The 144179-nt window shown below is 39.1% G+C and overlaps 1 protein-coding gene and 1 long non-coding RNA gene across 3 annotated transcripts; both read right to left on the reverse strand.

Annotated features, from left to right (window-relative positions):
• Window positions 1–16201: 16201 nt before the first annotated feature.
• SLC7A11 (solute carrier family 7 member 11) lies at window positions 16202–85677 on the reverse strand. 2 transcript variants are annotated; one of them, XM_039733447.1, is made up of 13 exons: window positions 85578–85677; window positions 81585–81810; window positions 78891–79017; window positions 74718–74833; window positions 66956–67081; window positions 64740–64839; window positions 61535–61579; window positions 30648–30771; window positions 29375–29478; window positions 28813–28909; window positions 25124–25273; window positions 23222–23399; window positions 16202–18348 (listed from the first exon to the last, which is right to left on the reverse strand). In XM_039733447.1, the coding sequence occupies exons 1-13, from the start codon at window positions 85596–85598 to the stop codon at window positions 18281–18283; spliced, it is 1482 nt and encodes a 493-aa protein (XP_039589381.1). In that variant the 5' UTR covers window positions 85599–85677; the 3' UTR covers window positions 16202–18280. The 2 variants fall into 2 exon arrangements, with proteins under 2 accessions (XP_039589381.1, XP_039589380.1); XM_039733446.1 differs by lacking the exon at window positions 85578–85677 and having other exon boundaries at window positions 81585–82074.
• Window positions 85678–116840: 31163 nt separating this feature from the next.
• On the reverse strand, window positions 116841–122979 carry LOC120513755. The gene is made up of 3 exons (XR_005630355.1): window positions 122861–122979; window positions 117306–117378; window positions 116841–116933 (listed from the first exon to the last, which is right to left on the reverse strand). It is a non-coding gene; the product is annotated as an uncharacterized LOC120513755 (long non-coding RNA).
• Window positions 122980–144179: the final 21200 nt, after the last annotated feature.

A 144179-nucleotide genomic window follows, 5' to 3' on the forward strand; every position in this document is an offset into this window, starting at 1 on the left:
CACCCACTGACCAATACGAAGCACATTCCCAAACAGTGATTGCCCTTTTTTTGGGTAACCCTCGCCAGTTTATACTCACCACAACATTCTAAGATATAGAATAGCGCTTTAGCCAGCTCAATTCACCTGTCCCAACCATGTTCCCTCCCAGATTCTTGTGCACCTTCTCACTGCAGAACCTGGGACACAAAAAAGTGCTTTATTTAGGGTAAGCACTACCAAGCAACTTTTAAAACACATCATTGTGTTATCCATGTTACTCTCCTACTAAATCCAAGTCACAGCACTGTACCAGCTGCTAAGATGAACATGAACTCTACCCCAGCCTGAACCAGGACACTTACTAGCACCAGGGGAGTGTTTTGAGATCCTTGAAGAAAAGCATGGCTGAAGCGCAAGCAGCGAGATGTTTGGGCCAGCAGAGGAGCTCAGAAAGCACAGCCCAGGCAGCTGGAGTCTGCCAAGGAGCTTTGATGCTCTTCTTGGAGGGATAGGCATCACAGCTGCAGTATGCAGCTTCATCTGGTTGATCGCTAAAAAGTTAAATTTAAGTTGGAAAGCAGCTGAAGGCAGATGCCATGCCAAGTGCAAGCAGCTCCTTATGTGCCTATGGCTGCAGGACGTGGTCTGCCTGAACACACTACTGATGGGTCAGCTGGGTTTATCTGGACTTTGGCGGGTACATTGGTATGTACAAAGTCAGGGTAACCTCACAGAGCAAAAATCTCAAGTGCATTGCTGCTTTTGCTTGCAGCAATCATTGTTATCTCCTCTGTAAGTATATCTGTCATGGTTGCAGCTGGACATAATCACACAGCAATTTGTCTACGCTTTGGAAAACAATGTGTAGTTTGCAACAGCGTGACCTCACTCTCACAGAGTGCTCTGACTCCATTGTTCTCCTCCACAGCACAGGTTGTCACAGCTTTTGGGTTTTTTCTTCCTCTTGGGCAGAATAAACAAAATAACATGCAACAAAACCTTTCCTCCTCCAGGCAATGGGTGGCCTCCTCTCGGCACTGTGCTCATGGTACAGAGTTCCTATCCCTGGAGGCAGAAAGGGTCACCTCTCCCTACCAGTCCTGCAGCATTTCCAAGCCACTATAACAGAAAAAGGGATTTGGTAGCATCAAGTCATGAACTTTGTGTCATATGGAAAGAGCAGCCTCCTCCGCCTCTTCCCTTGCTCAAGGAAATTAACAAAGGGAAACAAGGGAAGTCATGCACACAGAAGTAAAAAAATGCTGGTAAAAAGAAGGCAGGAATACCTGTGTTTGTGCATCATTTACAATAGGTTAACAAATGGTTTTCATCTCTGGTCATCTAATACATCCTGCCTTGAAATACCCCTATATGCGTGTCTGTGTACATATATGTATATAACCTGGTACAATTAATTATGGTTTTAGCCCATTTCCATGCCAAAAGCTAGCTGAGAGAAATACTAGGGACTTTATGGATACTCTGAACTTTTCATTTCTTTCTTTCAAACAAGGTCTATGGATTATTTATCCATTCCCTTGAAGTGTGAACACATTCTGTCATTCATTATTGTATGAACATCCTTAGGGACTACATTATGCAATTAGAACCCCTTCTGTCACCTTCCTTCTAGGCCTGGAGATAATGTACTATCCAAACATCACCTCATACATAACTCATTCTTTTAATTCCCTGCAGTACACTCATTCCTTACCCTTCTTTGCACTTCCTAAAGCATTAAAATACCATCTTCAAACTACTGTTATGAGACTAAGCCCACATAACAGCACACAGGAATTAGACTGGTTTTTGAAAACGCTGTAAAGACGACTTTTCTTTTGACCCTCAACAATGTTTTTTATGGTCCTCTGGCAGCTCAGTCTTTGAGAAAAGGAGTCTTAAATACCATCTTCAAACGACTGTTACGAGACAAGCCCACAAAACAGCACACAGGAATTAGACTAGTTTTTGGAGACGCTGTAAAGATGACTTTTCTTTTGACCCATAACAATGTTTTTCATGGTCCTCTGGCAGCTCAGTCTTTGAGAAAAGGAGGCTCAACAACAAGCCCTTCCTGAAAAAGAGCTGCAGCTCATTGCTTTCTCTGCTGCATTTCAGTTGTTTTCAGGGCCTTACTGAGCATCCTGGGTCATATGATTTCCTTTTGCTCAAGTGTGTCAACAGCACACCAGCTCTGTTCTGGTGGTGTTTCACTCAGCATACAAGCAGTGCAGGCAATGAATTTCACAACAGAAATGCTGGGAGCTACAGAGAATATTCTTCGTTTTTGAAGCATTGTCACAATGCTCAAACCTTGAACACCTACAATGAAACATCTGCTTAGAAGAGAAAAAGAAAGGTTACAATTTTTAACAGCAAGAGTTTCTATTGTAAAACAAACAAAACAAAACAGAAAAATACACCCAAAAAAAAAAAAAAAACCAAAAAAAACCAAACACCTGTGAGAGAAAAATATCAACAAAATATCAATTCCTCCTCAAGCAACCCTCTGGAGAAATCAGCTATTTCTTTACAAGAAATACCACTTAGGAGGGAAGCATTCTCCACCTTTTTTTTTTCTCAAATTTGTGTTCAGTAAAAGCATGAACATGTGACTACATTATGCTTCTTACACTTACCAGTGGCTAACTATAATTAATATGCTTCCAAATCCTGTCAGTTTATCTATTTTCTCTGTTGTTAAATAGACTATTTTGTGCAGTTTCTTCCCTCTGCACAATAATGAGTAGACTGGTGTGTCACTCCAGTACTGTCACTAACAGCAGGCTGGAATGACGCCATGGAATATAGTATTTTGTGCAGTTTCTTCTCTCTGCACAATAATGAGTAGACTGGTCTGTGTCACTCCAGTACTGTCACTAACAGCAGGCTGGAATGACGCCATGCTTTGCTGGAGCAAAGCCAGACCAAAGAAGTGTCTTAATAAATACCAACACTTTTCTGAAAGAATACCTCCAACAAAGCAAGTCGGGAAAATTCCAGAAGAATATGCTATGTTTTCATTGATGTATGGGATTTTCCAAACATCAAATATAGGTTTTTACAATTTTTTTTAACTTTTTTAATAAAAAAAACAAAATCTTGATTTTGGTGAGAGAGGCTTGGAGAAGTATGACTGGCTTCTTGTCAGATAAAGCAACCCTCAGGAGGCCTAGGGTCTGTTCTGAAAATGTCACTGCTGTTAAAAGCCCAGCAATTTTTCTATGATTCACAGCCCAGGAGAAGGTCCCACTTGCTGGCTGCCACATGCAAGAGGCTATATACAAGTTTCTCAAAAAGTTTTTTTCCTTCTACTTTTCCTTAGGGTTTTGGTTTTTTTTTTTGATCACAGGTTTATCACACATACTTTCCCCACCATTCCCCCAAAAATTAAAAATAATAATAATAAAAATCTCCAAAGCCCCAGGGCTTCTGAATTCCTCAAAACTGCCGACAGAAATCTGTGTTTTCTGCTCTCTCTGTTCTCCAATACTGACTTCTCCAGAGAGTTCACAGTAAGTATGAAATGCAGGTCTACAAAACTCAACACCCAGGGCAACCATGTGGTTTTAAATGAAATTTCTTTGGTGTCCCTAAAAGCAGAAGAAAACCCCAATAGCAATTGTGCAATGTTGTCTACTGTTATGTAGTTCTCTCATTTGTTTCTTTTTGGGTGAAACACACTGTATTTTAAATATTTCAGTGGAGTCATCAGCAGTAGTGTACCACCTCATATGAAATGAACTAAGCTCCTTGGAGAGTTAGTTTGGATTTAATGCTGGGTTTAATGGTCTAGCTAGTGTGGTTCTCTGAAAGAGCTGAGTGTCATTTAAACTCGCTCTGTGTGAAAAGATATGAAAATCCAAACCAGATGAATAATCAGTTCTATATCTGCAAAATTAGTGGAATGTTGAATTCTGGTCCTCAAATAGTGCAATGCAGAGCAACTACAGAGATGACTTATGAGGCAATTTTTCTGTATCAATTTAGATGACATACTCTGCCCTGCAAACACAACTCAGGCATTCTTCTGTCCATGTCACAAGTACAATCTGCTGAGTCAGCTTTTAACTGGCTCTTGATTTCAATGCCATAAATTTCAGCAGCTGGTGATAAAACATACTTGTTCTTGCTGAGTAGTACCAGAATTTACTTATACATTTCTCTAAACCTGGAGCTGAGCTTGGTATTACGATGGTGCCTGGAAGCAAAAAAGTAATTAATTGTTCCTGACCAAAAAGTAATTAATTGTTCTTGACCAAAACTTTTCCATTAGGACAATTCACCTTTTCTATACATAAATTTACATGTGCCTGTGTTACAAAAATAAATAAAATAAAAATAAAAATAAAAATAAAAATAAAAATAAAAATAAAAATAAAAATAAAAATAAAAATAAAAATAAAAATAAAAATAAGAAAAAACCCCAGAAGATTTTAGACAAGCTGAAAATTCAAGAAAATCTGCCTTATAGTTGGGGTTAGTGGGCTATACCAACAGGCCTCTTTACCTCTCTCCTTCAGCACCCTTGGTCTTGTTTTGCAAACAAAGCCTTTTGCTTGTATGACTCTTTCTGACTTGCAGATGGAACATTGACTGCAGCTGAGTGGAGAAAAGTCTCTGTTACCCATTGAATTGTTCTTCCTGTAGGTATACTGCAGTTCAGATGCCAAAGTCTGACCCAAATACAGTATCAGGAACTGAGGAACCAAGAGGGGAATTCCAAAGCATCACACAGGCACCTCTGCTACACAAATATTTGTGTGTCTGTGTGTTTGCATGCACAGGTGGGAGAGTGCATGCATCCCCCAGCTGCTAAGTTACACTTTTTGCATAACTTCAGTCTGAGACAAATGAAATTGCCCCCCAAAAATTATAAAAGTCAAAATTATACTCTAAGTGGATCAAAACAAGCTTAACTGAAATAGATATGGGAGTTTATCAGACCTGATGTAGTGAAACACTAATAAGATCACTTCCAATTCATACATATACGACTAAATTTTCAGCACAGATTGATCGTATTGCTAAGGATTGATGGAAACTTTTAGTAACAGATTAGGGCTGCAAAGCATTCTTTTTCTAAGAAATAGTAAATTTTCCTCTTACTGCTTGCAGGTTTTTAATGCTGCCTTTCTTTTGATCAGAACACTAGATGCTCTCTGAAGTGCTTATTTGTTTCAGAAAATAAACCATCAGTTCATTGGCTGCAGCATTTTGAACTGAATGGGACCAGAGAGAAAGAGTATGGGAGTAAAAATCCCCTCTGGCCATGAATGTTGAAGCATTCCTCTTGGAGCCCTTGTTGCTTCCACTGCCTGCATTTATCACATAAGAGTTTGGATGAAGCAAAGCAGCCTCAGGAGAAGGAATGGAGAGACCCCAGCAACACTGCAGGTGTGGGAAGATCTGTACTGAAGGCCCCCAGAACTGGAAATGACCACTGTATATCAGAACTGGAAATGACCACTGTATATTTGGCAGCTTCTCCTTCAAAATTCATATTTGAGGTTTACTAAAAACAAAACAAAACAAAACAAAACAAAACAAAAAAAATACCTTAACTCAATAACTCCATGGCTATAAAATCTGGAAAATGTAGGTCACTGCATCTGCCCCAGTGACAGACACCAACATATTTTTTTGAGAGGGACTGAGGGACTGAAGCACCCTTTTTTCTGCATTCTCCCCAAATGTTTTCTTCTCTCCTCCCACTGTCCTGGCTTCTTATTCAGTCTCCAGTGACTACAGAGACCTTCCAGTCTTGCACTAAATACTGAGTTTTCAGATGGTTAGAGTGAAATGAATACATCTTCAAAGATCCAGCATCCAGAGCTCTGAAGTTAGGTCTTAATCTGCTCTTAATTTTTTCTGGAAGGCTGTTCATGCAGATGGAATAAAACTTTTTTTGCTGCAGCTTGATCCACTTAAGGGAGGGAGAAAAAGGATCAAAGGAAAGTATTCTCCTGGCCATTTACATATATATGTGTAAATGAATGTATCCACAAGGAGGCAGTCCTTGCAGAGCTTTACCTTTCTCTGTGAGACTCCTAAAATACAAAGAAAACAAAAGGAATTGCCATGAGAAATCTTGTCCTTTGGACATGAGGAGGAAAAATAAGATTATAAAGTTATTATAACTATAACATTTATAAATACTAAAAAGAAAATTATAACATTTGCAGATTTTAAAAAAAAATGTTTTGACTATGTAAAAATTTGGTGATGTGGGGAGGTACTTTGTGTACCATTACCCAAAGGTTACAGAGCTTGTTGTAACCCAGGCTGAAGCTGGTGCATAATCTTTGAAGTGATACCTATTCTTTTGATACAGAGACATTCAGTAAGGAATTTAGTGTGTTCTGAGATTACAGTTACCAGAACACTTTTGGCACCACAGTGAAGAGAGCTGAATATTGATATTCCGAGCTATAACATTCAGAACAAGAAACAGAAAAACTTGAGATGAAATTATAACACAGCACAGTAGCAGGTCTTTCCTAATGTGATATTTAACAGGATTGCTTTTGCTTTTTAGTTGCAGAACCAGCCATAGATCATCAAGAAAATGGAATTCCTATGTACTTACATTTATAAAAGTATTCTGCTGAGGTACCCATAGAATCATAGAGTGATTTGGGTCGGAAGGGGCCTTAAAGATCGTCTAGTTGCAACCCCTCTGCCACAGGCAAGGATACTTCCCCCTAGAAGGGTGCCCAGAACCCCATCCAACCTGGCCTTGAGCACTTTCAGAAATGGGGTGTGGGAAGAGATGGGATGGACTTGAACTGTGGGAACCACCTGCAGGAGCACATGGCAGCACAGAGGAGCATATGGGGGCACAGAAAAGCACATGGGGCCACAGAAAAGCACATGGGGGCACAGAGAGGCAGTCTCCACCAGACCCTGGCAGGAGGAGGTGTCACACAGCAGACCCCTGTGGGAGAGGAGCCTGCTGGAAGCTGACAGATTCCCAAACAGTGTGTTTGGGAATGTCACAAAAGGGTGTTTAGAAAGCGTGTTGCTGATGTGGCAAGATGGGATAGGTCACATAGTGAGAATTACCATGTAAGGAAATACTGTGCCTTGAAAAAGTGTATAAAACCAGCTCACTTCTTTGAATAAATGATTTAGATTCCCTGCTGGTCTGGGCCCTTGCCTCAGTCCTTCACAATGGGGCAACCCCAGCTTCTCTGGGCAGTGTGTGCCAGGGCCTCACCACCCTCACAGGGAAGAATTTCTGACTAATACCCATTCTAAACCTACCCTCTTTCAGCTGGAAGCCATTCCCCCTTGTCCTGTGAATGGTCTGTTTGTAAGGAAATCCTATAGTTGTTTCCAAGAACAAACACTGAGTACCAAGGACAGCAGAATGATACTGAAGGTTTTGGCAGAAAGACAAAAAACTGCAGAGTGAAATGCAGGACTCTGTCCATTACCAATTACTAGAAATAAACTTAATGAAAATCAGAAAGAAATTATAAAAGATAAGATTTTCTGGACTAGAACTTCTAAACATAAATTGTTGTCTCAAAACAAAGGATATTGAATATGTCATATTATGATAGATAGGAAAACTAACTGAAGTGGATTCACAGTCATTTTTTTTAAGAACAGAAGCATAAATAAAAAAGCAGCAGTATCATGATACTCATCCAACCTGTATTTTGGTAATAAAGAATAAAGGATTTTTGCATAATGGGCTGTTAATGTAAAATCCACAAGTCTGCCTGGACTTCAGATAACTGCTTCTGGAATGATAGCTCCTCGTCAGCTCCTAGCATTGCCAAGAATGCAGGAAGAAAATAAAGCAAATCTCTATTTTTTTAAAAGAAAAAATATTTTAGGAATGGACTTGGACTGCAAGCAAAAATTTCAAAGTGCTTTTGGAACCCCATGAGCAATATGAACACAGTTAAGCGGGAAAAAAATATATTACCATTCCAAAAAGAGTCTACAACTTCTAAATTATGACTCTTTAAGTTCCTCTTAAATTTGAATACTTAGTTACTCAGTTTAAAATATATCAAATTAGATGTTCCAAAAAGAAATCCAAAATCTGTTGTTGTCTTTTAATTTATTGTTTTATTACCTCTAAAGTGTAATTGCAACTGAAGCTCTTTGTGCATGCTCTTCCTGTTATCCTTTGAACATAAATGTTTGGAATTGAGTCATAAAATAGTTAGGGTTGGGAAAGACCTTAAGGATCACATTATTTCAATTCCCTTGACGTAAGCAGGGTAACCTTTCATTAGATCAGGTTGCTCAAAACCCCATCAAACCTGGACTTGAACATTTCCAGGTATGAGACATCCACAACATCAATAGGTGCCTTAGGAGAAAAGAAAAAGCATAGTGTGTCTGTCTCAATCAATCAATCAATCACAATTTTTAATAGATATAATTCCTCAATTGTAGACTAAAAATTTCAAAACAATATTTCTTAAATACTGTTGAACATGGGTCCACTGTCAGGAAACCACAGTTTATTAATTGATACAATGTCACCCACTCTCAAAAGCATTTCTTGTCTGAATGTAAAAAATATGGGGAAAAACATGGAAGGTAAATCAGATATTTTAAATTATTATATGAATATTCATTCTCTGTTCATACAAATGAATGACACAACAGCTTGGATCTCTTTTCAGCTCAGTCCTGGTTGTTATAACTTGCCCCAGGCAGTTCTTATCTGCCCCCAGGTTTCATACAGCAGCCACTGGTTTCTTCTGGAAGAACACATGGGTTTGTATCTCTGGCATCCCTCTTTAAGGGGACTTTAAGCCTGTAGTTTCCTCTTTACGACACCAGGGCTTGAAATTCATGGGAAGAAAACTCTGCCCATTCTTTCCTACAGGCGATGACACTGCTGGCATACTGATCCTCTCAGTTCAGCCTGTCTCCCTACTGTTACCTTTCTCCTTTTCTCCAGCCTCCTAAAATAACCCAGCTTTCCCAAATACCCTCATGAGCTGAGCCTTCTTCTTCTATTTTTTGTTTCCCTGAGATGTGTTTAGCTCTCCAGGGAGCTAAATTGCTTATCCTTATTGAGACAGGAGCACAATACTGACAGCACCTCTATGTTCACTTTGGAGCTCAATTTCTTTCATACAGTCTATTGGAGCTTGGTATAAAAAAACTTCCTGGTTTTAGAGCTTCCAGTAACTTACATTTGTCACAAACATGGGCTTCTGGGTAGGTTCTCAAAAGCCACTCATTTTTTCCCAGACTGTTCTTATCATGTTCCATAGTCTCACTGGGTATGGGGCCACCTCTCCATGGGGGCTGATGACTTTCCCAGGTACATTGCACCTTTTCCACCACCCAGACAGGGAAAACCACTCCAGCCAAATTTCTTCACAGTGGCAGCACCTGAAAGACTGATGCTGGAGGTGCTCGGGAGAAGAGACAGGAATATCAGAGTCCCAAAATTTTGGCAGCACAGCTCCCCTCCTGAAGCACTCACTCCTCCCCAGACTTTCAGGATTAGTACACAGAACATTGCTCTTATGTGTTCTCCCTCCTGAAATGCTTTATTTCTTCTCTCAAATATGCACACATATTTGTCTGCTTTTATTTGAGAACAAAATGTTTTATATAAGTGTGGGGAAATTGTTGGGTTTCTGTTTCTTAAATATTTGCAGTAGTGCTTCTGAAGTTTCCCTATCATCTGACAAAAAAGGGGAATTTAATGCAAGCCCATATTTCTGCTTCCTCTACAGAAATTGTTTTACTGACTCTGATTTTTTTGAAATTAATTTGGTATTCATGAAAGAGCACAGATTGATAGATTAGAAAGTAATGGCCAGATTTCTGCACAGAACTCAGATAAGCAAAACTATCTCAGTTTTAAAAAGGGTTCTGGTGGGATTTTAGTTCTAATCCACAGGGAAACGTTTCACCCCTGTGCACAACATGATGCGAGGCAGTGTCCCCACTTCTTCCCAGGTTCATTTTAAAGGCTTGTTGCCTGTTTGGAGTGCTGTAAGATAGCAGGCTCCCTACCTGGTGACTTTGGGAAGCAGCTTAATGAGAGACAGTGGCCAATAATGTGGTCAAACAGTGATTTAAATAGCTGATCTAACATTAGAAAGCTGATTTATTGCCTGAGAGATTGAATTTTCTCTTTCATCAGTTTAGTTAGAAAGAAAGGAAATTGTTGCATTTTAAGAGCAACATTGAAAAATATGGATTGGATGAAATATATTTTTAATTTTGAAAGTATCAGTGAAAAATATCCAGTCTTCCAGTAGTGGTTACACCCACTGAAGGACTTCAAAGTTTGCAGCAGCCTTTCTACCTACCCAAGGGCTATGTTCACATGATCTGGTATGCACAGTCACTTTGATATGAGTAAACACAGGTGCAGATATGCATCAATCAAAAAAAAAATCTGTTTCATGTTTTTCCAACAGCTGCTTTTTATTATCGTTTTCTTTTTCATCTAACTTTGTTCCAAGACCAAAATAACAAGCCTTCATCCCCTGCACAGTTGTAGTGTTTGGCTAACTAGGGGCTGGTATGATACCTTAGCAAAAAGATGTTCCATTCTTAAGGAAAAGAGGGTCTGTATTCTTTTATCTCATTTTTATTGGAGAAAAATAGAGTGTGAAGTACCATAGGTTTGCTTGAAAAAGAGCTTGAAAGAACCTCTTGATTATCATTCACTGCTTTATAGATCCTTGTTAAAAGTGTTAATTTCAATTATCTAAATGTTTTTCTGGCTTGTGTGTCATTTGCAGTGAAATTACCAGGGCCAGATTTACTGGTGTACACCATTTGCTGTGTGCAATTCCAACCTCAGCTTTACGGCTGCTTTGTGTGGCTGGAGTGGTGCACTGAGCTTTTTATTATTCTGGCTTATTGCCTATTCCCCACACATTCTATATCAATTCATTATTCCATGGTGGATAGCTGTGTATTTGCTGCAATTTACTTTAGAAACAGTATTAAAAAAGAAGTTGGCATGCATTAAATAATGCTTCATTGATTGCCTTAAACTTGCAACACAGGAGTGCAGCTCTGCATCACTAGCCCTAAAGAATACGTACATACACGTAAATGTTAATACAGGAAAGCAGGTGTAGTATGAAAGAGAAAGCCAAATTAAAGCCATACAAGCCAAACATAAATGCATCTCAGATAACATCTGAAAAAATTGTTGGAAAACCCAGCACAATGTGCTGCACCGCTCTGTAGTTTGTATGCAGGCATATTCATGACATGCATGAACTGTAATTTCTCCATGAGAGCAGCTTCCAGATGAGTTCCATTCTTATGACAGGCGCACAAACCCCTCGCCAGCAAGGCAACAGTCACAGGCTGCTGCTCCTTGCTCCCTCCTGCCCAGATAAATTTTTGGGTTTCAGGTGCAAATTCAGTGTTCAAGACCAGAACCTTGGTGCACACATCCATCACCAAGAGCCAAACAGCAACCAAACTCAAGTTTGTATGACTAGAGAGTTTCTGATACTTGAGTAAGCAGTATTTTCTGAAGTAGGAAGAACATGAGTGTTTGAGTGACCTCCTGAACTTCTGACTAACACATCATGATGTCATTTCTGAAAACAGCACTCTTAGTACAGAGATGAGCTATTTTATTACCCACATGTGTCTGCTTTAGCTAAAGGCTTTATTTTTCCATTTTAGAAAGATTCTTGAACATTTTTTGTTTAAAATATAGGTAAAGGAATAAAAATGGGGAGGATGGATTCAACACAAGAGAGAATTATTACCATGATCTAGAACCTGAAGCATTTTAGCAGACTCATGTCACTAAATAAATATGACAGGGTTGCAGCACTGTATGCTGCCTTCTGAGCCAGCCTGCTTTTCATCATCCAGATGCCTCTATACGATCTAAAGTAGAGCTGCATGAGACTTGCAGTCAAATGCAATGCTGCCAGAAACGCATGATCAATCATCTCTGCCAACCTGACAGTACAGGATCTGATTTATTCTGCCTCTGACTCCTATATTTATTAAAAAATCAAAGGTAGGGTTTAGCATTAGTACAAAGCACTGGAGTTTTGTTCAATAGTGAGCTGTTGCATGTGGAACAAGCACCAAATCCCCTGATGTTTAATGATTCATTTTAAATATAGCCGGTACATGAATTAGCAAACAGAGATGGGAAATACTAACAGCAGCCAAAAGTAATTTATGAATATTGAATTGCACTGTGCAGTACATGTAGAGAAAATACAGTGAGAATTCCCTCAAAAGCTTCTTTGTCTGCCCCAGCTTTCAAGCAGAACACCTGAGGGAGCTGTCCTGGATATAATGCTCAAAACAAAGGAAAGAAAAACGAAAAAGAAAAAAAAAACACAAAAGAAAAAAAAAAAAGAAAAAGAAAACAACAACAAAAAACAACACCAAAAAGACCAAAACAACAAAGAAAACCAGAACAAATTCTGGAAACCTGAAATGTCCCTCTAGAACAGTATAACAGATATTTTTTAATGAAGCTATTAGTAATTGAAAATATGCAAGTAATTAAGTATACATGGAAGGCTAATAATAAAATTCATTGCTGTGCACGTAGTCTTTCAGCTTGTCCAAATCTCTCATAGAGTTTTCATAACCTCGAGTGGGGTTTACCACGTGCCCAGATTTTCTAATGCCAAGTTGGCCAAGTCAGGACTTCTAATCAGGTGCTGGAGTGCAAGTGCAAGGATTCTATTAAAACACCACATCCTTGATACCCGAGAGGAGCTGAGTATTTGCTGTGATAAACTTTAAGATCCTCTGGCTGGAATCTGCAAACAAAACTATATGAGCCTGTTAGGAGGGAGCTGCTTGGAATCACTTTAGAGCTTTATGTGACCCTAATTTATGACTGCGTTACTTTTCAAAAGTACTGTTACAGCCTGAAATATCAGTTTTCTATGACATGACAGTTTTCAGGTGAAGAAAAATAGGAGGTTTAAAAAATCACAAGCAAATTGACAAGAATAGCACCCAGCTTAAAATTAAGTACAGATGTTTCAAAGAGCTGGCTTGCAGAAGAGACACTGAGTAGAAATGCTCTCAGTGAAAATGTATTTGTAGCCTTCAGTCAGGGTGAATGCAGAAGAAAGCACTGGGGAAATCATCTGCCCAGGAGGTCATGTTTATACCTCTCAGATTTTCCTCATTTTCTCCCAGGAATTTTGCCAAATGTGGAAGAATGGACACATATATAGAATCTAAAATATCTCAGGCTTTGCACTCATGGTGTGCTGGGCTGTGTCATAAGCCCTTCTGAAAGCCTCAATCCAGTTTAAGCCAGAGATCCTGCCTTGATGCTTTTAAACAGCTTGGTAGGTAGATAGCATGAAAACTGAAGTTCCCAAGAAGAGTTATTCATCTGCACCAGTCTGACTGCTTTGCTATGCATATTCATTGATGACTATCATTAGAAATCAGCTGGAAGTCATAATTAAGACTAGCCAGCATTGCTAGCAGCAAATTATAGATGTACTTTAGATCCAATTACACTGTAATGACTGAGTGGCAAAGAAATATTGGCAGCTGAAACTGCATCAAATGGCCTTCTCCAGGCAGAGCCAAAGGTGCAGGGTAAAATTGGAAGATCCTATAACATTTAACTTCTCATAACTAACAGGGAGGGGAGGGAAATAAAAAATACACAAACATACACACAAAAAACCCCCCACTTTTAAAAAACAGCACCAAAATTCCTATCTAACAGTTTTACAAAACATTTTAAGTACAAATGAGAGAGGCGGTTGTAAAAGCCAGCTTCTTTTTAAAACCCAGGGTTCCAACTTCCCTTGAACAGAACAAGATCTGAGCTCAGCAAAGGGCCTGTCCAGAGCTAAGGTCACCTGCTAACATCCAGTTCTAGGGGCTGGGGTGCGCCACAAAGGAAGGGATGGCATTTCCCTTTCAAAGGAGATGTAGGTGAATTCCTGGACCCGAAAAAGGCCTGTAAGAAAGCTTAGCAGTGGGAACATTTTGTAGTCTGGGTTGGAAGCAGAGAATGAGCTAGAGGAGCATAAAACTGACTTGCCACAGCAATTTTAGAACCATGTTGGATCATCACCAATAGCATATTTAGAAAATAGCAAAGGTTTGATATGCATCACAACACCGTAGACATTCCTGTTATAGGGAATATGAAGAGGATCCAAACTCTCTTGATAAAGTTAATCCTTCATTGGAAAAGGCATTTTATCTGCTTGGTTCTTTGCACTTCAAGGAAAAATTATTTCAAAAGTTTCTTTGAATAAAAAAAGAAATAAGAAAGCAAATGTAAACAGAAATTGTGTCAATTGTTGACGTGTTCCCCAAGAGTTCCTTGGCAAAAATACCATAGAAAATAAATTAAACATGGAGTAACACACAAGAAAATTCCATGAGTTTGACAAGTTTCAACAAATTCCCAGAGGTGTTTAAGGCATGGAGGCTTTCCTCAGTTACTCCAGACACCACCAGAGAGGAATGGTTCAAAGAATGCAGGGGGAGGTTCAAGGGGTAAAAGAAAAATCACAAGTGATGTCTTCTACAGAAGAGGCGCAGGGATATCCCAATCTGCCATCTCTCTTTGACAGTACCAGCCTTCCCTGAGACTTATCCTGCCAGGGGGAGAGCCAGGCTAAAAGGGACTCCACTGCACCTTAGACAGGACACAAACTGTCATGAGCACAAGTATTAATTTTCAGGATGCTTGTCCAGCAGAAGAGTCTCCAGACTTAGGCAACTGCCCAATAACCATCAGAGGTCATCACACATTGTCCTGCACTTCCTCCTGACCACTCCTGCCTGGGTTCAAATGCCAGATTTCGTACTTTGTATCCTTGGCAGGCATAAATAAAATTTTTGCATTGGATTTCAGTATATTTGTTACCTGCTCCATGCTCTGCTTTCCAAGCTATCTGTGGTCTGCTGATCATTAAACACAATATCTGATAGGTACAATGAAAAAAAATGAAATATCTAATTCCTCCTAAGAAAGATCAACACCCATTTCTCAAAGACTTATGCTAATTAAAATCTGTTTTGATTCTGATATATGGCTAATTCTTAAGTCACAATTTCTGGAGGCACTGAACATAATGGGAAATCCTCTTTATCTTGTTACATCAACACAATTATGCACCCTGTGGAAATAGGTAACTACTACTTTCTTCTGTAGAAAAATATTTGAAAGCTATTCTTAAATTGAAGCCTGATTTTCCTGTGAAAATCAAAAAAGCAGGAGCATATACATTCAGACAAAGAGTAGTATTTATATACATATAGTGAAAGGCACATGAACATTTGGCAAGCAAAGTTTTTTGGGTTCTTTTTTCCCATTCAGACTGAAAAATATGGAAGACATAGTGTGGTCAAAAGAAGCCTCTATTTCAATTTGAATTGAAAATAAATAATTCTTATGGGGGAATCATGATGCTCCAGATTAGGAGATGCAAAGGCATGTCAGCCCCTTCAGAGCCTTCAGGTGCTGAACAGTTTCTCTGTTCTATGCTATACCTGACCAGTATTTGCTACTCACATAAGTTACTCATTTCTCTTGCCTTCAGTGACACTTTTACCTGTACCCCAGAAAAGTGACAAATTCAAAGAAGACAAAAACCAGCAACAACCACCTAAACAAAAAGGAAGATATCTTTTGGCACATCCAGTTGATATAAAAGTGCAAAAGGCAAGAAAAATAAGAACCACTGAATATCTCCACAAAAACGGTCTCACTGGCTGACTACCTCAGGCCCTAATAAGAAAAAGCACATATAAAGTTTGTCCTTTATTCTAGAAGAATTTCCTCTATGACTCTGAAAAGAAATACTTAACAACCTTATAAGAGAACTTGATGCTTTAAGAAAATATGTTTTTCCTCAATTTCTGAAGATATGCCTCACTTTCAAGTGTAATAAAAATTCTTAATACTGATTTTCATCATACAGTGGAAACCTAATTATATTATTTTGTACAGCATTTGCATGTGCTAAAGAAGCTAAACCTGAAATTAAAATCCCTGTTCACCAGATTTTTATTTTGCATGTTTTTTTTTTCCTTTCTTAAGTATACAACTTCACAATCAACAAGTCCTAGGATTTCCCTTGGGACAAATTAACCCTTTACATGAACTAAAGCTAGTAAAAATATGTTCACTGAATCAGGCTTCAGAAACATTTCTAAACCTTAAAGACCACAATGGGAAAATAAAACAACATTCAGTTATATTTATGGAGCCCATTTATTTCTACAAGTTAACATTGCCAAGAATCCAATTTTCAAGTAATGTGGCACAACAGGAGTGAATACATGGGAACAGAACAGTCAGAGTGAAAAAGTCGCATGCACTGTGGCTCTGGAAGCGGTTTGCTCTGGATCCCATGCACTTTGCATTCATAAGGGAAAGAATGGGTTAGGTGCACTCCTGCAGGGAGTGACAGTTTATTTCTGTCAGAGAGGAGCAGAGTTTGTGCACTTCAGAGCTGCTCCATGACGACAGAGGCCAAACCCCAGTGAATGGGGATGGCAGGAGATGGCCTCCAAGGCGGAATTGTGACCCAAAGGTGAGTACTAAATAAACACATCCACTGTCAGCACAAAAAACTCTCTCAAAATGTTTACCTAAAAAAAATTCAAATAATACTAAATTACTGTAAACAGAAAACTTTTAAAGAAAAACACTATTTGCAAAATGCTTTCTGTGTCTTAAATTACTGCTCTTCTCCATAAGCAGTTACTTGCATTTCCCTACTTTTGTGAAATTCCACCACACAGATACAAAATCAAAAAACATGTATACATTTAAGACACATTACTGTACACCTTTAAAGCAGTAGATATTCTGGATATATACAACACATATACAATACAGTCTCCCTTTACTGTAGTGGTCTGGCTACTAGTTGTGCTTTTCTCCCAGTATAGGAAGTTAAATGTTGCTTAGTTCCATAAGAATTTTCATGAAACGTGACTTGCTGAAAGCAGACAGCTCAAACAGTAGTGCATTCAATAGTTACGTGTTATGTTCCTAACAGAGAGATAATAAACCTTAACCTTAAGGTTGGGTAGTCATCAAGAATATAAAATTCAATTTCTAAGTATTAAAAAACTTCTTCAGCTATACAATTATCTTTTAAAAAGGGCAAAATTTCAGCTCATATTTGAGCCAGAGCTCAACTCAAAAATAGCTCTGGAGATAAATTTCATTTCATTTTATCAGTTTTGAAGGTTTTCTCCATTTCTGCTGAGATAAAACCCATAAGAAGACAGGAAAAGCACATGTTCCTCAGAGTTTCAAAGCTCTGTTAACTGGAGTGTGCTTGAGTGAAAAACCCACAGATCAGGCATACATCCTACTCAAATCAGCAGATCTGCTGTAGCCTGCCTTATACCTTATTCATAAAAAAGTATTGCATTTATTACCATGTTCCCACCAAGTGACATTATTTCTGCCCACCAACACTGATATAAACTTTAAATCAGGTTTGCCTGACTGATAACTGCAGGAACATATGCTCCCAGATAGGAAATACTCATACAGCAGTGGAGGTGATCTTCAAATATTTTGACACATTTGAAGGTCAGTGCTCAGCTTGCTGGATTTTGTGTGTGTAGGTACACAAACCCTGGTAAAACCAATGATCAATTCCAGCCTGGTAAAAAAGTGAATGTGCATAAAATTACTGCTAAAATTCCCGTGCTAAAATCTTTCTGCCCCCCTGGCAGAAATATTGAGTCTCAGAAGATGTTTCTGTTGGCTATGGTGTAAGAACTCTGGAATGAAGAAGCCTTGAGTTTGCCATCACAAAGGTCTGAGGAGGTGCTTCTGCATCTGTGCGCTGGGGCTTCCAGCAGGACAAAAGAAATCAAATCAGGCTGCCAAACAGAGTGATGGGAAGAATGTAGAATGTGAAACTCAGCAGCTTTATCTCACCCTTCCTCTGGTGAGAGTTGAGATCTCCAGGGATAGAAAGCAAGACTCATTCTTCACAGTACACCCAGCCATTACACATCACTTAAACCTATCTTCAGTGATAAGGCAAACAAAATCCCAGTACAATGAACTTACAGTTTGTTAAAATAAGACACTGTACCAAAAGAAACAGTAAAGAGTTCCCTCATAGCACTAGTACTTGCTTTCTACATATAGACAAACCATGTTAAAAAAAATGTTGCAACAGCATCATAAAAGACAGTTCTGGTAAGGGACTTGTTCAGTATCCATTGCAACTGTGACTTGTTCCTCCAGTTTGCAGCATGTTAGGAAGCGGGATAAATCTCCCTACTCTTTTTATTTCAGGTAGAAATGAAACACCAAGCCAAAAGATGTGCATGATGATCATGATTTCTGATTTTCCTCTGGTGGGATGACTTCCAAGAGGATTTGCAATGTTGTGGTTACCTTGCCTGCAAAGATAAAAGCATACACATGGTAAGATTTGCAGGAGAGATGAAGAAGGAGAAGCAGTCAGGAAAATTACCTTAGCTTCTCTACAGGCTACTTGCACATAGATTTCACACAGGTCATATATATCACATATACATATATCATTTAAACTCGACATTTTCTTATTAACTGTTTTCTGTGCCTCGATCCAAGGCTATGCATATACAATAACAATAGAAGGGTATGGATGTATAACCTTATTCAATAAAAGTCTGCATGCTTTTAGAGGCTGTCTTAAAAATGACTACTCTGCATAACTGCTTGGCTTTATCAAGATTTTATGTTGAAATAAAAGTCTGGAAGAATTCAAATAACTTAATTTACCTGTGCCAAGACCTGCCTAAGCAACAAAAAAAAAGTCACCCATCTAAAGTAACTTCATGTTTTCTTTTTTTTTCACTCTGAACATTTATTTCCTTATGGTGCTTTTTGGTGGTGTTCTTTTTAGGGCACTGATTCATAAATGGCACAGTTAATTCACATATAGCACATACAGAATAGTAAAAGAACATTTTCTTTTATTTATTTTATTATTTATTTCACTTATCATTCTTTCTTAATATCCTATTTTAAATAAGCAGAAATTGTTGCAAAAGAAAGTTCTCATTTTCCGTGAATGTCTGGCATGAATGTTGACATTGACACAATGCCAGGAGGGTAAAATAGTGCAACTCACAGAAGATATGAACTGAAACCACTTCTCTGATCTTCTGTCTAAGGCAGATTCTACCATCCTTTCCTCTTTTCTTTGGATGTCACCAGTTCAGTGCAAAGCCAGGCTGCCTTTAGACTATAAACTGACAGGGGCAGAGAGGCCAAGAGTCTCCAGGCTTTGCATTTTCCACCCATCTGCCTTCCCTACCCATTGTGAGGATGTCAGAGCCAGGCTGAGTGTAGCAGGGACAAAAGACAGGAGGAAAGCCAGCAGCAAGTAAACAGCAGGGCTCTGCCCCTGCCATCCCAGCCCTTCCAGCTTTGAGGAAAAGCAAAGGGAAAAAGAGAATTGTATGAAGCTGAGCAGTGGCATGACAGCTCTTGGGAAAGGGCATAACAGCAGAGGGAAATCCTGGGCATCTCTAGAGCTGGCTGTGATTTTGTTCACCTAAGTGGACAGACCCACCAGCAGCAAGACCTTGCCCAGCTCTCCATTTCCATGCAGCAGTTTTTGTCTCTCCTGGGATGAAGCCACAGCAGAGCAGAAAAGTTGGGGGAGCTGGCATTCTTTGCATTTTTTTTGTTGCAATATACTCAGAATAAATCAGTATAAGGAGCATTTTCCGCTATGAAAATGTTCCAATCTGTTTCCAGTCAGTACCTCTATGTTGTCTGCTTGGAGCAGTACGTAGAGTTACAGGAAAATTGTTTCACATTTGTCACAAGACAACTTAACATGCCATGGCAGTGCAGATAACTTTGCCAGCCCAGTTTAAATCCTAATTTTCCCTTTTTGAGAGAAGAATTCACTGAAAATGGGTCCTTTTTTTTTAATTAAAAAAACCCCAGACCTGGTATCCACACAAGCACCATATAAAGTTTAGGTGAGGAAAGAAAGCAGGAATTTTATTGCATATATATGACTGGACATGAAATCTGTAACAACAAAGTGCTGAGATAATCTCCTATGGATCCCACCACAAACTCAACAAAGAGAAGCAAATTGAGCATATAATAATTTATCGTAAGTGAACAAGTGTTATCCTCTGGTGTTGCTAAATAACCTTGGCAGAGATATTTTGTTATACAAAGAGATCTCATTTCCAGCAAGGGCTCAGCTATGAAAAAAAAAGTAGGATTCAACTTTTTTACCTCTTCGTAAGTCAACCCCCTGTAAAGGAATAGATATTTTTAAGTGTGAGTCTAAGGTTGGGTTTTCAGCTGAGGAAGTGCAGATGGAAGCATTCTTGTGCTGGTGAGGCATCCTTTTACACACTGATCTGCTGCTTAAGATTTGCTAGGCTCAACTTTTTTCATTTTCACATTAGTTTTACAAAAAGAAAGAATGCAGAGGTCAAATGAAGCCCGTATCAGCTGAAAATTATTTGTCCCAGCCCATCTAGTGCTACAGCAGAATTCCTTTGGAAGAGGAGAGAACAAAATGTTACTCTTATTGCAAAATACCATCCCAGAATCTACAAACCTTTTGTTCAATGCAGCAATTTTATAAGGAGAATGGGCAATATAAATGCCCTAAGTACAGAACAAAGACTTTCAACCTTGGGAAAGGATTCCTTGGGTAATCCATCCAAGGGCTCTGCTAGTGTTATCAGCCTGAAATTCCTTTCAGAAATATATGTATCTTCAGTCTGGCTCTTTTATCCCACTACTCATTCTGGGTGCTCAATATCCCTTTCCTCTGATCCTTACAAAGCCTGTTCAGGATATTCTCTCTGACCCTATGTGGGACTGGTCTGTACCCATGGGTATTTGTACCTTGTAGGGTTTATAAGCAACAGACACCTCTCTCTGCTGAAGCACAGCTGGGCAGCTGCACCAGTCAATGCCTCAAGAAGGTGACTTTTCAAAGCCCCACACCAGCTGCCCATGTGCTGATCTGGGCACAAAAAACAGCTTGGGAACAGTACTGGTAGCACAGCAGTGTGTTCAGACTAGCAAGCTCCTACTTCCCCTCTGGTACCACACAAAATGCTTTGGTGAAGTCTAAGTTGATTGGATTAATCAGATTCTCCTTTGAAAAAAAAAAAAAAATTCATTTATCTTCTCATGGAAAGTTATCTTCTCATAGAAAGAGGCAAAAATCTACATCTTAAATGACAGTCCCATTTTTATATACTGTCCTTTACCTTGTGTCTGGAATTACACTTTCATGCCTATGCAAGAAAAATTGTTTCAAGGTTAGAATATCAAGCTTGCAGCTGCCTAATTTCTTTTCTATATCTCACAGAGGTACCTTAAGTGAATTTATCCTCATTCAATATCTTTTGTAAATGTTCTCAGGCTATACAGTGGGTCTCCTGAAATAATGCCAGCTAAATAACTCCACACAGAAGTTTTATTACTTCTTCTCAGGGAAGAGAAAAATCTCCACTTTGCTCCAGCTCAAAACTGTCAGCATCAGTTTCCTGTCATTACTGTTGTTATTTGGGGACAATAATTGCAAAGCAAACAAGCTGTTTCCCTCACTGACTGGCTTCTGCAGCACTCCTCTCTGAGCCGGTACACCATGCCCACCCATAGATATGACACAGGCACACAGACCTCTTTCTAGGAGGAGAATTTTGTGTTATCTCGAAAGCTAGAAATTATTCACCTTCATTGTCACCGCTGGCAGAAAAATCTTCACATCTATCCAGTCTACCTTAAAGAGAATATTCTTTCTCTTGCCCAAGTAATGTAGTTCAACACTGTCATCCCGTGGCCAAAGATTCAAGTAGCTGTATTCCAAAACCTCTGAGACATGACAGAAAATGCCAAAAATACCTCCTGGATTTGATAAGGGAAAAATTCCTAGACCCTAAATGTCAAGACTGAGAGATTATAAACAGACTAAACCCCAACCACTTAATAGAATGTCCTTCTGCATACAACTGCTTTAATTTGTACTGGGTAGAATTGGGTAGAAGATTTCTACCCATTACCGGGAAAATACAAGTAATTTATAACATTTTGGCTATGAAATTAAGATTTTCCTAGCCTAAATTAATACCTTTTGCTGTAAATACTTTCTGCCCTATTGCCTATAGACTTCCCAGCATGTATTGAGAGGGAAATTCACATATTCTACAGCAGATAGGATATAACTCGATAACATATTTATACTGAAAAAATACATACAACTGGTTATACTGTAATTACATATAAAGGCATTATTCTTTTCTTGTGAGCAGCTCATTTTCAATCATCAATTAAGACTGAAGCACAGAAGACAATATGCACTTTTATTTCAGCATCTATAGAAATCAACTACATTTAGTTAAAGATTTCACAGGTTGAGTTTTAGTTTTGCAGCAAAAGAAATTTTCTTTATGTTTTGTTTAATAAATTATCCATAATTCCTGAAATATCTTGCCAATAGTCTTATTTCATGTTTTGAAAATTCCCTTTATTTTAGAAGCCTATCCTAGTAACAAAAAAAAATGAGAATGAAGAGCTGTAATAAATGACACTGACTTCTTTGAAATGTTTCAAATAATCCTTCTCTAACACATCAGAACTTCCACAAATCCTTTCAAAACTTTTCAGAAAAGGTACAGAAAGTATTTCAGTGTATTTCAGGCATGAAATAGTACTAGCCAAGTCACTCAGAAGTCATTCTTCATGAAGCACAGAAATAATTTCCATAGAGGCATGCCAGCCATGGTATATCTTGCTATCACTTTGTCAGGAGCTACTGCTAAGGACAGTATCCCCATGCCAAACTTGCCTAATCTTCCAGACACTTCCAGTCCCATTCCAAACACTCCTCAGTGGCCCACAGACACATGGTGTCAGTAGGGAACACCAAGCTCATCCTGATATCCCTTGTTTTGTCAAGATTCCAAACAGATTCTCCAAGGAGTGCAGTACTGTCTTTATTAGCACAGAGGCAGGGTCAGGAGAGGATGATGATGATTTAAAAGGAATTAGATGTTTGTAAGGGAGGGCAGGAAAGAAACATCAGTCCTGTAAAGTCAATCACTGCCTGAAGAACAGCCTCGCTGTGAATGTACCTCGTTAGTTAGGGGACATTGATTGCCACTGGCAGAGCAATGCAACTTGTGTTGTCCCCCCCAACTCACAGCAGCTGAGAGCATCAACCCAAAGGATTTCATAGCACAGGGAGAGCTCTGAGAAACTCCTGGAGTCAGCATGAAGAAGTCCCACAGCAGGACTTACCTAGAAGCTTTCTGAACCACTTTGGCTTATTGTCCCATACAATGAAGAGGTAGTAGGCAGGAATGCCAGTCAGCGTTATTGCAAATCCAATCCCTGTGTTCACTGGGTCAGAGTAAAGTGACAGCGCAACCATGAAGAGGCAAGTGAAGGAAAACAATGCTGGAATAAATAGAGGAACCTGAAAAGTAACCACACAAAGAACCATTAAATAATGAGGACATTGTAAAGTAATGAATAAGACATTTAACTTTCCATTAAATGTAAATTGGATAAGACCCAGCAGTACAGGACAGTTCTGAAGAAATAAGGGTATCTAGAACAGGTACACAAAATGTCAGTCACTGCAGAAGCCAGGCCCTGCCAACTGCTATGCAGTGAGTACCACAGAAGAGTCTTAATTACACTCTAAAACACTCCGGTGTTTTACTTCCTTTAAAATGTAAGGACTGTGAATAAGTTACATTGTAAAAGTCCTTCCTCTAATTCCCCAGCATATAAGCAACCAGCTCTAACCACAGTAAAGATTTCCGTTTTGATAATTACCCATTAGAAAACATTTTAAAACACAACCAGGAGCTCAAGTCACTTTTAAAACTATTAAGAACATATTGATTTTCTTCCTAAGGTAAAAATCAAAATCTAGCAGGAAGAGAGCAAATTAAACAACAATTTGACTAGTGATAAAGATATTTGGTAGTGTTATGCACCTGATAGCAATTGAAAAAGCACTTTCTGACTCTATGACTGATGGCATTGCCAGTGTCACTGTTGAAAGCACACAAAGTAACCATATCAAATTTATTTGCTCAATTTTCAAAAACACCAATACAATCACTCTCTTAGCAACTCTCTGAAGGAAATGCCTACAGACATGGCTTATGAGACATTAAGTGTAATGGAGAATTGAGAGGTATTTGAAAATTGCTCTGTTCCTTTCATGCCTCAAAGCATTACTGTTCCTCTTTTGTGTATTGTCAAAGCTTTTTTTTTTAATCAAAGCAAAATAGGTTTTACTGTTCACCTCCTTATTTACTAATATACCTACAAGAATGCAACAATACACATTCTTAGAGCTTCACAAGCTGTCTTCTTGGCAGCATCTAAATAGTGATATATTTTTTAATTTTTTTGATGGTGGATATTATCTTTCAGGATACACAATGGGACAACTTACATTGTATGATGCTACTTTAAAAAACCAAGAAAAATAGCAGAACCGAGGCCAAAAAAGCTACTATTCAAGGGGTTGGACTATTAGCATTTTCTTTCAGGGTTCATGATAACTCTGTCTGCCAATCCACTGCAAGTGCCAAGTATCACAATAATCACACTAACCACTTGTTTGCACAGAAAATTGGCATACTTGACATTGGATATGCAATGACATAAATGCCCTTTTGCATAAATTCTTGTGCTTGACATGACTTTTTTGATCATGTTATTATATATTTGGTCATAAAATTATCCAGGCCTTTATCAAAGAAGACATTAAATAGAGGACTGGCTGAAAATCAGGTTGGCACAGGCAACCCCAATATTTGCAGTCTGATTTCTCTGTGACTGCAGAGGGCTCAAGGTATTTTCACACAGCTTGCATCACACAGCCTGAAGACAACACACAAGCAAAACTGAGCAAACGCTTTCATCTCAGCACAGCAGCTTCAGTCTCTGCCCCCCAAGCATAGGAAAGAGGCAAGAATTCTTCTCAAGAATGGAACACAGCTGGGGTAGCACTGGGGACCTTGCAGGAAAACTCTCACTCTTCACTGCAAAGAACTGTTTTAAATTGTTTTTTCCTGAGAGAGATGTTAGCTTGTTACATCAGAAGATGCTCCCTTGCTGTCTGACTGCAGGACAGAGAGGAGGGAGGATTCATGTAAAAGAGTAGAGAGCAGATGTTACCTTGAAAGGACGAGGCATATCAGGACGTTTATATCGGAGATAAATCAACCCAGCAACTACTAGTCCAATAAAAAGCCACCTGGCAAAGCTGAGGAAATTCAAGAGGCTGTAGAGATCCCCGTTGAATAACATTAACATTGTGAGAGGATGCTGCAAAAGAAATTCAGAGCATAAGAGGGATTTAGTAGATCGATCTCTATTATTTTATAGCAGTGATATCAAAATTTTCCACAGGGACAAGCAGCACAGCCTTATGCACACAGCTGAGTGCCACAGAATTCAGGCTTGCCTTTGTCATACAATCAGGTATGTGATCAATGTCTAGCTGTCCCCTGAGACCCTTTTGGATCAATATATATCTGTCATGGGTGGCCACACATAGTCAATACAAATCTGTCCCCTGTGACCCAGACAAAAATATACAGGCACACTGCACCACCAAAGTGCTGGAGCATCCTGGGCAGCATTCTCATGGGATATAAGCTCACTGCAGGTTTACTTGCTCATTGCTGATGTAAATAATAAGAACAGTTAAATTTTGGTCACATCTACTCATATGAAAGCAGAAGTTTCTAGGTGTTTTGTGGGAGGAAAAAGTCTTAGTCCCCCAGGCTTCATAGGGGAAGTGAGCAAAGAGGACATGGCAGGGGGGATGTTCCACACCATAAGATGCCAGCTGGGCACATTGGGCTGCCACTAGCTTGGGCTTGCCTTTGTCCAGACTTCCAGAGCGTAGACTTACTGCACATTGTAAATGCAAATATATATAAGCAGAAGGAAGAATTTAGCTGTCACTCAGGTAGCTAGTTAAGAGCAAGAAGGAGAGGGGACAGGAGAATAAATACAGTTCCTCATAATAAAGGTAGTCTGAGATACAAAGCTTCTGTGAGGTAGGCAGAAGGTTGTGTATAAACGGGAGTGTTTTGTTGTGAGTTAGATGGTTAGGGAAGCCTACATGGATCTATTTCAAAGTAGTATCTGGACAAAAAAATGTCCTTGCATTTGGGCATGAAGGAGTAAGTCAAAATCACCATATCCCTCATTCTTCAGCAGGAGGAGGAGGGAAGATCCTGGAAGTGAGAGCCTTCAGGTTTATAACAAGGCAACAGGTGAAATCAACTGCAGATGCAGTAAAACACTGGGTTAAGTCTTTACACAGAGAAAATGAATTTGTAATACTTATCTAGAGTCACAGCCTCACTCTCCTTTTTTTTCAAAGGAGTGCAGACATGGATTTGAATCAGAAGGATCAATATTTCAAATGTGGGTCTCTGGCCTCCAACCTGTAATGACTTATACAGTACTTGGTTCCTTACATATAGATAATAAGCAAACTCCTTTGTAAATGTCAAGGGAAATTGTACCACTGAATTGTATTGGGCAAGATTTCTTCTACACAGAGTCTCTAAAAGCTCTAAAAAGCTCTAAAAGCTTAAAATCTCAGTTATAACTATAATGCAAGCTATATACAATAATGCAAGTGAGGGAGAGCTATCAAGAAAAAATACAAGAAAGCAGGATTACAATCAGATTGCATTATTTCTATGAGTTGCTACACACTTCTATCAAGTTCCTCGTGTTGGTGAGGAATACTTTTGTTCCAGGTAGCTCAACTTGCAGACAGAGATGCAGACTGAAATGCAGACTGAGCTCTGTGTAGAAGCCTGAGACAAGAGCCCATGAATAGCCAGTGTTTGAGGTAACAAAGAGTACGAAAGATTGGTGACTCCAGCCAGATGAACCGATATGGGTGGCAGGAGCTGAGAATTACTAACCCTTTGGATACCTAAGCAGATAAAGACCAGTGAAGGCAGCAAAGTGGATGGACATGGAGATGGTGCAGGAACCAAAGATTTGGGTGAAAGAGCAAGACTTGTGGGGAGAATGTGCGGTATAAAAGGCAATGGGATTCCTTTGTCAGGGGTCCCTCCTCAGGGGCACCAGCTCAGCTATTTCTGTGTTCCTGTGCTGGGACTAAGTGCCTATATGGAATGAGATATCTGATATTCTGTCATGGGAAACCCAGGTTCAAAGCAGTGGGGAAACCTGGCCTGTGAGTGGGATGTGCAGGAGTCCAGCAGTAACCCATCGAGTCACCAGAGCTGGGAAGGGGCTCTGGTTCCAGCAGGGACATACCTGGCACTGAGCGTGTGCTTGCCAGGAAGTCTTGTGAATAGTCAGACTGGAAAATTTGTCCAGCAACATACTCACATAAACAGATTTCTTAATTTAAAAAAAAGGTGTTTGGGGTTTTTTTGGTGGGTTATTTTTTGGTTTTTTGGGTTTTTGTTTTGCCTTTTTTTTAATTTAACAAGTTTCAAATACATGCTCATTTTCTCAGTTTATCCTCAAAAGCTCTTTCCTTTCTTACAGTGCGTAGAACTTGGAAGGAAAAATAAAATAGGGAAATGCTAAAATTACTATTGATGTAGAATATATCCTGCCACTGCTCTATTTGCAATAAGGTGAGCTAAAGAATTGCAGTCTTTGAAGGAAAGCAATCTTCATACTAGAATCTGACTTTTTCAAAAGAAATCAATGTACTGGTGTAAGAGGACCACATTCAATAGCAGAAAATGTCTGTCAGGGGAAAAAATAATATATTAATACATTTTGTGCATTTCATTCCACAAAAATCAGTCATTGTAATTTATCCACAAGGTATGACTACATCCAAAGAAATAAAATGCAAACTAAATGTTTATGGAAAATTAATTTCATTAAAACACTTCACCATAATCACACTGCCCAATTTTCAAAATTTCAAAGCCTGTGGTTATATGGGCACATATAAAATTCAACATTTCAGCAGTGAGCTTATAGGTATCAAGAGCAAAAGACAATTTAAATTCCATAAGCATTTGCTCTTAGTAACATAGACGCACAGGTGCATCTTTTGCTTTGGCTGTAAATCCCGAAATATGGCAGAGGCCTATCCAGACACACTGCAGTCATTGATCCCAAAAGTGGGGCTGAATACCCATGATTATGAAGACTGCATGTTGAGTGAAAATCTTCCTGGCACTATGAAAATTGAACTTTGAAATTGGTATTTTGACATTTAGTCCTAACATTTTACCATCAAAAATAGTATGCAAAGCTAACACATGACCAACATTTACCTTTGCTCCTTATTTTAGAAGTCCGTAATAAGATTTCCACTGAAGCATCAGTGGTATTCCTTAGAAAATTCACCAAGTCTCAGATTTCCCAGGCACATGTTCTCTTATTTTTTAATCACCACTATACTGGACAGCTTGGATTCCCCCTCCATTATCTTAGTTGTAAAACTGCTTGCATTTTTTACTATAAGGTTGTATAATGAGCCTTTAGGGCACTCCCAGATGCTGATGTTTAGTTCAACTTTCAGTTAACTGAACCCTTTTTTATTTTTTTAGCTGGAGTTTGTTTCTGTGAAAAGGAACTACCTCATCACTAGCAGGTCCTTAGAAATGCAGAGCAATAAGATATGAATTATATTGCAGTGATAAGCAAGAAAGCAAGGAGGAGATGATAGAATAAGAACAACTCACAAATCTCATTCCTCTTTCTTCTGTCCTCTGCCCTGCCCAAAGCCCATGTTCACATTAACAAATGAGACTCAAGCAGTGCCCAAATTCTGTTTGAATCCTCTAGAGCAAGCCTGTAATATGAATTCTAGTGCAGGAACATTTGTTTGTATGATTTACCAAAACAATGACAGCTGGCAGAGGAGTGTGCTTGCGGACATGAATCATGGAGAGAATTTCTGGAAGGTGACCCTCACGGGATGCAACGAAGAACATCCTGGTGGGAAATAAATGTGGACAGACTTTAAATGTGCTCATTAGTGTGAGTACGCAAAGTGGCTCGTGAAAGTCACAGAGCAGAGCAGAACTTCTTAGTCTTGCTTGAGGTGTTCTAAATGAAAGCACTGGCAGCAGAAACCCACACACAGAAATGAAAACCGTCTCTGAAGGTGCCCCTTGATTGGTGTTGCGAAAGAGTTAATATTTTCCCTCCAATTTTCCTCCTTGACATGAAAAATCCAGGCATTGATTAAAGGCTAGCCTCAGAGACATTCATATCCAAACCATTCAAAGGATTTTAAAAATAGTACGCTAAACAAAGTGAGAAAAAGCCCTATACTTGGTAAACAGTGTAGTCATTTATCATATCCTGCTAACGGAATAAACCCTCCTCTCCCTTCCCCTTACTTTCATACTTTGAATATGTCTCCCAAGCCCTCACCCCCAGGAACATAGTGCTCACCTGGAGACTGCAAAAACGCCACCATTCATAGATCCAAAGCAGGAAAGAGCAACAAACACAGGTACAGCTAAAGAGAAGTTTCCCATTAATCGTTCGGCAAAGGTCTGTTAGAAAAGAGAAAGAAACACACAATGATTTTTCATAAAATGGGTAAATAATTTTCCTCTGTTAACAAATTATCATGTTGTTAGTTATTCCCCTTCTCTGCATCCCTCACTGAAAATTGTGCAGTGCATTGGTTGCCTTTTTTGTGAGAGCACAGCTACTACAGCTAAGCTGTCCTAACCCTTCCCCTGAGGGCATGTGGAAGATCTCCAGTTGAAGCAATGATGAGGAGGAGGAGGAGGTGGAATCGGGCCCAGACTCATGTCAATTTAAACCATTATGGCTCCAAAGAAGAAGACCAAGTCTGAATGGATCAAGGTCTGATCTGCACACCTAATGCCTTTTTTTACAGCTTTCATTGAACTCAGCTGGTGTTATCCAGTGGTATAATCTATCCGTTCAGGCTTTAGTGTTTTAAGTTAGCAGAAGAGCCTTAATTGGAGTTTGGGGCACCACACGCAACAAGCATCATTTTCATCATGTTTATAAAATGTTTTGTTTCTAGACCTCCCATTAGCTACAGAATTTGGTCATTTTTCAAAACTCACATCAATTGAAATAGCCACAGGCAGTATCACTACTGAAAAAGAAATGAAATTATTTATTTCCTCATTGTGACTCAGATACCATAAATATAAAAATCAGTGTCATCACCACAATTCAGCAAGGACAATCAAAGCAGTTTCCTAGCCAGGTTACCTTGCAACTCCTCCCCAAATGAGCTCCAGTATTCACAGCAACCCACTTCCCAAGTACTCAGGACTCAGGACACACACTGTGCAAAGACAAAGTTGCTATATTCTGCTACACAAGATAGTTGAGTTCTCTCTTCCATAAATATCTGTAATTCCTGTTTCCCAGGAGCTGAGCTTACAATTTAGCTCTGAATTTTTCAAGTACGTACTTGGCTAAGAAATGTAAGTCCTATTGACTCTCTTATAAGAGAAAAATAAACACAATGTTACAGTATAAATGCTACTGATGGCCCGAACTGCAATCCCACTCATCAGTCAAAAATCAAATTTCAATGGGATGCTAATAAGTGCTGCCATACTAAAACCTGACTGGATGTGTCCAGCCAATCTTTTTCCCCCCTGAAAAAAAGAACTACATCAACAAACATAATTGCAGCAGGAATATATCTTTGTATTTTTCTTCTGTAACTTACCACTGCTACAGCTTTTGAAAGCAGCAATTCCCCAGCACTGATTGTAGTGAAATAAGCCACGTTTGTTAACACATAGCCAACTGTGACGATAATCATTGAAATGCATATTGCGAGGGGTATGTTTCTGAAATACACAAGGCAGCTCATTATTTTGCAATCAGGTTGCTAATCCCTGAACACGAAACAAATAACATGGGAAAAAGCCACTAATGACGGTGAATGCACATTTGGTGATCCCAAAATATAATCACTAGAAACTACCAGTAAAAAAAAAGGAATAAACAAAACTCTGTAGACAAAGTAAACAGGTTTATAATGAAGAGGTGAGAAACCATTTGGGGGAGGAGACCTTTGGGGACACCAAGGAGCTCGTGACCCCCATGCTTCCTATTGATCCCCCACTTCCCATTTAAGTTGCCTACTCAGATTGACTTGCAAGCTGAACCCAAACACCTGGAGGTGTTTGACATCTTCCTCTGGATACCCAAATATCCAGCATGCAAAATTCTGCCCTTTCCTCCTGGGTCTATTTCTTCCTTTACACAGCTTACCACATCCCAGTGATCTCTCTCACTGTTCAGGGGAACATGAGAGCAGAATACGACACAGAAAGGGATACAGTACGAATTTGTAAATTTATCACAACACAAATGGTATGGAAAAGCACAACCACCCTTCCATCCTAGCTAAAAGAAAGAACAACAACAAACAAATAAATAATAATGCCAAACTTTTATATAGCATGTCCTTCTAGTCAGAAAAGAATTATTTCTGTTTTTGAAAGGAGGAACAGAGGCAGAGTGAATCTGTCTAAAGCCACACTGCAAGCAAATGTTTGAGTCAGGAGAAAAACCCAGGTGCCCCAAGAGTTAGGCTAGTCTCTTTCCACCTAATATTATTGATATCTACATCACACCAAGAAAAAGTTCAGATCTGAAACCAATCCTTTAGTTCCAAGGCTGGTAAGTACAGTCCCTCTGAGGAGAGCTGAGAGCTCCTCTTTCATGGCTGGTGCCCTCCAGCTGTCTATATTAAGGCTGCTTTTGGAGGGATGGCGAGGTTGCCATATTTAAAGGAGGTCACCCCAGCTGGTTGCTAAAGGAAAGACAGAACTAGGAATTCTGGTATTCCAGAAGATACCACAAGCACATTTCTCAAGGACTATTGTAATCACCTCAAAGAAAAATATATTTTTAATCCCAACACAAGATCATTCTTTTCTGATATTTTTCTCAAAGAAACAAAGCCAGGTAAGAATTTATGGATATTCTTCACTTGATTTCTCAAAGAGATCCTTCACATCACTATGGCTGTATAGAGCTGAAAACAAGCTCTAACCTGAGACTGAATAAATAAATGTCTTATGAGTACAAAACTTGTCCATTTTTTTTTTAAGTTGCAGAGTTAACAAGTTAAACCAATTGCTGCTAAATTGGAGTTTTAACTATTTGTTATTAATAATTTCATGTTGTAATCATCTGTTGTTAATAGTTTTTCTTTAACTACCTGTTGTTGATGGTTAGAAATCCCTCTTTGTCGGGTATCACCCTGCTGCTTCCTGAACTGGCACCCAGGACTGTGAGGAGGAGGTGACATCAGGGCTGGTATGCAAATGTGGAAACACCTCACCAAACCTAGCAGGAAAATCCCCTAAAACAATGAGCCACCATGGAATTAAATGACCTAAGTGATGTCTAGAGGTGAGGAACTGAATCCAGTGTCTGCTAAGAGCCTTTTTACCTTTCACCCTAACTTAAAAGGATGTTGGCTAGAAAGAGGACCTCAAACGCCAAACTGAAAAACTGGAATCTCCTGGTGCTCTTGTGAGGATGGAAGCCCCAGCTCTGCCTGCATACCAGTGGACACAGCTGCACTCATCCTCCTCTGTGCCACTCCTGGGAGCAGCGACGGTGTGAGCGTGACCGGTTGGCTCTCCCCACCTGAGCTGATTTTTAGTAAAGGCATTAAAAAAGGAGAAAGATCTCCTGCCCTATTTATTTCATGTATTTATAAATAAGTAAAACAGGACAGTATCACTGTTGCACATCTTGCCCGCCTCAGAAACCATGGTGTCAAATGCCCCCATTAACCCAGACAGGTATGTAAGAGGATCATGCTGGTAGTGTAACACCAAATCTGGGTAGACATCATGACACGTATTAAGTCACGGCTACCTCATGGCACACATCTCAGGTGAAGAAACTGGAAGAAGGGAAGACAGTCAACTTGTAAGATGTGTTTGTTGATGGAGACGATGACAGCAAGGACTAGAGCAAAGAGTCCAGAATACAGGTGCTGTATTGCTGGAAAACCCACAGTTATGGATACAAGAAATACTGCAGCTCTGTGTGGTGATAATTTATGCCAAAATGGGGTTTGTAAGTCAGGTAGATAATATAAGTCAAAATGGGGTCTGTAGATTGCCAGATATATTGCAATCAGTTGGGTTAAGCTTCTTACCTGACCTGGGTGTAAATTGAATTCAATCCTCTTAGCATCTGATTCAAGGTAGGGATACATGGATTTAAAGCCTCTCAAAGCAAGTATTTTATCTATATTTTTTGTATCGCAGATGAATGCTTCAACCACTAAGCTTTTGGAAAAATCAGCCCTGACTCCAACCCTAGAAAGAGTGTTTTCAGCCAAATTTGGACTTTTTTCACAAATACCATTTAAATGACAGAAAGCATAGTGTTAAACTTAACAGATTGTCTTCGTTCTAACTCTTACTAAACACCTTATATCCACATATAATTTAAATCCCAGTTCAACTTCTGATAAAGCAAAATGGCAATTCAAAACGGGGCAGGGGTGAGGGTGGGGGGAAGTGACGGGGTTGGGGGTGGTGGGTCTGAGAAAAATCATGCTTCCAAAGGTGACCATTATCTGAGCACTGCAAGTCCTGCTTTGTTATGCTGAAGAGTGCTAAAGCCCTTGGATAATAACACCAACAAAGAAACACACTCAGAAGAATAAAACCCCTAAACAAGCCAGAACTAGTCAGGAAGCACTACTCATTAAAAAGCCTGCAAATCATAACCCGGCGCCTGGAGCAGCACGAGGGATGCTGTGATTTCTAAGCTCCCAAGTCCCTGTTCTTGAAGGAAACCGAGTGCTCAGGCTGCACCGCCTTTTGTCTCCTGGCAGGAGTGAGCTTTCAGAGGGCTGTAGTGCGCCTGCACAACCCTTCCAAGTGCTGCTTATTACCCACTGCTTCCAGTGACAGATTCAGACAGAAATAAAAGGCCAATTTCAAGATTTCAGGGATATGTGATACAGTATGATTCACTTCTCACTGACACCTCCATTCAGATTCGTGTTGGTGCTCAAAACACCTGAAAACACAGGCAGACAGGTAGGAACCATATGCAAAACCACAAAGGGAGAGCTTAAATTGTGTCTTTTCTATCTATCCAATTTAAGAGACAGTTCCCAATTTGCAACAGGATCCCATTATCAGATTCTCTGCTGTGAACAACTGTCTCTATGCTGGAATAAAATCTGTAATGCCATTAGCAATAAAGACTATCTCCTTTCCTTAGAGGATCACTCTACCAATTTTCTTGGAATATTTCAGATATTCTTCAGACTTCCAAATCTTCTCTCTAAATAAAAAAATAATACCTACTATGATTGTTCTATTCTCTAATTTCTATTCTATTCTCTATTTTCTATTCTATACTATGATTTTTCTATTCTCTACTATGATTTTTCTATTCTCTATTTTCTATTCTATTCTCTATTTTCTATTCTCTATTAAACTGCCTCTATTGATGCAGTTTCCATATTTTCACTTCTGCACTCTATGAATCACACACAACACGGGGTGTCCACAATACTGATAAGCCATGTTTCTGATGTAAAACAAATTCACAGCTGCCTCACAGCTAGCTGAGACTTAGAACACAGAGAGAAAATTCAAGCATTGGTCAGAAGGGGAAGCTGCTGCCAGGAAAGACTTTTTGTAATACTCATGTTTTCTCCCAAAACTTCAAAGAAAATCAGTATCAAAGGGAATCTGAGGATATCTGAATGAGGACAATGTTGACCCTATAATTAAACAGTCTTTTAAAAAGTGGGTGAGAGACAATTAGGATAGCTTCTATGTAGCTGAATGCTGACTAAAATTGAATTGAATCTCCATACTGTTATATGTATTGTGGTAATTCGAGCTGGTAGAGAATATATATATAGATGGATGAAATATGTCTAAGATATAAAATCCTAAAACACACTAGCAGGGGAAAGGGAGTTGCTTCACAGCGTGAGGAAGCCTCAGCTGGCAGCCAAGAAGGAGGTATGCAATTAACATATGAAGAGAACCTAGCCCAGCACAGGAGATGGTATTCCTCACCCTTGAAGATGTTCATCTTAGATAAACAGAGCCATAAAGGACATACATCTGAATACTAAATTCCAGTAACCAAAGAATGAACACACTTCGGGTTCCAGACAAGAATTTTGTCCAGCTCAAGACACATCCACGTGGGAAAAAGAACCGTAAGTATCATGTGGTTGAGTGGGGTGTGATCAAGTGTATGTGTGAGACTCACGAAGCAAGTGTGGACCCCAAGATTGCAGTTTCACTCTTCGGCAAGGAAAGTGGTCGGTCGAGGGGGAAGCAGACGAAAACTTGTTTTCACACATAAAACCTGAAATTCGGGGTTCAGGGGATCGATCACGGGCATAGATAACCTATTGGTTGCTAGTCCTAAAGAGGAAGATATAAGAGCAAGTACCATAACATTATTAAACTTCTTAAAAGATAAGGGACTAAAAATCTAAGCTACAGTTTACTGAACCTGAAGTTAAATATCTGAGACACTGGTTAACCAAAGGGAAAAAGACATTAGACCCTCAAAGAGTAGCAAGAATTGTTGCTTTACCCTCCTCACGGACAAAAAGAGGAGTGGATTGAAGGATATAGTGAGAAGGTAAAATTCCTTTATGAGAAACATACTACTAATAGGTTAAAATGGACAAGATGAGTCAGAATCAAGGGTTAAAAATCAAAAATAAGGCTTGAGAGTCCTGTGACAATTTACCTCCCCTGCCTCAGCCTGTGGAAGAAGCTGTAAGACCAACTGCTCCTACTAAGACTACCTATTTTTCTCCTTCAAGGAGAACACAGAGTAAAGTGAGGAAAATATCAATAGTAAAGGTAATAAAACTGAGAGCAGAAAACACCACCCACTTCTACCGAGGGGGTACTAACCATGTCTGGAATTGTTAAGTTTATTAATGCTCCACTTTAACACAGGGGATAGAAATAAAATATTTTAAAAGTTAAATAATGAGCAGGAGAAAAGATTACAAAAAGAAAGAGAGCTTGAGAAGGTAGATGAAAGGAGATTAAGAAAGAAGGTAAGTAAAACAGTTTTGTTATAGATGAGGGGATAATTCATGCTGGAAATATAGGTTTATTAATGAGATATAAGGTAAAGCTGTAAGGTCATGCCAGCTGAGGGGACAGGGTGATTGCCACACAGGACAGCTCGCAGCCAAGGAGGAGGTACATCATTAATGTACAAAGAAAACCTAGCTCGCACAGGAGATGGGCACTCCCCATGGCATGACCCAGAGAACGCCCGGCGATGGTGGCCCATGTAGATGTCCACCTCCGACAGACAAGACCATCAAGGAACATACATCCGAATGAAAGATTCCGGGAACTGGGGTCTGATATGTATCAATTCCAGGACATGGCTTGGTCCAGTGCAGGACAATGAATAGACACTACATTAATATGAAGGACTCCAGGAGGGGACAACGGGCCTCTGCCGTGGGCAAGAAAAAGAGCATAAAAACCAAATTCTGCCGGGTCTCGACGGTGAACAGGGGATTCGGTGCGATAGAGGCCGGATCATCGTTCATCCGCTCTGATTCCAGGGTCGATGCTGCTTTTTGATTGGTGGCGATCGGGACTATATATAAGTCACAAATAAATTCTATTTTTATTTTTATTAAATTGGCTGGATCAATTTTTACCTATAATAGTTATTATTGTAAGAGTGAGTAAGTGTGGATAAAATAAGTTTATCTAATATAGATTGTTGATATTTAAAGTGTGTTGTGAGTAAATAAAATTTGAGTTGTCAAGAGATTGAGTGAAAGCAGAAAGAAAACCCAGAGATGAATAAGTAGAGTTAGAGCTGATAAGCTGAATTCAAGAAAAGAAGGCAGAAGTGCCAGTAGATATATCTCGTATCTCAAAAGGCTCAGATTAACAAGTTTTTGATCTTAGTACAAAGCAAACATGTATAACAGAAATACCAGGAAAATGTGGAATATAAAAAGACCCTACAGAGATAGAAAGGGGAAAATAAAAAGAATTTGAAGTTCCTATCATTAAAAATGTTGTCGTTAAAAGAGACACCAAAATATAGAGAAGAAACATCTTATCAATTTCTAAACTAAGTTTCCATGTGTTAAAAAAAAATCTAGAGGTGCTGTTAAAATTAACAAAAATTCTTTCCTAGAAGAAAGAAGAATGTATGTTGATAGTTTATTTAAAGAAAGAGTTTCACAAAGAAAAATGTTGAAATGTGCCTCTGTTAGTTAAAAAAAAGGAGTGTGAAATATAAAGATTTTTTTTTTTAAGTTTTAGAAGTTTTTGAAGGTGTTGAAAGTAAATTATTGTGTTACCGCAAAAAAGGCTAGAGTAATAAGACATTTAAAATATTGTAAAAAGCAAAACCCTTAAGTGTCTGCTCAAGTCTGTGAATTATATGCAGTTTTGAAAGTTTGAACAAAAGTTTAACAAAGCTAACAGCTCTAAAGAAAATCAGCCAAATGTATATGTTTGAAGTCCAAACGTGTGTTATAGCGTATAATTGGTAAGTGCATAACTGTAGTGTGATCTGAAATAATATTATCATACTATGAGAAAAGTTATAGTTGCATCAAGTTGCTATTAATTTTTGTCTTAAAACTTCTTCTAAGAGCTAGATAAACTCCCTATTAAAGACTCAAAACAGCAGAGCTAAGCCCTTTGTTTAAACTACAAAAGAGACATCCAAGCCTTTATCTCTTAAACGACTCAATTTACAAGTTCAACAGACACTGAAGGCCTAGTAAATTAGCAAACTGTAAACTAAACAACTAAACTGCTCTAAAGGTAACTTCTCTTGCAGAAGTGAGATGAAATCTTCTGTTGTTTTCCTGCTTCATATCACCTTTTTATTTAAATTGAGTCTGTTTTCAATTTTTTTGTTCTTTAATAAACTCTTTGCCACAGAGTTACACAAAAAGCAAAATAATTCCACCGTAATTAATATCTATCTAGTTATTTTAAAGTCTAATATCTTTTGTTTTATAAGTAAATGAATATATATTTATACATACCTAAAGGTATAACCGATTTTTATGAAAAGTCAGTTGTTTTAATTTGAACTATGAATTTTATTCAAGAAATTGTTTTAAGTATAATATTTAGATTGTGATATTCAAAGTTGTTAAAAGAAAATCTAGAAAGATTGGGTATATAAAATACAAACTAAATTTAAATTACAAGAAACCTTGAAAGTAAAATTAATAAAACAAAGTATGAGAAAAACCATTAGATATTTAATAATTATCAAATTAAAGTGAAAGAAAGAAAGAAAGAAAGAAAGAAAGAAAGAAAGAAAGAAAGAGCCAAATAAATGACCAAAAAAGATCAGATAAGTTGCACAGTGACTAGTTAGAAATGTTACACATGTGTGTATAATAAATGCAAATGTTGTCACGAAGTTTAAGTTACACATTATAAGAAGGGATATAGACCAAAAGGCTTATGTGCAAGGTATACAGGGGAAGAACAGTATCTAACTAGCCGTATCTTAGAAATCACTACTGAATTAGGCATAATAGAATTAGAACTCCCCAGCGTGACACCACTTGTTTCAGAACAGGATAAGGGGAAAAAGTAAATTCAAAAGCTCAAATTCTAACAATTGAGCACCGGAGATTGAACAAAGTACCCTGCAGGGCAGATGCAGTTAAGCTATCAAAAACTTTAAAAGCAGGTTTGCAGCTCAGTCCGGGTATAAGACCCCGGAAGAATATTCTTGCTGCTGAGAAAATGAGTCTGACCTCACCACTGGTAGCAACCCAGTGGGCATAGGCAAAGGCAGAAGAGTACAAATATGAGGATCCTAATGGACCTGAGTCTAGCTGTGTGCAGCACAGCTAGTCTGCACCTGAAGAATTTGCCCAGCACGGAGAGGCAGAGTCCTGGCAATGAGTGCAGGCAGTGTTTGCAGATTGTCCTGAGAGGACAAGCAGAGGCAGAAACTTCAGCATATCTAGCTCCAAAAGGCTACAGCAGGAGTAAGAAAAGTGAGTACTGTACCTTAAATAGTACTCGGTATAAGATATGTAACTTGAATGGAAAAATAATATGTTATATGCAGAAAGCGGAATCTAGGAACGAGCAATCAGAAACACCCATGCATAAAGTCTATAAGAAGAATGTTAAATGAATATCTATTCCTATATGCAACCAATGTAATTGCACAGTGTAGATCAGAAGAAAAATTAAGTCGATATTTGTAGCTTATTTTCAGGCTAGCAAAATATGCTATGATAACAAACAATTAAATATATGTGTCATAAATAAAAAAAAACCCTACTAAGTAAGAAATAATTTAAAATATGAAAATAAGCTATCCCTCAAGAATGAACCAGTTATTCTTGATCTTTGTGAAGATCATGATGACAAGGCTTATCTGCAATATGATAAGACTTCTTGTTTTTCGAAAAATAAAGAGGGGGTGGATCCAAAGAGTAAAATAAAGCAAGTAGCTCAAGGGGGAGTCTGTGGAAAATTCAACAAGTCAGAATATTGTATCGAGATTGATGCTTACAGGAAAACAATCAGGGGTCTAGCAGCAGAAATTAAAAGAGTAGCATGTGTCCCAGTCCAAAAATGGAATTCCATCCTCAAGGCCTCTTGGTAGGACAATCTATTCGATAGAGCGTGGTAGAAGAAATTGGTATCTTTCATACTTTGTTCAGTAACAAGAATTATATTTTTACCCTGCCTGATACCATGCTTCATTAAATTGATACATTCAGTGGTGCAAGGCATGCAAATAGCTGCCATGCCCACAAACCTGGAATGTGCTACTAGATTCCAGTAAACGAAGAATGAACACACATCGGTTCCCGGACAAGAATTTTGTCCAGCTCAAGACAGAGAATAGAAGCAACATGCATATTGAAAACCCTGAAAAGAGACAAAGAAACTCCTCCGCAGGCTAGGAAAAGGGTACAAGAACGAACTCTGCTAAACTGCATTTGTGAACTCAGGGGGATTCAGTGTGCTGGAGGCCGTGTCTATGTTCACCAAGCTCCGATCCCAGGGTTGGTGCTGTTTCTTGATTATTGGCTATCAAGACTGTATATTAGTTGCAAAATAAATTCTATTTTTATTAAATTGGCTGGATCAATTTTTACCTATAACAATACCTTTTAAGGCTTACCAATCCCTAGCTGCTATTCAAAGCCAAATCTTCCCCTTCTGCCCTATATACAGAGCAACTGTAATGAAGAATCACGCTTGAACAAAGAGTGCGTTTAACTTGTGATTCCCAGAAGAAGAGCCACCAAGGAGCCTACCATCACAGAGAAGTTCAGCTTTGGGAATAGAGCTAGCCCATCCTGTGCTATTCAGGGCTGAAATGGTTGCCAAGTAATGCTGTATATTGCTTGGAAGTAAATTTCCTTCCTCTAGAGCCTGTAAAAGGCACCAGGGCTAGGGCATATGGTTCAGTTAATTAGGATAACAACTGTGTTTTGCATTTAACCTTCAGTGTTGCAGAATCATATTCTTCTGATAATCTGCTCTAGTACATCTCTACTCCTACAAATATTTTTGCAAGAAAATAACTGAAAGCAGAGCAAGCAAGGGAAGGGAAAAAGAAAAAAAAAGATAAAAGGAAAAAGAAAGAGAAAGCATGGTTTTTCTCATGGGGATGAGAAAAACCATGTCAATTAATCAGCTTAGGAACATTCCTAGAAATGTACAGCACATATTCCAGGTTAATGGCAACTTTTATAACAGCAAACAGTGAGCACTAAGAACCATGCCCACTGAGGGCTGTTTTACCTATGAAATGACAGCCACACAAAGACACCACTCCAAGCCAGCTGAGTTAACAACAGTGAAGCACCTTCTTGCCACATTCTTTGTCATTTAGAGGTCATACCAAAATCTTTTCCTTGCATCTATATGAAAGCCAGGTTTTACAAATACTTGTCATAGTCAACTGTCCTGGACAAAGCTGCACTAGCAGGATCCAGCCAGGAAACATAAATAAAAAGGTCAAAATAAATAACTTAGTTACTGATAAAGTTACATGAAATTACATCTTTACTGTAGTAAGAAAATTGTGGAAGATAATTTTGCATATAAATTTAGAATGACAATAGTAAAGAAGGAGAGAAATCCTAATTCCCTTACATGATTTATGGGCAAGGATTTACTTAGTTTTCATGAGCATGGTGCTGTATATTCTGTATTTCCTTAGCTCAAAATTTACCACCAGAGGAGTTTCAAAAATTCCCTTGTGCAATAATATATTCACCATTTGCAATCTGCTAAGCAATTTTCCAAATGAACTCTTTCCAGATTTTGGCACTCTTAAAAAAAATCTAATAATCCACTGCACTGCCCATAGCACCAAAGCTTGGCAGAAAAAGAGCAAATTTATCACAATAGTAAAATTATCCAAATAACCTGACACTGGAAAAAAAATACAGAAAGTGGCAAGACAAATTTAATGTTCTCAGGACTTCAGTGCAAAGCTAGAAGACGTTCAGGCTTGCCTTAGTAAGCACTGTGTTCCAGAGTCCAAACTATGTCTATCACCATTCCCAGGTCATTCCATGAGCTGTGGCAATCCTAAATCCTGGACAGCAAGCAGCACATTTCAATATAAAGTCACTTATCTCTGACATGTTTTTCATGTAAAAAGCAGTCTATAAGACAAGACATTACACTGAAGGGATCAAATCATTCTCATCATGTCAACGGGTGAAAAAACTACAATCTCATCCATCTGCTAGGAGAAAAGGCAGATGTAAAGAGGCCACCTCCCAGGACTGAATGAAAGCCAGGAATAGAGAAACAGAAGGGATGGGCATCATCACAGCACCTCTCAGATCCACATATTTCTACATGCTAACCAGTGTCTCAGCAGCTGTTGAATTCAGTGACAAGCTATTATTATTTGTTTATTGAATATTCCCATCATCAAATCATCTCTTCCCTTCACTGCCTTCCAATATTTTCCATCCTTATGTTCCAGATCAGAGGAAATTGCAGTCGGTGGGCTTGGAACTTAGACAATACTCAATTACATAACTGCCCTTTGTCATCCTGTGTTGTTTTGTTTTTTTCTTTTTTTTTATTTTGAGAGGAGGAATGAAAGAAAGGAAAGCCCTGTCACTAAGCTGCACTCTCATTTGCATCACCACATGCTCTATGGATGCTACTGCTGGAGTGAAGTTTTAAAGGGCTTCCCTTATTCATTTCCATGCTTTGGTTCCATATCTCTTACTTCAGAGGCACAGCCACATGACACTGGGATAAAAGAGTGAAGAATCAGGCTACAGTTTGCATTTTAAAGCCTTCTTCCCTTCTACCACCTAGAAAGAGAAGAAAAGAGCTTCTGCTGTGCTAATTACTTATTGTCTTCTCAGTGTTTGGCTTTACTGGTTTGGATTATAATTGCTTACAGTTTGTAAATAGGGTCTTCCATGACCAATTGAATTTAAAGGGTCATACTGTGTTATCAGTGTGCTGCAAAAGGCAGGAAATTTTAACTTCTCAGATGTTTTCAACACTTTTTCCAACAGGCTTTCATCAAAAACTAATCAGCATAAATACTGCCTTTTCTTAAGACTTAGGTATTAATTGAACAGGGAAACACTCTTTTCCATAAAATATCTCCTTTCAGGCAAACCCTCCCAGCTCAAGTCTCAAGATGCAAATCTGTCCACAGCCTTTGAGAAACTGAGGATAGTTGTTATGCCCACAAGGGGATTAGCTTTATTTTAATAGACGTTTAAAGTTGACTATGATGTCTTTGTGTACACTCAGGTTGCCAAGCCAGATCTGACCACAGTGCTCATTTACGTCAAGCCCCACTCTGTCAAGTTAATGCCTTTTATGAACATCTTTCTTGGAAGAGAAGAATGAACTCTGAAACTTGGACTACCAGCCAGAGACACTCTTCATGGTCAAGCAGGATCCTGAATAATTTTGCATGGAGTGGATAGCACTACTGGCATTCCCAAAGAAAACTATGCCAACACAGCAGATATCAAAGATGACAGCTAAATACACAAAGGATTTTTGAGATTACAGCACTAAATATTGGTCTCTCTGTCTCTGCTTAGCCATTTCTTGTATAGCAGGCATGTGAGCACTCCTGGGAGCCAGAAATTCAGCACAAGAGGCAGCACACAGAGCTACTATGGGGGCTAACTTTTAAAATCTCTTTAAAAGAAGAAATGGAATGCAGATTTGGAACATAAAGTATAAATCACTCCCTGTGATTTCTCAGTCAGCTCTATTTCCATAAGTACATCAAGTGCCAGTGTACAATATCTTCATGTTACCTCAGTTGCAAATTTATTGTACAAAGTTTACGACTGTTTCCAAAAGATGTGTGAATAAGCAAATGTGGCTTTTATTGTGCACTGTAATTTGACCCCAAGTTACATCCCTTCTGACAACCTGAAAGTCCCAAGGAGCTTGCTTTTCTTTCCTATTGCTATAGTCATACCTGCAGGGAACTCCCAGGCCTACCCTGGGAACTCAAGTGTGCTTATTGTTAAGAGTCTGGGAGTATTAAACAGAGAACAGCCAGATGACTGGAAAATGCAGGATCTCTAGCAAAGGATCTGCATTTTGCATTTCAGAACCTGAAATGGTAGTGAAGATGGCCAGAAGACAATGGTTATTTATTGCAAGAAAAGTGAGGTTGAGGTTCGACCTCATTAAAAGGTTGTCTGCCACCCTCACAAAAGCTTGCCATTTAAAAAGCAGCAGTCTCGATTCAGAAGATGCAAATACAAATATACTGTCACTCCTGAGTTTGATGAATGACTTCTATGTTTCTATCTTACATCATTATTTAACATCACCCTCCTTTTAGTCCATTTGTGGCAAACCTTAATGTCCTCGAGGAAGTTTGTGACCTTTTCCACCAGAGAGACAAAACCTCAGATTTTACCTTTATTGCTCAGCTCTCTCCCAGCCAGAAGATGAAAGGAGCACCTCTTCTCTCTCAAAGCAAGTTCCAGCATTTTATTTTCTTCTGAGGTCTATTTGTGGAAGTGCTTCCAGTACTGCCAGTAGTGCAGACCATGGTGACAAGCACTAGTAAATCATGGTGCTTGCTTGGAAGCAAGGAAGCCATAACAACAAACCTGACACAGGGCTGTAAAAACAAAAGATCTGCCTGCATCCAGCTCCTTCATGGAAATGAAGGGAAAAGGGGCAGAGGCACAATCCAAAGCACTTCCTCCAAGCTGCTTTATTAAATCGGTCTAGTGGGTCTAACTTCCTCTTAACTGCTCCATACCATTACATATCTCATTGCCAAACTTATATAAATATAAAAGGGAGGAAGTGAAGTAATTGTTTATCAGAAGTAGTTCAATGTATTACAGCAGGGTCTCCTGGGAATTTGAAATTATTAATTCCCTGAGCACCTGAGTTATGAACAGTGTCTACTTTCTCCAGACAGGATCACTTTTCTTAGGAAAGATGGACCAATGGCAGTAGTTGGCAGTGGAGGAGTGAGGGATATTTAGAATTATAAACAAGGGAACCTGATCTGGGAAATGTGCCGATCAGGCCACATAGCTGAGAAACCTAACCCATCATCTCCTGCATAACAATATCGTGGCCAGGGAAAGAGATCACAGTGGTTGTGAAAAGAATCCCACCAAAACCAGTGCTGCCTGTCACATACCCTCCTCACACTCCCACAAGTACCTCAGTGCTGGCAGGGAGTGGGGCTGAGGTGCAAGCAGAGCCCTGCCTTGATCTGTGAGTATTTCTATTGCCTACACCATCTACATATGTTTGTAATTTGGGTCAGGGCAAATGACAGAGCAACTCTTTGAGGAATGCAAGGGAGCAGGCTGGCAAGGCTGCTATCATTCCCAAAATGATCTACTCATGCTCACAACCTGGCAACAAGTAGCCTGAACACAAAACCCCTTGCTCAGTTCCAGTGGAAGGTACAGGAAGGAATGCTATCCCTTTAACCCTCTCTAAAAGCTGGACTTTTTGGAAAGCATCACTGGTAGCATATTAATGACTCCTTACAGGAATAAAGTAAGGTAAATGCTTAGATGCACAGAGCACAGAGGGAAGAGCATAAGTCTCTGTATGTATATACATAAAAGGAGCTGGATTTTTCATACTTGCTAAATTCCTTGACATTTAATTTTGAGCAGGAGAGTTTCCACAATGCCAAGGATCATAAAGGAATGATTTGCTGCTGTACGTTACCATTGATATTTCAGCATGAATGAAAATTGCACAATTTGGTGATGAAAAGAGCAGCTATTTGTAATATGGAGCACCATGGAAACTGAAATATCATTTACCAAGACAGGCTCTTCCTCTGAAGGAATTCAAAATGAGAAAAATGGTAAATGCAGGTGCCTTAAAGCATTAGCATTTTCAAAGATACAAAAAGGTGTAAATTAAATTAAAAGGAGACCTCTTAACAATATTGCACTGCCACGAAGGCAGCTATCTGGCAGATCAATTGTTTTCTCTGCAGAAAGAGAAATTCTGGTCCTGCTAAGCACAGCCCAGCAGAGCACCTACACACGTGGGACAGCCCATACAGCACACTGATATAACTCTGTAGGAGTTCTGACATAGAACAGAAATACAGAAAACTGAATGTGAGCTTAAATACGCCTTTGCAGCACACAGTAACTAGAATCACTTGAATGGAGTTCAAATGGGAATATCAACAGTTTCTATTTTATTACCTTCTGTGCTTTAAGTAGGGAAATAGTCAGCTGAAATCCTCTCTCACTAAACCTTCATAATGCTGAAAGTGCAATCACAGGCATAGGAGAAAGCTTATCCTTGTCTTTTTTGATGAAGTGATATCATGAATCAAAATATGCACAATTTTCAAAATGGCCAGTAAGGCTGAGGTTTCCTTTTTCTGTGTTCAAACTGAGAAATCTTAAACGTAACCTTAAACATAACCTTAGAGAGTTAATCCTGAAATCTGCTGCAAATCAAGTTCTCTGCAGTTGGTAGTGACATGAAATAGCCAGACTTAGTAGCCTATTTCAATTATCTTGGACAGTATAATCAATGAGACTCAGGATTTTAAGGCTGACTTATTTTTGTAATTGCACATTGTTCGGCATACCCTCTGCAAAAATGCCCATGCTAAAATCTTAAAATGAGGGTTTATACAGAATTTACCACGCTATCTCTTATCCTGACCCACAGCATCAACTTAAAAGGACCACGTACTGGTGCCATCAAAAATCCCTACACCCTGGCACTCCACAGCACCCTGTCCAGCACCAGCTTCCCTGACTTCTGCATTTGAAATTAAACCTAGATAATCATAAAAAGATTTAGGTTGAAAGGGACCATTAAATGTCGTGTAGACCTACCTCCCTGGGAAGAGCATGGACATCTTCCACTGGATCAGACTGCTCAGAATCCCACCCAACCTGGTCTTGAATGTTCCCAGGGATGGGGCATCTACCACTGCCCCGGGCAACCCATTCCACTGCTTTACAATCCTCATTGTAAACCCATTCTTCCACGTAGCTAATCTAAACCTATTCTCCTTTGGTTTAAAATCATTACCTCTTTCTCTATAGATTGCAACAGATTCTGCTAAAAATTCTGTCTTCATTTTTCTTGCAGGACCCCATTTAAAAACACCAGCTCTAGGGAACAGGACAAATTTATGTGTTAGTTTAGCATAGTGCTTGCAAGACATTTTATTAGTAAACAAAATAAGCACAAAGCAAATGGCAGCTTTTGGGCCTCTGTGGGCAAAATCATGTTCTTAAAAGCAGAGAAAATACGTAATTCATTGTACCCCAGGGTCATTCCAGTACAGCATCGTGACTCTGTCAACATTTAACACCAAGCTGAGGTGGCCTACAGCTTGGATCTGTTCATGTTTGGGATAGCCTGCAACTAAGAAAAAGCCTCTCCTCATGACTTTTACAATCACCAAGCAAGAATCTTAAAGCATTTCTGCTTTTTTCACATCCATTGAAATATTTCTTCCTTATACTCGCAAGCAGCTTATTCTCTAATGGGAGTTTTGCCCAAGGAAAACAAATTTCATGGTCTTCTACATTCCTTGTGGATAAATCTTTACTTTTATCTGGTTCTGCTTAGCAACTGTTTTTCTCCTATAATAAACAGATATGATAAACTAGAAGTGCCTGTCATTCCTTTACAGTGTTGGATGACTGTAAATTTCCTTTCCTTTAAAATATCCCCACACAGAAGTTAAACCTCTTGCCATATCAGAGTGCTCCTATTTATTATCCATTCTCATTATCTGTGGAGGAGGTCTCGAAATTGCTGTTAGATCTTTCCAAATGATGGTATCAAAGCTATTCTTGTAAGGGATTTTCCATCCCACCATGCTTCAAAAAATTAAATACTGTTATTATATAGTCCACTTTTTGACAATAAACAAAACATAATGACAAGGTGAAGATGCAAATAACAGCACTTGTTCAACAGCAAGTGCTACAAGTGAATGAGGATTGACATAATAAACCACAGCAGCGCAACTTGTGAAATGCAGATTATTCACTTCACAGCACCCCTGGAGCGTTAACGATCTTATATAAATCCTCTTAGTTTACATTTCATGGATATAAGCTGCACTGCAATTTAAATTACTAAAAATCTTGATGGTCACTTAGTTAACAATAGTCGTTCCATAAATAAAATATCGCTGTCACTATGTGTTTAAAATTCCAAGATATTCACAGCCAAATACCAACATGTAAGCCAGCTGTAAGTGACCAGAACCTGCTCCCAGAACATCTGCACACCCATAAGCACTCACATAAAACAGCCACCATGCTGTGAAGGGGTGTGCACAGGAATAACAATCCTAGCACTCACTAGGTAAGATCAATGCTCCCTGATGGAAATTCTGCTGTAACACAGGAAATTATGTACTCATCTACAGGAAAGGTGTACAAAGCCAAGTTGTCTAATTTTTATATGACTATTACATGTCTTAAATACAAGCCAGCAATCTCACTACCTATTAAAGTTGAACAATCAGATAAGAGAACCCCACTTAATGTCTCATACAAAAAGACTGTGTCAAAGTAAGTTATTGTGCTGGCTGAAGTAAGTGGAACATATTCCTCCTCTTATGTGCGTAATACCATTGCTATTGGAATTTTGACCATGCCAACTACTCATGGTGGCATGGAATGTGTTAATGATTCTTTGTGCATTATAAAACTCCAATCTAATGTGCACAACTGCAATAAAGAGCATATGGCCCTTGCAGTTTTTGCTGTCCATTGCTTTGTTTGTATTTTATTCTCCAGTTTTGTACCTTATCCCAGTAAAAAATGCTGTCTTCCTTTCTCTGACAGTCATCTCACCACCTCTGTCAGATGGTGCCAGCCAGCATCAACCTAATGGCATACTCCAATAAAAGATTTACTGTTAATGGCAAGCAAGATGCTGCTATGTGTGCTGGTATAACACCCTGCTTACTTAACAGTACCTTAGCACTCTGCTCTTCCTCATTCTTGAGGCTCAGCATTAAAGAGAAAAGGACATAAAAAGTGGCAGAAGAGGTCATCCCCTTCTGGCTCCAGGAGAGGATGCACCACATACAGTCTCAACATTGCACTATGAATTAAAGTAGCTGTTGCTGCCCTATATAATTAACCATAGGTAGTGGGGGTTACTTGCTTTCATAAATACCAGGATAAATGGCTGTGAGACCTCTTTTTCTATAAACCAACACTGACAGTACCCATGAGAAAAGGCTGATCTACAATTTCATAAGGAATTTCATGGCTTTGACTGGGGTTTTCAGTGAGATTTCAGTGCTATTTGAAACACAGACTTAAATCTCAGACCAAAACATTAGGGTGAGTGCTCTGAGTCACCTCCACAAGAGCTAATGCCATTGGTAAACACAGAAAAAAGAGCTCAAACATCAGACAAAACCAGGCTCCAGTTTTAAAGTGGGAAGGAGAAAATGTGGGAGAGCTTTACCTACAACGCAGAGCAGCACCCACACTAGAAGTTCTATAAAACACACTTGCTTTCACAAAGAGTGCAATAACCCTAGGACCCAGGACAGGAGATGTGAGGTGCAGCTTCAGTGACTGTTCTGAACCACCTCAGTTGGACTTGTCACCCTAGCGAATTTACTCATTTTTCTGTCTACCCCTAATACTGTTGCCCATCTCTTTTCCAGTAATTTCAGCCAGGCCTCCTGCTTATGAACCACCAAAAGAGAACGAAAATGACTATGGAATCCTCACTGTAGCCAAGAGAAGAGCTGCTCAGCCCTCAGAAACCCATCTCTCCAGTAAAATGCACTCTCTTCTACAGTAGAGCATCAGTCTTGCCAGGGATTTTTATTCCCACCATGAATATTTTGCTGAGCAAGTCAGGTTCTCCATAAAGAGGAAACTGTCACCCTTCTCTACAAGTACTGCTATGTCCCTCAGTGAAACAGAAATAGATGTTAGAGCAGTTTTGCATTTGTTTCAGCTGGTGAAAATGAAGGAAAATCCAGGGCAATGGAAACTTTGAAGGTTACAATATTTTGTATTACATTACCCTGCTCATAAAGCAGATTACAGTTTTTCCAGCTAGAGAGACTGTGGATAAACATTTGTTTTACTTCCTTAGGAGAGCTGATTCATAGTAACCATGATTCACATAAACAAACAGAAGTGATTTAAAAAAAACAAATAAGTAAAACCAGCAACAGGAAAGAAAACAAACCTTACACTCAGCAGGTTATCACATTGGCAAACAAAATGAGCCACGAGGGCTAGAAAGGAGCAATATGCTGTGCAGTGTTGTGCATGCACCACACACTGAATAGCCACTGCGGTGACAGACAGGGCCAGCACGTGGGCTTGTCACATCCCCACATAGGGCTAGAAAGGAGCAATATGTTGTGCACCACATACTGAATAGCCACTGCGGTGACAGACAGGGCCAGCACGTGGGCTTGTCACATCCCCACACCTTGGAGACACCAAAGCTCCGTGAAACAGAGCGGCTGCAGGACCCTCTGCAGCAGCCAGCCACAGTCTTGGCACTCAGGACACACCTTCTCCACTCCCACAGGAGGGAAGGCAGGAAGCTCCACCTGAGTTCCTTGGACTTTGCTTCCTCAAAAGAGGTGCCACAGGCTTGGCAGAGGAAAACCTGTTTGAGAGCTTGCATCCTAAGTGTCTGCTTCCATGTAAATGTTTGACCCTTCTGTCTACACTGCAAGTAAAACCTCACCCATACTGTTATGAGTAAAAAGTCATCCATTTTTTTTAAGGTTGCAGAATTAAAACAAGTTGAACCAGTTGCTGTTAAGTTAGCTTCATGTTGCAGTTACCTGTTGTTGAGAGTTCTTCTTCAATTACCTGTTAATGGTTGGTGATCAGCCTGGCTGATTGCCAGGGAGTGACCAGACCCCTGCAGGTAGCAGGGGAAGGGTGTGACATCAGAGCTGGTATGCAGATGAGAATGCATTTCACCAAATTTTGCAATTTTCCAGGGAAAAAACCCTAAAAACAATGAGCCAACATGGAATTGAAAGACCTAAGTGATGTCTAAAGATGAGGAACTTAATCCAGTATCTGTTAAGATCCTTTTTACTTCTCACCCTAACCTAAAAGATCTTAAATAGAAAGAGGACCTGGAATGTTAGACCAAAAAAGTGGAATCTCCTAATCTCCTGGGAGCACGGAATCCCCAGCTCTGCCTGCAGACCATTGGACAAAGCTGCATCATCCTCCTCCTCCGTGCCACTCCTGGGAGCAGCGGCGGCGTGGGGGCAACTTGTCGGTTTGTCCCCACCTGAGATGATTCTTTTTAATAAAGGCATTAAAAATTTATTTTTAATGCCTTTATTACACATACCTTCCATTGTGACCAATGAATTAATGAAAGCAGTCACTTATAAAAATCAAAATATTGAAATCATGCATTAATTTTGGTTGAAAGGGACCTTAAAGACCATCTAGTTCCACCTTCTGCCATGGACAGGGACATTTTCCCCATGACCAGTCTGCTCAATCCTCATCCCCTCAGAAGACATTAGTCCAGACCCCCTTTCTCCACTGGTCCTGGATAAAAAAAGAAAAGACATAAGGACATGCATCACAGCAGCCCAGGCATTCGCTGCTGTGAATGTCCATTCATCTGGTGGGTTTGCAGGAACCTCTCACACCCTCCCAGAATCCTGCCACAAAGATGCATTTTTTAGAACAATCAAATAGTTCTAACAAATAATCTTCAAAAAGTTTCAGTTGTCCTCAGGATTGTGAAGGAATTCATCCAGTCATTTTCATTCCAAGTTTGTTCTTTTATCTTAAGCCACAGAGTCTACATAAACAGAAACAAACATATCAAAGCAATGGCTTCTGAAGTATTGCCTTAATGTAGATCTGCCTTAGAGGAGGACAATCCCAAAAGCACTCCCACCCTGCTTTACCATCCTCCCTCCCAACAGCACACACAGAACAGAACCACAACTGTCCCTGTGTCCTGGGATACAGCAGTATGGTATTACACTCTCTGCCCTTGCGATTTATCTTTTTCTTTCCATCCTCCACCTATGTTTGCTGCATAGATTTGATTTTTCAGGTAGCTGACTACCTTCCTGATTTCTGACTAATGTCTTGATGGTATCCTTATTACATTTTTGAGACATAAAAGGAGTTAGAATCAGATTCTACATCAGACAATTAGGGGGAAAAGAGCAGAAGTAGCACTATTAATTTCAGCACATATATCCATAGATAAAACCCAGTACAGCAATACTGTATCTAACCATGCATCTATAGCACTCATTTTTATTCTGCCATTTTCCCACTCACTCTTCTCCAACATCGATGCCAGGTGTGTGCTGTAGGTTAACTCTGTATGAAATAATAATTAGGTCTATAAAAATAAAAAAAATACATAGAAAAAGACAACTACTGTGTTTCTTAAGTGTGCCCATCAAGTTTAGATATGAAAACTGCATTGCCTAATCCTGAATATTTCCATGGCATTCAGCTTGACTTTTATGTGAGTAGGAGTATTTTATACAAGGAATATAGATGTTAGAACAGGCAATTATACAAGTGACCTTGCCTTGCTTCATTCAATAGTGAATTATTAGTCTTCTCAACTGCAGTTTTATGAGACATCCTTATTGTCTTAATTAATGATCAAGGTACATCTTTGAAATCTTTACAGACACTATAGATTACATCAGCCTCTTTTCTAATTTACACATATTGACTGGCATATCAGTTTAAACCCTGACACAGGTAGGTCTTCACTGCAGTCAATTTCTAAACATAACTTCACTTTTCTTTTTTTTTCTTTTTTCCTTTTTCTTTTTTTTTTTTTTTTTTTTTTACATAAAACAAAAGATAACAAAGTGGAAGTAGGAGTTAGAAAGACCCGAAGACAGCTAAACCAATTCAAATGCTAAACTGGGGTTTAGAAAGCAGCTGCCAATGAGGAAGACACAGCACCTGAGAGTCATCTCTCTCATGGTGTAGAATTTCAACACAGGATTCAGCAGTGATAGAAGCACCAAAAAAAAAAAATGGGGTAGGGTGAAAAAAAGAAAGCAACCACACATGGGAAAAGGAAAAATAAATAAAAATATCTGATAATATGCATTGAATGTGTGTCACGTACACATCCCTGAACATCGTAGGCTGTAACAGCATTCATTTGGTCAGTCCCTAACTGAATGCATAAGGAAAACACTCAGCCTCTGGAAAGCAGCAGGCACACACAGTGGCTGCCTCTGCCTGTCCCAGAGGAAAGGAAGAGGAATGATGCCCAATGAAATCTGCAGCCCTTTTGTTATCCTTGCTGCTGAAGCCTTTGCTCCCTGTGATCACACAGATGACAGGTGAATTCATGCAGTGAGTCATCTTCCCAGACCCTCTGTTGCCTGCATCTCTTGCTCTAGTGAATTCAGAGCACTGCTCAGACACAAGGTGCATCTGTCAAAGACAAAGCAGGGGATTTGCAGTGTTTTCTGCACACATCTGGATCCCTCCAGACTCAGACGGCAAAGCACACTGTGCTCTCCAGCTGTGCTCTCTATTCCCTCTCTCTTGTGACACAGCACTGCTGTTAAGTAGGACATAATGCATCTGTGGGGCAGGGGACACTCAGATGTGGCAGGAGGAATTTGTGTTCAACAGCGAAGGATAAGGAAAATAAGAACAAAAGGACCAAATCTGCATCCTCAGTTAATTATATTATATATGGTAGCTACTATGTTGAAACTCTCAAAAATTACAGGGCCAAAGAAATGTCTTCACTACAAGACTGCAGGATAATCCACATTATCAAATCAAAAAATCCAGTCCAATGTAATTGAAGTTAACAAAAAAAAGAGAAAGAAACCAATTATTAGGATTTTAGTTCGGGTTACCATTTCCAATTTCATTCTGACCCTTTCCCCATTTTTACTTCAAGCTGCTAAAACAGTTAAAATCACAGTTTTACTTCTTCCTCTGGTTGGAAATATTTTGTGGATTCAGTGACCCCTAACAAATCCTATCACAGACAGAACCCAATTAGGGCTCACAAGAAAGTTGCAACCATTGATTCATTTGCATGAACATGTGACTCATGTGCATGAACATGTGACTCAATCACATTTTTGTGTCATCGGAACCAGCAGATTGTCAAGATTAGGGCACTTATGGCACATCTCCTGGGGAGTGGGATGAAGAGTAGTCTTAGATTACATATGTAAAATGTAACCAAAAGTATGTATTCTATGACAACCTGTTAAAACCAGGTGGGGCAGTGTTCTTTATCTGTTCCACAAACCAATCCTCCCTCCAGGGGATATCTTCTGTTAATGGGCCATTGAGTCTCACTGCATGACTGATAAAATTACATCATCCATTGTGAGATGCTGTGCCCAGGGGGAGGAGCCAAGCATTCCTACCTGGATATAACCTGAGATTTGGAACACCACAAGCAGCCTTATCCACTGAATTCCTAGAGGACAAGAGCTACATAACCACCACTGGACCTTCAGAGGAAGACCAGATCCTTCATTAGAACCACATCTGTCACTCCAGGAGGACTGCAGCCACCATTTAATCGGACTGCTACCAACACCCTGACCAACAGAGTCTGAGGTTATACTCTGACTCTGTCAGGTTAAGCCAGTGGTTTTTGCATTTATTTTAACTTTCCTATTAAATTGTAGATCTGACATGGAGTTTCTTACTGATTTGCTTTCAAACTAGTACAAGAGTGAAGAGAGGAAAGGTTGGAGCCAGAACTCAAAAATATTAAAGGCCAGGTTGGTTGAGAAGCCTGGTCTAAAATCTCCCAAACTAAGAGTGAAGAAAGAATATAAATAAAGGCAAAGCAGCTCAGGATATTTAAGTCCCACTTGTAAGAGAATTTCCAACTTCCAGCAAGAGCAGCATCTTCCAACTAAAAAGAATAAAATAAATTTATGAAGGGAGAAATGTTTGTTCCCATACAGAAATGTTAGAAATCTGACATTAAAACATGCATCCAAGACTGAAATACTTAGTATCAGAAATGAATTATTAGTAATTATTAAAAGAAACAATAATTAATGAGCTGAAGATGTGAGTCATAGTGAGGAGCTAGTAAGATTAGTGTGAAAGCAAAAGTAAAGGCAAGATCATTTAATTAAGAACAGCTGGCAAGTCAACTCCCCTGAGAGCTAGTAATTGTCTATTTGTCCCTCTCAAACACACACAAGTACTACTGAATTACATTCTTACTTAAAAGCTTTTCATACATTTTACAAATAGCAAAACCCATGCTTGCTTTTGTGAAAGTAGATTTGAGCTAGTAAATTAATTTGTTTTCTTTATTTGGCAGATTCAGGTCCCCATTAAAGGATTTTTTAGACCTGAAAACACAATTTTATCACTTACAGAGGTCACAAATAAACTGTAGAAATTGTTGTTGAATTCACCAGGTTTGGACACCTTATCTGAGATGCCTCCCAGATAACTGAAAGAATTTAAGAAGACTGCAATGGTGTTAGACACAGTCAAATTTAGAAAGTATAAAACTTTATTAAAGAGACATAAAAATAGCTGGGGGGAGGCTAATTAGAACATCCTCACTCTATGATGAAGAATAAGTATTCAAGTGCAAAAAAACTACCAAGACACAAACAATGTATAGAGGAAAAAATGCAAATGCTCACTTAACTGACCTGGTTTTCCCTTTAAAGTAATCTGATGGATTCATATGAGCAAATGGGCTTTACAAAATACTGGAAAGATTAGCATTTGTCTCTTTTGATTATCTTCAGGTCAAATATCACAATGTAATCCTATAACTTCTGCACTGAATATTTGGCACTGTAGCCTGACATGAAGAAAATGAATTGGAGTTAAATGTATCTTTTAGAAATAAGCAGAATATAACGACACAAGAAAGATTTCAAACTCCAAGCAGATAAACCTTTCTAGTGCCTAAGAGTACTGATATTAATATTCCTCTTCAGAGTAAATCTTGTCATTAAATTATAAAATAACAACCAAAAAAGGTAAGAAGCAAAGAGGCAGAAATATCAAACGTTAGCATCCTCTCAATTAACACTGAAAAGATTTTTTACTCTTTTGCTTGCTGGGAATCTAATCCCTTATCAGTGGCTAGATTGACAATAAGCAACAGTGAAAATTCAAGTTTCTGACTGACTTTGGTAGGGGGCTGCATTTTAATGAGAAGTGCCAAAAATCAGAGAGCTACAAATAACAAGGGAGCTGCATGAGTTGTAGCATCCCAGCCACCATTCCCCTCCCATCCATCTGCATCTCTATAATGCTCAGACAGATTGAAGAAAACACTCCTAATACTTTATTTCTCTCACTCAGTCCTTGTAGATGCAAAGTTGACTCTATAATTAGAATGAATGGGCGGCACACATTAGCTAGACATGACATTCACATTATTTTAAAGCAGTATAAAAATAGATTTTATCAAACATTTTGATATCCTGATTTTATAAAATGTCTGATGATATCAAGCTCTGGTGACTTGCTACACAGCAACTGTTCCTTGGTGTTTTGGAAAAGAAGGAATAAATTAAGTGAGAAGAGCACTGGAAAAATCTAATAGACAAACTGACTGATCTCAGACCCCAAGGTCATAGCAAAGCAATTCATTTCTTGGTTTTTCAACAGCACAAGACATGATTTATCAATCTGAGACCACACTTACAAACACTATACATCTCAATAATATGTTCTTTGCACTGTGTAATTTTTTAAACAATGATAGATTGCCTGAGCTGGACCAAAGTTATTTTACAAACAGAAATGAAATATTTGCAAATGAAATGGTTCAATAATGGAGGGGAAGAAACGCAAAAAAAAAAAAAAAAAAGAGAGACTGAGAGAGAAAACCATAAAGGATTATGCCAAATAGCAGCTGTACTTAACTGCAACTGCAAAGTAATCTATGCTGTAAAATGCTTTCAGAATCCACATCCTTTGAAATTCTACTATTTTTATCCACTAAATGAAAAATATTTCCTAAGTTCAACAACACCAACAAAAACCTACACTGCCAAAGAAATAAAATTATTTAGTAAAACAAGGACGGTAAATTAACATCTATTTCAAGCTGCCCACTTGATGACAGACTGCCTTGAAGTCAGTAAGGAATTTGAGTCTATTGTCTGCCCCTAAAGTGAAATAACATTTTCTCTCTCTTCCAACACGAGCTTAATCTTCACAACTTGAAGCATTCAGGCCAATCATCTACTCATAGTGAGGATGGAGCACAATTTTGTTAAAGTGGGATTTTCTTTGGCCAGCATCTGACACAACCTGGTTCTGATTTTGACCAGGCTCTGAAGATGTTGCTGTGATGGGAAAACACTTCTGTGTTAATGTTCTCATCTGGAGGCTGCCAAAATTCTTGATGAACTATAGGACTGATCCCAGACCCTGCTCAGCCTAGGAAGGGAAGAGGGAAGTGTTCTTCAGGCATAAGCTGCTTTTAGGGTCTTGATTGAAAAACCTCAGCCTGCTTCTTGAGAGTACATAGTGGGCACTCGAGAATACAGATGAGATCAAAGACTATGCACAAAAAATGAGTCTGGAAGTTCAACATGCATGATTTCTAGTCCTCTAAATGTCCTGCTACAGACAATATGGCTCCTGTCAATTTTTAAGGTGACAAACTCTCTCACAGACCTGGCTGTTCCTTCATACACTTATTTAACAATAAGACCTCCATTTGAGACTGAACCTTATAGTGTAAGAAAATCAAAAAGATCAAAGCTGCAGGTGATATGGCTGCACAAGTTTGTTTGGTGAAGTTCTGCTTCAAGGATTATTTAGGTATTTTATTTGAAACAACAATTGCTATTGACCCAGCCTGTATATGCAAAGCATAATTTTCAAAAAAAAGGAAAAGAAATTTGTTGCCACACTTTAATATTGATCCATATATTCTTGATAATAAAATTATTTCAGGCTATTTTAAAAAATTGTACAGTAAGACTGCAACCACAACTCCTTCTAAAATAAACATTAACTTCCTGTTTCTTCAGGTCTTACTGCATATAGCAGTATAGCAGTTTCTTCAGGTCCTACTGCGATAGCTGCATGAGAGAAGCACTTGAACAAAGAGGAATAAAGAAATGAGCTCAGGCTTAAAAATGAGACATCAAAAGGGGATTTAGCGAGAGACAGAAACAGCTACCTTTACATCTTATGATAATTGGGGTTATAATAATATCCTTACACAAAAGAAGGAACAGTGGCATTTTCAAAGTGAGAATTCAACACTACTTCCAAAACTCTGGTCAAAAAGTAATGACATTCACTTTGAGATTTTTTTTTAAGTCTTTCTGTTCTCCCTTCTGTACTGTAAAAGGGGCTTGCTCCCCTTGCTCCTGCTTGGCTCATTCCCACTGAGCCCTCTGTTTCTGCTCTCCCTGTCTAGGGTTTCATGTTGCCTCAGCACCCCAGTGTCTAAGACCCAGAGTCTTATAGACCTAAGTGTGGAATTTATTGCACCTGAGCAGGCATCTGCAAGTCCACAGATTCCCACAGCCTCCAAAGCCCTCTTTGCCTCTACAAACAGCTGCTTGGAGCACAAAGGGGACTGGGCAAGGGCACAAGCATCCCCCTTTCCCTGCCTCTCTCCTGCATTCCCAGTGACACATGCTATATTCCAAAAGGTCTTCCTGGTGCCATACACCACAGAAAGAAATGCAATCCCTATCTGGGAAACTTAATATCTAATAGCAGGTGCTTCTGCCTTCCTATGCATCTGAGGATATATTCTAGGGCCCACCTCCACAGAATGTTTTGGGTTGGAAGAAACCTTAAAGATCATCTTCTTCCAGTCTTGTTGCCATAGGCAGGGACACCTTCCCCTGGACCAGGCTGCTCAAAGCCCCATCCCCACTGTCCACTAGAGCATTCCTGCCATCCCTCTGCTGTAAATCTGGCACATCCCCTTGGTACGTTCACTGGGGGTTTGCAGCCTGCTGGTTCACATGGGGATAGAGCTGATCATTCACCTCAGTTACTTCCAAAGCTGTTGCACATCTGGAAATGCACAACTGGGACAGATTCTCAGGCAAATATTTACTTTGACAGATGCAGGGTAGAAGACCTCACTTTTTCTGCTGTAAGTAATTTGCATCCATCCTAACCATTGACAAACATTACAAATTGCACATCTGGACCTGTTACAAGCTCTAAATGGTTCAAGCATGTACTTTCCTCTTCCTTTTTAAAATCAGCAACATTATACCAACACAGAAGTACAATACAGTAGAATCACAGAATACTTTGTGTTGAGAGGGACCTTTAAGTTGTAGCTCCAAGCCCATGGGCAGGGACACCTTCCACTAGACCAGGTTGCTCAGTGTAACCTTTAATATAAGGCTCACAGCAAGAATGAAAGACAGCATTTTAAGTATTAAAAAAAAAGGCAGTTTAGTCTTCATAAATGTCTACAACATCAGGACAATTAGTGGCTCATCTAACATTTACATTGGGTTTAGTGGGAGCTGAGACAGTTGCCACTGAGATTACTCCACACTATTCCCTTGCCCTGTAGCTCTGGGAACAATGGTGGAACAGCCCTTGCTTCAGGACATCTTTTAAGCAGAGCCATTCACAGGTGACAATCAGATAAAAATATGTTCCAAATGTTTCATTTAATTCCTTATTTCAGCTCAAGGGAGTCCAGAATCCCCATTTACAGGTGGTGCAGAGGTCTCTGTCAGCACAGACAGTAACAATCCATTTGCCCCACCATCAGCTTCCACTTATTTAACAATTTTTAATATGCCACTCTCTTCTATTCTATATTATACCTTAGCATGGAGATTGTAAAAACTGGGCATCTACTCATCCTCTCAAATTGCAACCTCAAGATGAAGGGAAGTTTTAAGAGTCTTATGATAATATTGCACATGTAATATTGAGCTGGATTTTTTTTTCCAGTATCACCCTGCAATACACTAAACCAGTCACATTACATGGTTTGCCTTCCAGTCCTACATCCTCACTAGCAGCACACATAGCTTCAGGATAACCTGGAGAACAGAGAAGTTCTCCCAAGAGGGGAAAAGACAGTCTTCTTCCCTCACATCCTAGCTGCAATAGAAAAAAACATCAGAATTGAACCAGCATCACTTCTCTTAGCTGAGATATATCATGCTTCAAGGGGTGCATAGCTTTTAGAAGAGAGAGGAACTATGCTTTTCTGTCGTATGCAGCAGAGTGCAAAATGTTCAAAAATAGGCACTCCTCTGACTTAAGTCACAAAAAACTAAACATATATAAAAATAGCTGTAATGAAAATTACCAAGAATTGCAGGTAAAAGAACTGCAGAGACACAAAAATGCATGAAAAGTCACAAAGGGTGTAGACATCTAGACATTTAAAAAGATCACACTGTATTGGTGGTAACCACATGTTATTTTACTAATTATATTGCTTCTAGCTGAATTTAATCATACCACCAAGACTCTGGCTCCTAACCTATCTCCCTAGAATTTCATTAAGTATTAGAGATGTCCTGGACCAGAATCCCTTTACAGCTACATTTAGTTTCACATTTAAAATCAGTCTGTCACACAACAATTTTTCAAAAGTAAAAAAAAATCTGTAGGTTGTCTTTTGGTTTTAGTGTCATGATTTTATAAAGAGCACAGATCCTTGATAGTTATACCCCAGATCATTCAGCTTGAGTTCATGTGTGTCCCAGGCCTGGGAATCTTTAGCCAACTGCTCTTCACTGACACAAATTACTTAAAAGCACAGAAGCCTTCAGGTTTGAAAAGACCTCTAAGAACACTGAGTCCAACCATTAAACCAGCACTGCCAATTCACCACTTAACCATGTCCCCAAGTGCCACAACTACACATTTTAAATACATCCAGAGTCATGTTTTACTAAACCACATCTCCTAAAATGGCATTTTATCAGAACTGAAGATTACCAGTGAAAAACCCATTTGTACTTAGGTATCTGTCATAATGATTACTCACAAATATTAATGCAGTATTTTCTACCTGCATTTATCTGGTCTCAGATTCCAGTCACACAGTTCTCACTCTACATATCCAAATCACATCTGCTAACATACAACACATCCCAAAGTCACTGAAACAATGGAAATCTGCCAGTGTTTCTACCAGCCTCATGTTTTATCATCCATTTCCTTATAATGATTTTCAGGCCTCTGAAATAGCACCAGATTTGGTTCAGTCTTTGAAGAAACCAACAAAAATCTTCTGGATGCTCCCAGTCAATGGCTTGAGGTTTTCTTCCCCTATATGTCTCAGATTCATATTATCTAATTGTACAGTGCTGGGAGTCCTTTTAAAATAATAAGTAATTTGGTACCCAGACAGCTGTCCTATTTTAAAAACCTAAGAAAATTTAGCCATTAATTTCTTTATCAAGTAAATAGTTTCTTTTCGTCAAAGAAAACAAATTGATCTGGCAAGACACATTTACTCTAAATTTTAGAAAAAGTTAGTAGTTTTTTATTGCTGGCCCCATGTATCAAAATGCATCTACCAAAACAGATGGGACAAATCAAACTCTCCCTAACAGGACAACTTTCCATGTTTTACAGGCAGGTGATGTGGGAGTATTCAGTCTGACTGGAAACAGGCTCTGATCCATATCCCCTGTTCAGTTTAATTAGATTGGATGCTTTGTGACGTGTATTCACAATCCTGCATTTCTGAGACATCTAAAACAAGTAGAACTAAGTATTTTATTAATATTTAAACACAACAAAAGTGACAAATATTGCAGCAGATAAGTTTCTTGGGCAAGATTTCCCTGGCAGGATATCAGTATCTTCCACTGAAAGCAGCCATTGATAGTTACTTGCATCCTGAGGGGGAGAACCAGAGCCCTAGAGATCTACTTAATTTTCCACTTTCATGCAGATAAAAGCAGCATACATAATAAGGTCACAGCAGACCAAGAATAGCAAATTTTCGAGCAGTTGCAATTCAAATAGATACCAGATCTGCTGGAAGGCAAGCAGCTTGACCAGCATACAGAACTTCTGAAGATCACTAATTTTATAACATTTTAAATTTCACTACCGTTTCTCAAAAGTCAAGCAAAACATTAAGTACGTACTTTTCAGGGTTTTCCACTTCTTCGGTAACAAAATTGAGATAAAACCTAGAAAATAGTTATAAAATGTATTATAAGATTTATTCTTATATTCTTATATTTTTATACTGTATTTCTTTCACCAAGAATCAAGAAGATGCTTTTAGTTAAGCACTGCTGTTAGTTACAGTAGGCTTTGCAGGCCCATGTTTGGATTAGGGAGAGTGATATTCAACCTTCCCTTATCCTCACACTCAGGAAGGGAATTCTCAGAAAAGACAGCAAAGTAAGAAAAGAAAAAGACAATAACTATGTAAAGTCAGTGTGTTATTAAGTTATTTTTTTCCCCCTGACCTACTAAACAGTTAATGGTTTACACTAATTCCATACATACACATATATATGCACACTTAAAACTTTATATTCCATTTGTGCTTTCTGCCTTTTACAGTTTCGGGTTATACTGGCAAAAAGTCTCATCAGAGTACTCAGCAAGGGCTCCTTAACAATACAAATAACTGAAGCCTTAGAAAACCCCCCCCCTAAACCAAGAACTTTCACACCAGTTTGTTGTACAGAATCTCAAACACAGGCTGCCAGCCCTGCATGCTCTTGCACAACCTCCAGTACAGGATGCACTCTGATCATATTCCAGCAGCATTCAAGAGAGAGCTCTGTATGGGAATTCATAGGAGCTGCTCACCAGGCACAGCCCTGCATACAAAGCAAATATCAGCCTCAAGGCCACTGAACCCTCTGTTCTACATTTATTAGCACTCAGTCTGTGCCTGGCTGGATCACAAGTGTGCCTGGCTCGGAGACAGGCTCAAAGTCAGATCTTGTCTAATGAAACAGAACAGTCAACACAGCACCTATGCTGGCCTTCTGCTCTAGTGCAGAAAGACAAATGGCACCTGAGCCAGCAGTGCTGCAGTGAATAAACCACTGGTAATAATCTGGCAGAAAGTCTGGGGGCTTTGCCTCATCACAAGTCTTGGAGCAGAACTGGGTTAGCAGAATAAGTTAACGCTGGCTTGTGGCTTCTTAAAAATAGTGATTTTGTGACTGCGCAAGAAATTCTTTGTCACCTTATGCAAAAGTATCAGAACTGGGTTTTAAATTTGCTAGTGCATAGAGCACAGAAGAAGATTTAGGTTAGATATATGGAGGAAAGTCTTTACAGTGAGGGTGGTGGAGCACTGGAACTGGTTGCCCAAGGAAGCTGTGGATGCCGCATCCCTGGAAGTGCATGGGGCTTTTAGCAACCTGGTCTAGTGGGAAGTATCTCTATCCTTGGCAGGGGGAATGGAACAAAATGATCTTTAAGGTCCCTTTCAACCCAAACCATTCTATGGTAGCCTAGCATCAGTCCTTTTATTGATGCAAAGGCATGTTTCATTGCATTCTTTTCTCCACTTGTCCTTTTCCAGCCAACATTTTACATACCCCATAGTCTACACTTGCTCTTGGCAGGATGAACCCACACACAGAAGAGATACTGCTTTTCTTTTCTTCAAAGCAGTATCTTTAAAAGTTAACAATTAAAAGTTAACAGTCTAGTGAGCTATGCATAAAATTCTGCCTGCATCCCAGGACATATCACCAACACTTCCAACACTCCTTCATATTCAGCTAATTGCATTGATTTAGCCCCATGAAACTGATAGTGCAAGGATATTGCCACTCTATTTAATGGTCTGCTCCTCTGTGATGAGGTGATGAATTTTAGCTGATGACAAAGAAAAATAGATAGCTGGGAAGAACCACTAGCCAAATTAGGTGTTATTCCTGCTAATTTCTTTTATAAGTAGCAAATAAGGACCTTGAAATAAAAGTCAGAAGGTGTAAAGGGGGGAAAAAAGGTAATTTTTATTGCAAGGCTTTGAACCATTATGCGAAAAATGGGAAAGAAGCAACAGAAAAACAGTATTTTTGATGAAGCATTTTGCAGAAAAGAAACTCAATAATATTAAAGAGCTTTTAAAATTGCTTTCATACAAAAATTTAGGTTAATATTTAAAAAGTGAGAAACAATCACATGCATGGATATGAGAGACAGAGTCACTTATAGGAGAGGGGGGAATGAAGTAGAGATTCTCCACATAATCAATTCCATTTCTTTGAGGCTTCAAAATGCCAGGCTCTTTCCTTACATATCTATCTCAGATAAAGGCTTTGGACTCTCTTGGGTTTCTTCCCCCGCTGCCATTTAGTATATAAAGTTCTGTTCATACTTCAGTGTGCACATTTATAATGCTCCTGCAACCAGGGAGTTACAGACGGGCAGAGAACTCCAATGCTGGGCCCCTGTCCTTTCATATTAAATAAATAAACCCCTTATCTTGCAGCCCTCGCCTTTTGTGCAAGGTAAAGAACTTGGCTGCCTGTGAGGCTATGGAGAGCAAAGGGAAGACCTGCAGACAAAGCTATCTCAAAATAAGACCACTCTGTGCACTGTAGTCTGCTTTCTTCCCCCCAGGCTGCTGCTGCGAAAGCCTTTGGCACTGCACAATGCAGAGCCCTCAGGAGCATGAATAAATCGTAAAGGCAGATTTGAGAAGCGGCAGCACCTTTCAAACCAGCTGCTGTGTACTTTGGAGGGGAAAGAGAGAAAGGACTTGAAAGTTCTAAGCAGGATACCTGAAGGTAGATTCTCATACCTTTGCTCACAGTCAGTCACACCTGACTTTTTTGGAAGCCAGTTGCACTTCTTTTAAGTATGGTCCAAGCCTCTCGGACCAAGAAGTGTAAAAAATCTAGAGATTTTTATTCTGTTTTGTGGTCCATACCAATCTCATTGATTCTTATTTGTCAAATACTGCTTTTACAAAGCAAGGCTAAGGGCCACTTTGTAACAGCATCATAGATTTGATTTTTATACAATTATTGACTTCTTCAAAAAGTTATAGCTTCATTAGTACTTTTATCCTTTTATTAAAATATTTTATGAAAAAATGAAGAATATTCCTTTCTTGTGGTGTGATTATTCTGGTGGTCAGTGCATGTTTATATATTGTATGCTGAAAAAGAAAAATCTTTTTTTGGCAGAGCTGCTTGCACAATGACCACTGAGAATATGGAACAGTGGTAACAGCTACCCTAGCTGTATGATGTAGCTTGGCAAAAGATGCAGAATGTGCTACTCATTGCTTCATATAAATACATCGCTTTGTTAAAGCATATTAGTGTTTGTTTTCAGGACAAATACATATAAATTTCATCCACTTACCAGCCTGAATATGCATACATTCCTGAATAGAAAGCAAGTGGTAATCCCATAACACTGGCATCATTCCCTGCAAAGGCATTTTTAAAGTGCTGTGTTTCTCCTGCAAAATCAACAGAAAAAAATGTTGAATAACAAGCTCTTTGGTTATAACTACTTAAAAAAATAAATATAACACATCATGGAACATTTAATCACCCAACAGTTCACTGACATCAAGTTCTGCCCCTTGACCTTAAATTCTGACCTAACCCTTGCAGCCATAATCTGCCAGCAATTGTAAAAGGCTTTGGGGCATCTGTATTCATGCAGTAGGAGAATTTGACCTATTAGTTTCTTTCAAAGTGTGCTGAGCTTGATCACACTCACTGCTCTGTCATTTCCAGCAGTGACTTACATCAACATGAAAGAGCAGAATGAGCTCAATAGTTTTTGATGTGGAAAATTTCACTTGTTCAACATTTTAATCAGAAGGAACTTTGTTGTTATTTCATTCAGAAGCAACGTTTATAAGATAAATAAACCCAAAATCCTAAACATTTCTATCATTGAAAAATTAGTTTAGTAACCCCCTACCATGATAATCAATACTGTATTAATATTACATCAAGTAAGAATTATCTACAAACCTATACATGCAAATATGCCACACTTTTGTTATGCTCTTATTCATTTACAAAGTTCTTTATGGTTTGTAAAATATCCCTACAATATCCCAAATTTCCTGAAAAGCAATGATCCTCCACAGATATGGAGCAGGAAGGAACTTAATTAATTCAGAGTTAAATTAGAAATTAGTCAAACCCTCTACCTTTTACTCTGTTTTCACTAAGCCCTCAGTCAAAATCCACATTGAAGCAGAGGCTTTTTGCTTAAGGGAGAAACCATGGCCAGAAGAAGGTCCCAGTGGAGAATCAGGGACACTAGTTGAGCAACTTCAGGGCAACAACCCCCAAGCAAATCTGGGTCTGACCTGCTCCAAAGGTCTAGGAAAAGTGGGGCAGATGGGAAGAGAGAAATTTTGCACATTTCATATGTCATGTGCAACAGGAAATGGCATTGCAAGTGCCAGAAAGAAAGTGAAAAACAAGAAAACAAAAATAGTGAATCAGCAGAGTCCTACACAGGAAAACTTTTCTTTCAGAGTCTGTATTAACCACAGAGAGCCACCTGTCCCTAAGAAACTGATCTCACTGCACTGACTAACGCTGTGCTCTTCACTTGGGTGGGAGGGTTTGCAAACTTCAGAAGAGAGCATCCCCTGGGACATAGCCAAAAACTGTGATAGTTTTTGTTAGATAAAATCTGCCACCAATACACTCAAAGGGCTCCCTGCTCTGCCCCTTTGTATGAAAGGCTGAATGGCTGCTTGTGCTCTGTGTGGTTGTTGTAGGGAGGGTGACCTGGGACTTGTCACCATCTCACACCTGCTGCTCAGAGGGCTGGAATGGTAAAGTCCCTACAGGCAGCTGAGCACCTGTCAGTGAAAAGAGGGCATTTACAAAGGAATGTAGTGACAGGGCAAGGGGAAGTGGCTATAAAATGACAGAGGCATGTTTAGATTAGGGCATGTTAGGAGAAATTCTTCCCCATGACAGTGATGATGCACTAGAACAGATTGTCCAGAGAAGCTGCCCAGGATGCTCTGAAAGTGTTCAAGGTTTTGGATGGGCCTTTGAGAAACATGGCCTAGTGGAAGACATCTCTGCCCATGGCAGAGGGTTTGAACTAGAGGATCTTTAAGGTCCCTTCCAACCCAAAGCACCATTTAATTTTGTGGTTCTGTGAATTGGGAGCCCCCTCTAGCACCACACGCATGTACCACGACTAGGGACTAGCACAGTCAGAGTAGCTATCCTGCCTGGCCTCAGCATGTGCTCTGAGGAGGTGCTGTGCATCTGCCTTTAAATCCCATCCTGCCCCTTTCACAAAGTTCAGACCAAAAACAGATGACAGAGGGCAGTCCATTTGCTCCTTTGAGAAGCAAGTCTGATTGGAATAGTCTCATTGGCATGCTGAAAGAAATACCAGTTCATGCCAATGTAGTTTCACTTATCAATGACATGACAGTACAGAGCCTTAGTTAAGCAAGCCCAGACTAATTAAGAGATTTTGCTGCTATAAGCATTATGTGGTGGAGTCAAGTGGGGTAATGCTTACCCTTACTGCTGAAGGTAAAGATAAAAGGTCATTAAAAGCATTTACTTTTCATTTCATACCTTTAATTAGCTGGATAACGCCAGGGACTATAATTATCAGAATTGCTACAAGCTTACAAAAGGTAAGGAACATCTGAATGCGGGCACTCCAGCTGACACTTGTGCTATTCAGGACCATCACCAGTGCTGTGAGAGGGAAAAAGAAAAGTCAGAAAGAAATAATTGTCGCAAAATTCTTTGCCAGCAGAGAGGTCACACAAACAACAGATCCTGATGCATTAAAGGAAATACACCCTTCAAGGTACCACACCAAAGGCTTGAGCTGAGCCCCTATGCCTCATCCACTGCACTGACCATCCATTTGTCCCTTCTCTGCCTGCCATCCTTCACATCAAATTACAGCTTCATTGACCCAAAATTGTCAGCTGCTGGTAGACAACTGGCTGGCAGGACGCTTCTTCAGATGAAATAAATTAATCAACTCTTGTCACTCCAGATTTCTTTGTTGGTGCTGCTTTGAGTAGAGATTTGTATTTTTCACAAAACAATAACAATTAATAACCATATTGAACTTTCTCACCCTCATTTAGGCCACACATAAATTTGTAACTGCTTTACCTCTGGTCCTCTTTTCCAAGTTCTCCCCCCTTTTTGCTGTACCACCAGAGATGCGGGAGGGCCAGAGTGCAAGTGCTATGCCCACCATCAGTGAAGAAACAGAGACCTTTTACTTCTTGAAAACAAAGCCCAGGTCTGCAGCTCACCAGCATGTGGAGAGATCAGTGAGAAGGGTATGTACATCCTGACTGGTCAGCTTGCATCTCCTTCTGGGTAAGGGACAGCATCTTCTAGCATTTCCACAGCACTGACTGACAGGAGGAGGGCAAGTCCTGTAATTTTGGTGCCACATATTCTAGTTTATTTAAACAGAAGGAGTTTAGCTATTGAAAACAAAAGAATGGAAGATGGGAGCCATTTTACTAGATATAAAAATCTCTTCCCTGCTGCTCCAGGTAAACATGGTCAAGCATGTTCCTCTCTTTCTTGCCATCATCCTGCCGTAATTCAAGCTCTCTCAAGAGAACCAGTTTGTGTAAATCATCAGCCACATCACACACCTCAGAACACACAAAAGGACAATTTGCTAGTTTGTAGAAGCTAGCATTGTAAATCTGGCATGGCACAGGCTTTCTGGAAAAAAAAAAAAAACACTGATTTTTCTCAAGTCTTTTGGAGACTTTCTCTTCACCAGCGAGGTTAAAAAGTATTTTTAAAATCTTCTCATTTCAACTGAAAGTAGTTTGAATTTAATGGAACAGGGAGAAAATTCCAAGTAATCTGGATCCCAATGTATTTTTCATATTTTTTTAATAAAATAAAACTTCCACGGAGGGTAAAAAAGTATTTTTCTAGAATTTTTATTTGGGAGAGAGACAGTTCCACTCTCAAATGAGCAATTTACAAGTCAATATATACTCACAACACCACCTATCACAATTTTTTCACCAGAAAAGGATCTTCGAGATCAAAATCTTTACTCAGTTCTGTATCTCACCATATTTCAGAGCTGAAGTGTTCTGAAGTCACAAAAAAATCACTTGGACTTCCACAACGTTTCACTTGAGATCCAAATGCCTTTTTTTTTTTTTACTTCCTTGTATACCTATATTTGACAAGCAGCAAAAAATCCCAGAGCCCTGCTTCATTACTCTATTGTCCCAGTATTACACTGACTTATCTTGACTCATTTATATTTTGACAGATCCCTTTAGATTGCTGACTAATATTAGTGCTCTTTGAGTTTCAGCTTCTTTCCCTGAGGCTTGATTGCCAACAAGAGTAACAACTGTTATTTAAGCAAAATATATTTAAAATATTCATTTGACCAAAAGTGCTTAAGTTATAAAAAAATCTAGTGCCATAGTCAAGCACTAGCTTATTTTAATTTTCCTAGAAGACTCAGGATATGATACTTTTCTTCTGTAGAAAGTGAAGCCCAGGCATGGCCCAGAGCAAAGAAAATGTTAAGGAGGCGTTTTTTGTGTAAGAGAATATGCAATTTGATATCCAGCTACTCAGAGTTCAAGTTGACTGCAGCAATCAGTCTGTCAACCTTACACAGGTCAGAGTAGGTAACATGAGTGGGGAGAGCTCCTCCAGGTTTTCTAATGCATTGGTTTCACCTTCCTGATACACATATGAGAATGTTACTGGATGGTATGGCCTCAAACACTTCAGGAATGGGTCAGCCACAACTTCTCTGGACAACCTGTGCCAGTCTTACCACCCACATGAGAAAAATTTCTTCTGTGTATATATATCTGATCTAAACCAGCCTTTTTCCAGTGTGAAGCCACTTCCCCTCATGCTGTTGTCATGGTTTAAGCCCAAATGGAAATTAATACTGGCAGCTGCTTGCTCAACTCCCCCTTTTCTTCCTCCACCTACCACTGAAATGAGGAGGAGTATCAAAGTAAAACTTGTGGGTTGAGATTAGAACAGTCTAATAATTGAAAACAAAGTAAAATACAGTAATAAAGGATAATAATAATAATCATGAGAACAAAAAGGAAAAAAGGAAGTGCTGCACAATACAGTTGCTCACCACCCACTGAACAGAGCCATACCCCTCCATTCCCAAACCCAAATCAGATGCCCTTTCATTTAAATCCTCCCAGTTTATATACCAGGCATGATGCTCTGTGGTGTGGATTATCCCTTGGATCAGTTTGGATCACCTGTCCTGGCTGTGCTCCCTCCCAGTTTCTTTTGTGAACCTCCTCACTGGCAGAGCATGGAGGCCAGGGAAAAATGTCTTTGACTATGGGTGAACTGGACTGAGCAAAAAACCAAAACATCAGTGTGTTACCAACACCATTCTCATTCCAAATCCAAAACACAGCCCTGCAACAGCTACTGAGAAGAAATTAACACTAACCTGGCTGAAACCAGAACACCTATCACTGTGTCCTTATTTGTAAATACGTCCCTTGTAAAAAGTCCCTTGATAAAAATGTCCTTTGATAGTCCTTCACAAGAGTAAGTGCAGAGTCAGAGGACTGCAATAGTAGTAATTCAGGTTGCAGAGTTGAGACTTAAGTGCTTACAAGTGCATAGAAAATTTGAGACCAGTTTTATATTTTGTAAATTTTATTTTATTGTACTTACTAGGCTATAAGAGTTTACAGTCTTCTTTATAATATAGTATAATATTACATAACATAAATGCATTATTGCTTATTGTATACTACTAATAATAGTAGTGGTATTTTATGATAAAATATTCAGTGTTAGTGGCTCTATGTGCATGACACTTGTCTAGAAATGTGGGGATTACACCAGTAGCATGTACCAGCACCATAGTACTGGCTGTGTTAGCACTGGGTAGTGAAAGGCGGTGGGGCAGTGGAGTCATGAAGAAAGCTGCTAAAAGCAAGAAAAGATGATGACAGCTGTGCCAGGGTTCAGGAAGGACATTATATTCTGGGACTATGGCCATTAGTCAACACCTCTCTTCAGAACAGGGCCTATTGGAGATATTCAGAGAAACTGATTGCAGACACTTTGATACAGGATCACAGCAAGTATCAGAAGGAGCAGCAGTTTCTCAGAAAAGGGGAAGTGAAAGGAGGACTCAGGTCTAACTTTTCTAACTAAAAGTCAGGCATTAAGTGTGGCTGCATTCTCAATGAAGAGACAGTTAGTTCCAGAGGATGAATAACAATAGCTCTGTGAGATGCCTATCCCAGATGAAATAGTTTAGCTTCAGGAAGTTCTTCTTTCCTCTTTGTCCACTGAATGGGGAGCACAGATTACCTAAACTAAATACGTTGCTAAAAACAAGATGAATCCTAACCAAGAGCAGTGTGAAGGAGAACAAAAGAGGGTTCATGAACAATCAAACACAATGGAAACACCAAGCATGTTTTTCACAATCTCTTTCCTTCCACAGACACAGCTATAGACAGATAACAAAACTTAATGGGAGAAGCAGCAGTGAGCATTACATCCTGGCCTACTTTTCAGAATCTATGTACCATTGTCTCAGCAGGAGACCAAGAAAACTGCTCTGCCATAACTTGTCAGACTTTTAGGGTCAAGGCATTCAAGAAACGCCAAAAAATACTCTCAATCTGCAGACTCTAATGAGCCAATTAAAAGTCACAGGAAGCACAAAAGCACCTATCAGAGCATATTTGCCGGAGCATATCAGAGCAGATCCCTGCAAGCCAAGAGATATTTTAATGTAAACTACTTGTCTGAAGACTGTCAGCAGTAGAAAGTGGCATCTGCAACATCTGCCATGACGAGGGGGAAAAAAGGCATCTGATTATAGACTCACCTAGACACCAATAAAACTTGGGGCTGGAGCATTTGGCAGCAAGCACTGACAGACCTGCACAGCTAACCACAGTTTGCAAGCACAACTTTACCTCTAACAGCCGAAGTTTGGGATATTTGAGTTTTAAGGCAGATTTCTCAAAAAAAAAAAAAATTTAAAATTTTTAAAAAGGGGGGGGGGGGGGGTCAGAATTATATATTATTGCAGTGTAAAATGCCCAAAATACACATATGAATTAGTGCAAGAACTCATGTCAGTTGGTAAGTGGTTCTCAGTCTCACAGTTTTTAATGGTTGAAACCTGTTTATCTGCTTTCTGATACAGAGGCTATGTGAGAAGTTTGGAAAAGGCTCAGTTCCTATTTGGGCTTTTGATAGAAGAGTTTGATACCTTTTCACAGTCCAATTTCTCCCTTCCTGCTACCATCATATTTAAGTAGCAACATATGAATATAGGGCCTTTTTGCAATGATAGCATGGTTACAGGATGTTTCTTTATGTCAAGAAACAATAAATATGGAGGAGTCTATCAACTGTCACTTCAAAAGAAAAATTAGTTTTAAACCCTTTCTCCTAAAAAAGACTACCTTCAGCATCAGAACAAAGGTTGGCAACATCCCTTTGCTTTGTCCTGGCGCTATTTTGTCCTGCTGGAACAAAGTGGGAAGTTAGAAGGGCTAGCCTCCTGCTTGCATTTTCTTCAGCCGTCCTTCCCTGTGCTGTAGCAGATCCAGCTTCTCTCTCCTCTACCTGGCCATTTATTTTCAAAAAATTGTAGTAATTAGGTATCCTATCTCTGGAAGAATTCAAGGCCAGGTTGGATGGGGCTTTGAGGAACTGATCTAGTGGAAAATGTCCCTGCCCATGACAGGGTGATCTTTAACATCCTTTCCAACCTAAACCATTCTATGATTCTATGAGTACAGGAAATGTGTAGTGTAATAAAAATCTTTGAGATATCTGTTCCTCTTTCATGTACAGTTAATTAACCGAGTTGAGAAAAAGTTTGTGGCAGACGGACAAATTGAGATCTGCATATCCAGTATTTGATCTAGGTTTTTCACCTTGTGAAGATTTGCTTAAGAAACACCAAGTGAATTTAAGTGATTTCTAAGTTTGAAAAGAGCAGGAAGGTTTTGCTTCAGAGGTTCAGAAAGCTGTGGCATCTGAATAGAGACTCCACACAAGCATCCTTCTCTCTATGGAGACATTGAAATGTTTGGGCATTTTGGTTGGTTGGTTATGGTAAAAAGGGAAAAACCATAATAAGGGTAACTAAAAATGAAAGCAGCATATTGTAGAACAGAAAATTTGTTTTTACAGATTGTTCAAGGTTGCTCTCAACAGGTGATTTCAAGGGGAATTTTGTGCCCAGCATATGTCTTTTTTCATATAAATAATAAAGGAAGAACAAGCATTGTTTTAAATGTCATCGTGTCCAGTAGTTGCATTTTAACTGTCATCTGATTAACTTAAAATGTGAAGTGGAAACAAACACTACTTTTTGCACCATTCTATTGGATTGCAAGATCTCCAGGGCTCCAAAGTGTCTGTTCAATTCAGCACCTTAATCTCACCTATCACTCTGCTTACATGCCCAATACCAAACATTTGTAACAATTACCACCACCACAGCTGATTCTCACCACACAAGGATAACTCTGGGATCCCTGAGCTTAAGTGCAGCAGAAGTTCTAAGAACTACTGGGAATGAAACTCCACTGTAGAGCATACTGCAAAGAATGAAGCCTCAGTCTGACATATCATTGTTCTTTCTCGATGCCATCCCATTCAGTACTACAAGTTTTTTACAAGAATCGCTCCTTTCTGTGAAATGCCAGTTCACCCTAACTGTGCTGTACAGACCCACTCTGACCTCCCCTCTCCCTTTAGGCTATGATTATTTCAGCCTAACTCCACCTCCCCTGCAACACTACTTATTTGTTCAATTACTTTGCCAAGCCCTGGCTTATCACACAGATTTTCACTTAAATTAAAAGTAATAAAACCATATTTCAAATTGTTCACCTATTGTGCTTGAATCACGTGCAATTAACAAAATGCTCACTTACTATTCCTTTTGTCTCAGTGACCTTAATGTTACTGAACATCTGTTTCACTCTTATCTTGCACTGGAATGTTTTAGACAGATGCAGCTGAAAAGTCACTGACTTCAAAATTCAAACCCCTAATTCAACTATTCCTATGAAACCTATAGTTTGTGCATAATTAGGTTAGAAAGGAATGCAGTCACATACTAATTTTTTAACACTCCCGTCAGAAAGGAAATCTTACAGAAAGAGAGCCCACAAAATCCACAGTAACCTGGAGACTGAAAATTTAAATGTCAATTGAACTCCTTGCCCCGAAGAAAAAAAAAGTCATCTGAACCCATTATTGTGCAAAACTGAAGGGGGTCTCCTGCGGGCCTTTGATCATTTTGCATGTCTTAATTCCTTTTTCCAGTCTTTTTGTTTCTGATATGTGCACCGAGCAAATTTAAAGGAACAATCTGTTACTAATTACTCAGGTCTACTCTGCATTCCCTCCCAGCACAGCTGAATTCCAATGCGTGCCCACAATGAGCATTCTCACCCGTGACCAGGCAGACCTGGAAACAAGCGTCTAATGCTACAAGCCCCAGAGTCCCATTCCCATCATATTTTGTGCCTTCCCATTGCATGCATCCTCCACACCAGCCCAGGTACACTGTAAAGCCTCTGCTCTCAGGGTAGTGTCCCTCTTTCCACTGCAAATACTGGCTTTCTGTAACCCTAAATGATCCCTTTTATACTAACTACAAAGTTAGCAAGTGAAGGACAACAAGCCAGCAACAGCCATGCACCAGGCTGCATGTTCTGCTCCCAAAATTCGGTTCCTGCTTTTTGAACCACAAGTGCCTCAATAAGGATTATTGCCAGGATGGAAAGAGTGGGACTGAGGAAGATGACCTCATGTTGCTGTCTGCACACAAGAGAATTACATTTTTTCATGACATCATATTTGGCATTCAACTGCCTCCTAAAACCAAGGTAGAGCAAAGCACTTAAAGAAGGTAATCATTCTTCCATATCTCTGGCACTGCCTCTCCGTCTCTTAGGGACTGAAATTGCTTCTACAAAAATAATGAAAATTTGGCCATAAATCCAAGTGGCAACAGAATCAGCCTTGATAATAGATTTTCCCTGCCATTGATAAAGTCTGCTGTTCTTTTTGCTCCTGTGTTTGTTCACAAACACACACACACGCAGGCAAAACGTCACACAGGTGCCCCTGGCATTGGATGCACAGTAATTCTGCTCCTGTGTTTGTTCACAAACACGCACATGCAGGCAAAACGTCACACAGGTGCCCCTGGCACTGGATGCACAGTAATTCATTATTTACACCAAACAACAACCTGCTCAGTGTGCTATATGTTTGGGGTTTTTTAATTTATATAATCTTTACCCTCCCCTGAAATCTAAAACTGGACACTTACTGATGCCGACAGCTGTAATAAGTTTAATCGCAAGTTCTGGGATTTCACACTGCATAAAGAAAGGCTCCAAGATGTAGCGTCCAAATGCCAATGATATCACTGCTGTGGCAGCAGGGCTGGAGTGAAAAAAAACAAAGTCACAAAGTTAATCTGTAATAGTACATAGTTGTTATTCTTATTGGATCATGCTGTAACTTCACTATCAGAGAACTGTGAACTTTAATTTTGGTGCTTTCTTGTGGCTTTGCTGATGTGCACCACAGTTTCTGAATGTAGCACTGAAATAGAAATTTGAGTTCACTTGAATTAACAAAATAAATTTAAAATTTTATGTTGAATTTTAACCTTTTAGTATCGTTTCAGCACTACTCAGTGATTCTGATCTTGACAGCAAAAACTCTTACCAAGGTGGCTCTTACAACTTCCATGTTGCAAAGCAGTTGTAATCAAAAGGGAAAAGTATCAATACAAATCTCCATTCACTCACTTGAAGTGAACATAGCCAGAATCAGATTACATGGGCAACACTCTGCACAAAAGTCAGTGAATTTTAGTGGCCAGATATATCTCACCCCTCAGAGACACAAGCAAATGAAAATAATTCAAGTTGAGAATTCTGATTTACTAAAATAAGCATCCACAATCTACCCAGGTCTTTTATTAAATTGAGACAGTCGAAATGGGATTTTCTAAAATACCAACAGAATTTTTTCCTTTTATTGACTAACAATTTCCTAGCACTGCAGGAAAGAGCAAAAATCCCTGTAATATACTATAGAATACCATAAAACAAAGGAATATGAAGAAAGATATAATGTTTATTTATTTGGTCAGTTAGTGCTTTTTTATTGGAGAACTTAAGAGTTAAGTTCTCCAATACCCCACAAAGTTGTTGCATTTACATATTTGAAATGCACATAATATTGATATTATGAGAAGCTAATTGTTTGACAGAAGCCTTAGCACTGACACACATTAGTAGCAAAATTAGCCTGTGCCTGCATGTTACTGTTCATGTTCCATTTGGGACGACATTTTCACTCTTTTTAGGACAGCTGGTGGCATCTGTGGTTTATCACATACACACTGTAGGACAAAAGGGCACATGATTCTCAAAGGATTTCTCAGTTGAACAAAAGTGCATGCAAATTTATTGTGAAAAAATCTGAAACACCTCACTTCCAGAATTTTGATAAAAATTCTGCAGAGACCTTGTTGTTCTCCATCAAACAATAAAATAATTTTCCACAAGGGCATTGCACCCTGGAAACAAAACCCACTTTCTTTGTGTTATGATCAACCCAGAAGCCACACACTGTGTTGGACCAAGCTGCAGAGCAGCACAGAACAGAACAGAACAATCTGCCTCAGTAAGTTTCTGCATGGATGAGCAAGGGCTGCTGCACGTGCATCTGCCATGCGTGGGGATGTTCCTCTCACTGGCCAGAAAATGGCTTTGCAAATTTTGTCTGGACTTTCACAGACATTTATTGACTTTACCTCAGTGGAATATTTCTAATTCATATCAGAAGATCACCAGGCTTCTGGCTTTCAAGTACTGCAGGCAGCCTGCCATAAGTGGTTTTGGAGTACCCTAGATCAGATGAAAGATCAGATCTTTGGAGCTGTCCCAGACTTTTTTTCTCAGTCCTAGCTCCTTTCCTCAGACCTTGGATTTTGCCCTCCCATTTCAAGGAAAAGCCTTTTTAAAGAAGCAGTCACTGCTTCTTTTCTAAATACATAGCTCCTAAATGTCATCTCTAATAAATAGCTCTGACATTGCCATGTCTTGGGGGAGGGAGATGTTGCTGGCAGTGCAGTCAGTCAGTGGAGGGGGAAGTTCAAAGAATAGAGCAGTATTAAAAAACACATAGACGGGTGTTTAGGGACACAAGTTAGTGGTGGTCTCAGCAGTGTTGAGTTAATAGTTGGACTCGATCTTGGAGGTCTTTTCCAACCTTACTGATTCTATGCTCTTCCTTTTGCTACAGTGCTCCATAGCTGTGTGTTCAGGAGCAGGTACAAAGTGCATGACCAGCTTTCACTGAAGGGCCAGGATACAGGAAGACATCAGATAAAGAGCAGGACAGGGTCCCAGCACATACCACAGCTAAGTCAGGCACCTGGCAGCACACTCTCATCCAGCCTTTGTTTGGCAACCACCACAGTGAAGCTCTATAGACAAGGCAGTCACACTGCTATCTTCACTTGATTGAAAAGTAGTTGTTGGGGGTTTTTTAATGGTACATAAATATGTATAAAATACACAGAACCTGGCTTTGGGAGAGAAAAAGGTTCACACTGAGTGAGAAGCAGTGCAGTGTAAGGCAGAACTAATCAGTATATGTGCAGAGTAGTTAAGTGTATCCTCCACTGTCAAGTAGCAGCTTTAAAGAGATACATGAGAGCAGGAAATGTCTATTTTGGTTGCGACTCCTCCACCAGCCTGTGAGTGTGATAATCCTGCAATTTTTCAGAAGAAAAACCAGTCTAGCTGAGATGTGTGTGTGCAATTTCATCTGCTAAAAACATAAAATAAACATATATGAGGTCTCAAGTTCTTTGACGGTAGCAGTCAATTAGCTTCCTGATGCAGAAATCAGATATAAAACTCTACACAGAGTTTCAGCAGTGCTGCTCTGGTCATTGCAAGTTACAACATGTATGGCTTCCTCACAGCCTCTCAGATTGGGTTATTAAGGAATCCACTGATGTTCTCTCCCATGCAACACGATTATTTTCTGGGTGTGGGGCAGATCACGATGACTAAGAGCACTTATACAACACTCCTGGGACACTGTTGTACATAAAAACGTAATTATTTTGTGAGGAAAGGAATTTATGATGCCTGGATTCTTGTGGGTGTAGTGCCTAGGTTAATAAATTGCCTCTGCCGAACAAGGTGCAGATTAAGAGGATGATTTCTAATACTGTTCCCTTTTGTTGATTCTTTGATGTGAAATGATATAGCTGTTCACAGAGACCTGTGAAAACATAGTTCTCATTCCACTGCCTGATTTTCCTTCTTGGCAAAAGGTTCATACAGTTGAGACATCTGCCCTTTCATCACATTTGATGGAAATTTTGCAGTTAATTCAAAGGTTACATTTTGGTGGGGAGGTTGTGTTGGACCATCTGACATACAAAATTATTTCCTCTGGAAACAACACAAGGATTTATAGATTCATAATGACTCAGCACTGTCAGCACTTTTAAACTCAACAGTCTATGCTAGGACTTGTCGGTGTTATGTAAACGTGGCTGTGATTTGAAATCATGCTTGTGCCTCGTTTATGACTAATCTGCTGGTTGCGGAAGAGAGGAAAGAAGCGCTAACCAGCCCGAGGCAGGGGGTGGATGGAGCATTCCTAAAGTCATTTTCTGTGAGTTGCCCTGCTCTACATGTATCAAGATCACCAAACTCAGCAAAACTGTAAAAATAAAAAAAAAAGTCTACACTCAAAAAGAGTTTGATACGTTGATCCATTTACATTATGAAAGTTTATTTTATACGATTCAACATCTTCATATTGTAATTATTCTGCACAATGTCAAAGCCTGCGTGAGTCACAAGTTTACACACCAAGGCAACATATTGGACATTTTAGGTATGTGAAAACAGCGTTTCTTTATTTGGTCAGTTAGTGTTTTCCAATGTAAGAGTTAAGTTCTCCAACACCCCACAAAAACAAAAAAACAGGGCCCAATCTGACATATAAAGCATACATGGTGCCCCTAACTCTGAAAACTACTGGACAATAGTTTCACCAGGAGTTATTCCTGTATCCATAGACAACAGTAATAGCTCCAGAAGGTATTGCCAAGACTGAGAAAAGGTAAAGGTGACTTCTCTCTTCCACTGTACTGTATCTAGGTATGGCTAACAACATCATTAGTGACATCAATGGACATAGTTAGCTTACCAAAATTAAGGCAATTAATTGAATTTTTGTGGCAGGGAAAATATATGCATATATGCACACCTGTCTCCTTGAACAAAGGTGATAAGCAGAATAACATTTTTAAACTCTCTGAAGCAATCCTAGTGAAAGAATACAGTACACTGACCAAAATATATTTGATTTTTTTTTTTTTGCCCGACATCAGAGATTTTTCCTTATGACTGACAAGTGCAGTGCAATCAGAAAAAAAACAGAGTCATGATACACTCACCGAATGATGAGGAGTTCAACCCAGACCCTTACAAATGCAGGTAATGGGCCAAAGGCCTCCAGGATATAGGTGTAGTGACCGCCAGACTTCTTAATGCATGTTCCTAGCTCAGCATAGCAGAGGGCACCTGTGAGAATTCAACAGTGAGAGATATCCAGAAATACCTATCAAAACATTAATAGCCTAAACAACAGAGCTTCCACAGTGTCACAACTACTTTTCATACATATATTTTTTATTAATATAAATTAATATAAAAATACAATTAATATATATTTTATATTAATTTTGTAAGTTTTAATTTGCTCAGCTAGACGTGCAGTATGCCAAACCATTTATCCAGGTATATTTAAAGCCACTAGACAAGCTATTTGCCATTACCACTTTGCTACTCAATATCTTGTGAAGAGGAACAACAAATTGGGGTGTCACATCAGCCACCCTACTTCCCAGGCAGCCAGATTGCATTATTAAATGAAAGATATATGACCCATTTGCTTGTTATCAAAAGCTGATCCAATCCTTTCAGCCTTAGAGATGCCTGGCTCCAACTCTGAAGGTCTGAAGGTCTCTGTATTACCTCTCCTCAGCTATGGGCAAAAGCAATCAAATTGTTAAAATTTGGAAGCAGGGTCTGCAGAATAAGAATTTTCCTCAACACTACTTCTAACATCTTCCATACAAAACTCAGGAGATGGCTTAGTCACAGCTTTTCAACACCGGTGGAGTGTTTCTGTGTACTGCAAATACAGTGGAAGGTCAGGAGCCATCAGCCAGTTACAAAGCTGGGGATTCACGGCTCCACAAGTGGACCACATCAATAGTGTTCCACAACGAATAAACACAGCCAGTAATAAATAGGAAAAAGATTTGTTAGCACTGCATCACACAGAGTTAAGATCAGCAACATACAGGAACTCATTTCAGCTCTCTTCCCTGCAGGCCTTTACGTCACAACACTTTTAGATAAGAACTACAGATGTCAAAACCACATCACAAGTACAGACCCATCAAAGCTGTATCACATGATGACAAATTCTCTGGCCTTGTTCATTTGTTTTGTTTGGGACTTTGCAAAAATATGGCGACTTTTATCTGCTATTCTTTAGCTTACCTGAAGATGTGTTTACGGCCTTGTTCATTTGTTTTGTTTTGCATATCTTTGCAAAAATATGGCAACTTTTATCTGCTATTCTTTAGCTTACCTGAAGATGTGTTTAAAGGAATAGTTACAGCCATATTAAAAAAGGTGTTTATGAATTTTCTTTTGCCAGCCTCCTCTGTTGAGGTTCAGGATGAAATGGTGTTTTAATATATTAAATTTTTTAAAAATGAAAGAACAACCAAAATCAAACAAACAAACTGTAAGAGGTCCATTCTGAGAACAAGATACTATCTTTTGCTGTGCCAATTTTCAGATCTAGAGGTCTGGAAAATGACCTAAAAAATCTCTTTGATGAAAGTTTGGTACAGACTTTATCTCACAGACAGAAGATTACTACTACTAAAGTTATAGCCATAAATGCAGTGCTTATACAAATTCTGGGTTAAGTAACTCAAAAGACCAAGGTCTCTTGACAGGGTTACAAATAGGATCTGAGGTTTTTCTTCACAGGGGAATTTTGTTGCAGACAAATCTTCCACATTTGTACAAGAGATTATGCTGCACATTGTACCCATACATTTATCATTTGACCCAAATGGGTCCTAACTTACTCGACTGTTTGTTTGGCCTGGGTGGGTTTGGCCTGTAAAGAATATTTCTTTTAAGTTCAGAGTCAATTTACAAGGTGGCATTTGCATGTTCCGCCTATTAAGTAGACACTTAGTCCCTTTTTGTCCTCTTCACCTCCTGCCAGTAAACAAGCAGTTTGCCTTTTAAATAAAGCCAATATTCATGTTAGTTCTTCAGTTTCTTTGAGATTAACTCATTAAATAGGTCAATGAACCCTCTGTCCCACAGAGGCCAGGGTGGGGTTTTCCACTCTGAATGAGGGTTTTGTGTACAGAACAACTTAACTGGACTTCTTCACAATTCAACACTCTTCAAGAATACAAAGAATTAACAAAAACTCCCACAATAAGCAGGCCAGCAATAAAACTCCTAGGGCAGATTTGCTTCTATCACACTGTTTTTTGTAGCCCAATCTTTCAAAGCAACATCATGAGTGAGGAAGGAAGAGCCGGGAAGAGTGGTTATCAGCATTATTGTTTTGCTCCCCTTCATGCCAGTACAGCTTACCTACAGTAGGAATTATTCCTCTCAGACCTTGCTCTAGCCTCTGGGGAACTAGGTTGAGCTGTCTAAAACATTTCAGTGGTGTTCAAGCAGCGTGCTCATCCAGCTGCCAGGGCTTTACAAGCAAATCATAACTATATCTTACAGACAGGAGGAAAACATACAGCACCTTCTATAGGGAAAAATACTCATTCTTGTTCCTTTAGGGACCCATTAAAAATATATATATATATATGTTTCCAGCTTTCATCAGCTGGTGCTGTAAAAGTGGGGGGACAGGGGTTGCAAATCTTTGCACCCTCCACACACCCATCATGAAGCACAGACCTTCTGTAGTCCCATTGGTGCTCTAGCTCTGCACTCTGACTTCCTATCCAATAGTAAAATCAGAGAAATAATCACAATAATTCACCAGCTGCCCCTCTAGACCAATTAGAAACTTTTCAAGGACTTACCAAAAAGCGAGAGGATACCACACACTGTCCAGACAGTCAAGGACATGCCCACACTGCCTGTGTTCTTCAGGATGCCTTTGGGAGAGATGAAGATGCCAGCTCCAATGATAGTGCCAATTATGATGGATATCCCCCTCAAAAGCGTCACTTTCTTCTTCAGCACAACTTTTCCCTCCTGGGCTGGCTGTCCGCTGTCCAGAGAGGACAACTTGCCATTAGCTTGTCCCTGCAAGTAGCTTCCATTAGAGACCGTGGGCACAGCAGCTTTCCTAAACATGCTACAGTGCCACCAGCACTCTGCTGGCAAGCACAGGCAGAAAAGTTTTTAGCAGAAACTGAAAGGGTTTTTTTCCCCTCTCTATGTAGCCAACTACTTCGTCTCTTACTCTGTTTTCTCTTGTCTTTCCAGCTGCTCCTACACACAGGTAACAAGCTCTTAAAGAGTATGTGAGCCCTTCCTGTGATCCAAGCCCAGCTCAGGAACACCTGCGTTTTCACACTGTGGTACTGCCCTATCATTGGAAACCAGCTCAGCTTCCGCATGGACTTGTATTTAAGCTCTTGTCATACCAAGTTACACTAGCTGAATGATGATGTAAATTCTCCAGGTTTGCATCAGCCATTTGAGAAACCGCTGGCATTACTCAGCATTTCTTTTTTTTTTTTTTTCCCCTGATTCTTTTTTTGGTTGTTGTTTTTCTTTTTCCTTTTTTTTTTTTCTTTTCCTTTTTAAACTGGAGGGGCATGTTGTGCAACTGACCTGGGGGTGGTGAGAAGAACAAAGCACTCGCAGGCAACTCGAGCCAAACCTCACCAATCAGTGCAAGCCTATCACCCAAGACACCCGGAGACACACTCCCAATTTTTTAAAGCAGCTCAGAGCCAGAAACAAAAGCCTGCCTAAACATAAAGCTAGTCAGAGCACAAGGGGAAAAGAAATCAAACAGGATACGTCATCCCTGGGTCTAATCCAATTTCATTCTCGAAAAACTCTCAACAAAAGTTCAGTTTGCGGGGCTGAACTGCTAGTGTTGCAGTTGATCTGCCTCTCCCACATCCGTGTTGCTAATTTGGAAATCTCTGCAGGGACCAGGACCCACCATAGAGCTCCCGTGTTACCCCGCGTTACTTAGCAACACCCCCCAGCCAGCCTGAGGAGCACACAGGCGTTATTTCCACAGAACAGGCATTTTTGTAGGTGCAGCTGTTTTCCGGGATGTCAGGAACCAGCACCGTAACACCACTTTGTCAAAATGCACTGCAAAGGTTCACAGCCAGCTCGCATGCGTGACCAGGCAGGAGCAGGGCAACACCCCAGAGCACAGGATCTCCAACAGCTCAGGAATCAGAATGGCATTTCTGTGCTATCCCTGATAACACAAAAATCCGCAGAGCTCCCCTGAGCAGATAAACAGGTAATTAGATGCGTAAATACATTTGCTTCACCTGATCATTTCAATTCAAACTGAGCAATTAAAGTGTTAAAAAGAGGTGTTTTCTCCTAAAACAGAGCAAAAATCAATAGCCTTCAAGCATTTTTGACATAATCAAGGGACAGGTTTTATAACATATGCCAAAGGGGAAAAATTCTTCGTGCTATAACAATTGCAGCTGCTAATAGCTTCAGATTAGATCAGTGTAGTGAGAGGTTATTGCTACAGTTACTGCTCTTACAGGTATTGCTTAATTAGTACCTTGGTTTGGGAGTAAAAAGAAGATCAGTTAAACCATTTTATCCTTCAAAAAGCCGCCACTGAGCTCAGAGCACAACTGTGCTTTCAAATTTATGTGAGAAAGAAGAAATACTGGACTACCAACATGCTGCAACTGTAAAACTTGAGTGGTTTTAAAGCCTCATATTTTTAGTTATAGCTCACCTGTAATAGTTGGCACTGAGATAAAAGAAGGCATAAAAAAAGCTTATCTGGTTTAAATGAACACAGGTAAAAAGCAAATGAATGCAACTTTTGACTACATAGCAGTCAAGTAGTGCTTGTCCAGTTTTCTGAACATATCCTACTTCTGCCTCCATCTACTGGTGTGCTCAGTAGCTGATCCCTGTACAGCAGCCCAATGTGACTGCACAGACTGATGACAGACAGGACCTTCCCTGTCAGCCCACAGTCCAAACCAAGCCAATTTCCATGGCACTGGTTAGAAGTAAAAGCCAGGATTGGGTGGCATGCTGTGCCAAGATGTTTTCTCTTGATGCACGTTCCACAGGCTGCCCCCCAATAAGATCAGGGAACTGGATCAAACCAAACCAGCAAAAAGCATTAATCAGAAAACTGAGTTGGGCTGGTGACCTTTATTTTAATTTTCAAAGGCTTTTTAATGAAGAAGCACATGACATCTTCAAACATCTGATACTTTGACGCAGACATTCTTAACTAATGTTTATCCTTTATTTACACAGGAAGTTTGTTCCATGATCAAACCAAAAGCTCAATAACCAGACGACCCTGAGGCAGCTCCCAGCAAGCCAGTTGTCTGCAACAACCATCCAGTACAAATCTTGGGCAGTATAATGGTTTTCAAATAACATTTGATTACTAGCCAGGAGAATACTGTTTTCCCTTTGGCCATAGCAATTAACACTCTCCCATGCAGGGAAAAGGGTGCTTGCTCTTTCAGTGGTATGGGGATAGTATGCATGCAAAGTTAGGACTTTGTGAATTTCCCAGGGAAATTTATAAGGTAGAACCAGAAGAAAGCTGGTTCAGAAAACTCCTTTTCCTAACTCCTGGCAACTTGCTAGTGATCTCATTACTTGTAACCTTCCCAGGGAGTATGTTTGCGTACTTCTTCTTCATAGCTTCTCAATGCTATCCACTAAAAATAAGAAAAATAGGAGCTTTTCTCCTTTGAGTTCCAGCCTTACTTCCAATTATTAGTTTCACTCAGGGTAAGGAATACTTATTTGGTGTTGGGGGATTATTTGTTATATTCTGGGAATTTCGTGAGAACTATCCATCAAATGAGCCCAGTCTTGAGGAGGTCACAAAGCTGGAAGAGGGTCATAACTGGCAGCTGACCCCACTTACAGTATACTCACAAAATCTCTTCGGATTATTTGTATCTCACTGTATCTCACTTTTACTTCAATTATTCATCACAGAGCAAGGACCGCTATGCAAACACAACAAACAATGCTCCGTGTCTTTTCAAAAAGCTTTTCTGAAAGCACAGGGCTTAACCTGTCCAACTCAGAACAGCCCCATTCGTCCATAAAAAGTCACTCTAAAAGCAGAACAAAAAGGTATAAGGTGCAATTTTCTTTAGACTGATGAAATTTTTTGAAGCAGTGTTTCTAAAAAATATGTTCTGAAAATAAACCTTCAGCCTCTAATAGCATCTGGCATTGTGCATAGCCTTTTTATTTTTTCTCCCCGGTTGTTTTTTTTCCCAATTCATAGATATTTTCTCCTGAACAAGCATTTTAAAGCATAACTGAGATCATCACTGTGAAACAGTTTCCTTTTGAATCTCAATGCCAGCCCTGATCAATCTATCCACCGTCTGTTCCAATAAAAAATCCTTACCAGAAAAGCCTACAAGTGCTACACCCTGCAAAGAGCTAAAGCACCAGCCAGAAGATTCAGTAACCCAGACTGCGTGAATGCCATCAGTGGCCTCTGACGGTGTGAATAACCTTCCTAGCCAGCTGCACCTCTTTTCTCAGTGCTTGAGCATCACACGGAATAACAATAGCTAAGTACCTCAGGCTCAACACAGCTGACACGGTGTGTTTATCCTGCTTATCACACTCACAGAGTTTTTGCCAACATCTGGACATAGCTGTATCTTTCCAAAGAAGCTACAATTTTGATATTTCCCCTGGGGAATGCTACAAAACAGACACAAAGCGTTCACCTTTATGGTAATGCTACAACAAATGCAGCAAAGTGAAGAACCTAAATTTCAATCCTGAACTTGTGTCCCGAATTCTCAAGCCCAAAAAAACTCTATAATTTCTAGATGTAGAGAGCATACCTTGACAATGTTTCCAGGCATTTGTCTATCAGCTTATTGAATCAAACAAATCCAAAGAGTCACAAGTCAAGCCTCCAGCCACACATTGCCATGCTGAGTGGAGACACAGGAATAAAAGAGGAAGTTCAGCAAGACTGAAAAGACGAGGAAAGCCCCAAACTATTACACGTGGGTGGCATGGCATGAAAAATGTTGTTTAGAAAACTGATCTGAGTCTCCTGTGTATAATGCCAAGTTGTTTGTGAGCTTCAGAATGCAGCCCTGCAGAAAGGCAGCAGTCTGGTTTCAAATGTCAAAGGATGGCAAAATACCTAAAAGTATTTGTTTCATGTAGATGATCTAGCACTGAAAAGTTTTGACTGGGGATTTCAGCTCCTATTGTAGTGTTGAGAAGGAGTTTAACTAGTATTGGGGGAATAAAATCTATTAGCATTTAAAAACTAAGGTGTCATTGAGAATAAATGATTATGAAGTAAAAAATATGTCAGCAGACTGGGAGAGATTTTTAAAGCTTTAATGCAAACATAGAATTGTGAGAATATCAAAATACTTTGTTATCTCTACTACAGGTCAAATCTTTAGTTAAAAATTGAACTACTGAGAATGTTGGGGGGGTTGTTATTTTGTAGTCAGAGTCTTGCAATTTACTCAATTATTTTTCATTCCACTTTGTGCTGGACACAAACATATTTAACAGCAAAAGGAAAAATGAAAAGGAATGAAATACACATCCAGCTCACAGATTTTAAAAATAAGATAAAACTCTATAAGAAATCCAAAAGCAATTCAAATATTTTTTTCTTGTATTCTCAGTCAAAAGCTTCCTATAAAATGCAGGAAGAAAATAAAAATCTGATATCAAGAAGGCTGCAGGCAACAGCAGTTTAGAAGGCAAATGCTTCTGAAAGTTTCCCTGTGTTCAATTTGCTGATAGCTGCCAGTCAATTTTCAGCTCGAAAAGAAGGAAAAAAAGGGATTTCAGAAATCCCTCCTATTTTTCTCACTAGTAAAGCTCTATTTAAAAAGATATGATGAATTTGGCTGAATGGTTTGACAGTTTAATGGGTCTTTTTTAAGCAGACAGGAATCATTAGCACCTTGTATCAAACATGAAAGCTCCACACGAGAGAAAGCCAATTCTCACTGAAGCCCTGTGGATATGAAAATATGACTGGGTTTTATACCATCCAATTTTTCATATACTGGATATATGTAATCATAACCTAAGCAATGCTGTACATAAATATTATTCTTGAGTTTTCTGTGTTTGCATTTCTCATTAGCAGAATGAAACAACAATTTTCAAAGTCCCCATGTTATTTTTCCTCAGCTTTTGGATGCAAGTACTGAGATACCTCATGGCACTCAAGAAATCAAGACCTCAGGGTAAATTTCCATTAAAACTGCATGTGCCAGATACCTGGCACATTGGCAAGATTGCTGGCAGCTTCAGGGATTCAGGATTTTATTTCAGATTACTCAGGCTAGGCTGGGCATGTGAAGAGAATTAACTGGCACTTCAGAAAAAAAATCTTTGAAAAATTCAGAGACAAAATTAGCAGTGATAATTTTTTCTAACCCATTTCCCCATTTTTCGTAGGAGAATTCTTCACAGTAAATAAAAATTTGTAATGTTAAGAAAACATACAACTGCATAGATTGTCAGAATTAACCTTGGCAACTCCATATTCACTTTTATGGTATTTTTCATACAATTCATACAGTATCATTTTCCATTTGCATTACTCTTCTATTTGATCTGGTACTGAACTTTCTGTGAATTATGGTTTTCCACTATAAATCACATTTTCTTTTTTTTTTAAGGGTTAATTATACTTATCCCAGTTCACAGGTGTGACAGGTAGATTCAGCTGCTGAATTCTGTTATGAAAAGAATCTATACAAAATCTTGGGAGAGGAGAATTCAAGAACTTAAAGTTTCAATTTACTGGACGCCAAGTGGGGAAATCTTTCAGATCCCTTGTTGTAATCTGAAGCCCAGTTCCTTACCCCCACCCTTAACAGAAGGTCACCTGTCTATCCCACCAGATTAGCTGAGCTCCTTCCCCTTCTGCTGCATGCAATTTAGACTAGATAGAGAATATATACGAAGTTATTTGATTTCTCTTAAGCAGAAAACTACTCTCTTACCCGAGAATAATTGTGATGGGAATTGTAGGTCCCATTTTGTTCTCATTCCTGTCTCAATTGCCATATGCAGCAACACTCACACTTTTTTCCCTTTTAATGTAGATTTTTTTTTCCCCTTTCCCATTAAGTGTAGATTTTTTTGTCTGGAGACCAAACAAATCTTGGTTGGAGCATTGTACAGGTCATGAATGCAGCAAGGTCAGGTTTCAGTCAATGAGCTCTGGGGTGGTCAGGGCTTCTTTAGCAGTAATGGCATAACATCTCCACCAACAGAGATGGACAGAAGCATCTCAGTTGAGGGTTGAAGCAGGGACAGAGTTTACCAGAAGAAGGGATATAACCTGCAGATAAGCAAAAACTCATACATGCCCAGAAATGACTGGCAGTCAGTCATGCACACAGTCATAGCAGTTTAGTGTTGAAATGCAGCCTGTGGATCATACAGGGAATCATTTTATTGGCATCTAAATACACATACTTTGTCTTCTTGAAGTGTTAAAAACTCCATCAGAAAAAGCACTTGCTTGGAGCACTGCCAAGGTGCTTCAGCAGTTTGTACTAGTGCAGCTCCATATATTATTCCCACATTTCCAAAGAGAGCAGGATTTTAGTGCTGAGGTCAGCCTCTGTTTTCACTTTGAAAGTGAAGTTCCTACTTTCCACATTAACAATCTATTCTTCAGAGATACTGTCTACTCAAGCATAGTAATTTTACCATGTTTTGTGACATTTAGTAAGAAGATTAAGAAGCCGATGTACGGCAGATGGACAGAGTGTGTGGGCTTGATTAAGGTATTTCTGACTTGCCACTTCTAGGCTTTAAAATGTTGTGTAAAACAGCTACCATGCCAGAAATATGCCCTCTTCCCCCTCCCCACATTTGTGAGGAGGTACAATTTACCCAGATCCTGAGAAACTCAGTCTCCCGGACAACAAAAAGTACTGACATAGATTTCTAAGCACATTTCAAAATCATGCTTCACATATAAACTTACAAACAGCCAACAGCTCAACCCTCTCTGTGTATAATGCACCACTTCCAGCATTTTTCCATCCCTCCCACCTTTAATCTAGTGCAAAGATTAAGAGAGGAGGCTTTCCTATCAAATGTTTCTACTCATCATAGGCTCTTTTATAACAAAATGGACACTAACCTCAGAGTTTTATTCTTCTTTGTTGCACTTCAAAGAGGAGAGTTGAGAGGACTCTGTAAGGGAGCACAATTCGAGGGCTCTTGCCTTAAAATAAATGAATATAATCAGTATTGTTCACACTTTTCTAGAGGCTTCAGAGCCCTAACAGTCCCCTCGCAGGAGATAGTGGGAGAGAGGGATTCAACAGGATAAAAGACTCTCACTCCTCTTTAACACACACACACACAGAGTGCTGAAATTTTGAGCTAATATACAGAGTAGAAAACGTATCTAGTCACTGTCTCTATAGCTAAAGCAAAGCCTTCCCTCTGCATAACCTGTCCCACACTGAGGTGGCCCTCCCCTTGAGTGTGCAACCCTGAATATACAGATATCTCCTTTACTGAGTATCCATCTGCTGAATCAAAATACACATTGTACTTGAGTTAAAACAGCACACCAAGTTAACTGTAGTCAGTTTCAAGTAGCACAACACCTCCCTGTAAAAGATATTCTGTGGTAGACAGAAGGGTTGCAGAGAGGGAGTACAGAAAGATGGTGCACTGTAAATCATGTAAATAGGTCAAAATCTGTGGTATTTTGACCTATTCCTGCAGAATAGGTCAAAATACCACAGAAATTTAAGCTGGGGAAAATTTGAGCTGCTCCTGTATCAATTTCTCTTCAGATTACACAATGTAGGCTTTTATTCATTCTTAATTTAAACAAGAAATAAATGGACAGGAGTATAGGTTAAGCAGAGACTTTACGTTAATCAACTGCATAAACCTTTTGTTAATAATTGTCTTCAATTTATAAAACCCTTTAGAGAAACTAAGGAAAATAGCCCAATTCAGCTTTCTGAAAACAACATATATTTAAAGGCTTCTCCTCAGGCATGACAGCAATGAATATGATACATAAGGAGTATCTTGCCATTAAGTGTTGCTTTATTTAATTTTTGATATTTATTTTTATATATTTTGATATTTATTTCTCACCTTTTTTTTTCCACCTGGAGACATATACTCACTAAAGTCTGAACTAAAGTAGGAACCATTCCCATTTGAATTTCTTCTTACTTTCCATATTTTTCATGCCCCTTTCCAGGGGGCAGTGAATGCCCAAGTCTTAGTGAATCTTCTTGAATAATGTAGAATTCACTCTTTGATCCAGATACCCATCATTATCCCAGATCGCTCAGCCAAGAAAAGCAGCTTAATCCAGAGCTTTTCACTGTCCTGCCTGCCCCCCAGGCTATGCCAGTTCTGCACACTGGAGGAGGACACAACCAGCCAGCTGAGACAGCTTTGTGTGTCCACACCAGTGCACAGCCAAGCAGAAATCTTGGTGAGGAGACAGCAGTTCCCAGATTTCTGTTTGGCATTGGTGCTGTTCCTGCTTCCCATCAGAGCAGAGTCAAGAGTCCAAAGACAGGAATTCCTATTCTTCTCAAAGCAGAGCAAAAATGAGGAATATCATTAAAACAGGGACTACTCTATTAGACGTAATTAGGGAGAAATTTCTCTGATTCTCCTCTTCCACTGGTCCTCGCCTTCCAAATGGGAAAGGCTTTGTTGTTTCTTTATCATGAAGGGAGAATAGAAGAGGCACTAATCCAGAAGTTCCAACAAGTCCCATAACCAGAGTAGGGAGCTTTGTGAAGTGCTCTCATCTTTGTATGGACAGTCTTGCTATTCTTCACAAAATGGAGGATATCACCACGGAGCACGATGTAAAGGATGAAAGGTCAAAGTAGTAAAGAATTTTTTTTCTATAATGTATTTCTCATTATATTTCCAATACTGCTTCTCCTGACAAGACCTATTCTGAACACATTGGGCAATAAAATAGAAATTCTACCTCCTGACAATTATTCTGTCAAAAAACTGGAAATGAGAAACAATGCTCTGAGTCACAGTCCATCTTCCTAACTCTTCCTTCACTTCCCCATGAAGGGTACAAAAACCAGTTTTTCTGTAAGTGTTCCCTTTCCTCTTGACTTCTGCATGGCAGCCATGTATTTGGGACCTATGCAAATTTCAGAGATTGTTCTTACATATACGGTTTTATTTTTATCTTCTGAGCTTATTCTACCTTATCTATCCAGATATGCAAAACCCACTGCTATAAACTTCAGATCTCCTAATAAGTGAATTCATCTTGTTGTAAAAGACTCGTACATTTTTATTTCTACTTGCATGATCTTGCATTAATTTCTCTTCTTCCCTTCTGATAATTAATTACTTGGGAGTGTGGAGAGCAGAGGGAAAGGTGAGGAAAAAAGCCAGGAATTGTGCCAACCTCAGATTTGAAAAAGTAGCTTCCTTTATTTTGGCAGAAAAGTTTTGCATTAGTTGTTTTGCATTCCTTAACTGTAGCTGTTACTACATTTTGTTTAGAAGATGAAATTGTCTGAGTATGCAAAAGTAATTCCACAGATAAAAAGCAGGAATGGTTTAGCCTCTGTATTCTGGATTTTCATGTCTGTTGGCAGTTTCTGTAATCGAAGCAGCAGATTCATAGCTCAGAACCACAAAACACATAATGAGCTGCAACTACTAAAGTTTGCTGGGTTAAAAGGAAATCTGCCACTGTTTTGTGGCAAATAAGTCCCAAAAGTAAGGGAAAAAAAGTCTGTGAACAAAACCAAACATGCATTGGTTTGTTTCTCCCCCAAAAATAAATGTCCAGGTGTTCAACTACCACCCAGAGAGTGAAATTTTGGCACACCAGGGATTGTGCAACTGTAAATTAAGGAAATTCTTCTTTCTTCCTCCTGCAACTTGCTGACAGACCACTCTATACATTTTAAGAGAGTATGGATGATGTGCCATTGTCCCTTTTCGGGAATGGAAAAATCCAGCCATATCTATATGGCAAAACCCATGACATTGAGAAAAGGATGTTTGTTTCCTCAGGACAAGACAGATGTGCAGTTTAAACCTCTCAGTTACTACAATATCCGTCTTACCTAGGCGCCAGCTGAACCTGTCAGATTTTCACTGTAGCCTGATAACATGAAGTGCAACACATTTCTGGTATTTGAAATTAAGTTGTGTCTTTACAGTCATGCAAAGTACTTAACTTTCTCTGCATGGCTTTTCTGCATCCGTGCTCCCCTTCTGATCTCAAATTACAGAAATTTATCTGCATTCACGGCTTCTCAATATACTCTTGGTTCTTTTTTCTGTTCATCAGAAGGATAATTTCCTCTTCTATAGTCTGATGCCATCCTGGAGAATAAACATTAGAAATAGATTAGAAGCAGTGTGTGTTCAAATAAATTATATGTTTAAATGTGTCAGTTAAACTATAATGCTCAATTAGACAGCTAATTATGTTGAAAATGCAGTTGTGTACATAAATTACTGGCCACGCCCCCAGCCTGCCTGGCTGCTTCCATTCACACGTTGTCCCTTTGTAAGTTTTATCTTTCATATATCACCCACTTCTAGATTTATCTAAGTGAAGTCAGACACTGCTTTACTGTTATTTCATTTTAAAATATAGTTTCAAATACAATTCAATCTTTGCACTGAGTTTTACTACTTGCCATCAAAAATTTAGTAGCAATAGGATTTGTGGACCAGGTCCCCAGACTTCTCAAGGTCATATTCCCAAAATGCTTTTCCTCTCTTTATGATTACTCACTTTCCAGGATGCTTTTTAATCATTCTCACTGCAGCATTTTACAAGGAAAAACTAAATTTCTTTTAAATTTACATACACATGTGAACTTTAGAGAAGCAGTACAAGAAACTAGAGATGACACACTTACACTTAAGAAACACAGTCTTAAAATTGTCACTGAATTCTTTAATACTCGTTACAACCTGGAAATCAGTTAGGAAGAAGAAAGAGTCTGTCAGCATGAACTAAAAGGTTTCATTTCAGAGTGATATCTTGGTATGACAAAATACATCCTTGTACTTAATTCCTGACATATCATCTCAAAATCATCAGATAAAATAGATCCTTTCATATATATTTTCTCTGTTTTACCATTCATTTAGTTTCTATAGGTTTACCAGTTTTATTGGCAACCAATCTGACTGAAGCATTTATACACAGAAAAACCCAAGCTCTCATAATTGATGAGATCTGAGAATAGATAAATTATTTGTTTGGTGTTTCCAGACAGCTACATATTTCATTTCTCACAATATGAAAGGAATCATATGACATCAAATTTCATCACTATAACTGTGTTAAAAATTTAGGCAAAATAAAGACAGTATGATAGCACTTAAAGGATAAAAATAAGCTTCACTTGAGCTCAGCATAAAACACCAGTTCAAGCAGATGGCTGTTCTCTTGAGTTCTTATGAGGAGATAATGCAGAAAAATTTATGGTGAAATAAAAACTCTAAACCTGACCATTTCCTTTCTTTTCCAGGTTGTTCTTTCCTCTAATTATGAAAAGTGTAAGTTTCATGTTGAGGTCTAAAACCATTGTCATACAGTTAATCCGTACAGTTAGACCATATGAGCCACATTATTAGTGTTCTCCATCAGCCCACATTTCCTGGTAGTATATTTAAGATCCCACACAGTAAAACAAAAAAAAAAAAACAAAAAAAAAAAAACTGAAATAACCCCTGTCAGTAGTTCTGGGCATATATGGTAGTAAAATCTAGCTCCTCGAGGCAACCAAAATTAATCTGGATAAGTACTGAAAATAACAATGTAGGAGCCTACTCCAACTTTGACAATGTAAGAGACAAAATGATCTATTATATAACACCTTCTTTCATTTTTTAAAATTTGTTACCTCTACAGTCATTCAAGAGGGAAAGCTTTCAGCACTTTGTTCTGCTTTGTCCTTTCAGGACTTTTAGTAACTCCTCTGAACTACCTTAACAGCCAAAATCCAGGGCATGTTTTTTTTGGCATACACTACAAATTATTAAATTCCACTTCAAAAATAAAAATTCTGTTCAGGTCTCTTTTCAAAAATGGCATTAAAATTCGCACATCCATTTCTGACACGTCATTTTGAACCAGCAGTCTTGGAACAGACTAACTGATATATATAGAAGCAGGCTTAGTATTTATCATTTGGTCCAAGTCACTGAGCAGTGCTGGCTTGCCAGCCTAGAGAGTCAGAGAGTGACACTGAGAGGGGCCAGAAACTGCTCAGAGATTTTTAAAGGTTCTTATGACTGTCACTAAGCTCACTGCTTCACAACAGATTGAAAAATGTGAGAGGTTTTCCAGCTGAGGTCACATGAGTCTTAAAGAGGATTAACATGAACAGCCAACTAACAAATGCCAGGTTTTTTTCATTCCATTTTTTAAATCCTCCTTTCTTTTCTATCCTGTAATAAAACTTTTTTTAAAACTTTTTTTTTGCCTTCTATATATTTCCTCCCTTTTGGCATAGCACATAAGAAAACTGCAAGTCATTTAATAGCTGCATAGAGCACAACAAAACTCTGTGCTACAGACTCTGAGGATATGGAGTGCAAAGTGAATCTCACTCAAAGCAGGGAGTATTAAATCACATAACCAGTGAAACAGTTCAGGATCTCAGCTGCTATTTTACACATTTCAGTTGTGGCATGCTTATCTCTCCGTTCTCTACTATCCCCGCTCTGTATATCAATAAAACCTGTTCAGGCTTAAAAACACCTTTGGCTTAGCATCCAAAGTCTTTGCAGAAATAAAACATAAATGCTTTGTATGAATCACACTAAAAGGCAGCCTTCAAAGTGACACCTCCATCAAGGCAGAACGCAGCACCCTGGTGCAACCTCATCCCATCAGCTGTCCAGCTTTTATCTACATCTCCAAAACATTAAAGGCATCACAGTTTGGCCCAGTTCTACAATTATTGTTCACACACAGTGGGCTGCCGGAGTACAGCAAAAAAATCAGAGAAACAAACATTGTAACTAGCCAATGTCACCATTTTAGCAGACCTGAGTAGTTTAATCAATAGTGTCATACTTATTCACGTTGAAGTCTTTCCCGGGTAACTTGATGTTCTGGTGCACTTTCAACTGAAAGCTAAGAGAAAGAAAAAATACCAAGCTTCACTTTTTTGGTGGAGAAAAGTGAGATGAGGCTAATACTGAGCTGGTATTGTTCACCTTTCTCTTCTAGGATCATCTCTTTTCAAAACAAAGAAGTAATTTCTTCTTCCCTTATTAACTGCTGTACACTAGCTTAACACCATTACAGCATTTCATAATAGCAGTTCTTCAAAGCCTGGCAAGTTGGATTCCCCAGCAAACTCCATCCACCTATAGGACATAGGCTTGACTCCAGCTGCAGTCCCAAGAGCTCTTGACATAAAAATTGCATCTGAATTACCCTTATTTTAATTGCCAGAACACTACTCCACCATTAACTTGCACAAGTCTTTCTGAAACATATTTAACTCTGGAGAAAACAAAAAGAAAAAGTAATGTTTTCCATATTTCTGCTTAAAATATATTTTATATTAGAGCATCCACTCATATTAAAACTCCACACTATCCCGTTCTTTAATTTGTTTCATTTCAGTTTAGAGGGAAGTTTTCTTGGATGTATTTTTCAACCACTTTAAGGAAACATAAGAGGAACAAAACCCCAAATCTTGATCTTGACCGATATCTCTCATAGGATTTCCTCCCCTCATTAACACTTTTGAATATCATTTACAAAGCAATTTGACATCTGTATGCACTTAAACTATGAACATCTCAACACTTCCTTTTTAAATTCCTCAGGAAGTAATGGTCAGGCTTAAATGCTAAAGAAGAGGAAGATAAATTTCTGAATGGGACCTCTGAGAGACAGATTATAGCACATTTCACTATTACATTAAGTTTTCTCCTGGCAATAAAAAAAAAAAGCCAAAGGTAAAGGAATCTCTCACACTGTTCATTTAGGTCATAAAACTTTGTAGTGCTTAAATATTTCAAACTAGTTCTTCCAGAAAAACCTTGAACAAGTAATATTTCTTTTTTTTTTGGCAGAACTCTCTCAAAGTTTGCATGAGCCAATCTGAGCTGTAGACAGGAAGAAGTGGTACATTAGTACAGCTCCATATTCAGGTAGTGTTTTCTACACACAAGAAGCACCATTCCATCAGATTATCAGCCATGAACTTTTTCAATATATATCCAATAGCAAATTAAATAACAACAACAAAAAATCAGACAGATTTTTGTGGGTGAAAGTTTAGCAGTTCCTCATTTTGAAGCTAAGGATGTTTGTACATTTAAGTAGCTACATCTACTACTACTCCCAATATGTGGGTAAGAAAAATTCAGCTTTATGTTCTTGTCGTAGGTTAAGAAGGAAATGAGTTTTTTGGGAGGTTGTGGTCAAACCAATCAGTGCTTGGATTTGAATATTGGCACCTGGTTTGGTCACTGAAGGTATGGAGCACCTCTGAGAACACAGGGGGTTAAAATCAGAGAACTCCCAGGAACTCTCTCTTGGTCCCGGTCAGCGAAGGAGCTCAGAGCTCCCCTGCCTGGCCAGGGCTGGCTGGGAGAAGGAAGCCATGGGGTCGGGTGAGGTAGGCCGGAGCCTTGGGCAGAGGAGGGGGATGAAGGCTTGGCAAGATGGAAGGGTGGAGGAGCCCTGAGAAGCATCGGGCCCCCCTCCTATCCCGAGAGAGAGAGAGAGAGAGCCAGTGCCTGTGCTGCCTTGAGGTTTGATATCATGCTGGCAGCACAGCTGGCCAGGAGTGGGGGATGCGGCACCCTCCGTGGGAGTTCTGGGCAGACAGAGGCGAAGATTTTAACCCCTTTCTAGAATAATGGAAACCTTAAAAATACTGATCCTCCTGAATCTGAATGAGGAGAGAGAGATGAAGTAGGAAGAAATGAGCAAGCGTGTTGAAAGTTGGTGCATGTGAGAAATGTCAGAAGAGGTGAGACGAATCCCAGGTGGGAGGAGATGATGGAGTAGCCTTGAGCTGGACTCTTTCTTGTATGGCCATGGATAGACCTATGTAAATTTGGGGGGGACTGGTGTCCCGAAGTTGAGAGACTGCTGCTTTTGGAACTGGGTGGAGCATCCTTAAATGGGGAACCCTAAAAGCAGTCCTGGTCCATGTGCAGTGATGAGAGCACTGGACATGGAGGGAAGAAGTCACAAAGGCCGATGTTCTCTGGATGGTGCCACGAGTGACACGGAAACACAAGAGGTTTCAATTGTGTTTCCGGGGGAAGCCTCTGGTGCAAGGGGAGACTCCTCTCTCCCTGATGGACTTGAGAGTTGATTATTTAAGGGGTGGTGATGAACTGAAAGTTGATTATCTGAGAGATGCTGATGGGGTGGAAATCTATGGTGTTATTTCATGCTGTGGAAGAAATGGGAGGAGGAGGAATGTATTTGGAAGGTTTTCATTCTTAGTGCTGTGTCTGTCCCTTTTTAGATTTTGTAATTAATAAAGTTTGTTTCCTTTACTCCTAAATTGCAGCCTGCTTTGCTCTGTTCCTGATCACATCTCACACAGGCCACTAGGGAAAGTGTATTTTCATGGGGGTACTGACATTGTGCCAGCCTCAAACCATGACAGTTCTCTTGGAAGGAGGCAGGGATAAACGTCCATAAGCAGCTTCTTTCACCCAGTTGTTCATAGGAATGTGCACTGGCTACATGACAATTTCTTCATGAACCATCAAGAAAATGCTGAACCTGGTGATATAAACTACTTCTTCTGCAAAAATGACTCCACCAGCTGGCAGCAGTAGCCAGGAACACCACACATTTATTTATCATATCACTAAGCTTCATGGAAGGAAAGGGAAGTAATCATTATGTTTACATTCAGCACAGCAGTGCAGAAAGAAATACCGGTACAACTCTATGTGATTTAACTAAGCTTACTCCAAAAGCTCATCCAGTGAAATAATCATTGACTAATCTCAGCACATAGCTGCAGAGACACTGATGGTACTGGTCACTGATTTTCATTACTATCAAGTAACTGATTTTGATTTGAATAGAAAGCCGTCCACCCCTCTTTGTCTTTGGCTTTGGTTATGCCCATTACCAGTAAGTAAGTTGCTTATATTGCTTTTCTCATAAATTTCTTGTGCTGGTGTGATCATTTTTGTTGTGAACATCATTACATCCTAGTGAATTATAAATGGCAAAAGAGGCTTCTTTTAGAGTACGTGTCAGGTCTTCTAATGCAAAGTTGTCATTTTCTCAAAACCTCCCTAATGTGAGTAACAAGCAAAAGAGAAATTTTCACTCTGCTTTTAAAATGAGGAAAACACTTATTAGCCTCCAAATGATGGTGGACCATAGGAGGAGAATCCTTCGACAACTTCTCTTTCCACCACCTGCCACATCGTCTTTCTTGTATTTGCAGCCATCCTCTGCAGTCCCACTGCCTGCCCAGTGACTCCTATACTTTACTATTTTTTTTTTTTTTTTTTTTTTAAGGCATTCCACTAGGTATATTTCAGTAGTATTAAGAATAATTAAATTATTTAGGTTGGAAAAGGCCTCTCAGGTCACCAGTCCAATAATCCACCACTCCCATGTTCATCTTTAAACCATGTCACTAAGTACCACACCTAGATGTTCTTTGAATGCTTCCAGGGAGGGTGACTTCACAGTTTCACTGGGCAGCCTGTTCCAATTCTTGACAGTACTTCCTGTGAAGAAATGTCTTTCAATATCCCATATAAACATCCCTGCTGCAATTTGAGGCCATTTCTTGTTGTCCCATCACTTGTTAGCTGGGAGAAATTACCAACTTCCACATGGCTACAACTTTCTATTCCTCTCCCCCAAACCTCCTTTTCTTCAGACTGAGCACTCCACCTCCCTCAGCCACTCCTCATCTATCATGTGCTCCTGACCCTTCCCCAGCTCCATTGCCGTTCCCTGGGCACACTCTAGCACCTCAATGTCTTTCTTGAGGCAAAGGGCCCAGAACTCAACACAGAATTTGAGGTTGCAAAGCCCTTAAGGCAGGGACTGGGCCTTCAATTTACAAATATAGATCGATCAACACAACAGAAATTCCTCAGACTGCTCTGTACACTGGCACGCCCAGGCATTTTCTCATCCTGGTGTACACATTCCTGTGGCTGGTCCAGTGCAAGTGTTCATCCCAAATGTTCATTGATTTGGCAGACATCTTTCCCATCTATCACATAAACACACCAACAAGACTCGGTCAGTTCTCAAAACCCAGCTGGACCCAAGGCTATGGAAAACAAAGCCACAAAGTTTTTTGTCCAGCTCTACTGATGGACCCTAATCAAAGACTTCTTCACGACATGGGAAGCTGAGCAAGACCACCATATCTTCACTAAAATTGGTGCAATATGCTATGTACAGAGCAGTGACCACTAAAAGCTGCACCACCTTCTGTCTCTTCCCTCAAATATTTTGCAAAAGGGACTCTTTAGGCCACTGTAATTCCTGTACTTTTGAGAGGAATTAGTGTTCTTTTGAGAACATGCTGTCCGTACAACTAAGTTTTCAATTACAACCATATCCATTGGCAGTGGAGAGAACAGATCAGCCCAAGTATGGATGGCAAAATCCTCAGTGTAGAAAGAGATTCACTAAGAACCAAGTACTTTTGCGGGCTTAGGGTATGTAATTTGTCATTTTTTTGTCCTATGCAAATACTCTGCACCTCTGCTGGAACACATCTCCCCTCCACCATGTTAACATCATGACATCTGCCAACGTATGGTACCTCAGCCATTCCAGTGCTGGCAAGATCAGCAGCTCAGCACTGGAATGTTGCAGCTCAGCAACTCTTTTTGTTTTCTCATTTGCATCTTTTTTTACAAGAAATAGGAACCCTGCCTGGAAAAAGTTGATTCATTACAATATTTCTACTTTTCTTCTTTCATGTATGGGTCATTGGAGGCAGACAGAGGTTAGACTGGGTTTATAAAAAGATGCAGAATATGTAGAGTATGCTCTAAGAACTGTCTTCTTCAACTTTTGCCCTGTTCTGAGTTAATATGAAAACTGTGAGTAATTTTTTAAAACTCAGAAAAGATGATGCCTAAGGCATCTCTAATCAACTCACTGGTGAGGCACAGATAATTCTGCTGAGCCCTACATGGAAAATAAGTTATGTTGAATTTTAATACAGCAATTACCATCTGCCAATTCAAGACAATGATTAGCTAATGACCCATTTAAAATGCATGTGTACGTTGCAAGCTACAGGAGGAGGCAGCAGAATGAGGTGTTTGCCAGATGAATTACCCCTTAATGCTTCAAGAAGGGTAAAAATAGAGTGTATCCACTTCGAAGCTTCAGCATCAGATACTAGTGACACAAAAAAAAACCAAGAAAAAGAACCACCAACAGATATAAGAAGCCTTGAACTAGCCTTAAACTGAATCCCATAGTCTGACAAATAGACTGGCATAGGCATATCTTTGGGCAGAGAAAACATTAATAACCAAAGAAAAAAACACAGTGAAAAGTGAAAAGATTTTTGGAGGGCATGAATAATTCAGGAAAAAGAGGGACTGTCGCAGTAGAGACAGACAAGACACCTTTTCTTCATGGAGCAATAGCCAATCTTTATTGTTCACAGCTCATATTTATATGGTTTTCTAAAAGTATCATATTTAATTTTATCAGTTACTGTTGCTACCCAGTTCATTGGTTAGTAGTTGCTAGTGTACATGCTCACCAAAGACTTTCTTCCCAAAAATGTTCACATTCTTTGTCATGGGTACAAAATAATTCTCATGGGTCCAGAATATTTTTCTCATGGGTGCTTGTAAGGTTTTACCTATATGCAACAAGGAACTTGAAAACATGTAATAATTTTCCTTTCTTCTACTTGTCTTTCTGACCTGTCCCTTAGCTCCTCGGGTTTTAAGGCATATCCCTATAATCCTGGACCATAAAAGATGATGTAGTTCCTCTGCTTATCTAGCATTACACAACCCAGCTTTAAACCAGAGTCAGAAGTCACTGGCTATCTTTAAGCTCCATGTCTCCAGGAAAAGCTTTTCCCATGGTTGCTAATTATTAGAGGAAGCAATTGTGTGTACTCTAGTGTATGTCAAGACATTGTTATGCTAGATCAAATCTATGGCAAGCTTCTCTCTAGCTACATAAAAGTACCATTATGTTTTATTATGACAAAGAGACGGACTTTTTTTAAGGAATAAAAATGCAAGAAGCTACTCTTGGTGGCGAAGGAGGACCCAAAACAAAATTACCGATAAAAGCATGGCACGGCATAATTTGCTCATACTTGGTACTAGTGGACAATGGGAACATAAAAGGAATCACAGAAGAAACAAAGGCTGCATGCCTTTGCCCCAGCCCAAGGGAGCAGCTTTGAAAAATAGTCCAGCTTTCTAATGAGTTTCACAACAGCACACAGATGTATTCAGAAAAACAAGAGGTGGCAGTGAAAAACATTGTGATGTATCAGAAAACGGCAGGGTCTTCACCTAGGGGTAGATGCTGCAACTAATTTGTTGCCATGAATCCGCTTTATTTTTGTCTTAGAGTATGAACCAAATATGTCCACAAAATTCTATTTAAACTTCCAATGTATTTTAAATAGGATATTTAAGTATATATAAAAACACAACTCCACACTACTTATGATTAGTAGGATGACAACCACTGAACCTGTAGACAGCATGACAATTTCTACATAAAAATTTTCACCAGAAATTTCTGAACAATTAGTTGTTAAGTGAGAAATGGTATAAAACAGGAAAATTGAACAGAAAGAGTACAAATTATAAGAAAAATTCCAAAGTCAAAGTAGTATGAGGCAATCACCCACTAACAGAAGCTGAGACAAGTTAGCACCTTATTCCTCAGGTTTTTGCCAAATGACTTAGCAGAACAGATCTTCTCCTTAAAGCTTGGTTTGTCCTATGTTTAAGGTCTACTTTAAAACCAACAAATAAAACAGGCCACTGGTGGAACTCTACAATCCAATGCATACCTTATGTACTGCTCCTTTGCTGAAAACTATATGAGTAAGCATGGGAGATGGACATTTTAGAAGGTGGGAGCATAACATGATACATTCCTCACTTTCCCATGACAAATGACTCATAGTTGGGTCCTTTTTCTATAAATTGCTTGTCACTGCATGTCAGGTCCAGAAGATTTGTGGTCCAAGATGAAGCACTTCTACCTCTTCCAGCTTTGCTGTTAACAGTTCTTTCTCCATGACACATTTAAACATACTTAAAATTAAAATGAAGGTGCTACAGGACTACACCTCATACTTATGGATAATTAAATAATATTGTACACACATTATTGAAAGGCGGTTTCCAGCCAGGCTATGGCCGATGGGCTGCCTTGGCCAGGATAGCTCAGTGGGGCTCAGCACAGCGTCCGAATTCCCAAGCAGCTCCCAGCCGCAGGCAACCTAAGCAAGCTTTAGTGATATCAGCTCTTTGTGATTATCAGCTTTTTGTGATTTCAGCTCTTTAGCTTGCTGGTGCCACAGCAGCAGATGCCGGGAGAGAGGAGAAAGCTGTATGAAGTTCCTAAGAATTCTTTATTGGTACACAAAGGTTCTCAGTGACAGATGTTCTGCCAAACCAGGCAGAATTAGAAGTTTATATACCCTACAGGGGTTTTGGAAATTGTCCAACAGTAAGGGTCAAAGGAAAGTGACCTATAGGCTTACAGAGAGATAAGCAAAGGTTCGAAGGTGGAAGAGAGGGGCTTCTAAGGTCCAGACATGATGACCTGGCATTTCCTAACTCAGGCTTCTGACCGCCAAGGAGGCTTGCAGGCCCTGGGCCTGCTACAACACCTTTCTTTAGTTTCGCCTCCACATCATCTAAAGATTAGTATTTTCATTTTCCCATAAATCTCTTTGCTAGTTTAAAGAATAGCTTAAGAAAAAACTAAAGCACTGTCACATTCCCATTTCTGGATATTTTGGTACTTAAAAATCTCTCCCCAAGCCCAGTAGTATTCCAAAAGAAGAGGAAATATTACCAGAAAGAAATGTAAAGAAAGAGGATCAGCTTAGGTTGCAACTGAGGTCAAAACATTCAGCAACTTCTAGAAGTGTAATAATTACAGTAAGAAAAGACACAGAAAAATCTATTGTACAAGGGAATCTTTAGCTCCATGTGAATGACCAGAGCCAAAGGCTAAGCTGACCAGTAACTTTGCTGCTCTGGCAGGGGATCCCAGGGCTTGGTTTTTGTGGAACAAAAAACTGTTAAAGCACAGTTTTTTGTTTCCCCACATGGCAGTGAGGCCATGGCAATAAGGACTTGTAATCTTGTGTCCTGTGGATAGCTTTTGCTAGTGAAGTCTCTAAGACACTTGGCCTATTTTTCTTTTTATAATTATTTTTAGTTTTTGATATGTCAGACAGTAATTTTTTGTGCTAAGGGTAATATCAGGCAATAATGGCATCACTATTTCAAGCTGTAGAAAAAGGAAAAACTGTAAAGCTATCTGCATTCTGCTTCAATGCAGTGTTAAGATTAGTGCTAGGCAGTTGACACCAGCAGCAGTTTTATCAAAGCCAAATAATTATACAGTTAGCTTTCCTTCAAGACACACTTCATAGCTGCTGTAACCTGCTAATAAGCTTTTGCAATGTGTGGAGTTTCTCTGGAAGTCACACACTAGGCAAAATAGGTTTGGTCTCCCTTCAACCCCACTGATAAGTTTTCAAAATTATGTTCTAGTTCAATTACATTATTCTTCTGGTAATTTACTAGGACATGAAAATGGATAGGAAATCATTACTCAAGCTTGCAGTTACACCTCAGGTATAACTTATTTTTTCATCACTGATTCAGGGAAAAGATGGCATCACCTCCTCCTATCTACTAACTAAACATCACCACATACATGCTAAAGAAAGACACTGTAGCACATGAAATCCAGGGTCACTGATACTCTGTTCTTCCACAACTGCTTTCTTTTACTGCTGGTTTCTTTGTGTTATATCTATTTTGGTCCACACAAGAAACAAAAGTCCTTTCCTACTTTTGAATAAATCTATAGAAATTTGTGTGGACATAGCACCTCCCAGTCTGCAATCAGACTTAGGCAAGAAGTCAGGATTTATAAACTGCTGGCAAAATTTATGGCAGCACTTAAAAATAATAGCGTTTAATTAAAATGAGATATGCTAGGGTGGAATTTCTTTTCCCCTTATTATAGTTGCATGGTCAGGCTGCTGAGGTAATTGAGGATTCATCTTCTTATGACCTTCATAATAATTATTTTTCTTTGTTTATTGTTCAAACTAAGTTTTGTTTCCATCCTCTAATTCATTTTACAGATTTTGATCTTATTAGCAGCCTGGACAGCGTTGTTTAGTTCTTCTGCATGTTAGGACCAAAGAAGAGAACTACTTACAAATTAAAACTGGGAGTACAAAAAAGGTTCAGGATGGGAGGGTTAGGAGGGGTGGAAGCAGCACAACAACAATTATCGCCATTAAACACAAATTTCATCAGCAAGCAGAGTTATTGAGGTATTACTCCAAGGAGGATTCTCTTATCCCAGTAGTTCTGCCTTTCCTTACTCAGTCTGGAAGAGAGTTTCTAATTGTATTTTCAGGAGACACTTGCAGATTTAAATTTCCTGTGTAATAGCTTTAGGTCACATTGTGCCCCACAGGAATCCTCACATTACTAATTTGCCTAAAACCAGAAATTATTTATGCCACAGACTCCCCTCTTTCCCCCATTTTCACTGCAATATTTCACCCAGTTTACAGAGTGTTACAAGACTAAATGCTTATGTGCAAAGACAGAAAGTTATGTTGCAACCAGGGAAGCAATTTGAACATGATACAATTACTTTGAAAACCAGCATAAAGTTACACATGATTTCTCTGAAAATTAAATGAAGATGTTTGCTTTGACTGCAAAAAGGCACAAATGATCATGTTGGCCATGCACTTAAACTCAGTGGCAGACGGTTCTTGGCCAATACTTAACTATTGTATGGGTATAAACATTTCTATTTTAAATGTTTATAACTATTATATAGGTATAACTATTGTATAGGTATAGATATTGTATAGGTATAAGGTGACTTATTTCCTTTTTTCTGTACCATAGCTTTTGCATTTTTATCAGCTCTAACAGGCTGTTATTTTTATGAAAATACAGGTTACGAGACCTCATATTTAAAGACTTCAGTAAAGAATAAAAAAAATTTACCAAAAACAGTACAGCTCGAAAATTTCCTGCTATAAAGGTCCCTATAAACAAATATTGAAAAGTAACAAATCACCCTCTAACAATATGTAATTAAAATCTTTCAAATGAAAAAAGGTTACTTAGCCATTTGAGAAGGGAACTGCTGTTATGTTTGGTTGTGATTCCAAAGGCAAATATTTGCAATTTATGACTTGTACAGAAAACATTTTTCTGATGTTCTCTCTCTCTGACATTTACGAGATTCATTTCTATCTTCTTTAGGCACTAATGCGTGTAGGATCAATAGTTATTAAGAAAGACTTACTTGAGAAGTAAGTCTTATTGAAGATCTATTTTTTTTCTTTTTTCAAAAAGTATCTGACTTTTGAAGTTAAAATTTAATTGGTGAGCAAAAAACAGTACTCTGCATTTGTTCCCACTGCTTAAAGATGTATCCATTTTCCAAGAATATATTTTGGATGTAACTTCATGTGAAATCAAACAGGGGGTGTTTCCAACTGTAACAAACTCATTGGCAGTTAAAATCCCTTTAGAAGTTCATGGCTCTTGCAGCTATGTCAAGGCTTTCCTCAGAAAATTAACTTCATGTCAGTAGTTTCCAAAGCAAGTCTTGATCACTCTGCAAAAAGCACTGCATCTATAGCAACTGTCAGTCCTGTAAACCTATCCTTGGGCATCAGAACTCAAACACAAAAGTCATGCATTTTGTTCCTGGAACATCACCAAAAACACAAGGGTTGAACATGCTTGCTGTGTCCTGAGGAAGGACACAGTCATCCTCATCAGGGTCTGACATCACACATCATAGAATGCCTGATCCTTCAGATATCCACTAGGATTGACTACTCCTATGTGTTAGGATTAAAGAAGTAAAGAGAAATGGGGGAGAATAATGGGATTAATTGGAGAACAGGAAAATGCATTAAACTTCCTGCCTATGGCCCACATACTCAGGTGGGACGGGATGACATCTTCACTTTGCTCTTTGTTCATTCTGCTCTCACAGAGCAGCTGGGGGTGACCACACTTGCAGACTTGCACGGCCCCTTCTGGAAGCTTCCCTCCTTCAGCTATTAAATACCATAGCTAAGTATAACATTTGTTCTGGAAAAAAATCCTCACCTGGCAGGAGCAGTAATTTTACTTCTTTATAGATCTCATAACCTTATAATTACCAGAGTTATAGCAAACTAACTCCAACCCCACAACACAAGGCACCCAACATGTCAGTGCTCAGCAAAACACTCTGTGTTAGGAACACTGTAAACAAATAAATGCATAGTCCTATAACAGCTTTATCTCACCTACTTTAGAATTAATCAGATATTAATCATTTGGTTTGCTTCTGCAAGCATCACAGGGGAGGAATTTAAAGAATGTCTTCTATAAAAAATTAAGGTCATTAAAAACCTGGAAATTCTTTTAGACAAGAAATTTCATTTTCTTGCAACTGTTGCATACTTGGGATTTTCTTTCTTACATTAACAATACATGATAGTATAGTTTTCTTAAAAGTAAGTAAATCAATTACTTGTATCCATATTCATATGCTCTTCTCAATTTCTTTAAAATATGGATGATCAGACTATGATGTAGTTCAATATGTGCAACTTTTGGACCCTATTTTATAAAAGGATCCATTCAAACCCAGGAAACTTATATTTATCTCTTTCAGTTCCTTCTATCTTAATTTCCTCAACTTACCTCATCTATAAAAGGTGAGCAGCTAGAAAATACAGCAGGTGACAATTGGAAATCTTTTATAATTACAATAGGAAATATGCCATAGCAAGTCAAGCATTAAGCCCTTTATGGATTTTTCTTTAGGTAATTCCCTTGCTCTGGAGTACACAGAGGATTTTTGGTTTTATTAAGAAGAACAATTAATTTTGCTGTTTGAATCACTGATGACATATTATCAAATTTGATTATTTTTTATTATTTATGTTTCTTTTATTGCTCATCAATACCTTCAAGCAGAGTTCAAATAATTTAACATTTTATTTTAGTAGAGAGGAACAAAGTCATTGCCTAACCAGGACTACCTAGATACAAACGTCTGAGTGAAAAATTTCCAAACTTCCAAAACAGGGTTAGTTTAATTCAAGGATGATCAGAGTTTTGACCTAATTCTCCTTTTACCAATGTGTCCTTAATAAGGCACATATCAAAACTGCCACCTGGCCCACACATTTTTTAGTTGGGCATGATATCAACACGCAGAGAAAGCTCCCAGTCACTGAGTGGCAGCAGATATTGCAGGCACTCATCCTTAAAGAAAACACATTTTCAGTTAATACTCGCAAGTGCTCTGCTAACAGGAATTTCCAAAATGTGTATTATAATTACTTCAACATGCTTTATTGATCTATTTTATTTCTTTATTGGGACATGTCTAGAAGAAGCTGGTATGTTTTATATAATGCCTTGACCTTCCCCTAAGCTTGGCAAAATCTCAGGCACAGCTGAAAGTTTGGATGTCATGTTAAAATAGAGTTTGAAAAGGCTTTTGAAAAATCATTCTCTGGCTAAAGGTCACTGAATACTGTTTATATTGGATAAAGGGACTGGAAATTAAGATTATTCACCTTTGGCTGTTTTCCTGCTTCACAGAATGTGAGGGCAATTAATAGTTGAGCTTATAGTATTTATTGATGCAAAGTGCTTAGTAGAAAGGAATGCATACCCATTTTATTTCCAAGACACTACAGCAGACTGAACAGGTTTGCTGTTCTGCCTGCATGGGATATCATCTCGTTCCTTCATGATTTTTGAAAGCACTACATTCACAAATTTCCTGAAGAAAACAAACACAATCCAAATTCCTCCTGCTTAATTATTTTGGAATCACAGAAGAGTTTGGGTTAGAAGGGAGTTTTAAAGGTGACCTAGTCCAGCTTCTCAGCAATGAGCTAAGACACCTTTCACTAGACCAGGTTGTTCAGTGCCCCATCCAACCTGGCTTTGAACACTTCCAGGAATGGGTCATCCACAATTTCCCTGGGCAACCTGTGCCAGTGTTTTATGGCCCTCATCATAAAAATGTTTTCCAAATATCTAATCTAAACCTGTCCTCATTCAGTTCAAAGCCCAAAGCTGGATGGCTCCATGCACACTGCCTGGGTCTCACACTCATGTATGTGCTTGTTGGAGAAAGAGAGGCAGGATCTGCAGAATTCAGTGGTATTGTAATGCTTCCCTGAGGCACACAGAATAAAAGATCAGAATGAGAAAAAGGATGGAGAACAAGAAATAACAAAGCTTCAAAGGTGATAATGAAAGAACTTGGTTGGCAAATTCTCTTACAGTCTCTCAGTAACAATTCTTAGGGAGGAAGCTGAAAAGCTATAAAGCTGAATGTGTGAAAACAGTAGGTGGGGAAGACTGGCTAGAAGAAAAAAGGTCAGATTAGCCAGCCACTTCAGGACTTTGGAATAGCAATGCCTTCCTTTTTCCCCATTCTCCTTCCAAGGTAAATCATTGTTGTGGATTTTAATCCCTTGGTGTGGTGTAATTAGACACATTGGGACACGCTGTGTAGCAAAGGTTATGTGGAAAAAAGTCTGCTAGGAGTCCAGTCCAAGTCTGTCTGAGGCTGTGTTCCTTTTCCGAAAGGTTATGTGGAAAAGAGTCTTGTAGCCGTCTGCTAGGAGTCCAGTCCAAGTCTGTCTGAGGCTGTGTTCCTTTTCCATCCTAGACTCCATGCAAGCCACAGGAGACACCAGATGTTTTCTATCTTCATCAAATAATCTGAAACTGAGCAATTTAATTGGAAGGATGCAGGTAAGGAAAGCAGTGGAAGAAGTTAAGAACACGCCCAGCACCACACCTGACTAATTCACTGTCTAGCACTCACTTCAGAGAGATGGAAACAGACTGAATATCTGATCAGCTTTATTCACAACTTTTGTACTAAATAAAAAACCAGAACACAAAAATAAAATTTGGCACAAACCAAAACACTAAATGTACATTTTCCTGTGCTACATTAACCTCATCAAATCTTTCTTACACTAGAAGCCAAGTGATTCAATAAATTTGGGATAAAGAAATAATCTAGTTGAAAGTTTTAATTAACTGACAACAAACAATCCCTTACTCATTTAGGGGCTTTGCAAAAGAAAGTGAGCAAATTAAATGAGAAGTAGAACTTTTATTTCAGAGAACTAGTACAAATTTTTTCTATCATGTATACTTAGTATACAACTTATCTGAATCTAGTCCTGAACTTCTACTTGTCTCATCCTGAGCAGACTAAAGATGAGTGAAGGTATACATCAGGTATACCTCTGCTAAATTATATATTTGATTTGGCATCTTAAAAGAATAATAATCTTGTTACTTTAAAATACCAGGATATGAATTAGCTGTAAGGAAAGCATGGGGCTTTTGACAGAATAAGGTTTTACAATATATGGATGTTCTTCACTGGGAGTATTGCTATTTCCCACACTCCCCTCTTGCCTCCACATTCTGGCCATCTGCATCTTCATACTCAGACTGTACTCAGAATGACTGGGAATTGAGAGGAGATCCTTTCCAGATTTTACACTCTGGCAGGGGTTGAGCATCAGCAGTATTTCTTTGGTGTTTGTCACTAACTAATAAAATATTAAGAGAAACAAGATGAAAAAATTCAGTTTCTGATGAAACGTTTCACAATATGGCCTGTCCCATGTACCATATCTCCTCTATTATCTGATGTTCTTCCTCATTATTCATGTTTGCTGAGCATGTACTTCCATAACATCTTAAGCTAGATTCTTTAAGGTCCACTTCCAATACAAGTAGCTTCTTCAGCATAAAAGAAAAGAACAAGTGTCTGTCTTTTTAATGGATTTCATATCAGGAAGAAAGGCAATAATATTTACTATTTATTTTGTCATCATAAGCAGAAACAGAAATCTGAGATGTATCTGTATTACTGGGCTTGGCAGGAGTGCATACCCTCTCCCAGTTCTGTGTTCTTCATCCCAAGTGATCCTTTACTCCTGAGATCCCATTTCTATACATAAAACACCTGCATACACAATAGTTGAACCCAGTATGTGGTCTAGATGTATCTTAGATAAAATCCTGAAGTCTGCAAACAGATACATTTCATCAGGTAAATAAACTTCTATCTTACTTGGATTTGGGAAGTTGATTAAGAAAAATGCAAGCATAATTAACAAATGCTAGCAACTTCTTCTTTACCAATGAAGACCTTGGCTGTGACTGAAATTTCTCAGATGCTGGCAAGACTTTTCAGATTATCAGGATTCCTCAGCCTGTAATCTGCAAGACATCAAGAAATCATTAATTTATCATTTTTAGTAAAGCAACACAGAGACTCCTACTGATAAAAACAAGTCACCAAACAAACGCAAATTACAACTAAATTTTTAAAGTTAACTATTTTGCATACAGTGTCCAGGACAGACTGCAAATTTTTGTCCATGACAGCTGATCCTTAGCTGGAGAACAACAGGGATACTCTAAAAGTGAGTGACCAGGCCAACCTTTTAGCATTTGGATGGCTCACTGGTGCCTGCAGCTAAATGAGCACTGTCTTTAAGATATGAACAGGGAAAAGATTTCCTGAACACACTAGAAAACTGCGGTGCCAACCCAGTGAGGTGGGGAAGGTAACTGAAAAACTGAAAAAGCAGGAGGGAAAGGAGTTTCAAACTGCAGCCCTCCCCTCTCCATATGCTGAGGGCTGGAGAAAGCATTGCACAGCTCAGGCTCATCTGGTAGGACGAGTGTCTTTTACAGTAAGCAAATATAGCCTGTGGCCATATGTCAAACAAAGCTAGAACTTTGATCCTGTAAACCTCAGTCTCACTGAGAACAACGAGCAGCAAGTCCGGGTCCAGGAAAGACATTTTAATGAGGGGTAACCTGGTAACCTGCCAAAGACCACAGGGCTTTGGCAGACGTGCAGGAGCAGAGGAAAATCAGGCAGCTGAAGCTGCTGCCACTCCCTGCCTTCCTCCCCCACCTGCCTAACAGCTGTTGCCACCCCCAAGGCAGGGATGTCTCATCCACTCATAAATCATCTCCTAACTCAACCTACTTTAGCATATTAAGGTAACCTGACATCAAAGTTAGTTGACAAAGTTGGTATGGAGCACATATGGGCAGTAATAGCCATGTGATGCTAATTCACCTCTACATTTCCTTACAAAGCCTGGGCTGACAGCTGAAAGAGCAGAATGGCAGTGGTTCATCCTGGAAGCAAGCCCCAGCAGAGGAGGGTAGACAGCTCTCTCTGTCTACCTGCAGTTTTCCTCCAGGCTTCAAATAGGTCAGCAGCTTGGGGGAGAATTCACTAGTGCAGGGAGATTTAAGCTCCAGAAAGATATTGAGTCCTTTCTTTAAGCACAAACTCAGCCCCTAAACATGTGTCCTTTTATGCTATAATTCAGTGTTTTGGTGGGCTTCTAAGGCTAATCAGAAATAATAAATGTAATGCTTACTAATTGATATCCACATATCACCTAGACGTCGAATAAGCATCTTCTAGATAAGCTATTTTTACATAATATTTCAACTATAAATTCACGGATTGTTGCAGTGTGCTGTCATGGTGTGCCTCAGTTTCCCTGGTCCCTCCCCTGAGGTTTCCTTCCCCAGGTAGTGTGTCAATCACCTCTCCTTTCCCCACCCTTGACCCCTGCTGGGCATTGTCTATCAACCCAGAAATTGCGGGGGAGCATAGAGTGATGGGCAGGTTCAAAGGATGCTCTCCACCCCTGGGGAGCCATTGGCCCATCCAGGTGTCCCTCTCACCTGAGGACCCCTGTGCCTAGTTGGTGGTCCCTGTGTTCTCTCCCCTGCCCCTCTCCCCTGGGTTAAAAGGGCAAGCACACCATGCGCTGGGAGGTTCTTGTGGAGCTGTTATTGCACTCAGAGGCCATGCAGCCCAGAATAAAAACCCTGGATTAACCTTCATGAGGACCGACTCCCTCTACAGATTATTTAAATTATTATGAGACTGTTTAAAATACCTGCTTCAGTAAGGGGTTTGTTTTTCAGTTTGCATTTGTGAGTATGTACATGAGGTCTTCTTTATGCATGCAAGAGCTTGGGCAAAATTTGCATGATAATATGCAAAGTTTCCTCTGCCTGTACTGACTACTAACTTCTCCTTCAGCACAAACCCTTTTTTTAGTCTTTCCTTTCTAATCATTGCCCTCGGGACTATAGCTTTAGAAGTAGCTCCCTTCAGAAGCCAGACTGAACAGTTAGAGACAGGATACTACCAGAAAACTGGTCAATAATACAATGTAATTAAATTGGCACTCAGGGTGTTTTATATTTAAATCTAATGACAAACTAAAAACACAAAGGTTAGGGGATGTGGATCTAACAGTGTCCGTATAAATCCTAAATAGATCCAACATTGGTGTGAAAATACATCAAATTAGCAGTAATGCATAGAAAACAGCTAAAGAAGCTGTGCTTCTACTCTGGAAAAGTTTTCCTGAGTTTTGCAACTTCTTCTCTGAGCCCCTGTGTTGGGTTTGCATGGCCAGGTTTTGGAAGCAGGGGGACTACAGGGGTGGCTTTCTGTGAGAAGCTGCAGAGGCTTTCCCCATGTCTGACAGAACTAGTGCCAGCTGACTCCAGGATGAACCCACCACTGGACAAAGCAAAGCCCATCAGAGATGGTGGTAGTGCCTCTGGAATAACATTTGTAAGAAGCAGGTAAAAAAATTATTGCACAGAGAAGAGAGGAGTAAGAAGATATGAGAGGGAGAGCTCTGCAGACACCAAGGTCAGTGCAGAAGGAGGGTCAGGAGGTTCTCGAGGTACAAGAGCTGAGATTCCCCCCTGTGGTGCAGCCATGGTGAAGCAGCTGTGCCCCACAGCCTATGGAGGTCCATGGGGATGCAGAGATCCACCTACAGCTTGTGGAGGAGACCAGGCTGAAGCAGGTGGATGACCAAAGGATCCTGGTGACCCAATGGGAAGTCTGTGTTGGAGTAGGTTTTTGGCAGGGACCTATGGGCCCATGGAGACAGAAGCCCACATTAAATCAGATTTCCTGTTGGGACTTGTGACTCTGTGGGGGACCCATGCTGAGCAGCCTGTTCCTGAAGGATTTTACCCCAAGGAAGAGTGACCCACATTGGAGCAGTTAGTGAAGAGCTATAGCCCATGGGAAGAACTCACTTTGGAGAAGTTCATGGAGAACATTTATTGATGGGAAGGACCCAGGGCAAGGACTCCACTCCCTGAGCAGCAGCAGGAAGAATGTGTGATGGACAGACCATAACCCCCACTCCTTGCCTCCCTGCCCAGCTTGTAGGGGAGAAGGGAGAGCATAAGCAGAAAGGAGGGTCGGGTGGAGGATCTTTTTAAGATTTTATTTCTTATTATCCTTCTATAATTTAATTGGTAATAAATGCAACTAATTTCCTGAAGTCAAATCTGTGTTTTCTATCACAGTAATCAGTGACTGATTTCTCCTTGACCTTAGCTCATTAATCCTTTGTTATACTTTCTCTCCTTTCTCAAGTCATGGGGGGTACCTGTTGTCCAGCCATAGTCAACCCACCACAGTCCTTTGACACTGATAGCTGTTGGGAAACCGCACTGAGTTAGACTGACCACTGCCTAGTAAAACATTTCAACACCTGAAACAGGTTGATGTGGAACAAAGAACAACTTCTTCACTTCCATCCTGCCTGAAAACTCCCTGTGCTTTTTAATGGGTGAGCTGGAGATGTTTAGCCAGAATTTCTACTCCCAGGCACAAGGAGGTGGCAATAGTTCTGGTCTTGGTGGCTATAAAAAAACTCAACACCCACCTCTGTCTCAGTATGAATCAAACTGAAAAAATAGTCTTGTAGCTATCCCAGGCACTGCATACCTGCTGATCTCTAAAAGGAATATGCTGAAGGCAAGATGCTGTTCTTTACTTGTATCTATCTGAACAACAGCCAAAAAAGTAACCCTAGTAAAGACAGCCATCCCCCCAAAAAAAGGAGGTAAATTGTTTTAGTGGGGGAAAACCAAACACCATTCAAATATGGAAGTATGTGGAACTGATACACAGATAACAAAAACCTGAGCACATTGAACTCAAATTCTGCTCCTTAAAGAGTTCCTGTTCTGTTTTTATGTGGGCCCAATACTAAGGGGCCCACATTTTATCATAACATATAATAAAAGCACAAGTCAGGTCCTTCTAAAATGTTGGTGATACTGTCTATACAAGACAGTATCTGTTGTTTTCCTACAATATTATTCTTTTCCTTCTCTACCACATGTACTATCAAATGACTCAGTTCCTCTTTTAATTCTCACTTTCCAAACACTCTCGGTATTTCAGTTACACTAAGATCATCAGATTTCATTGGAAAGATGAGCAGACATCAAAAGTCTGAGATCACTTACTGTAGTCAACAAGAAACACTGTCTTCCTTTAGACTAGCTCAGTATTAAGATCCAAATATTTATTGCCACTTCTAGTGATCACATGCCAGAACTTTCAATAATAATGTCATTATAATGAAGTGTTTACTTGGAAAGTGGTAAGAGTAAATGAGTGAAAATATGTCCAAAGAGAATATTCAGTATCCATGACCCTTCTTCTATCTAGGGATTTCTAGAAAAGCAAAACAAATATTTCTTTTGCTTTTTCCATCTAAGAAAAAGACTCACAAAAGGCTTCAAACAAAGCTCAGGAGAAGCATTAGGAAAGGAACATCATCCAGCAGAGCTATGATAATTCTGCAATTATTATTCTGATCTGGAATTCCCAGCAGGTTAACAGCTATCTTTCAAGAAACTCTGTTGAATCAGGTAGCCATCCTCTTCCTATAAAAAATAAAAGCAAATCTCAACAAGCTATGCTTAGATGCAATGGCACAAGAAAATTTCTTGTCATCCCCAACATTTCTCCAGAGAAAGCTTTTGTGTTTACATTTCTCTAATCCCTTCTTGGATCAGGCAGAAATTTGTGCTGGTTAGTTGATTGGCTATGAGATGCTGCTCCCACTGTTTCTCTTATATTATGGACTAGACTTGTTTGTAATTCTGATGCAAACCACACCACTGTGCCAAAGCTTAACATTTCAGGGATCTGCCTTTAGCCATAATTATATGCTCACCTTTGTGCTCTCCACTTTCAAGGGCAGCAGCTGCTATAAATTACCACAGATAGGAAAAGAACAAGTCACAAAACAACAGCAGCATTCTTGAAGGGGCACCAAACAAGATACAAGTTTGCCCACTGACATTTTCTTCCTGTATAACCGAGATCAGGAGGTAAAAACAATGGCTGACTAACAAGATAGCATACAGGGAAAAGGTTTCCATGAATAATGCAAGAGAAGAGCAGTGAGTGCACCAGTAATGTAGGAAAAACACACCAAGACGACCATCAGGTTACAGGGGTCACACAAGAAATGACCAGATGGTAGAGAAATTATTTTCTAAAAAAAAATAATTTTAAAATAAAAAAGCATCCTTCCAAGTGGTCAGTAGCTTCTGCACCCTATGTATTTCCTTCAGAGGTAGAAAAACCATATCTACTTATGTTCTTACTTTGTTATTAACATAAGTAAGTGCTTTGATGATCTTGCCAGGTGACTTTCCTTAAGGGCCCCCAACTTGTGCAATCAAAACAGATTGCACAAGAGAAAAAGGAAATGAGAAAATAAAGCGGACCACCTGATCCATGTTGCTCAGGCAGATCTGGAGTAGAGGATTCCCTGTCTGTGGCAACAGCACAAGCAGTGGCAGGTCAGCATATGGTGCCACCCATCTCGTGCAGTATTCCCACGCACTTTTTCCAGCCTGATTCAGTCTTTGGTCTAACAGATAGATGCTGCATGAGATACATGCATATTTACTACCAAAAATATTCATGCAGGATTTCTGAAGGAAGCTCATGTCCACTGATAAGATCAACTTCAGTGGTAGCTGAGAAAAGACTACATCCCACCATTTCCAGACCTACAAAGAATTGAGTCCTGTACAAAACAAAATATAAAAGAAATACAATTTCATTCTCATAAGCAATATTGGCACATAACTTTGTGTCTAGGTCATCTGTCAGCTGTAGCTCTTGGTTTCCTTTCTTTGAACACTGATGTGGAAGCCTTGGTAGTGGAGATCCAAAAGCTCCTAAGCAGTGCAGGCTAAAAGAAAAAATGTATTTTCCAGACAAAACTGCACTTCAGCAGAGACTTGGAAGTTTCCCATTTGAATGGTGTGGATTCCTGATTCCTAATACTAATTCCATCAGCAGCATTCTGACCAAGAAAATGCCTTCCTACAAAACACACATAAATTTAAGGTTCTAGGAATGCCAGGTATTAGTACATTGCAAACCTATTCCATTTTTTTAAAGTTAACTATTCTCTGACCCTTCTCTTACAGAACTGTAAATCAGGAATAACTTCATGAATTCCCATGAGTTACAGCCATCTAAGACAGAAAGAGTGCGAAGGTAATCTTTATTGCTAAACAACCCTATCTCCTACCCTTGCAAAACAAAAAACTGTTTCAGGTGTCTTTTGCCTGCCTAACAAATATATACTTGCAAAGAGGCTTTCAATCACTGTCTCCAAGTACAAAACCAAAGTTATTTCAGAACTGCCTTTGGTGAATTATGTCGGTAGGAAAAGAACCATCAGCAGTGTATCCTTCCCTGTGAGCTCTGTAGTACTGAGGGAGAGGACAAAAGTTTCCATTTTCTAATATTCTGTCTAATTCTGACCCCAATCTTGTGATTTCAGTTGATCTCCATTGCAGGCTACTGAAATAAAGACTTAATGGACTTTAACTGAGGCTTACCAAAAATAGCTGTTACCTACTTCATCAAGAGCTATCACAAAAGATGCATTAGGTCAGAAGCCCATCCTGCTGCAATTGATGATGAATTGTTGATAATTGAAGAACAAGCCAGGTTTCTTCCTTGTGGTGTGTCTGAGGTGTGAGCATGAAAGCTGAAGAAAAAACACAACACTTTAAAAAAAAATTAAACATATTAGAAGTAATTCTATTTACTTTAAGGATACAAACACTCCAAAACTGATAAAAAATTAAGATGAATATGACAATAAGCACAAATAAATTGTGTTGCTTTGTCTGCAAGATCCCCATGTCAACATGCCAAAGAAGCTTTCCTGCATTTTGTATTACTTCTTTGAAATATCAAATATTTTCCTCAAAAGAACAAGGACTATAGAACTGAGGCAGGTGAGATGTTCATACTTAAACCAATTCATTTCTAGTAATATTTCTAGCAATATCCCAAGACTTTTGGAACCTCATTGATTTTATACATAGACAAATCCACTGTATGGTAAGGCACAAACCCAAAATTTTCTGGACTCAGCATTCTCAACCAGTGATGTTCCTACTGCACTCCCTCTCGTGACAGTGCAATATCTGTGGAGAAAAGATGAAGGGAAGATATGGTGCCAGCCAAGGAGCCTATGGACATGAATCCATCATCCTTTAAGAACAATGAACAGTTTTGTCTAAAGCTGAGCTTCTTTTTAACGATACGGATATTTAATCTCTATATCAGAGCCACAGCAATGAGAACAAACCAGGGTACAAAGACAATGAATTTTGCTAGGCTTGGCATGTATGAGCTCCAGCTACCTTGGGGTTACAAATCCAAAGCAATGAGGGAGGCAAGCTGAGAGTAAGTAAAAGTGGTTTTCCTGTGACCCAAAGACTCCCTCAAAAGCACACAGAGAGACAAGCAATAGAGCACCCGAGGTTGTACAAACATGTTGTTATGATCTGGTTTAAACCCAGAAGAGCAAAGAAAATTAGGTCTCTGCAAATAAAATGGAAAGAATTTTGAAGGTACAAAATATACCCAAAAATGTGGTTAAAACCAAAGAAAGTTAGATGCTTGTGCCAAAAAAAAAAAAAAATTATTTTATTTAATAGCAAAAGAGGCAGAGAGAAGTGTCTTGGGGATGTTTTATGATCCCATTCTAGTTTTGAGGTATGGCCACAGCTCAAAAGAGAGCACCAGGGACAACTTTCCCAAGGACTTTTCCTGGGGAAGGCAGTGAAAAGCTCAGAGAAGAGAAAACAATTCTTATCTCTATCCACTACTCCTGTTCACTGTGGAATGTGTTATGAAGATTGTTTACCCAAAGTGATTTGCTAATTGGACACTGGTGAAGGTTGTTTTGATTCCTTGACCAATTAGATCCATGTGTGTCGTGACTGTCTGGAGACAGTCACAGGGTTTTCTTTAGTATTGCTTAGTATAGTATCTCTTAAGTATATAATTTAGTATAGTATTAGTGTAATATAGTATAGCTTAATAAAGCAATTGTTCAGCTTTCTGAAATCATGGGAGTCAATGCACATTATTCCCCAGCTGGGGGATTGCCTGTTTCTACAATATTGGGATTTGATCTGTTTTGTTTTGTGCCCAGGTGTGGCAGCTGTCCCCCTCCACTCCCCATCCTCCCTGGCCCCGGGGCTACCACAATGAATGGGTGCTGGAGATACAGGGATCCCCTGTGGGGGGCTTTTGATGGGCCATGACATCCCCTCTACTGTGGATAAGCTTTTCCCCATGTGAAGGGCTCCAGAGCTGAGTCAGTCTGCACAGCAGAGGATGGCTTATTTAATGAATGAGTGAATTCAGGCAGGTGTTAAAGGACACTGTTTGTGTCTTGAATGTTCTGTTACACTGCCAGATTTTATTCACACCATTTGAATAATAAAACTGACAGAAATCAAAGTTTAGCTGGACACAAACAAGAAAATGATACAGTGCCAGTTTATGCAGTGATTCTAATGGGGCCAGTTGTCCATTTTCTCTTCTCACACAAGCTAATATCCTTAAAAAAGCCAAATAAAGGGATGCAGAAAGGACAGGCCAGTGAATGAATACTGATGGACCTACCTTTAAAGCACCTAAGCCAGCAAAGAAGGTGAGAGGGTACAAAGGAGGCCTGCACTCCTTCACCAGCCCATATGTGTGCAAGTCAGTGTCAGCAGCTGTTCTGCACTCCCTGGGGACCAGAGAGTAGGAAGGGCAGCTGGGGAAGGGTATGACAGCAGCCCTTCAGGCTCTTTGCAAAGGAAACAGAGGCCAAGAACAGCCTCATCTAGCACCCCAGCACACATCTGTTAGTATTAAGCCAACAGCTGGACTACAGTGAAGCACACCATAGAATCCTAGAATAGTTCAAGTTGGAAGAGGACCTTGAAGACCACGTCTTTCCAACACCTTCAACTAGACCAGTTTGCTCAGAGCCCCATCCAACCCAGCCTTAAATATCCAGATCCCATCTCTCCCAGTCTCATGCACACCTGCCCAAGATTTACACACTGATATAAAAGACAAAAGAATCAGAAGAGTCCATGGCTTTGCTCGAGACTGTTTTACACAATAACCACCATGAATCAGCTGGGACTCCTGCCAACCTCACATCCTGAATTTTCTTTGAAAAGCAGATACAGAAACTTTGCATAAGTGAATGATTAAAGAGGAGCACCAGATTATTGTCTGCATGACACCTTCTTTTGTTAAGGTGATCTCCAAATGAAAGGTGGACTCATAACTGAGTGATCAGAAGAGCACACTGCTGAGCACCAAATTATTCAGAATCTAAATGCATCTATTTAATATCTGAAAGATTATCTCAATTTATAACACACAGTGGGAAGATGAGAGTAATTGTCTCACAAGCACAGGAGCTTTTGTTCCTGTAATCCACTGACCAAGAAAAGCATCTGACCTGCACAGCAAACAGAGGAGATTAAATTGTTAGCTGACACAAGCAAGATAAAAGGGAGCAGTCATTTCTGTGCCTCCAGTTGCACAAGTTCAGTTCTAGCAGAAAGACAGTCCTGTCAATTCCTGGCCTTATAAATTCATTAGTCAAAGTTTACTTCTCCTGAAACAATCCCTTTCCTCAAATGTCTTTTAAAAACTTTTTTTTTTCTTCTGATAGATCCCTTTTCATTGTATTATCTAAGCACTAGGGAGGAAGATATTTTCAGGCTTTTCCATGCAAAAGAGATGAACCAAAAGATCTAAAACATATGCTTCTATTTTTCTAATAAAAAATAGGGTCTTCCCTCCAGAAGTCAGGGCTTCCAGAAAACAGCAAAAGTTTCTGATGAAATGTTGACACTAATTAACAGCTCATACTATTCTCTGACGTGATGGAGAGAAACCACTGGTGGAAGCTACTTTTAACACAAAATATCATTATGAATGACATTCACAATAAGCATTAATTAGCTTACAGTTTTTAAAGTTCTTACATGAATCTATGTTTAAATTAGAATAAGAAAAATTAAATTAGAATAAGAAATTGCTTATTCTGTATGACAGAGAAAAATCTGGAGAACTGAAGAGAATTGCATCCTTAAGAGAGTTTGGCACAAGCAAGTCAGAACCAGCCACAACAAATTTTAGTACCATTCAACACCTCTCAAGTCAAGCATGAACTATTGGGCTCATTGCTGCACAAAGAATAAATCTCCATGGCCTGAAATACTTGTTTTATGAATACAAAAATACTGATTAAAAGTCATCATTTAGATTAGCTCAGAAAGTTTCAGTGCTGACATAGTATTTCTTCAGTGTTGTCTGATTTACTAGACAATACTGGTAAATTTAAAAATTTTTAAAACTTTGTAAAAAAAAAAAAAAGCCAATTCTATAGCTCACAAATTAACAGGCAAAGAAGCTTTGATTGTCCTTAACTGAAACTAAAAAGTACAGAGCAGCCCTGTTCATCTGCACTCACTAGAAGATTTCAGCTATCCCAACCTAATTCCATTTTGTGGCTACAGTTCATACCTGTAGGGTACCCTGAACTTCTGAAATTCTCAGAACCTGTACTTGGTAGCTGAGAAAATGCAAAATAATAAAGAAAATCTGGCCAACAGAACCACATAAAAATTGAACTTGATGCATTTGACTTTTTATGCTATTTTTGTGTGCATTAATATGTTTGTACATGTGCCCAGAAACAGCACTTCAGCAAGAAACAGCATAAGCCAAGGTAGTTGTGTTTGAAAACTTTGATTTCAAATTAAATTCTAAGGGAAATTTTTGTTTTATCTAAGTATTTAGATTATCTTATTTCCTCCGAAATCAGTTATAAGTTCACTCCTCTACTCTGCTTTCCTGTATTAGTGAGGGAAAGCAGTTTGTGAAATATGCAAGGACAACAGTCTTTAAAAATGTCAATTACTATACAGCAATGCATCATTCCTCTGACAAGAGGGATATACCTATATCTGCTACCCCATATTCTCCTGGACTTTAAAGTTAGAATCAATGGATAGACACAGAACAGAAAATTGAAGGGGCTGTAAAACAGATCAGGAGAATCACATATTTGTATCAGAGAAGTCCCAGATTCCAGCAATCATAAAGGTATACAAAAAGAAGATAAAACAAAGTGAAAAAAATCAGAATAACTAGATGGAATACTGTTGCTGAGAGCTCCTAGCTTTGTCAGCTGTCATTTGACTGACAAGATCCTTTTTTTTTTTTTTTTTACAAATGCTGTATTATATTTACAATATATTCAGATTTTAGAGGGACAGACTCGCTCCAAAATTTAATCAAGTTTGTTTCATTCATTCTCCTGCAGAGAAGATGTCTTTTTTCCATAAATCTGTTTATTATTTTCCTCCATTTTTCAATTCAAAGTCATCTAAGCATGTCATTGAAATTCAATACCCTTTTTTTTTAAATGAAGGATGTGTACTATAATTTTTAAGATTTGTACTGTACTGTGTCCTATAGAATAACTTTATAGGACTAGATATCTCACCGGCAATCTAAAAGATTTCTTAAATTGCCTCTCCAAAAATGTACTTCAAACAGAGAAAAATATATAGTTCATAAATTTTGAGCAGCTACTAAACTGCTATGCATATGTCTTTGCAAAATGGGGACTTTCAACTATAATGAAAGAGAGCATTTATTTTATTCTCCTAGGAATTTGTTTAAAAAAAACCCCAGCACATAATTAGATAATATTCAAGAACTGCATGTTATTCAAAGCTATTCAGAACCCAGGTTTCTCAGGGAATACAGAAAACTTCACATTTGCTTTAATCTCCACTACAGATTCTACTTCCTAATAATTTGCCATGAAGAAATGGAAATTAATTAAAGAAAACTTTTAGTATTGGGAGAGAAGAGAAGAAAATGTAACAAAAGGTAAGCATTCTGAAAGAACATTGAAAAGAGAACAACAGACTTTTCTTCAATTTTAATTTAATTAAAAAGTTCTTTGCTTTTTCTTTAAAAAAAATTAAAAGTGGAAAAAATACTTTGAAAAATTATAATATATCTAATTATAATTAAACAGCCATCCAAAACCCCAATGTATTACTTAGTGAATCGCATTTCAGGTAGTGACTGTTTATCTGGGGATTTATCATACCCTCCATTAACTCATCTAAAATTAACAGTAGAACACATTTTACTGATTTGCCTAGAGTGAAAACTTAGTTCCAGACCAGTCTTTGCTGTTAACTCATTATAATTCCTTTAAAAAAAAATTTATATATATATATATATAACCCCTTTCTTTCTGTAAATGTGTTCTACCCTGTCCTAGGACATCCCTCTCCCATTGCTGGTACTGCTGTTCCCTACTGGAATGTTTTGCTCACAGGTGGTGACTATATCACCACACACAGATCTGGCAGCAGTTTTCAATGTAGGCTAAGTGTTTCTTATACCTCTCCTTCATTATGAAAGATCTGTAATAAGATTTGCCTCATACCATAAATTACATGATCCAGAAAGCCAAGAAGTTTGAATGTAGGTTTGGGATGAAGTAACAACCCACCCTAAATCACTCTTTAAAAGAAAATATCTATTTTAAAAAGCTACTCGTGGGGCTGTCCAGCTTACTGTTTCAGTCTCGTGAAATTCCCATTTCAATATCAGGCTCCAGTCTGTAGCTGCTCATTGCAACACATGCCCCCAGCTCCTCTCTCCTGAAATGGAAGGACATATAAACCCAATTTTAGCATATGAAACAGTCCAGCTATTTTATCTTTACCAGGAGCAGAGAGTATTTTCCTCCATTCAAAGCCCATCCTAATGAAGACCCAGCCCTCTGGGAAACGAGGCCCAAATGTGCCCATCACAGCTGTCATTCACCCAGGTACTCAGCAGTACCATCCCCCAGGACAGCTCCAGGTCATGAAGGAATAGTACAGAGATCAGCCTACAAGTGCCAATTAATGTTCAGATTCAGGTGGATTCAGTGCCAGCAAAGAGGTACAGTCCTAATTTTCTGTGTACTAGCAATTTTCTGCTTTCTTGTGCCTAACCTGTGGCTATTACCATGCTTCACAATTAAGATTTTTTTTCCCCTCAACTGCAAATATAATTACTGCTTTCTTAGGCTCCTCTCTTTTCTTACTTTTTGTCTTACAGGCTAATGATCTGTCAACTAACATTAAATTATTTGCTCTCCTAATTGCCTATTTTCAAATAATAGATTGTGGAGGAAGGTGGCTACCTTAGCACTTTCTCTGTACATTTCAAAAGAAGAAAGAATTGATACATTGGAAATGAAAGACTCAAATCCTAACATAGCTGTAATCCTACTTATAACTCACATATATATTTCATCCACAATATTAAAATATGTAACAAAATTTCTGCAGTATTTTTCATTTCCCTTCCAGTATCAGTTACTTTTATTCCAAAGCCTATAAGTTTTTCTCATTTTCAGATCAAACATTCAAAGCATCCTGAAAAGTTGAATACTGCCATAATGCTGCATTTAAAAATTTTTAAAAAAAACCGAGAAAAAATATGATTGAATCCACTGATATTTTTTTCTACCTTGTAAGAATTCTTCCTGTATGCCAATACAAAAAAGGAAATCACAACCCCAGACAGCTGACTAGGTTACCAGTTTCAGATGAGTTCAGCTGTGTGACACAGGGGCTACACAGGTTATAAATTTCAGAACATTAACTTTCCAAAACTAAAGCAACTCTACTGATGAGATTCTGGCTGGAGAGTTTTTAGTGAAGTTAGACATTAAACATGTAAATGTATTATGCACAGCATGTTCATTTATGCCTAATATTTATTTATCAAGATAGGCAGAAAAAAAACCCACAAAATAACTGGTGAGATCTTAAGACAACCTGAAACCTTTAATAACAAATTTTAAAAATCCTAAAATAACTTTCATGTTAGAAAAATAAAGAACTTCAAACATATGACTTTAAATTTCCTTTCATATGACAGTTAATTGCTAACAAGAGTATCTTCATCTGTCAGCAATTAACAGTAAGTGAATGTAACTTTCCATGAACTTAATTACAAGATGCTTCATCTCCAACCTAATGACCTAATCAAAAGATGACAGAGAACCACTTGCATTGCTTCCACTAGCCACTTTGTCCTTTAATTCATCAGCGTGACAAATGATCACTGAATAACCATCTTTATATGCCTGCATTCCTAGTAGCATGTAGCACTTTCCCAATCAAGGGAAGAGCCCTGTAATCATGCTTCATGATCAGGCTGAATCATGGACTTAAGACTTTTCCACAGTACCTTACTGTGAGGGAAACTAGTGAAAAATAAGCATTTCTTTTCAGAAATGCCTTTCTCATATACTTAGACTCACATTTTCCAAGTGGCAAATAATAAAACCAGATAACATTAGTATTTCATACATTACCTATTAAACTCAGAAAAGCACTTCCCATTCTCTTAGAAACTCCAAATTTACTATAGCTACTAGGGGGTTCAAAATCAGAGGTACCAATGAAAAATATGTTCCTTGTCCATCTCCTCATGCTCCCTTAATTTAGGTTTTTGAGGGGTTTTTAATGGATTTCTTTCCTCCACACAAGCATTCTAGTCCCTGTCCTACAGTTTTTGTGGACTGCCCCTTTAGAACACATTTTCTTTAAAGAGGGAAGGAGCTTGAAGATATAGCTCTTCCAAACAGAGGTACTGCACAAAGGCAATGGATAATAATTATCTTAAAAACTGATTCCACTCCAGCGTCAGTGAATGAGATAAAATTCCACTAAGAGTTAAGGGATTCCAATAGGAATTCAAGTTTGGGCATAGCATCAGGTAATCACCAAAGGCAGGAGGCCATCATGCTCTGCCCTTATATTTCTGTAACAAGTTTTTGAGTCTCATCACATCTTCCCTTTGAGCCAAAGCCAGATGTAATTCTGGTTTTACTGCCATGGCAAATAATAAAAGAGTGGCCATTAGTCTTTAATTTAAGGTTTATGACAGAGAAAATTTTAATCGAAGTTAAATTAACTATTGACATTTATCACAATAATTTGTTCCATAGCCTCTGAGCTGCCAGACAATATCAGGATAATAAAGACTTCAGGACTTGACTGAGCTGGGAGAAGAATCCAAGTAAACAGCCTGTCAAATGTGAGACTTCTTGTTTTACAGACATAGAAAATCCAGTGGTGACAATTTTATCTTTGAGATATATTCACACACAAGCAAAACAAACAACATTCATATCTGTTCATTTTGTGAGTATATGCAAAATGAGGTCCTGAAAAGTCTTTTTAAAGGAAGAAAGCTGAATTGATACTGACAAAACATACAAAACAGCCAGAATTATCTTTATGAGAAAATGCTTAAAATCTTTCAAGTTCTAAATTTAACTTCAAAAATACTCTACCATATGAAGGATTTATGTTTTAAACATTAGGCAGGATATTATAAGGGAGATCTGAGATAATAAGAGACAATCTTTTTGATTTAATGGTTTGTTCCAGTTATATTGAGAAAAAATGGAATTTTGCAGCTTTCCTTTCAAAATAATTTTTTAACACTAGCTAGTAATAACATATTGCAGGCAGGCAGGTCTATATTCATTCCATGTAATTTCACTGTATTTTGCATCAGATAATTATAAATGCATTTTTTATATTAATAAAAGGATAATACCAGAGCATATAATTGCTACAAGTCTCCACTCCAGAATTTTTTAATTAAAATGCTGGTACCATATCAACATGACAGAGCTTGTGCTGCACAGGAGCAAAAATATGCTAATAAATACTCTCGATCTCCCACACAAATCCTGTGGTTTTGCATTCCTGCAGGAAGCCTCATCTAGTAGCAGGAATCAACTCTAGACTTTATAAACAGTTCCTTGCCAAAACTGTTCTGAAGCTATGAGTGTAAATTAGCTGAAACATCACAGAGCAGGACAACTCCATCATGTCAAGCCGCACATTAGCTGACTTAAAAAAAAAAGTTTTCCTAAGGAAAGAGACAGAAAAGACAGATTAAAAGAGACAGATTAAAACCAAACTCTGTGTTTAGGCACCAAGCAACATTTATTTAAATATACCCTTTTTTGTAATTATGTCATCCTGTGGACAGGGTGGGACAATGAGGCCAATCATACAGGCTTTAATTAGAGCAAATTCTACTGATTTTAAGAGAAGGTTTGCCTCTTTAAAACTCAAAGCTCAGTTCCAACACCCACCAGATTATCATTGTTTCTCCCTTGAAGCCTTGTTAATTGCTCATATAATGTAATTTTTTCCTGACTTGTGTAACAACTTCTTTTCATGTGTGTCTCATCTTTTTTATTACCTAAATTAGGCTATTGGCAACAGCACTGTCCTGCCTTGGCCACTTCTATATATTAAATAAATGTTGCATGAAAATGTGTTTCTCTGTTTTAAATTTGTTGCCTTTAATTTCAATATCTCTTTGTACTTTTATAATGAGAAAAAACAAAAAGCGAAGCACCTGACTGAGCTCCTCCACACCAGTTCATCTTTCATTCAGCACTAACATCTTTTACTTCATCCACCTTCCTCACCAGGTCAGGCATGCCTTAGAAATATCTCTCTGTTTGGTGGCCCCTCAGTCTCTAAGAATTTCCATCTGTGAGGGTCATATTTACTTCTTTTCCACAATTTTGAATTATCTGTTCCTATGCTTTGATCTTTTTGAATCACTTCCTAAGGTATTGGTCACGTCTCTTATGGGTGACCATTTTTCTTATAGATAACCTATCTTTTTTACACTAATAAGGCAAAAATATAGCCAATGATTGCAACTTCTCTGCCAAAAGTTATTTATCACTCTCAAGATCTATTGACTTTGAGGTTGTAAAAAAAGTGTTGTTTACCTAATGAAGGAGCAGCTTATGTCATGTCAGTAGCTCTCAACACAGATTTAATTTTTAAAAATCCAATACATTAACACTATTTGCTGTTTCTTTTTAAAGACAATATGGTATCGTATTTCCATTTAGTACACCACTGCCCTTAAACCTGCTCCAGAGTTTAAGGTACAGCCTAAAAAATCAGCCAGGTGGGTCTAGCAGGGAGCCCAGCACTGAACTTCAGGGTGGAACTGGTGTCAGCAGCAGCAGCTGCTCCATGGCCTGACCATTGGTGTTATGGCTGCTCATGGCTGCTCTGTGTGGAGATGAAGTTCATTGGCACTGGCCAATTTTCAAAATGCCAGAAGACTTTCTAAGCACTATTGAAATAAAACTGTTACATACAAATATATAGATATATTTAAATTTCAAAACTTTTTTTTTTTTTTACTTCCTCTCCTAAGGAAGGGATTTGGAAGGGGAGTTTACTCTGGTATTTTTGAATCAGCCAATCCAGACACACCATCTTAGAGATCCCACAGCAAGAGAAGATCAGATGTTCATCATCTGATGACAGGTCATTAGTAAAAACAGAACTTTAGCTATGGAACAAGATCTCACAAGCAAAATATAGTATTTTATAAAAAGGAAGTGAAAGATGTTGATCTCATTATACTGTTAGTACTCATGGCCCTTCCTTACATCTAGTTGTGTAATGTATTTCAAATATTTCCATGAGAAATTATTTTGAAATATCCTGGACTGGATTAGATTTGCAATAAGTGATGATGAAAGGTAGGTACCTAAAGAGAAAAAAAAATTGAATTAAACACAGGTGCCCAGCACCAGCATGAGGACTGAGGGCATATATTACTGGGGCAGCAGACAGCAAGGCAACATCCAAACACCTCCAACGGGATGAGATGTGTATGACCTACTGTACCAAAATCACTTTTCGTCTCTCCTACATCGTCACTTTGTTCAGGTTTCAGGGGCAGAAAATCAGGACTCTTGGATGAGAAATGAGCAGTGGCACCCCCTGGATAGTTTGTGCACATCATGACGAAAGAGATTGCAGAGTGCACCAGGGATGTTTTAAAGTATTTTTAGATACAGTTTTTGATCTCATAGAATATTTTTTTTCTTCTTTCTGAGAAAAAAAAAAAAAGTGTGTTGGCCAGCGAAGAATGAAACAGAAGTTGTTTTGTGATTTCTTACCTGCTGACAGTTTCTTGGATTTTTTTCATAAATATTCATGAACCTTTGAGATCTCTTTGTAGATCTAAGAGAGGAACTCTAGGAATGTATATGAAAAACAGATTTGGACTCTACAGAAAACACCTATCAGAGAGCTGTCTATGCCAGCTGTCATATTCACTTTTGTTTCTAGAAAAGAAAAAAGACATCTCCCTTTTGTGGAAATAAAATGGCCATTCAGAAACAAAGAGGTATCAAAGCAATGAAGCTTGTCTTTCTGGGGCAAGTCCACAGTGACACAGCAAGGTGTGTGTAGAGGTTTCCTTTAAATCATACAGGCACAGTGAAATGGTGGTGATGAGCTGAACTGATTACCTCTGATTAAGCAATAGGCATCTACACACATGGTGCATTGCATGAGGCAGTCACTTCCCAGAAAAATGTTCAGGGGACAAACTGCACTAGGATGATTTACCAGGCAGTTTAACTGTTCCTATCAGTGCCACTATGGGAGTTTAATCACTGGTTTTGGTGGGAGCCAGTTTATGCCAATACTTGTAACTTCTAATCAGCACAACCTAAAAACATATCCACTAAACATACAAAACTCAAAGAGAACACTAATGATCTAGTAATCACTTCTGCACAAACACCACCATAAAAAATGTATAAATTGTTTGGACTGCTGAAAATTAAGAATATCTTATGACCTATCCTTGCCTTGCAACGAATAATTTTGTTTTGCTTTATTTTTTTTCTGAACAGGCTGGAAAATTACTTTGTGGCAACATTCTTTCACTTACATCTCGCCTCTTTAGAAACTCCCCATTGACCAGATTTTACCTGTAAATATCTATTTAAGATGGAAAAAAAAAAACAACCAAAACACAAACCAAAAAAACCAACAACAACAAAAAAATATCCATGGTCATTAAAGCCATCAAGCCTGGGGAGGAGAAACTGACTTCCTGAGAAAGATTTACTTTAATGAAGAAGGGTATGACAGGGGAAAAAATATTTTGTAGAGTTAAAGCATGCTTGCTGTGAAATAAACCCTTTGTACAATTAGGACTTGGAAAGTGGCAAAATGCAATGCAATTGAGTAAAGTTCATGCGATTAACACCAGTCTGGCAGTATTGCTCTCATAGTTTATCAGCAGCTTTACTAATTAGGACTTCACTAAGCAGAGACATCTGACCTTGCTTTAGCAAGGTTCAGATTATTGTTTACTCTTATGAACTCTCACTGCTTGCTTCTTTCCTTCCTTTTCTTTCTGGTGGACCCCTTCCTGTGACATTCTGCTCCATCTGAAATTATTTCTAACAGCCATCAACATCAAATTGTTAGCGCCTCTCTGCTCATTTACTGATGAACAAAAAAAGAAAAAAAAAAGATGAAAGTGCTTTCAACAGGTATATTTTTCTGCTCATACTTTAAATTCTCTACAATACCAAAATCAGTGCAGGATGCATAGAAAAGAAGCCAGGAAGTAATTATAATTTCCAAGTAGCAAAAAATAGAAATTATCTTTGCTCACCAAATACTAACAAGGGAGAACAGTGTTGAGTGGAAACAGTGTCACAAATGTTGCTCAAAAAAAAATAGAAGTAAGAGTTTCTAGATACGATCTTGTCCCTTATAGCTCTGTGTAAGTGCCCTTAAAATGACAACTAACAGAATAAAAGAGTTTGGCAAGTACACACGACTTTGTGATGGTGATGAAGCAGCAACTAATAAGCATAATATAGGAGTTCTAAGTATCAAGAGAAAATATTATAAATTAAAATTTTTTCCGAAGCAATTCATCAAACAGAATTGCTTTATAATATGTAGAACTTACAAAGAACTCATATATCATTTTTTTCCATTTGACATCAGAATTCTTCTCTTTACATCTCCTAGAAATAACTGCCATGCTACAGAAATAAAAATTATTAATAAAAATTAAATGTAGATCTCTGAGGATAAACCCCATCAGCCTGATACCAGTTACAGCAAAAATGTATCTATGACATTAAGAAGACATTAATAAATGTATTAGGGACAAGGATACACAGTGAATTAAGAAAATTAGCGGGAAAAGGAAATCTCTAAATACAAAAGAATGCTAGTTACAGTATTAGAAAGAACTAAGTGACAGAGCCTGTGGTGACAGGGAACTTTACTTCACAGTCATTGAGATCCCCTTTTGTCCTGCATTTCTAATCTTTCTAGGAAATCAAATTTCACTGCTGCATAAATCTCTCAGTGATCTGTTTAGTTTCTAATCTAACCAAACTGGTTTACAGCTGATGTAAATAATTTTCAAAAGAAAGTACAAGCATTACACTTTGCTCACCACTCTATTCCTTCCTCTGATTTATCTTGTTTCCTCTGCTCTTTGATTTATGTCACTTTAGCTGCTAGAAATGCAAATGCGAAGGATGCTTAGTAAACCTTTCATGAACCTTGTGGTTTAGTTCCCAACCAGCTTGATATCAATGAGTTAATCTTCACCTGTTCCCTAGATCAAGGCATATCTTCAGATACTACTCCCATGTCTGAGAATATTGTTGCAGTAGTTAAGCTTGGTGTGGATCTCTACAGGAAAACAGATTTTTTTAAAAAATCTATTCCCTCTGCTCCCCAGTAATATCCAAAAAGTACAATAAAAGCAAATTCTAATTCTAGCTAATACCTGGATACAGAATTCAAGTGCAACAAGTTGTACTTCATTCACATTTCAGTGATAAAGAAATCACTTAATCTAAAATGCTTCTTCAGTTACACTCTGTCAGTTTCTCTAATAAATAACTCAGAACAAATCACTCTGCTTTTCAGACACTTGACTATACATTTTCAGAGGATTCAATAGATTAATTTCTAGTGGGAGAAATTTTTCCTAAACTGTATACCCACATACAAATATCTGCAAAATATATCTTGTGATGATGATGAAAAGGAAATTAAGTGTAGGTTGGAGATAGAATAATAGAATGGTTTGGGTTGGAAGGAACCTTAAAAATTACGTAGTTCCAATCCCCCTGCCTAGGCAGGGACACCTTCCTCTAGACAAGGTCACTCAGAGCCCCATCCAATGCCTTCAATGCCTCCAGGGATGGATGAAGAGATGGGCATAGTTAATATGGTGTACAGAACTACTTACTATTCAGAGTGGGGATTTTTAAAACATGATCAGTGCTCTATATGCCAGTTCATACTTATTGTCCAGCTACAGACTAGCTACACTGTGACATCTGAGAACCATTTATCCCTGACAAAAAAAGAAAAAGGAGCTGCCCAAACGAAAGAGGACTGGAAAAGACAGAAAATAAGAAAGAAAAATGGAAAAGGGATATAGGATGAGGGAATGCCATCACCATCCACGCAAGAGGGGGTGTGCACGCAGCTCTCAGAGAGGTCACGTCTCCCCTGGCCTCGGGTGACTGGACATTCAGTGAGTGAGAGGGCGCTCGAGCAGGAGGTCCAGGACCCTGGTAGGGTTGCGGCAAGGATTGCAGCAGTGGGCTGGATCACAGGAGGGCAGGGTTGGACACAGGTGACTCAGGCAGAAGGTCCAGAACCCTGGACAGGGTCAAGACGAGGATCACAGCACTGGGCTGGCTCAGAGATGGGCAGGGTTGGACACAGGGACGCAGAGAAACAGGACAGGCATAAGGGTGAGCAGGAGCTGGCAAGGGCAGGAGAGCCAAAAGACAGGCTGGGACCACAGCAAAGGAGCAAGCAAGCCAGTGAGCAAGCAGCAGTTAGTTTTTATACCCCCTAGCCCCTACCAAATTCTGCCTGCTGACAGCAGACCATTGGCCCGGTCCAATATTTCACTGCAGTCCACTGGTGGAGACCTTTTGCTATCTGACTGGAGAAGCCCTTCTGAGGAGCACAGTGTCTTCTTCTGACAGCCTGTCCTATGTGAGGTGTTGTTGAGGTGAAGTCTCCCCAGAGATAAGGCTTTCTCCCATCTTCTGACTCCTGTACGTGGCATATGGGTGCTCCCTCCCCCACATGCCTCAGACAATGAGTATTGAGACAAACCAAAACTAAACTGGCTCCTCACAAGCATTTAGAACAAGATACAACCACCAGTATCATCTGGTCACAAAAAACCCCAACAAAACAAAAACAAAAAGCAAACAAAAAAAAAAACCAGCAACAACAAAAAAAACCCAATCCACACACATAAAGAACCAAACCAAAAAAAAACCGCACTCTTCTTGGTTTTGCTCAAATGGATGTAAACTCTTTACCTTTTTATAGAGCCTTCGGTTTCAAGAAGTTTAAAATACTAGCAGCAGAAAGAAGATGAAAATATCATTTTTTCTCTCCTGCTTTCTCTTCCCCTTTCTGTGACCATTTTATACACAGTTCTGATGAAAAAAGTCAAGGCTCATCTAAAATATTTTTTTATGAAGCCCAGGTGAAAATACATTCATGTTTTCAGCTCTGTGAGAAGTATTTCACACAATAATTTCCTAATTAGTTTAACATACATTTAGCTTATATTTATCTTTCTGGAGAAACCACAGCTTGCCTTTTTTGGGTTTAATATTCATTCCACAACAGCAGATCCCACTCATCAAAGAGTTTAGATAAGATCATCAAGGTCCCTTGGAGTAGGGGAATTTCACATTTTGTTAGTATAACACCCACAAGAATGCCTTCCTAATCTTTATTAGAGGCTCTGTTGAGCAAATAAAAGTGATATATAGAGAGAACCATAGGCTAGAAGCAACTTTAGAAGTCATCTAGTTCCAACTACGATTCCATGGTCAGGGATGCCACTCACTAGATCAGGTTGTTCAGGACCCCATCCAACCTTGCCTTGAACACTTCCACAGAATGGGCATAATATTTATCTCCCACTAGTGGCAGAATTTTTTTTTGTTATTACAGATATCTTCCACTATATTTTTCTATGTATTCATAGATATATAGATCTTAATCATATATTTTAACATATATAAAACTCATTTGAGTTAAGCTCCCTGTATTTAAGTGAATGCAATGTAAAGTGCATCATGTGCTTTACTCTTCCACTTGAAGAATAATACAACATAAGAGAGTGTAATGTCATGGATTAGTGAACCAAATCCCTGCATTGTGCCAGAGGTAGATCACATTTGCTATTAGTAGCAGCAATCCGGCTTTTATAATGTCTTTCATAGAGAAGAAACCTAAATGCTGTCAGTTTTAGAGCGATAACAGCAGCCAAGCCCAGTGTGTGACTCGCTCTGTTCAGGGTTGAAATGTGAGAAGGCAAAGGTACCAGCCATGCCTAACAACCTCATACAACCAGAGCATCCTTTATGCAACTGGGGTATTATGCACAGTACTGGCCAAGGAGTAAGAACAAATAATTCTGTTGCCTCTAGACTATTTTTCCTGCAACAGAAGGATCCTGTAATCAAGCAGAATTTGCTTACAATGCACTTGAAAAGATATTAGGAACTAAAGCAGTAACCAAAAATAAATGCCAGCAGCTGATGTTAGCCCTTCTATGAATATCAATGTTTTTGTAATAAGTAGGTTTGCTCTCCATAAAAAAGATCAGAATCTACCAAGGGAAGGAATGAGAGAGATACCTCATTTTGAAAACCTTTTGGTGAATGATCATTTTTTGGAAAATGTATACGCTGCAGAATCCTGTCCTGTCTGTGAGCAAGAACAAAACCTCAAGGAAGTTCATCAGGAAAGGAAAAATACTAGCTATGCAGTTACCTTTATTAAAGGCACAATATGGTGCTAAGGTTATCCAGTGACTCTCTGGAGGATGTGTCAGACAAGGGATTTTTTTCCACTCTTGCTTGCTCTCATCCCTCTAGAAAAATTATGTCTGTAATTCCTTATCCAGCCCCCTCTCTATGAATATCTGCCCATGGTGCTAAAAGAGTTCGTATTTTTCATACAATTTCAGGTTCCCAGCTTCTCTTTAGCACACAGACTGGGGACCTTACCTGAATCAGAAGAAAAGTTCAAAAGGTATGCACATTATGGGATTAACTGGGGGAACCCAAGACAATGTGAATTACTATTCTGAAATTTTCCCTCTATCCAGTGATGACCAGAGCATCTTCAGCCATCATACGATCATGCTGCTAGCCTTGCCAAAACTGAGCTCAACCACTCAAAAAGTGTACGAGAATTTCCAAGGGCATTTATCACTTATGTTAAGTCATCAGGGATAGAATACTAATCTCCAGAAAATAATAAACTGAGCTGTCCTGTCAAATCTTTGTATCTGCAGCCAATAGTGCTGCGCCATAAGATCTCAAGAGGATTTGAAACTGTCCTCTCAGCAGGCTGCCATGAATGTTTTGCTTCACTTTGAGAGAGCTGACTGGTATAGTTTTACAAGATAAGTCACTCAGGGACAATTCTTCTGTGGACTAGATGCCAGAGAGGAGTACATGCTCTGGAACTGAAGCTTTGCCTGTTTGAAATCTATTTTTTTAAAAAATCACCAACTACACAAAACTCAACATTTTACCTTCTTCTTTCAAGCGTTGATTTAGTCCTTTCAATCTTTTGATCAGTGATCCAAAACATACACTAAAAACAAAGTGGTAGCAAGTACAGTAAAGAGATGTTTGCCTTGGAAGTATTAGACAAATGCCTTTTCATGGAAAACACATTTTTCTATAGAGATTAAGGGATGTGGTCTGAAGAGAGATTTTAATCAGCACAACACACCTGTCTATTTGCTAAGTCTCAAAGAACACCATCAGTCCAGCTCAAAAAAAGTAAAATGAAAACAACCTCATCCAGTTCTACAGAGAAAGATCAAAGGTGGGGGAGTGGGGGGGAGACACAATGTCTTTCATGAATAACAGAAAATATTAATAGCCATCTCCAGCTTTTGAAGCTCCGTAGATTCTAAGAACAAACATTAGAAAGACAAATATTTTTTTGCTTAATTGCTGAATAACTTAAAAACTAAAGTAATTGGAATTCTTTTTTTTCCTTATTAGCAACAAGAAGAATAGGAGCTGCTGTAAGGCAACATTAACATCTTGATATATATGACAAAAATCACATTTGCTTCCAGAAACTGGGAAATGTGAAAATTGTTACAATGGGCATAGAAGAAAGAGACTGTCATGCACTGAAGCTTCTTTGGGAAAGTTTTAACAAGAACAACAATATTTTCTTGTGTGATCTTCCAGTAGGCTAATTTTCACAGCTTGTCAATAAGAAAACTCCAGTCTCCAAGCACATCCAGTGCAGAAGGAGAAAGGTAGGATATCTCCTCTATGTGCTGAGGGACACAGTACCTTTGAATAATGTGAGGGTCGCATTCCTGAGCTGCTTTGGGTCGGCTTCTAGGTTGGAACCTATATGACTTGTGGGGAAGAATCAATCAAGCACAAGCTCAATAGTGGGGATATCAGTGTGCCAAAGTGGTCAATATCTTCTTAAAGACACGAATTTAGGAATTCTAAGACTGGATTACAAAGGGACAATGTTACATTTGCATTAGGAACTGGAACAATTATTATTGAGTTGGCATTCATGTTAGTAACATCTATCTGCAGACAGCTTGCAGACTGAAAATAGATAATAATTTGTCTTGTCATAATAGAAACAAACCTGGACTTTCTGTTGATAGTAAAAGTTCGAGATTTTACCACTTTACATTGTGGTAATTTGACTGTATGGTTTAGAAAAAAAATCCATGTTCTGCTATAGACCTCGTGTTAGAGATTGAAAAGAGATGGACCAGACATTTATTTCCTCATGCAGAATAGCCCCTCCTGTACCTTACACAACCACCTGACCTTCCTCCTCACAGCACAGTCAGCACGCTCCAACTGCAGGCTTCCCAAGCAGACTCCGCCTGCAGACTCCAACTGTGCTCACAACAGACCCTTCTCTTAAGCTAACCCACTCTTTTATAACCCCCATCCTTATTGGACATAGCTGCAACCCATTTAGGGCAAGGCCTCCTCTTTTTACCTCCTCTTTGGTAATTAGTACAGCTACAACTCATTAGGGGTGAAGTTGCTTGCAATCCATTCTCCTACATCCCTGATTTACATGATAGGAAAGGTCTGAGGTTTGCTTTTGTTTAAAAAAACCCCAAGTTTCAACAGGAACATCTTTCAGTACACCAGGTCGCTCAGAGCCCCATCCAAGCCAGCACTGAACCCTTTCAGAGGTGGGGTGGTAGGATGGGAAGGCAGAGAAGTGAAGGGACTGAAAGGAGCCATATAAAAAACTAGCCTCTGCCCTTCCAAAGCCATTTACTTTATGTGATGTTGTATGCACGAGCATTTAACCTTTTAACTTCCACTAATGGAATTTACCATCATTAATGGCTTTCTAAACACATCTCATTATATTTCATTTAGTGCTCAGTCATTGTTTAAACTGGTTTATGACTTGGTTGGGGGGAGAAGGTGTTTAGAATGAAAAAATGAAAGATCTTAGCAGTGATAGGAGTGACAATCACTTAAATTAATATTTGATTTTTTAAACTTCCACAGTGCTTATACCCTTCAGTTTGGTACTCCTTTAAAAACCCATTAAGGATATTTTGTATTATTTTTCATTTATTTTGAGGAGGATAAAGAAGTACTGAAGCTTTCAGCAAGCTCATAATTTTGAAAATCTCTGCAACTGTACCTTTTTAAGGAACTTCCCCCCTTGAAGTCTGCTCTTTAAAGACAGAAAGACCATATAGCCTATTAGAATATAAAGTAGGATATAAACTGAATAATTTCCAGACAAAGCACTCTAGGAATTAAGTAAGATAAACATGTTTATTTCTGAATTCCTTTCAAATTAATTCTCTGTAGCAGAAAGAATTCAAAATAGAATCATTTGTTGAAAATTCTGGTAGCTGCCATCTATCAAGTTTGTAAATCTTTCTAAATTTGCTAGTTAAAAGGAATGTGTGGTTTATATTTGACACTGGCAGTGTTCCAGGTACTATTAACCAGGTAATCCATTAACACTTGGGGAAAAAAGAAAGAAGAAAAACCAATACAAAATAAACACCCAGAAAAAATTATGCCCAGGCTTGCATTGTTCAAAAGAATATTTAACTAGGGTTTATGCAGAAATGTAATCTGATCTGTTTCTCCTAGTGCAATATGATATTTGTATAAAATACATTTTAAGTAACCATTCCAATAGCTACTAAATCCTTCATCTAAATATCAGCCTCTGCACGGGGGAAAGGTTTAAGATGTGTAGCTCCAAAAATTCACCAAAAGGTCAAATAGGGATTTTCAAGAACTTCTGCCATCAAAAGAGTTAATCTACCCTTTGAAGATTGACCCTTACACAACAACAGTAGAACAAGTTCCAGTTTATGGTAAGTTTCTTCTTCTTTAGCTTTCCTCCTCCTTCTAAAAAACACCCATAACTGTGAACCACCATGACTCCATAAGGTCCTCATGATTCCACACTGCCACTATAGCAGACACGTAAGCTACCAGACAAGTTTGTGCATGTTTCAGGCAGAACCCTGAGTTATTACACCACACTTAAAAGAACCATGCCCCCAGAAAACAAAAACAATTTGGCAGGAGGCAAAAGTGGGAAGGTGGCAAATGTTTCCTCTTGCCGCCCTCCACTGCATATTAAGACTGCATCAGTTCGTATGGGGTACATAAAAATATTACATCTCCTCTTTGTAATGACTGAGGCACAGAGTCAGACCAGTGGGAATCTCAATAGTTTATTCAAAGAAAGGAGCTTGTTTTGTACACTTCTCCAAGACACAGTATTTCCTTATACAGTAATTCTCACTAAGTGATCTGTCACACACTGCCACATCAGCTTTCCCAATGTCCCCATATGGGGTGATCACGTATTGTTCACCTGTCAGCTCCCAGCAGCTCCTCTCTGCAGGGCTCTGCCCTGTGGCACCTCCTCCCCCCAAGGTCAGGCTGCTCTGTGCTGCCATGTGCTTCACAGCTGTAACTCAATTCTATCCTGTCTCTTCCCAAACCTCCCAAAATGACTTTCTCATAATATTTTACTATATCTGGTCTGGTAAAAAATTTATATATTATCTTCTGTAAAAAATGACCGTTGGCTTCAAAATGTCAAAAACATTTAAAATATTTGCCAGTGTTGGGGGAGTCTCAGTAAAAAGTAGCTAAACTTTCAGGGGAAACACTTAAAATTGTCTGTGTACCATCAACCACAGCTATTAAAGCTGTTAATTTTAATAATCATTTGGGGCAGTGTGAAGGTGTCTGTGCATATGTGTATGTCTGTGTTCATATGTCTTCATTAAAAAGTCACAGTGCTAATAGCCTAGAAACACTTTAACTTTTTTTTCCATCATTAATTGATTGTCAGCAAGGCAAGTTTCCAACATTGTTCCCCTTCAGAATACTTCAATTGCAACAGTTCTTAAGTATTTTTAGATTTTGAAAGCAAACAGATGATCCAACTCCACCTCAGCTTTTATTTTTCTAGTGTTGAATAATGGTTTGGGGAGCATGCAGTCCCTTCTTATGCACTCCCAGCAATGAAAAAAATGGAAATATGTGACTGTTACTTGCTCTGGACAAGCTGTGTTTCTTGAAAGCCATAGAAAGCTGAGAGCTGGAAGTGTATTACAGGACTCAGTGGCACTCTCAGGTGATGGATCTCAAGGTCACATTTGGCCCTGTGTCTCAGAAGACCAACCAAGAAAGGCTGAGAAAATTACCTTGGAAGTATGTAATTAAGTGATAACATCATTGCCCCTGTGCTTTGCAGAGCAATTCACTTGTGATGAACAATTTCTTCTCCAGCCTCGTAACTGAGTCACCGAACATTCAGTTGTTCTATCAAAGAACAAACAGGCAACAATGTTATTGTTGGAATTCCTAGATGAAATAAAAAGAGTAAAACTTGCCAAATGGAAACAACCAACTGTCCCCCCACCTCATGCTGAAATTGTAGCGGGTAAGAAAATTAATGGAGTTATTTCAGTCTTATACTTTGATACAATCTTGTGCAAATTACAGAAAATAATAAAAATAGTGACTTTTCAAAGCTTTCTTGACCTTTCTTTCAACAGAAGTTGGACCACACAGAAATCATTGCTCCTAGATCAGCTTTTCTGCATGTCTAGGAGCACCTCCTTTTACCAGGTCTGAGCAAAACCACAGAACTGGTACTCAAGATTGTGGCTATATTGCCTCAACTTTGCCCTTCAAAATAAAGTACAACATATTCTGACCCAACTTACACAGAGTCAGAACAACAAGATTTTAATTAAACACAGGGAAAAGGCAAAGCTCCTTCAAGATTGCATCACCTGATTTTTGTCTCTATGTGGTCTTTCCAAAGGTCTCTTTTTGTAAGATAGACATGCATGTTCCCACACATATATAGGATGTCACTTCTTAACTATTTCTGGATATTATCTTCCAGCCTGGTGGTGCTGAAATTCTCGTTGTATAGAACATAAAATGATGCCTATATTAGCAAAATTGAGGGTACCATCACCTCAGCAGTCTCGTCTTGCCAACACAAGTTCTGTGAAATTTATTCATTCTGTGTGTTCTGAGAGCAGCAATTATATTGGTATAGTCTGCTCTGAGAGCTAAGAAAAAAGATGGCAACCCAGTGATGCAGCATGGTCAGCTGTCAGTAAAGAATGAAATTTTTTCCAAGTTTCATTTGCAGTCCCTACTTGCAAGATTAGTTTATCTGTGGAATAAGAAGTGAAAAGAAAGTTCCAATCCCACCTCAAACAGTACACTGAATATTATTGCTAAAACATTTATACGCTCATTGTGCTACTTGTTAGTACCATAACTTGCTTTCTGTATCAGTATCATGGAAAAATATTCCTAGTGTCCTGAAAGAACCAATCTCATCTTCTTGAGTTCAACATGTGGGCAAACCTAAGTTATACCAGATCCAAAATGATACCCAAATATTCTCATAATTCCAAAATTGCTCTGATCAATGGCAATGAGAGGATGGGATATGAAATTTTCTATACTTGAGCAAATGTAGTTTGCAGGCTACAAAATGCCATGAGAACCTTAATAACAAAACTTGGCATTAGATACTGGCTTTCAAGCACAACTCTGATCTCATCAGAACTGAGACAATATCAGCAAAGTCAAAGTAAATATTTAACACAGATCTAGTCAAGTTCTAAACATTTAAAACAAGGTTTTAAATTTAGAGTCTTGATCGTTGGCAAAGTTGGAGCAAAATTTGATGTGTTTGCAAAATCGTGTAAGCGGTTATGGAATAGAATCTGACATCAAAAAATAGCTACTGGCCCCTTATAGTGGTGTTTGTTCTAAAATTTAAGTGGACACTTATTTCAGTGAGAAATGAGACAAGATGAGACAACCGTGGCTTTCAAAGATATTTTCTCCTGGTATTTTGGACATTTGGCATTGTTTTGAAGTCTGAATGCAAAGCAGTAACACAAAGAGGGAAAGAAAATACCCCACATCTCAGTGTGTAACATCACATTGACTTGGTGGAACACTATAAACACCATGTTGACCTCACATTTTTGTTGGAGGGAGAGATCTAAAAATATCTCCATGCTTTTACAAACCAGGAAATATTTATGTGACAGATGCGCAGTGAAAGAAGACGAAATAAGAACACATTAGAAAAAAAATCTGCATTAATTTTTATTTTATTGATATCTGGAAATACAAGAATTGCAGTATGCATGTCATGAACACATGTAGAAAAACCTATCAAGCACCTAAGATCAACCGTTTATTGGTTGATATTTAAAAGTTAAATTCCACAGTGTACCTATTTCTAACACTTCAACCTTCAGTCTGTGAAGCTTTGTCAACATAATAGAGGTTTTATCACTACAGATTTATATATAGATCCTTACAATTTCAGATCAAGCGAGAAAAAATACATTTTTAGATTTTTTAATATTATCTCCTTAAAAGCCACAGGCTCTCAACTAACAGGAAACAATCACCAACACCCCACAGCAGCCACAGCTGTTTGCCTGCATAAGGTAGTGGATTAATTCTGCCTTGCCTGTCATCAGAGCAACTGGAGTCACTGTATATGATTCGGGTGTGCCATGACTCCTTGCCCATCCACTGTCTGGCATTTCATTTCCAAGGGAACCACAGGGAGGGGGACACAGCAGGTGTGGGTTTTTTTGTTTGTTTGTTTGGATTTTTTTTTGTGGGTTGTTTTTTTTTTGCTGAAGGCCAGTTGCAACCCAGGTTTAACCCCACAGCAACTACACTTTCAGTGTCATGACTTCAAACTCCTCTGACCAGGTCTCCTGCACTGGGGGTGAGGTAGGAGAGAGATGCCACAGGGCTCCTTTTTAGCAAGGTCTTAACAAGAAAGTTTAACAACTAATGGCTTGGTAAAATAGCTAGTTTGAAAAGATTGAGCAGAAAAAAATTGATTACAAGAAGTTCTCATGACCCTTGCCACACTGGGAACCCCACATTCATGCGGCATCAAACACGCCCTTGAGTGGCTCAGGTGGATGGATGATGCACAGAGTCATCTGTGGAGACGTTTGTCCTTTCTGGCCATTTGAGCTACTATATAATTTTGTCACAAGAAAACAGCCCTCTTCAACACTTCTGCTGTCAAACAGAAAGGAGGTTGGCTTGAGAACTCCCTGCTGCACAGTTACAAAAAGGCCAGGCCTGACAGGTAGCTGTGAGTGGAGGATGCCCACAGGCTCCTGTGCTGCCATGAGTGGGCTGAGGTGATGCTGACACAAATTGGCTATAAAATCACAGAGTCATTTAGGTTGAAGAAGATCTTTAAGAACATTGAATCCAGCTGTAAACCTAGCACTTCCAAGTTCACTGATGGTCCATCTAAAAGTACCCCCTACATATTATCCTCCCACCTGGAGAAGGGAAAGAAAAGAAATCCAGGGGTGTCTCATGATGATGGGGGGGAATAGAGGCAGGCAAGGACAGCTCCACTCCAGTTGTTAGGCAGAAGGAGATGAGAACACTGCTGAAGGCATCTCAGGGAAGGCTGAGAGGCGTGGGCTTTGACAGAGAGAATCAGCAGCTTTCAAGAAGATGGCTGTGAAGCTGGGTTGCCACAAGAGACAGTCATACAACAGAACACCAGGAGCCAGCCCAGCAATTTTCCCTTTTCTACCTGGGGGCAAACCACACCTCGCCCCACCACCAGAGTGTTCCATATGAACTGGGCCACATGCACTTTTAAGTACACAGCAGGGGAGAGAGGAAGGCCAATGCCAAGGGTAATGTCAACCCACCTGAGAGAGCTCTTAGGAACACCACAGGTCTGCAGCCACACAAGTAACAAAGAGCAGTCAGGAAAAACGAATGTCAAAGATGCTAATTTTTCTTGTCTTTCACGCTCATTCTTAATTGAAAGTTGCAATTCTTGCTAATTTCTGATTTTTTTTCTATTCACAAACATGGGACTACTAATATTAGGTAAATCTAGAGGCACTAAGCATCATTTTAATTCTAAGCTCTTAGAAAGTAATTTTTTCATGCAATGCATGTTACGAAGAATAGAAAGGAAAAGTAACTTACTCTACTAAAAATAGCGAGAGAGGGAGAAAAAACAAAATGTCTCTTTACAAGGGTTTGGATTCCTGCTGATAGAAAAAAATTAAGCATAAAAGGAGCTGTAAGATTTGTCCTTTGTAAAAAATCTGGGCTGCAACAACACTGAGAAGGGGGAAAAGCAAATACATGACCTGTTCTTCCTTAGTATTACAAATACTTTCGTGGTAATCCAGTATTGGACAACGCACTTCAGTGTTCCATGATTTTGCACCAAAGCATGGAAATGAGATCTCTGCTTTTTCTATCAGCAGTTGCATCAGCCTCAACTGCTACAGTGGTCTGCTATGAGGTGATACATGATCAACATTAGCATCCTGATGTCGCTGTGTCACCTCTGCATACATCTGACAACTGCTACTTGATAATAAAACTTGGAGCAGCACTTTTTTGCAGCACAGATCTGTTTCCCCTGAGTTCCCTGATGACTTCTGCAGGACCTAGAGAGGAATGGGCTCAGCACAAGTGAACATGTAGGATATAACAAAAATATTGGAAGTCACAAAATGCAGAAGATAAATCTGAAGTGTTGCACTATCTTCATTATAGAAAATATTACAGCATAGTGTTAAAAAACAGAGTAGTTTTGCTTCTTAACAAGTCTACAGGAAGCCTGCACTTCCTCAGGAAAACATTAATAATAGCTGAAAAATGAATCCTAGCCACATTTCTCCTTGAGGGTATAAGTGCTGCATCCTTGTTTTCTACTGAAGAGTGAAATTCAAAGCATACAGTTAATTAAATACGACCTTCTTCCTTTGAAGCATCTGTCTGCAAGGCCATCAAAGGAGGCGACTGTTTTTGTTGTTGTTGTTGTGGCAAATATAACAAATTCTGTTCTTCTGAAATAGTCTAAAAACTCACAAAAGGTCTGATGTGTAAGAGCTGGATGGGAGGAGAATATCAGCATATCTTGCTGCAACTCCTGCAGGTGAGGCAGGATAGGCTGTGAAAGGGCCACCCTGTTTGTAACTTAGCACTAAAAAGATTGGGATTGTCCCAAGTGTGGCTGAAGGATGAAGGAGTCTGTAGATATTTACAAGCTCTTAAGAAAGCACAGGTTTAGTGGAGACTGTGACAGAGGGCTTGAAACTGAGACATCCATGTGGCCTTCTGAGACAAAAGCCTGCTTTATTTCTCTGCTGCAGCAGGAGCCCTTTGCCTGTTTCCATGCCAGTTCACAGTGCTGCCACAGGGACTGGAGTACCAATATTCAGGGAAAGATCAGAATCTGCTTTTTATGTTGTTCTTATTTCTTGTAGGGGAAAAAAAAAAAGGCAAAAATTATTTTGCAACATTTTCATGAAAGCTTTTCTAAGCTCAAAGGATTACACTAAAGTGCTAAAGAGGATCCTTTATTTGCCAAAG

The sequence above is a fragment of the Passer montanus genome, unplaced genomic scaffold, assembly GCF_014805655.1.
Source record: "Passer montanus isolate IOZ18808 unplaced genomic scaffold, ASM1480565v1 scaffold88, whole genome shotgun sequence".
Lineage (NCBI taxonomy): Eukaryota > Metazoa > Chordata > Aves > Passeriformes > Passeridae > Passer > Passer montanus.

Excerpts from the sequence above, each read along its gene's own strand:
- SLC7A11 (XM_039733446.1), bottom strand. The coding sequence starts at position 81,861 with ATGTTTAGGAAAGCTGCTGTGCCCACGGTCTCTAATGGAAGCTACTTG. Across the intron at positions 29,479-30,647 it reads TTTCAAAAGCTGTAGCAGTG|ACCTTTGCCGAACGATTAAT; the intron begins GTAAGTTACAGA and ends CTTTTCTAACAG. Across the intron at positions 25,274-28,812 it reads TGCCAGCTGTCATTGTTTTG|CATCCTCTCACAATGTTAAT; the intron begins GTAAATCATACA and ends TTTCTTTTGCAG.